Source organism: Cibotium barometz, chromosome 20 (genome assembly GCF_041138505.1).
Source record: "Cibotium barometz isolate CiBa-2024 chromosome 20, ASM4113850v1, whole genome shotgun sequence".
NCBI lineage: Eukaryota > Viridiplantae > Streptophyta > Polypodiopsida > Cyatheales > Cibotiaceae > Cibotium > Cibotium barometz.
Genome location: NC_141065.1, coordinates 56,656,878 through 56,801,056, shown reverse-complemented (window position 1 = coordinate 56,801,056; position 144,179 = coordinate 56,656,878). Strand labels below are relative to the sequence as shown.

The following is a 144,179-nucleotide window of genomic DNA, read 5'->3' as shown; positions in this document are numbered from 1 at the left end:
AAAAATAATTGCACCATTCCATTATATTGAAGATTTACAGTGAAAATATTTACAACAAAAAGAGCTAATTGCTCTTGAGTCTCTTCTCTTCTTGCTCCCCCTCTTTGGTAGGCATTTTCCCTCTATAACGCAAAAACCTCTTACGAATAACCCTTGGTGAGTGACTTTACATCCTCCACTCCTACACCTAGGACATAGCTTGAATAACATAGAAAATAACCTGCTCGAGAAGGCCAAAAACCAGGGCCGTATCCAAAGATACGGATGGCAGCACACTTCTCTATAAGAATGACTTTATGTATATTATAAGGTATAAATGCATACCCTGTATACCCAGGTAGGGCTTTCAGTAGTGTAAGGAGTGGAATCTCTGCATCCCTGGAGTACTAGCTATGATATATAATAAATATATTTTTGTCGATAGAAGAGACGTAGTGTGCAAGAGCGGCATCTTGCCCAACTCTTGCACGACCAACACCACCTCATCCAAGAAATCCATCGGCGTCGTCAAGCTCTATCTGCATTGACAAAGAACTAGGAGGGAACAAACTAAAGTAAGAATAATTCAAACAGACTGAAGCAATAAGAATTAAACCAGACACACTAAAGAAATAATTAATTCGGGTAACAGAAGCAATAATTTACCTTCTAGTTCTCATCCTCCTCCAACTTCGTTGCATCCCAAAGGTTGATGGAGCCCTTCATTTTCTTGGTCAAGTTTGGGAGGAACAGGTTCCTTACCAAACTCAGAAATGCCCATATCCTGCTGAAGGGCTTGAAATTCTTCCTCTAAAGGAAGAGAAGCTTCATTCTCCTTGGCTTTTTTAAAGCATAAGGACATTGCTTCTAGGGCCTCTAAGAAGTTTTCTGTCACTTCTGTGTCCAATGCGAGAAATTCATCCTTATGCTTGTTCTCTACATCGAGAACACCGGACGCAGCTTCACAACCGTTTGCTATTATAGCAAGACAGTAATCCTCTCTAGAATTATAGAGTTTTTGAATGTGGGAGAGGAGTAGGTAATACTTTCCATTAATTAGGAAGGACGATAGCCCAGGCATGACAAAATTGGATGTCAATCGCTCCCCATCGACGGATGACGTTCTTTCATAAATGATGGTGGAGGACTTAAACTCTGCCACATCAAAATTTATGCTGAGAAGTTCCTCCTCCTCCTCGGACATAAGGTCTAGGACCTCCTCTTCTGCAGACTGAGCACTTGAAATAAAGGACTGTTCTGATTTATCAGTCCTTCCTTTGAGCTCCTCTTTTGTGTAATCCTCCTTATCAGCATCATGAAGAAAGAGATAGGCAACAAACCCAAAATGATATTCTAGTAACCTGCATTTCCTGCCATGCACTGGGCACATGTCAACAAAAATCTTGATACGTTGATCATCTGAGTAAGTGTCCCACCTCTTCGACATGCTTGAATTCTGAGACGAGGTGACTGTGAGGCTTGACATGTGGACATACGTAATGGACCCATAAGAGACGGTCCCTCCGTCGACCAACCTGCAATAGTCTGTCCACTCTCCCTCTAGGGATGTCCTTGCCATGTCCTTGATAATCTCCTCCATACTGAAAGGAATGTTGAACATAGGCTCTACATGGCAAAGGGATTTCTCCTGCCCAACCCTCCTCAGCAGATCAAAGAGATGCTCTGTGGCGCTAGGCTCGTCCTTAATCTCCTCCAGCAATAAATCATCCACATCATCTGCAGCATTGTACAAGTGAGAACCCTTAACCTCCGTCGCTTCTCTAATCCGGGGAAGATGAGGAGTAGTCGGAAGAAATGAACACCAATTGGAGCCTTTCTTAAGTAACTAGAGAAGCGACAACTGTTAGTAATAGTAGTGGGATAATTCCAGTAAATAATCCAAATGAATAATAAGATGAGGAGTAGTCGGAAGAAATGAACACCAATTGGAGCCTTTCTTAAGTAACTAGAGAAGCAACAACTGTTAGTAATAGTAGTGGGATAATTCCAGTAAATAATCCAAATGAATAATAAGATATTTTACCAATTCCCCCATATTTTGCACCCTCCCCGCCAAAAAGGCTCGAAACACCAGTTCCATTGATAATTCCATCAATTACCCATTAATCAAAAAATACGACTAGCTTACTCCAAAAAGACATTGTAGTAATAATCGATGTAACCTCGATTTAGTGACCAACCTTGAATGAAATGTCCGGGTGGAATCCGTTCACTGTGTGATAAGGGGAAAGCAACGACGCCGGAATGCACCTATCGCACCATGGATGGTATGGCCTTGAATGACTCGCACCGTGGACGCACTGTGGATGGTATGGAAAGCGAGAAAATTTTGAGTGCATAGAAAAGCAGAAAAAAAACTCACACCATCTTTATATAGGTCAAATAATAGGGCTGATGTTACATGATTGAGGATCGAACGCCACGTGTCAAAGGGCTTACGTCATGTCGATTCACGAATTGCCATGTGTAGGGCTGACGTAGTCAACGCATGATTGCGTTTTGCTCTATAAAAAGGAGGAATATTTTCTTTTCCATGATTTTTTCCAATTGTGTTTCTCCACACTTTGCTCATGCAGCTCGCACAATCGATCGATCCCAGCCCTTGTTTCAAGCACTTGTAAGTTTTTCTCTCTCTTTCCCTTTTCTTTTGCTGATTTTGTTCACGGTGTGATATGGCTATTCTCCATGCGAAATCGAATCGACATATCGCTCCGTGGGATGGTTGGGTGAATTTTATTGATAAGAGATTTCGTTCATGGTGCGATATATCTATTCTCCATGTTTTTGAATTGAAATATCGCTCCGTGGAGACGGGTGTGAAAATTTTATTGAAAAGTTCTTGTTTCATTCACCGTGCGATATATTTATTCTCCATATTTTCAAATTGGAATATCGCTCCGTGGTGGACGGGTTTGAAAATTTTATTTATAAGTTCTTGTTTCGTTCACCGTGCGATATATCTATACTCCATATTTTCGAATTGGAATATCACTCCGTGGGACGGGTCTGAAAATTTTATTTATAAGTTCTTGTTTTGCTCACTGTGTGAAAAGAATGTTGGTCCAGATTTGGATTCCCCTTATCGCACGGTGGATGGTGGTCATGTGACTTGGCTAATTACTCTGCCTTCTCTTTTCTAGTGCTGTAATGGCGCGCACAAAATAGACCGTTAGGAGAGTTTCAGTGCCAGAGCCAGATCCAGCGCCCGATCCAACATCGAATCCAATTCCAATTCAAGATATTCCAGAGAAAACAAACCGTCAGGATGTCTTAAGTGAACCTATGCTTCCTGACGTCAAACCCAGCACCAGCACAGGAACATTGCAAAGGCCAGGGTCACTTTGCAGAGGCAAAGAAAAATGTTTGCGGAGATAAGGAAGGTGTAGGCGGCTGTCAATCTCCTCATCCCCAAAGCTCCTTTCTTGAGGATTGTCAGATCCATAAGCGATAGAATAAAGTGGAAAGGTTACTTTAAATGGCAGAGTAGCGCCATCGCATGTCTTCAAGAGTCATGCGAGGACTTCCTTATAGACTTATTAAATGATAGTAACATTTGTGCTATCCATGCCAGGAGGGTCACACTAATGGACAAGAACATGACATTAGTAATAAGGAGAGTTAGGTATATGTATGATAAGTTCATGCGACCTCTACCATTCAGGGATAGGAAGGCAGCAGAAATCCTCTCCATTCCTCTTGCTTTGAAGCGGAACAGGGCTTCTGACAAGGTGGTTATTGAAGAGGTGACAACAGCAGGTCCACAAGGGCTTAAGAGGCTTGTAAAGGGGGCGGATGTGAAAGGAAAGGTGACAACAGAAGAGAATGTCAATAAGGATGATTTGGCAAAAAACCTTCTAAAGTTGGAGGGAGAGAATAACGACAGACTTAAGGCGGTGCCTAGTCAGATTATATGCAATGTCTCGTACAACGCCGAGCAGGAAGATTACCTCCATATCACTCCAACGGATGTTTATATGCTCGTTGAAAAGAATAGAGAGATCAATGACAGTATTGTGCTTACTTGTTTAAGGTGTGTACTCTTCGTCTTTTTTTGAATGCTTTCTTATTTTGATTTCTTTTTCCCTTTCCTAATGTTTTTAATTAAATCTGTAGGGTACTGTTGAAAGAGCTTTTGCCAGACCAGGCAAAGCAAGTATATATTTGTGATCCTTTGGTATCAACTATCTTGATTGACCCGTCGAGGTCTGACGGGGACCTTGCTCCTTATTTCCAGGGAGTTAGTCCGGGTACCTGCTTTGTTGTGCTGCCATATATAGAGAAGTATGTATTTTCCTTGGATTTCAAGATGTTGATGGAATTTAAGTTATTAGTTGCCTGTGTTAGGTTTCTTATAGTTTTTTGTTTACTTTCTCAATTTCAGAGGGCACTGGTCTACTTGTTTAATAAATGTGGTGAAATGCCGGACAATTTTTATGAATAGCCTTCTCGGAATGCATGGACAGTCTAAATTATAAGTCATTATACTTTATATCGTTTCCTTCTTACTTCGTAATTGTTGATTGTAAGTCATTCTTTATATCGTTGACTATAGGGCATGTAAGAGGGCGATTGCATTGATTAAAACTCTATGTCCTGAATTGAAAAAGGATATAGAGTGGAAATTTCTCAACCAACCCGTTCCTATGCAAAAGGATTCGCACTCTTGTGGCTGGCACGTAGTCGCAAATTTCTGGAAGTTCCTCCTTTCCAAGTACATTAATTTGACAGCTGTGTAAGTTTCTTGTGTCATTGTAATATAATTTCTCTATGTTCATTTCATGAGAGATCCTGCATTATTCTAATGGACTTTTATGTTGTTGTGTAGTCTGTTCTCTCAGACGAGTTCTGGCTATGGAGTGTGCGGGCAAAGGCAATAAACATTATCCTCATAATGCAATTACGCCTGATGACCCTGACTCGCCCCTTCCCCCAGTTGGTGGCACTAGTGCATCAAAGAAGAGAAAAAAGATACTGTTTAAGCATTTCAGCTTTAAACAAGGAGTCCCTGAGAAGGGAAGCAAGGGCAACGCAAAGAGGAAGCTTCCATTTGCAGAGGCAAGGGCAAGGACAAGGCAGGAAAGGTGCCAACAAAGGAGGAGGCCAAGGTGCCGAAGGCTGAGTCAAAGGAGGAGGCCAAGGCTGAGTCAAAGGAGGAGGCCAAGGCTGAGTTAAAGGAAGAGGCCAAGGCTAAGGCTACAGTGCCCGAAACCGCTTAGAGGCATTTTGTATGTCCAGAGACAACGTTGTAAAGATTCTATATTTTTATTGAGCCCTACTCATTATTATATTTTGTGAGTATTGTGCTTTGCCATAATAAAATAGATTGTTGAGAATTTTTATTCTCATAACTTATCTTTGGTTAAAACTAAATTTTACTGAGACGTTTGCTTCAAAATCATTATGAGTACTTTGTAGAGTAGACACATGTCCATGTAGATATTTTTCATCACATTAGTCATTGCTAAGATATAACAGTTCAGTACAAGTCTTACAGTGACTTCTATTGGGCCTAAGTCCATCGATTTAAGACCTTTCTAATTATGCACGACAGATTTTTCCTCCGTCTTCTTCTCTAGGTTGTTCATCTGAAGAATTCTTTGATGCACCTCTTTGGCTTCATCTATCAGTTTGTCTACATCTTCAAGGTATTTTTTGAAGCTTTGAGATATCTGGATAGGTTGGTTATCTGTATCCCCAACAGAGGAATAGGAGTCATCATCAGAAGAAATAGCTAAAATAGCTGGCCTAGCAACCTTGCTAGGATTAGTCCTCTCATTAGAAGAATTTGCATCCATGGGCGGCTTTTGTATAGAGCTTATAAGTTGTAAGATATTATGTTCTCAATTCCCTTATGGACTGGTCTTTATATACTATTTTGGATGGACTCTGAAACCATCGACATAAAAAAACCATGTGTTGTACATCTGTGTGCCACTAAACCATTTTGGAATAGGAACCCTAGTACCTACACACACTGAGCTGACCATTATTGTGCACATACAAGACAGCTTTAGAGTAAATTTATTAAGTTATAACTTTAATATAAAAATCTAAATTCATAGCTATTATAAGACAAAAATTCATTACTCAGTACACTTTTTTGAGGGCAAGGACTTTACAAAATTAACATACTTGAAGTAGCTTCAAGATTCGCATGGAATATATTAATGCACGATCCATTAGGACTACAATATAGCATAGTAAACTGTCATGTAGCTACACTCTTTCAAAGTATGTAGAGGAGCTCGTAAATGTGGGCAAAATAGCTTATCAAGGTGATAAAAACTCATGCATATTAGAGATGGTTTGGTGTACCCTTAGATGATAAAAAATTATAACATAAGCAATGATGAAATTTACATGTTTTATGGGCATAAAGGTATGTCTAGCTATACACTAAGGAAACAAGGAAACATAAATGGAATATACTTATATAGGTGTCAAATCTGGAATGGTAAGAGTAGCAGTAACACAAATAAAAGAAGCAACCACATGGAGTTTTTGGCCTTTAGAGAATGTTTGAAAAAAGCTCAACAACTTCGTGCATGGTAGGGTGTTGGTCAAGCAGGTCTACATGACCAGACGCTTCCAATCTAACCCTCTGCACAATGTTGGACAAACCTTTTGTGCTCTGCTTTTTACCCTATCTCTTCCTTCCATTCTATCTTAAATGTATAGAATAATTTCAATGCGTAATTTGCATATGTAATGACTCTTAATTCAAACATGTCTTTTCACTCATATTTTGAACACATGGTGATGAACAAAAAAAAATGTTATTGTGTTTATTTGGGAGATCAATAACTTGACCTTAAATATATATTATGCTACGAAGAAGGTGTACATTCTAGTTTTAAAAAGGTGTCCATAGGTGTTTTCATATTGGAACTTAACAATAAAAGTATACAGAAAATCACATGTGGCACATTTCAAGAAACAAAAACAATAATAAATGAAATTAGGTTGTACTTTTAAGGTATACAAACTTTGTACGGTAATTTTTAAAAAGAACAAGAAGGATTAAAGCCATTTGTGCTGTGTGAAATATATGCATCATTTTTCTAAGATTTTATTAAAAAACTTTCGAGGTATGGAGAACAAGGTACATTGCGATACACAAGATAGAAGTAGAAAGCATGCTCATTCATTAAGAAACACTATATTTCATCAAAAACTAAATCTTGAAAGTTCATACATTGATTGGTATACCCTAAAAGCCACTATTCTTGAATGGAAAACTTTCACTAAATTGTATACACTTGCTCTAAAAATATGTGGCTCATGTGGAAAAACTGCTTTGTATATAGGTAACTATGACATAAGAGACACAATGAATACATGTATTAAAGCAAAATTAGAACAACTTCTTCTGCAAATTAGCTAATACTATCTTATTTGCTTATTTAGAAAAAACAAATAAAAAACTCCATGACAAAAATCTTATAGATTACATATGTGATGCATGTATAAAAATGCCCACAAGATGTTCATATAGTGTATCTTATGAGCCCGCTTACACATTAACTATTTTGAATACACACAACAGCAAAGTACAAACGTTAGCGCTGTAATTGACATTTCCATCAATATTCAAAGCACTTATCAAAGAGTTGCAAAACTAGAACTTACAACTAGAACACTAGATCATCACTCTTTATTAGATAATCCTCTAATATTATGGGACGCACAACATTTAACTTGTACGAATGCAGATGCTCCGACTCATGAACTGCAATACATAATACTACACAATAAACGATATAACCCATTAATCAAAGGATTTTTAATGTTATATGAATGTCCCCATCCCAAACTTGGAATTAGTATTTTAGGGTGTTCTACTATAAGAGATATTTTCAATAAGAGTTCTAGTACACTAGCATTTGATGACATGGAGAACATACATGCATTTCAATATCTATATTTAGTTGAACATGTAAATAGTTTACCCATTAAAAAGTGGTTCTCAAAGAAATGAACGTATGATGTTGGCACTCTACTACTGCGTGATTCAATGCATTTAAAAACTAGGAATCTATATACTACATTAGAAGGGCTTTCCTCAAAACAAAACACAACTATAAAAGCATGTTTGTTTCCATTTTTATATCCTCATGGGATAGGGTTTCATGATGGTCAGTTCTACTTAGATGTTGTGTGACGGTTCTGAGAGATGGCCTCTATAACACCTCTAAAAACTTCACAAGAAAAAGAACCAAGGAGCAATATTCACAAGAACTTCAATAAAATCCTTTAAGAGAAGCTATAGATGGATGAACATAAGATAGAAGCAAGTATTATTGAGAGATTGGATACAAAGCTTCATCATAGGCAAGAATAATACATCAAACAACTACAGATAGATGACTATATGAAATAAGATTCTGAGAGAAGGTAGAAAGAAAGAGAGCTTAGATCAACTTCAACCAACAATTGATTCTCCACCAAATGAACTCCAAAAATTACAGCATCATTGCTTTGAAGAAAGCTCCACCTCTGGAAACGACATCAGAGGGTTCTCCACTCCTCAAGTTCCAACAACGAGACTGTAATAGACCAAATCACCAAACAAAATCCTGATCCAAAGACTCTTTCCTTTTCCACAAATCCACTCAAACATGTTCTCTTGAAAACCAACACAATTCAGACAAAGCTAAGGCTTTGCAAATCTACCATCTTCTATGCAAAAAGAGGGTCGTGGTTCTTGCAAAAAAAAACCAAAATTGACCTCAAAAAATTGAGTGCACCATCGCGTCTTGAGCATGCCAAAACCCTAAGATTGACTCTTGGTTCACCTAATTCTAACACCGGATGAGAAATCTATGAGCAAAACTCTGTTTTCCTTGCAGTTGCGATGCCCTCTACTTCACTTCCATGACTTCTTCTCCCCTTCTTCCAACTTTTTCCTCTAATTTTAGCCCCATAAAGTTTTTCTATACTTGCTCTCCACTCTTTTACTCTGCATGCTATAAAAACCACCCAAAATTACCTTAAAAACCTGCTAAATACATAAAATAGTAATTACCTGTTATTTCCATAACTAAAGACCTCTAAATACATCAACCTTGATGTCTATTATTCTTTCTAGAACAAAAAACACATGACAAAGGACAATTGCCATCACTGCAATGTGTTATTCGCTCCTCTAACAACCAAAACTGTTTTTCTTGCTATGGGTTTTGTTCAAAACCCCATCTCATGAGGCACAAAAAACTCCTCCCCTAATTTCCTCAACCCCATTGTGAAACAGTTTCAAGTGTTTCACTCCATCTTCTTTGATTTACATAATTTGTATGTGATACGGCCTCAACCTTAGACCATTGACTTTGCTTGGATGCATCTTGCCATTAAGATCCTTCAACTGGTAGCTCCCATTAGAGAAAGCTTCATGAATAACATATGGACCTTCCCATCTTACTCTAAATTTTGTCTGAAAGGTGGTGTCAAGAGCACTGTTGTACCTTAGCACAAGCTTACCTTTTTTCAATTCCTTATTCCCCACCTTTTCATTAAATGCTTAAATCTTCTTGTTGCTCATCTTCTCATACCATTTGATGGCTTCATACCTATCCAAAAGAAGAGAGTGAAGGCTAGTCCATCTCTTCTTCTCTTTCTCTTCCTGCACCAAATCATGGTGTAAAATAAAATCAAGTGATGGAAGCATAATATTTATAGATAGCACACATTCTTCACCATACACTAAATGATAGGTGGTGAATCCTATAGCATTCTTCTCTGACACCTTGTATGCCCATAATTCTCTATCCAAATACATGTCCCAATCTTTTGGATGCTCCTCTATAAGCTTGAATAGAAGTTTTTCCAATACACCATTAAAACTTTCACCAACGAGCCCATTGCATTGCGGATGGTAGGGAGTTGTAAACCTATGCTTTATGTTCAACATATCTAAGTGGTTCTTCATCAAATTATCTCTAAAGTCCTTCCCTTGATTAGAAACCAACTCCAAAGGAACCCCAAAACGACAACAAATCATCTCATAAATGAACTTCCACACCTGTTTTGCTGTAGCACTGCTTGTTGCTCTTGCTTCTGGCCATCTAGTCAAATAGTCTAGTGCAGTGATAATATAATGTTTCTGATTTCTTGTACCCGGAAGAGGGCCTATCATATCCACACCCCACTTTTCAAAAGCTCCATAGCTTAAAATATGATGCATAGGTTCTGGAAGTAACACCTTCTTTTGAAAAGCTTGGCACTCATGACAGCTCCTATACCAATGAATAATATCCCTATTCATGCTCGGCCACATAAGCTCGGCCGCCAAAATCTTTCTCTCTGTAATTTCAACTCCATAATGACATCCGTATCCCTCCTCATGGCAGGCATTCAAGCATTCGTGAATTTCATCATGACACAAAACTCTATGCAAATGCCATCAATCCCCTTGTGATAAAGACAATGACCAATCAAGACATACCTCATTGCTCTTTTGTGGCAACAACTTTTCTTTCCAAGACCTTTAAACTCTTCCTTGCAAAACCTGTAAGAAGTACATACTCCCCTTCATGAAGAGACTCTCTACCTTGATACAAAGGCTCTTGAATCTTCATAGCATGCACATCTTTGATGAATAATTGTTTTGCCAATTCATGTGCTCTCTTTTTTTCATCGCTGGATACATGCCATTTTTGGAAATCTTGAAAACTTTTAAGAAGCCTCCTTACCTTGAATAACTAGCCCTTCATCTCATCCTTGTTGACCTTTCAAGTGCCCTATACTTGCCTTATAACGAGCATAGCATCACCCTTTACAATTAGCTTTCGAACTCCTCTTCTTTTACATTCTTCAAGACCCAACCATAGGCTGAAATATTCGGCCTCATTGTTGCTCTTCACCACACTATCCATACCAAAGCTCTTTTCCCTACTTATCCACAAAAACAAAACCAGTTCCTCCTTTGCCAATACTCCTCTTGAAAGCTCCATCAAAAAACAAAATACCATCTATGTCCTGTAACTCTTCATGCATTGTAGAATTGGGAACAATCTTCTTCTCAACATCCTTTATAGGCTTGGATTTTATCTATATCTCCTTATATGTGAGCATACCAGCCATATGTGCCCTCACACTATACTCCTTGATGAAGCTCATATCAAATTCTTGAAGAGACATAACCCATTTTTGCACGTTTGGATTGTCACCTGGATATCTCAACACATGAGGCAACAAGCTACCAGAGGTAAGTACCACAAAAGGCCTATAAATCAAATACGATTTCAGCCTCTTAGTAGCATAAACAAGAGTCCAAATCACCAACTCAATCTCATTCCATGACCTCTCCACTTCACCCATCGTTTTGCTAATGTAATAGACATGCCTCATGTATGACTGTTTCATCCCCGTCTACATAAGCACTGCTCCTACTACATGCTTCCCAACTGAGACTTAAGTAGAATACCTGGTTCCAATCTGGGGGCATCATGATAGGAAGAGTGGAAATCATATTCTTCATGATAGGAAGAGTGGAAATCATATTCTTGATGTTCTTAAAAGCATCCTCTTCCACTTGACTCCACATGAATGGATCCTATTGAGACTAGCTTTTTGCAAAGGATAAACATGCTCTGCTGGCATAAAAAAAGACCTTGATAAATACCTGAGCTTTTGAACAAAACTCACGAGCTCCTTTGTTGATTTTGGGCTATCCATCAGCAATAAACTCTCCACCTTTGCAGGATCTGGAGCTATGCCATTCTCACTAATCTCATGTCCCAAGAGTATTACCATGGCTCTTGCTAGTTTGCATTTGGCTGGATTAAGTTGAGCTCCATCATCATCATCAAGCTTCTTAAATACCATGTCCAACCTTTCTATATGTATCCACCTATCACTATAAACACAAAAATCATCCATGAATATTCTAACAAAAGACCCAAGAACCTTGTCAACCCAGCTCTGAAAACTAGCATATGCATTAAGAAGCCCAAAAGGCATAACCGTGTAACAAAACACCCCTCAAAGAGTGATAAATCTGGTCTTTTTCTGATCCTCTAGGGCTATTTTGATCTGAAAATAACCACTAAAACCATCACATACCGAATACCTCTCATGTCCTGCAACTTGGTCTAGTATGCCATCCTGAAAAGAGAGAGGATAGTGATGTCTTTCTGTAGCTGCATTAAGAGGTTTGTAATCCACACAAACCCTCCACTTATTACCCTTCTTAGGCACAATTACCACTGGAGAAACCCACTCTGCATCATCAACATGATATATAAAACCAGCCTGTAATAACTTGGTGATTTCTACCTCCAAAACTTGTCTCTGAATAGTTCCTAGTCTTCGCAGTTTTTGAGCCACCGGTTTTGCCCCTTCCTTCATCTTTATCTCATGAACCAAACTTGATATTCATCTCATTTGAGTGTAATATTTAGCAAAAAGCTTTGGGTACCTGTCAAACAAAACTCCATATTGTTCTTTCTCCTCACTAGTGAGATCACTAGCTAGCATCTACATCAACTCAGCTTTCAGTACATTTGGCTTCACACCACCATGAAGATGAGAATTTTCAGCCACATGACCAGCCACATCACCATATTTAACTCCACTTATTTGCACTACACACATGTCCACATCAAGCTCCAATAAGCTTTGGTCAAATTCCATGTCATCATCAGTGACATCTAAAGACCCTGTAGAATATGAATCATAATGATCAAAAGAGCTCAAATCAACTCGTGTGTCCGTTTTTGCCTTTTCTCCCATGTCTAAAATCCTCCCACTCTTCAAATCAAACCTTATCCTATTCTCTTTGGGCGGCCTATCAACAAACAAGTCAATACAACCCCTATACCAATCCTATCTTGACCTCATAGCAATCAACCAAGGCCTTCCTAAAATGATGGGGTATGCCCCAACCCCTTGCTGGCATCACATGCATGTCAATCGCCACCTTTTGACCAAGAACATTAAACTCCAAGTCCTTTTGACAAGAACATTAAACTCCAAGTCCTTAATCACACCAAGACACTTCACCTTTGAGCTATTAGCCATCTTCACACTGAAAATTGACTTCCCCATGATCTTCAATCCAAGCTCATGCATAACCTCTTCAGTTATGATGCAAACTTGAGCTCCCCCATCAATATAGACCTTGCTCACCTTCCTGCCATGAATCCAAACATCAACAATAGGTAATATATCATACACCTTATTCAATTGAACAACATTAGCGTGAGGCAATTTGAATCTGACTCTCCTGACACTAGCAAGCTTATGCCACTGTCTCCTCATGCTAAAACTCAGCTGTAAAAGTTGAGAATAAGTGATATCAACCTTCTTATGCTTCACATCATTCAAAAGGCTATAAGGAGGTTGCCCTTCGCCCAATAGGAATTCATCCATACAAATCTTCCTTCTCCTGGCCCTGGTCCTTCCTTTCTTGCTAGATTCCCCCTCTTCCATAGTCTGCTTTCCTTTTTCTTGTCTCTTTCTGGCCCTAGTTTCTCTACCTGCATCCTTAGCATCTGACCTTTGAACCCTTATCCTTTTTTGTGCAAGTATATCAGCCACTTCCTCATCTTCTACAACTACCTCAATCATACCCACATTACCTTGCGGAATTTGAGGTTGACCTGGATGAACATAAGATAGAAGCAAGTATTATTAAGAGACTGGATACAAAGCTTCATAGGCAAGAATAATACATCAAATAACTGCAAATAGATGACTATATGAAATAAGATTGTGAGAGAAGGTAGAAAGAAAGAGAGCTTAGATCAGCTTCAACCAACAATTGATTCTCCATAGACCAAAAGAACTCCAGAAATTACAGCATCATTGCTCTGAAGAAAGCTCCACCTCTGGAAACTACATTAGAGGGTTCTCCACTCCTCAAGTTCCAACAATGAGACTGTAATAGACCAAATCACCAAACAAAATCCTGATCCAAAGACTCTTTCCTTTTCCACAAATCCACTTAAACCTATTCTCTTGCAAACCAACACAATCCGGCCAAAGCTATCTTTGTTGCAAATCTGCCATCTTCTATGCAAAAAGAGAGTCGTGGTTGCTGCAGAAAAAAAACCAGAACTGAACTCAAAAATTGACTACACCATCGCGTTCGTAGCGTGCCAAAACCCTAAGATTGACTCTTGCTTCACCTAATTCTGACACCGAATGAGGAATCTATGAGCAGAACTGTGTTTTCTTGCAGTTTTGCGACGCCCTCTACTTCACTTCCACGACTTCTTCTCCCCTTTTTCTAGATTTTTTCTCTAATTTTAGCCCCACAAAGTTTTTTCTTTACTTGCTCTCCACTCTTTTACTCTACATGCTATAAAAACCACCCAAAATTGCCTTAAAAACCTGCTAAATACATAAAATAGTAACTACCTGCTTTCCAAATATGAAAACCATATTATTTCCATAATTGAAGACCTCTAAATACATCACCCTTGTTGTCTATTATTTTTTCTAGAACAAAACACACATGACAACAACAATTGCCATCACGTCAATGTGTTATTCCATGCAAAACAATATAATGATCAGATTGAAGCTATAGCAAAACAATATAATGAAAACTTTACTTGGCGTGACTGTCGTTTGGAATGTGCCACTTTATTCCATGCACAATTTTATTGTTTCTTCAATAAACATAAATTGGGAAAAAATGATTCTAGGTAAAATTCTGCACTATATCATTCCTTATGAAATACAAAATTGAGGCTCCTTGCATGTATGTATAATGTTTTGGGTCAAGGAAGAAGATGTAGATCGTATTTCTTTACAAATAGATGCACATATTTTGTACTTAAACAATAATGATACTTATGCCTTAAATTCAAAAGAAAGACAATTACATGACTTGGTTACATGTAAACAAGTAAATTGTTTTCTAATCTTAAATTTATACTGGGTTGTTAAGCCTCTTTTTTTCCTCTGTTGATTCACATAATCTTTGTTGATTCACATAATCTTTGCACTCCATCGTAAAATCAAATTAATTGACTTTCTGGGTTGGGTCGTGTGTTATAGAGATTATAACGTTGTTTGTACAATACTTTATACACATCTCATGCAGTGAAGATTGTCTTGAGTTGTGCATGACAAAAAGCGTCTAATCCATTGCTCTGTAGTACTGCCAAGCTCTTTCTTTAGGTATTGAAGATGTTAATCAAAATTGAAGATTCGATTTCTTCTCATTCCTTTTTGTAAACATCGATTGTGCCCTGCGCTATCTTTATTTCTTTTTTGAAACCTCTTACACATCAACTGCTTTCCCTAGGGAGTCCCCCCCCCCCCCTCATATGTAAACATACCACGTGCGTTCATCTGGAGGGGGCTTTTATTATTAAAATTATCAATAAATTTACCCGATTTTTTTTATATGAGGGATGTTTAAATCCAATTTTTAAAAAAAAAATCTTTAAGTTGCTTTAAAGAAAATGGTCAATTTTATCCACTCGAAATTCAAAAGCAAGAGGATTTTTAATTACCACTCGAACGCAGGGCTTCTGTAGTGGACTCCCCGGGCACTCGAACGCAGGGCTTCTGTAGTGGACTCCCCGGGCTGCTTTCTTGCATAGAGCAGCACCAAAATTGTGGCCATCACACACCCCCCCCCCCTCCCCCCGCCCCCTTGCTCTGCTCATCACTGAGGTCTATTCAGCAATATTTGTTTCATGTCGATGACGACCTACACTCGCATCCATATTTAGGTTTGTTCGAAGGAAAAGATTTATTTGAGATTGTCTGCATCAAGCAGCATGGATAGCCCCACTCACACTCAATGATCTGAGTGTTGTTCAGCAACGTTTGCTTCATGTCCGCCGCCGGCCTTGTTGACCCCCGCCTTATTTCTTCTACAATCCCAAATAAAGCAAGGGATGATTTGTTCCTTCTTTAGGTGAACCTCACTTCCTCTTAAAGCAACAAGGCAGGGATACATACACTCACACAGATGTGCGCATAGATTGATTTCTTGGTTGGCAGCCCCTGTCTAGCAACCTCATTTTGTGAATTTGTTTTCTGTTCTCTTCTGCTCTGATCCTACCGCAAGCAATTAAGATGCAAGCATTAGATTGCAACATAGATTCCTGTATCCTGCCCATCTTCATGGTATATATCGAGCTCACTGCCGAGACTGATGAGCAGGATATTGCACCATATGACACTACACATATTCATCTTGGTTGCAAATCTAAATGAGTAGACGGACTCAATCACAGATTTAGCCCTTTTGATATATGCTGACAAATATAACGGTCTTTGAGTCCCCCACTAAGGCATTGCTGCAAACATAAGCAGAAAACATAGGTATTGTGAAGAACAATATTGGCTCTTGATGGTAAAGGTTAGGCATTCGCTTGAACAGAATGCACATATTATTTGTAGAAGTAATGTCAATTTAGAGTTGCGGTAATAAGGAATGATTTGCAATAGAATTTCGTCCGTGAAATAGCAAGACTGTAGTTATGAGATGACCTTTTTAGAAGTCTTCAAAAACAACTCATCACTTAGCATGAACATTAACCACCACTATATTCCAATACCTGGGCTTCTTTCACACTGGTCCTGTAAAACAATAGCCACTTATGTGGCTTTTTGGCATTTTTTGTTAGGAGTTGGAAAAAAATGAGGGGGAAGAATGAGCATATTACTATAAGACTTATGGCAAAATATATGAGCATTTTTTGTCAAAACACTCACAATTTTAGTGATTTCTCTCAAAAGTACATAAAATATTTCCAAAGCAGGCCAAAAGCCCCTTTAAAAAATTCATTGGTATGTTTCTAATGGATTGATAAGTGCTTTCTAAAGGCTACTTTAGAATTGCCTACTTTTTACATAACACCAAATCATGTTACTAAACCCTGTTTTGAGTAATAATCACAAATTTTAGGAATGTGAATTTTTATTTTTTTTACTTTTTTTGGCTAGAAATAGCTTAATCTAATGGATTAAATATATAGAACATACTTGCAAAGTTTACATATATGTGTTGGGGTCCCCATAAAGCGTCGTTTCGCGGAGTCATCTTTTGGCACTTGCTCCCAGAAGGTGGTGTCTCTTCAGTAGGTTGTTGGGGAGGAGGTGGTGGTGGAGGTGGAGGGGGGTTATCTGAAAAACGCTCTCTGTGGTGTCTCCTAGTGGCCTTTGTGTGCCATGCAAGGTCTTTTGTCATGGTACATTCGCTCTAGTTGTATTCTTCGTGTGGGAGCCATTCTCATGTAGAGCGGTAGGTGAGAGTGAAGTGAGGTGAGAGTGCTAGTGTGAGCTCTAATCAAGTGAGGTGAGAATGAAGCGTTTGAAGCTATTTTATAGGTAACTTTTTAAGGCACCTAAAATAAAAAATAATAAAAAATAAAAAAAACTAAAACTTATAATAATTAGTCAAAAATTACAATGCTATTTTGGTTAGGTTTGTGGTGGTACTCGCACAACCCAGTGCCTCCCTTGTCTCCACACTCGTACACACCAAGTGGCATGCCTATGGTCTACAGCCATTTGAGCCGAGCATCATTTTTTGCATTCTTGTGTGCCTGTTGTGAAATCTTTGACTATTGGACTTGTTCGCTAGCCAATACCCTTCCGAAAGTTGTGCGATAAAACCAATTAAACATCTCTTGAAAATAGTTTGTGTGCGTCCCTCCTTCACAAGCTCCACCTCCATGTCTTGTGTTCTGGAAATACACCCCTCTTGCTTTACAATGTGATTTCTCCATCCCTTGTGTACTTCACATGTCAAGTGATCCGTACTTGTTCATGAAGTAAGCACCATGTGCATAGACTATGTGCTGCAACATGACAGTAAAATTTAACTAGAAAGGTTTAATCCAAACAACAAGTTTATTATTCATTGATGGCCAACCTACCATATAGTGTGTTACTTTACTCTCTCCCGAGGCACAAATCACATTTTTAGTGAATTCCACGATATGTTGTTGAACTGTCGCTCGCTCATGGGCCATTGTGCTACTTTGATTCATAATTCGAACCATGTTATTAAAATTTATCCAAAGTTGTTTACGCATGTTTACTAGAGCTGGCATTGGACAATCTACATCTATGGTGATTGCACAAAGGTCTCTCCACAGTCCCCAAGTCTTCTTGGAATTCTCTATGTTTGCTGGCTTCTCCAAAAATCACTATGCTTTTGCTCCAGTCATGGTGGAGACTTTTTGAGCGACCTCATGTGACATGCTAGAGACTTGCTTGTTCACTTCAATTTTTACATTTCTGCCATGACATCCCATGGAATTTAAGAGATGCTCCAATTTACCAAGTGCTGCAACTTTCCTCTCTTGCGTAGGCATCGTGAATACATAGTCAATATGGCACTTGACCAATCGATCAAAGATTCTCATGAAAGCATGAAGTGTGCAAAAGTGAATATTTGTTTAGTGGAAACTTTATGGTGATAGGGTTCCAATTTGATTCTCTGTTTGGTTCTTCTAGCATATATGTAGACATAACACAGTCAACCCATTTTGTATTTGGTCGAACTTTATCTTCATCATCACTTGACTCACTTTGGCATTCCCAACCTTCTGTGTGCCTTTCCCATTTACCTTTGTCCTTCTAGGAATATAAATCTGAGCTTTGCAATACAGACAAGGCCATCTTGATGTCGTACCTTTTGCGCACAACCCAACATGCACTTAATTGTCTTCAAATCTCCTTCGAGTTGCAAATCCACCTTGAACTCCCATATGTTTATACATCTAAATGTTGACCATCAAATTTTCTTTTTATCACATCTGTTATCCATGGAGTTCTTTCAAACATCCATGCCAATACCTCATGTGTTTCCTTGGGTACCTCAAATGTGCCAAGCCACCAGACGTCTTTCTCGAATTGCAAACTAAAACTTGGTTTGCTATTCTTTGTCCATATGCAAGCCTCCTCCCTTTCACAATCTGGCACTCATCTAGCTTGAGAACAAATGAAAGGGTGCTCCCCAAAACTGCACATAAACAATAATGTACAAAAGTTACAACAGAACAATCCCCTCAAGTTTAATCTCAAAAGAATGAATGAAAGGAATAGTAAGTCCTCACCTTCTAGTGAGAGATCATAAAACTTCACCATAGCTTGTTGTAGTCTCTCTACATGAACAAAGATGTTATTCTAAACATCGTACTGGAATACGACAGATGTTTTGTCTTTTGTTCTATTTGACCATGTGTCTAATGTTAGTGTGTCCTCAACATGAAAAAATTATCCTATAGCTCGTTGCACATCATCATTGTTAATGTGCTTGATATTGTGAATCACCCCAAGAGTAGGAAAAAAGAGTCACTCATCCCCTATTTTAGAGTGCATCCTTCACAACTTGACATATAGCTTAGTACTCTTTCATGCTAATTCCACCGTCATCACAAGCACGTTGAATTGAACATGAATCGATGGAGGTTGTGATGTTTCTCATCACATGAGTGACAACTACTTGGCGTATTTTGGGATGGCGAGGGTAAGAAATAATCAAGAGAACATCCTTGGGCTTTATAATAGATTTGACCAAATCCTTCCACCCCTCATCAAGAGTGACAACTACTTGGCGTATTTTTGGGATGGCGAGGGTAAGAAATAATCAAGAGAACATCCTTGGGCTTTATAATAGATTTGACCAAATCCTTCCACCCCTCATCATTGGATACACACACCTCTTGTAGGAAGTTCCTGCCAAAACACAAGTCATCAACTACTTTGATCAAATTACCGAGTCTATGTTGAAAGGTAACAAACTTACTTTGTTGTACGAATTCTCCTCTTCCATGCTCCACCTTAGTGGAAGAGTTTCTATTCCAACTAATGGTTTTTTGCTCTCATAATCACCATTTGGCATTGCTTTAAGCCATTTGATAACTTCTTCTAGCCTTTGGATCTTTGCATCCTTCTCCACAGCTTCTACGAGTATCTCTCTCAATTTATCTAATGATGTTTTAAGTCCTTCCTGACAATTTAAAAGGCTTAATTGTGTTTCGTGCAATTGAGAATGGAGAAAGTGGTTTTGCCAAGATAGACTTGTGGTCAATCTTTTGTAGTAGCCTAACAAGCCAAGCTCTCCCTCACCAATAAACTACACAAAGGATGACAAATCACGAAAAGGTGGGTTTTCTTGCAATGGAGGGTCAATTGGATAGAGGCACCCATCAACCCAGAGATATCTACATTCTTCTTCCTAGCTATTCTAAGAGCATGGACAGTTTGTACATTAAGGGGGTGGGTTTTTCTAGAGCTGCCATACTCCTCAGGAACACAAATGTGCAAATCAACCTTGCATTTTCTAGCCTCAGAAGGACCCACAAGCCTACCTTGCAAGGGTTAAGAAGCTTGCTACATAGAGGAGTTGAGTAGTAAGATAGAGAGAGAGATAGACAAGATATAGTGAGAGATACATCTAAGAGTGTTAAAACTTAGTTGTTGCAAACCTAGGATTTTTCTGTGTTTTCTTTGTTTTTTGGAGAGAAATAGAGTAAAAATCTATTTTTTTATATACAAATGTATTAAAATGGCGTTCTTCATCAAGAGAATGCATTTTTGAGAAAAATTAGAAAAACTCATTTTTTGGATCCTGAAAATTTTGGAATCTTATGGATGTAGTGAATGTTAATAATTAGTTATGGTTATGGGGATGTGGGGACAATCTTTAGATGTGACCCTTGAATTTCAAGCTTTTTGGAGGGAAATAAGGGGTTAAAAATGTGTTTTTAACATATATATTATTTGGATAGTGTTTTTTAAAGCTCAAAGTACAAAAAAATGAAAACTTAAAAAAAAACATTTTTTGGGGCCCACCTTTACACGAGAATGTTTTGTTGATGTGAAAGGGAGAATGGGTAGGAGTTAATGAGGAAGATTTCAAACTGACAAGAAAGATAGCAATCTTTAGAGAGGGAAGATAAAATTTTCGAAAAGTAAGAGAGAGACTATGAGAAAAGTAATGAAGAGAGGGATGGAAGAGAGTAGTTGTCCTGAAAAGTAGAGCCCCATTATTGAAACTAGGGAGGTATGGGTGATGTGGCAATGAAAAAAATAGGTGTCATCACAGCCTTTGTCTCCCTTAAGCCCAACTTTTAACGCTCTAATCCCTTAAAATTACGAATCCTTAGGAGGCCCCTTTTGGGTCCAAAAAATTTCTAATGAGAGAGGAGAGAGAGAGAGAGAGAGAGAGAGAAACGAGCTACTACACAGACAAGGAGAAATCTTTGCACACAGAGAATTAAGAGAGAGAGACAGAGAGAGAGAGAGAGAGAGAGAGAGAGAGAGAGAGAGAGAGAGAGAGAGAGAAATGAAATGATATATTAACGTCTCTAAGAGGCCATAATGGCCTATGAGACCAAAACTGAGAGTACACCTGAAGTTGGTGTCTCATCAAAGAGAACAACTAAATGAGACTAAAAAGTACAATAAACTGGTTGTCCTACAATTATAAGAACAGAACTGTAAGACTCCGAGACGATACTGAGTAAAAAATACTGGAAAATACTAAAAAATGTATATCAGGTAGATCCATGTATGTTGATCAGTTGAAGTGTTGCTGCCATCTCCTTAGATCAAGTATCTCTGCCATGGGGCTGTCTAGAATGGAGAGGTCGTAGAAGCGAGGTATGAGCCTCCGCCGATGACGAGCAATAATGGCTCTGATCTGGAGATGGTGAGGATGTCGTGGTTGAGATCCTGGTGGGCGTGGCCGTCGACGAGCACGACATGAGATAACTGCTCTATCAGGTGCCCTGATGGCCCAATGGAGGAGGTATCAAGAGGTGTGTGGGTTGGGTTGCTGATGCTGTGCCACCGAAGAAATCTGTCCTCGGGGTCCTCTGTCTAGGTACATCATGGCTCGGCTTCTTGTCTGCCCAAGAGGGTCTCTCTGTGTCTCTTGAGCTCAAGTAGAAACAATCCCAGGCATCTTTGATCCTCAAACTCCATGACCCTGCGTAACGGCCCAAAACCCTCTCAGAAGAGGCAGTGATATCTCCCTCGGATCTCATAATAGACTGTACATCGGCAAATGTAGTGTTCCTCTGTCTACCTCCTGGTAGCATAGTTGACAAATGTGGTCATCCAAGATTTGATGCACATATTGCCCTGTCTCAATCCACAGCTGGTGTGATGAGGTCTGGATCTGTTCAATGGCACAACGTATCCCATATGATAGGTGTACATCCATGTACGTCGGGCGAGTGATAAAATCATCTGGTGAGAGGTGTAGAAAATGGCTCTTGTAATGAGCCATTTTCGTGCCTAAGGGCTCAAGGGGGCTAGTCCATGTCCTCTTTGTGTCCACTTTGATGATATCCATCCTGATCACACGGTTTTGCTTTGAGCGGTTGAGATCCAAAAATGGACAATCCAGATTGTACTGAAAGGGTCTAGTGCCTCTATCCGCAAACCATGTAGGTCAAACCATGATCTCATCTAAGCATACCAGCAATGAGTATCTCCATCCTCTGCCAACTGTATGGATGAGATCAATGCCAATCACGAGTACCTCTGCTGAGGGAGCTCCCATAGCCGCCGCTGTAAAAAGGTAACTGCCTGGAATAGGGCCTCAATTACTACTAGTGGGGCACCCAGCTCAGCCCGAACAATCTCATGTGGTACTGATGATTTTCTCCGAATCATGCAGGTAATCATCATAATCAATGGTCTCTCCATTTGCCTCCATCCCTCATCTGTCCCTCTCTGAGATCTGAGAGAGAGAGAGAGAGAGAGAGAGAGATGTGAGCTACTTCTCTGCACTCATGCCCGCACACACACACACACACAACAATCACTCTTGATGAGAGTTGTGGAGACGTGAGCCATTTTTTTGTTTTTTAAAAGATATATGCTACTTTAGAATACTACTTTAGAATACTACTTTAGAATCACTCTTGATGAGAGTTGTGGAGACGTGAGCCATTTTTTTGTTTTTTAAAAGATATATGCTACTTTAGAATACTACTTTGAAATTTTGAGGTCCAAAAGAAAGCACCAACATAGACCAAGTCACATAGCAGTCATGGGCAACATTAATATGATTAACTGAAACCTCCTTGAACTTTGTAGTCTCAAGTTGAAGGACTTTAATAGTATGCACAATCCTTTGACCTTTTATCTTTGTTCCCCTTTCCTCGATTGCCTTTATGCTCACGATAGTTGGAGATATACTGTATAAGTGTAAGACCTTTCATCTCACACTTATCCCACTCTTTCTAGACCCCATCAAAAACTCCTACCTAAATGCAATCTCCAAAATCCACCCATGTATTGGGCTCTAATCCATTATCTAGCAAGCTCATCCAGCAGTTGTAATACTTTCCCATAAGAATGAGACTCACCTCTAAAGCTTGCACAAATGCATTTGTATGCTTTAGATTGTGTACATTCACCCATTTTTGAAAGAAAGTGTTAATTCTACATCCTTGTTTCTACCACCATAGAATCTTGGTTTGAGATATTTAAGAATGCTCCCTAATGCAAACTGGTGAGTCAAACCAGGTGCAAACGTTGACTCTCAAGCAAACCCGTAAGTGGCTCTTTGCCAGCATGTCTTGCGATTGTACTATGCGGATCCCTTTGTTTCTGTTTTGTGGTTTTAACCCCAAAGCTTTAGATATGTCTAGAAAAATGCTCAAAATATACTCCTAATTATTCTCTAAATTGGTAACACATTTAACTAAGCTGTGATAGTTATTTATAAAGTACAATGGCCCCATATCATCCTCATCTTACATGTGGTCTTCCATATCCATGACCTTTTGGTCCCCATGACAAGTGCCTACCCCATGCATGTTATTTGGATTAGGATCACCAAGCTGCATACACATTGAAATGACTAAAGGCATGCTGAAGTATGCTGTCTCTAGAATTTGCAGCAAAACGTGAGGAGAGGGCTTTAGAAATCTCAAACAGCCCAAATCGCATTTTGTTGCAAATTTGAAAATGCTTCTTCATCCACCCATTTCATTGTGATTTTGTAACTTTCTAGGCTATTCAAGGCTGCATAGTTCTTGCATAAACTCAATACATATTGTTTATAGTTGAAAAGACAGAGAATTCATTGTAGGGATGCAATAACATGTTGTTTCAGGTATTTGCAGAAAAACGCGATTATGAGCTGTTAGAAATTTCAAATCATCATAATCGAATGCGAGAATGCAGAACACATTGCCCTTATCGATTGATTGCTCCAAGAGCATGTCATAGGAAGCTCTGAAGTGCTCTGAAGACATGTGAATCCGATGAAGAGGAGGCACAAAGCATGTACTCAACTCAAACTCTGCATGCACGCCTTTCTGCATGATGAAACCACCACAAGTACCTCGAGCACTTTTGGATACCCTAGACCATCCCAAACAATGTCCAAATGTTGTTTTACCTCCGAACATGCTGAAAATGTTGAAAAATAGCTACCAAGTAGTCGTCGGGGGCATAAGAAAATCAAGTTTCAAGATTGGTTGGCTACCAACCTATATGAGGTTTACACGATATCAAGTTTAATTTGAGTGCACAAAGTCCAAAGGCTTCTCCAGTATGGGGTCGAGCTCATAATAGTGCAACTATTTTGTAGGAAAGAGGAAAAGCTAAGTCTGAAAATACTGCCCTTTAGTGTTTTGTCATTAGTTGGAATTCCAAAATCCTAGCTAGATTTCAATCTTGTCTTGGAGAAAACTAGCAAATATTTAGACATTTTGGTTTTAAAACCAGCAAATCCTTGAAATTTTAGTAAGAAAACTGAGAGATTTACAACCTTTTTTCCATTGGTTGGAAAATTGTTTTTTGTGAGCATTGATTTGGGTATCCTATTGGCACTTGGGTTCGGATTCCCGTCTTCCCTTCCAAAGGCCTTGATCCCTTCATGTGAAGACTATTTTTTTTAATGAATCTATTGTAGGAAGTACTACTCCCTTTGATTAAGTAGTCTATTACTTGTCAATAGAAGGCTTAATAGAAATCATTTAATGGTCCATTTTTACAATTGTCTATCCACTATGTACTATGTTATCTTCATTCTCATGGAAAAATATAAGTGTTGGAAGAAGAACTAGGTTAGTATGTTACTAAATTATTGAGATCTGTATAAGGCTAATTTCTAGGCAGCCAAATGTAAGGAAGAATAGTGTACCTTCCAAATATCAAGCCTAGGAGGGAGCACAATAAAGGTTTAATCCCACATATTTTGATGAAATCATAAATTACAACCTATATATGTAGCTTTGAGCACATTCATTTTTCGAACATGAGTGTGGGCTACTGGGAAGCATTCCATACATCCGCCATTTTTGTACTTGTCCATGGCTTGATGTCATTTTTGTGTGTGACTCTGCTCCCTACGCCTTGTTGCTACAATACCTGGCTAATGTTGAATGCTCTCATCTTGCTAGTTGGATGGCCTCACCTTGTTGCTTGCCGGTGCACAACATTTCTTCCAACGGTCCTACCAAAGCGGGCCCCTTATTAAGGGGTGATTCCCTTGGTTTTTCAACGACCCCTCCTTAAGGGGTTGTTCCGGCCAAAGGTTGCTTGAGGGACCCAAGAAATGCGCATTATTAGAGTGACCAAATTAAAAAACTTTTATGTGCGTTTCTTAGAGCCCCTTGACCTTGCTCGGTGATGATGGTTGGATGCTAGTGGGCTGTTGGTTGGATGGCCGGCATGGCCTTTCTTCTAGCAGCCCCCTTCTAATGCATGTAAGGGGTGTTGCCAATCCCTTCTTTCTTCCAACGACCCCCCATCTTAAGGGGTTGTTCCCTTTACTCCCACCAAAGGTATCTCAAGGGACCTGAGAAACATGCATCACTGGAGTGACCCTCAAAGCCTCTTGACGACTACTCTGCATCACTTGAGTACCTTGCTTTAAGCAAACATAGCAGTTTGACCAACTTCAAAACCTCTGACCCCCCTCACCACTACTTTAGTAAACATAGTATCTTTCTGACCCTCCCTTGGTGATTGCTTTCAAGATACTTGACCAACATTAGCACAACTTACTCCACACTCTACCCTTCAATATCATCGTCTCACAGTGTTTTGTCGACCCTCCTTCACCGTCGTGATACCTCCTCCTTGGCTCTAGTAATGAAAGCTTCATGGTCAATTTAGTTTATTACAATAGATTTACGTGAAATATTAGCATGAGTAGCAAACTAATATTATTTTGAAGTATTAATAAACGTGTATATTGATTAGACATAATCTAAGTTATTGATACACAATTTAAGGGATTAAGAAATTCAAAATCTTAAACTTCCCTCATGAAGATGTCATGTTCCACATAAACATTGATAAAGAGACTTAGGCACTGAAGAAAACCCACTTGCGAGCATTTTCCATGATCAAGAAACTAGGGTATGTTGTAAAAGCAGTCTCGCAAAGAAGATGAGTAGTGGTGTCTATGTGAATAAGGAAGGCAAGAAAGAAGGAAAATAAGAAAAACAAATAGCGTGCGTTAACGCTAGAGATAAATTGCAAAGAAGGAGGAGGCATTCACTAGTTAGGTGAAGTTGGGTACATCTTGTCAGTAAAGTACACACATGACACGAGTATACATTGTTCAATGTTTATACAAGATCCACATGCCAAATTTAAAAGCTACATGATTTGACTATCATATTCCTTTCCAAAACTTTTGTAGTAGACAAGTTCTCTTTTACCTCAATATCACCCCCCCTCCCCCCCTCCCCCCAAAATTCCTCTCATTTAAAAACTAAAACTTGGTACACAACATCCAAAATGTACCCAAGTACTATTAAGATGGGGATGTCCATCTTGGAAAGAATGGTTTTGATAGGAGCTTAAAGAAACCTGTATGTACTAGTTGTTGATGTGACTAATAAGAATAGCATCAAAATTACATTACACAATATTGTTTTTGGTAAAGATTCTTCTTTTTCTTTTTGGGTTTATTTAAAAATTATAAAATGGGGGTATTTCTTACAGGGCCCTCAAGAACAAACACAATTCCCCTAATGCGGCATGTAGAGAGATAGACATTGGGAGAGAAAAGTAATGGGAAGTAGAGAGAGAGTTTGAGAGAGGGAGTGAAAAATAGAGAGAGAATGTGGAAGAGAGAGAGAGAGAGAGTGGAATTTATGTAGTTATTATTAGGGGAGAGAAAGAGAAAGAGAGAAGAAATACGACAAACTTGAAACAGGATGATGAGTAGTCGACCCCATACCTAGTTTATTTTTCGGAGAAGGGAACAAATCACCAACCCTCACACAATCGCATAGGGGATATGTACATCAAGCAACCATGGGGAGTTGGGTAGTGTTCAATTACACAATAGACCGCTATTCACACATATTTTAGCTTTTTTTTTTAATTTCATAGATTTTTTTCCAAATTTTAAGAAAAGAATTTAGCCTAAAAATGTTTTCCCAACACTAGGGTAGTTGTTCGACACTCTCCGACATATCTATTTTTCTTGCTAATGTTCAAAGAGGAGATAAAGTTAACTCTACCCCCTAGTGGAAAAGTCCTCTAAAGCTATTGGATTCTTGAAAAGATTTAATTAAGGTCAACATTCAATGGCTAAGTGAGAAAAATTAGGGTCAACATTCAATGGCTAAGTGAGAAAAATTGAGAGCCGAGTTCTATTTGGTGATAGTGGGGATAGCAACACAATGTGAGTAAAGAAAAATATTTTCATGAGCACTCACCTAAATAGTATTCTGATTTTTCAAGAGGATATTTTACAATGGATAAAAATCAGATAAAAATGGAAGATTTTTTCATTGTTTTAAAAGGCACGTGGATTTAATGCAAACATCTCTCTCTCTCTCTCTCTCTCTCTCTCTCTCTCTCTCTCTCTCTCTCTCTCTCTCTCTCTCTCTCTCTCTCTCTCTCTCTCTCTCTCTGGGGGGTGGGGCGCTGAAGTGAATAGGGGATACTCGAGAGGGACGTGTGTAGGAAGAGACACCTTAGCTTACACCTTATGCCACATGAGTTGCATTTTTTAAATGCCCTCGAACGGTTTTAGTATGCGGTCTTAATAGAGTCCACGAACAATTAATGGTGAGGCTCTCTAAAGGTTGCTTGTTTAAGTGTATTAAGGTATATATGTTTTATCCCACCTTCTAATTTTACAATTTACCTTTATAAATATAATTTGAAAGTGAGAAAGCCCTTAAACTTGGCCAATTCACCTTTGGAATTATTAATGGGAAGATCTTCAATTTTTTGGGATTTTTTTTTTCTAGCATATTTAGAAGCTCACAAAAGATATTTGTGCAATTTACATTGAAAGTGCTTAGAAATGTGCATCATGGTCTACTTAAATTAAGTATACACACATAGTACTTTTTCTATACACACACATGCAGTGATTCTTTCAAATGAGCTTTAAAAGTTTGCATTGTTTTCTGTATTGAGAGAGAGAGAGAGAGAGAGAGAGAGAGAGAGAGATGCCACAATGTAAATAGTGTAGGTTATAATGCTTCAAAAAAAACGATCTTCTCCTAGACTTCAATATGTGTGCATCAATGTGTGTACACGGTGTGTGTGTGTGTGTGTGTGTGTGAGAGAGAGAGAGAGAGAGAGAGAGAGAGAGATCTTTGTGTATGTGTATGTGTATGTGAAAGAGAGGTAATCATGAGAGAGAGGGAAAATACTCTCTTTCCTCACTATGCTTTTGGGAGTAAATATCTTGTAAAAGAAATTTAAAATCAAAATCTTTTGGATCTCCTCCTCTTGATCTAATGTTTTACACAAAAATTTAGGTTCTTTGAATCTATTTTTTAGCAATTGGTTAATCCATAAGTAAAACTTTATGCCATAACAAGCATTGCATTCTTATGAAACTATTGGTCTTCAAGCATGTTTTAACCTTTTTTTGATGCTTCACCTTATGTTGGTTAAACTCATGTTGCTTAAATGGAAGGCCTCATGTTGGATTATAGCTTGTTCTTATAAAATAATTCAAGGTCTTCTCGTGGTGGGCGTACACACACATACATAAAGAAAGAGAGAGGGGCAAAGATACAACTAGATATATATAGAGAGAGAGTGTGTGTGTGTGTGTTTATCCTTTGCGCTTTTGGAGGAAAAAAAGCTTGTGGGGTCTAACATAACTTGTTGATAAAAACTATACACACCGCTTCAAATCCAAGTTACCTAATATTTTAAGAAATGTTTAATTCTTATGGTTAGGATGTATTGAAATTAATTTTGTATAAGATGTATAAAAACAATTGTGTAATACTTGTTAATTTCTTTGAAAATGGAAACATGAAAAACTATAAGTTTAAAATAAGTACGACATCAAAATGATATAAACTTACGCACATGGTAACTGCAAAGAAAGTTCAAATGAATGATGGTGATAAAGGATTTCAAAATGTATATAGCAAGAAGGGTCTTCAAAAGGGAGACCAAGAAAAGATATATGTCTTGTTCCCTTTTTGTTTTTCGAATATTATTCTTTAAAGATGATCTATATATACCATAATATTTTAGAGCAGTTTGATCTCATATCCAACTAACTAAAAATTAAACATCTAGAAAAAGAAAATACCCCAAAAAATAAAAGTTGGTTTTGCTAGCTATCTTATTGAGATTCCCTTTCTAATTGTCATAAATACCTTTTATGTTGAATCACATTCAATGGAGACCTCAAATTGAACACAAAAAAGACTACTGAGTAGATGCTTTGACCAAAAAAAAAACATACACACACAAAGAAAAGCAAAGTTTTCTTAAAATTTATCTTTTATTTCAACTTCCTGACACGGGATGTTTAGATAGAAGAAGAAGACCCAATCCTTTGCTAATAGGGTGCAAAATGGAGATGGAAAAATCCTTTGGTGATAGGGTGCAAAGTAGAGATGGACAGAGGAGAAGTGCAGAGCACAAGCTGCTCAACTAGACCTTGATACCAAGCACAATGTCACATTGCTCCTCCAAAGAACTCCCATGTTATCACTGCTCTAGAAAAACAATATTCCTCTACGTGTCATATTCATATGCAACAACCATAAATAGAGAGAAATTAGAAGAATTAAGAGTGACCAAAGCCCTAGTTGATCTATATTGGATTGCAAATATTAATAGGCTCTCAAGCTTCCATTACCACAAGACCGAGGATGCACTTCTACAAGAATATCAACCAATACATGTGTTTGAAATAAAACAGACCAAGCAAGAACCATGCAAAATGTAGCCAGCCATGAAGAAGAGAAAAAGTTGTCAGATCAAAGACAATACTTACAACCATGTCTATTTTTAGGAGTATTGGGCTCTGAGTTTGTGTGCTTTACTTGTGAAGAAAGGGGCTTAGAAGTAAGTAGAAAGTATTTAAGCATGGATAGAGAGCTAGGGGCAATGGAATAAGAGATCTATGTAGGAAAGGTGAACAAAAGAGAGGGAGATGGGAGCACAGTTTTACTATTGAAGCTTTAGGGGAGAAGGAGAGAATTTAGAAACTATGAGGAGTCTATTCCATATCACTTTCATGTACAATATTCAACATTAAAGACCTTAGTTGTACTAAAGGCTTAAATCTTGGGGAATATCTAATGTCTGAAATCCTTTCAAGTACACATCTTCTCAGTGTTAATTTTTGACGGGCAAGGGTGCTCATCAAAATTTTTGATTCTTTTGTATTTTTGATTTTTTTTCACTTTTTAGTGTATTTTTTGATGGCCAGAATATATTTTCACCCTTCAAAAATGGGCAAAATGCTCAAAATGGGGTAAAACAGCCGACAAAAATCAGCCTTGCATCTTCTAAATTATCTTTTCTACTATGTTCTTCTAACTCCAATATTTTCTTTTATTTTTAAAGGTAAACTTCTGAAATCCTTTCAAGTACACATCTTCTAAAATATCTTTTCTACTATGTTCTTTAATATTTTCTTTTATTTTTAAAGGTAAACTTCTCATTTCCAAGGATTCTTCACTCATATTAAATGTAATATCAAAGTATGCATCCAAAAATCTTTGATAAAGTCTTTGAATTGTATATTCAAAGCATGCATCCAAAAATCTTTGATAAATTCTTTGAATTGTATATTCTTTTATTAGTGTGGTATATTGACAACTTTTATTAGTGTGGTACATATTAACGAAATGGGCCCAATGTGCTATTTGCAAACCTTATAATTATAAGGTTTTGGATTGCATGTGCAGTAGCCCGAATGCCTCCTATACACGAACACTCTCCTCCTCCTCCTCCTCCTCCTCTAATCGCCTGCTACCCTCCCTCCTTTTCCACTTCCTACGTGAACACTCTCCTCCTCCTCCTCCTCTAATCACCTACTACCCTCCCTCCTCTTCCACTTCCTCTTCCTCTATCAATCTACACAACCCCCTCCCACTCCAATCGTGGTTTCATGAAATCCCTCCAATCGCGTAAAGCAGCAGATGAAACAACCTTCCTAAATCGTTGTTTTGAGAGAGAGAGAGACACATAGTTGATGGAAGCTTGCAAGCCCTCCAAACAAGAATTGAACTGTGATTTTGTCGATCGGGAGGTGCTCAGTGCACGATGTGATACAAAATACATTAGTTGTAATGCAATCAAGGAAAATGCTTGTATGGCCACTCAGTGTAGGATGTGATACAAAATACATTAGTTGTAATGCAATCAAGGAAAATGCTTGTATGGCCACTCGTAACACATGCAGAAGATACTAAAAACGGAGATTCCATGATATTTTATTTCCAAAACGTTTACATTACAACCTTTAAAATGAGCCCCCAAAGCCCCCAAATACATTTTCCCAGGCTGATTAATTAATCAGCCACCAAAAAAAACATTTTGGGGCGTTATTCTAATAATGTTTCTAATTTTAAGGACTAAAAATTGCCTTTTGATAAATCAAGTCTTACAAATTATGAATTAACTTTGAAATTTAGAAATGTAACACGGTTAACCTATTTTCCAAAACCTTAAAAGGCCCTCAAGAACAATTCCCCTAATGCAACTCTCTCTCTTCCACATTCCCAGCTCTCTCTCTCTCTCTCTCTCTAAAATTTCGCCTTTTGATTTAAATTCCCTTTTCGAGGTGGAAAGTTCTAAAAATCGTTATGCAATCGTGTGCAGCAATGGCGGACGACGAAGAAGAAGGACCTGCTGCTGCCGCTCACTATTGCTGTGCGATAACGGTGGCGGACGAAGGCTTCACGCGTCTTTGTCACACATGCTCGGAGATGTGCTATGAGGTGACGCCGCTTTGGAGCTGGGACGAGCATGCCATCCACAGCATCGTCCGCTGCGGCAGGCTCCATCTTCTCCACTCTCAAATCCATCTTTTCTACCAACGCTTCCAAGAGCACGCCCCCTCGCAGCAGCGCATGCGCAAATCCGCAGCCTCTCGCTTCCGTCGCTCCGCCCACCTCCTTTGGCCTTCTTGCCAGGTACATATGTATGGTTCTTCTGCTTCTGGCCTTTTCCTCCCTTCCAGTGATATAGACCTCCTCATCCTCAACTCAGGTTGTAGCGACTCCCTCTCTGCGCTTGATACCCTGGCCCAGCATCTCCTCTACACTTGGAGGGGCCGTTTCGCCTCTCTTGAGGTACTCCGCAATGCTAGGGTTCCCATTGTCCGCTTCTGTGAGCAGCAGAGCATGCTTTATTTCGACGTGCGTGTCGAATGCAACAACCGTATGGGCCCTCCTCCCACAGAACTGAAGGCTGTCCAAATGATGAGGGACTCCCTGATTGAGCTCCCCGCCATGGGCCCTCTCTATATGCTGCTGAAGACTTTCTTGGACGAAAAGGGGCTAAATAAGCTGTTTCATCATGGAGGCATCCGCCCCTACATGCTCTTTGTCATGCTCAAGACATTCTTGCACCTTGCAGATATTCACTTGCATCCGGCAGATGACTCGGCTGACCTAGCTCTGCGTCTCGTTGGGTTTTTACACTTCTATGGCACATGTTTCAAGTCAGAGAGGTATGGGATTTCTTGCCGCGAGGCAGAAGTCTTCCCTGGAAAGGGCTTCTTCTTTTCCAAGCAACCGGAGCTCCATGCATGCGGCTACTGCCCAATCATAGAGCACAAAGGGTTCCATAATCGCTCATATCCATACCTCCTGGCGGTCGAAGATCCCCTCAATCCATCCAATGACCTTGGAAAGAGCTCACGCAAGTACCCGCAAATTCAAGATGCCTTTAAGAGGACTTACGTGGATCTCATATCTCCCAAATCCCAGTTACTGCACTCCTTTATTCCTAAAAGCCTACCAGGTAAGGCCCCTCTATCAACCACTGTATTATTCGACTTTGCCGCCGTATTATTTTCTCGTTGAAGCAGCTCTCAATGCAATTATCCCTCATGACATGGATAGAAGATTAGGTGTCCTGTTGTTCTTGTCTAGCGAGCAATTCGTCTTTCGATTTGTGGAGCATTTTGATATGCAAAAATTTGGTGTGTCTCCAGATGATGATGATCTTATTTTGTCGTTCTCAAGACTGCTCAGTGGCTGAAAGCGCACCACCAGGTATGTGAGTGCATCAATCTCTCGTGGGTACATCATATAATAATTATTTTTTCCAGTTATGGATTTTAGGCCTAGCAGTACAAACTCATCACCTTTAGTGTGTTTTGTGTGGCTTTGTTACTTGGCAGGAACTTTTGAACAGAGTCAAGTGAAGAGTGAGTGTGTTAATATTTGCTGTTAGTTTTCTCAACACTTGTGATGAATGCTTAGGTTCTGATAATTGAATCCCAATGTGAGTTCAGCCTTTCACATTTTTTCGAGCTCTTGTCAAGACTTGCCTACAGTTATGGTGTATTGACCATCTTTAAATTATCTATTTAGATTTTCTCAACCATACAATTGTGTGTGCATCATAAAGAAAGTGACCCTATGTGCCTTGTGAGATTGCACACATTATTTCTCAACGCCTCCCTCGAATTGCACAACCATACTGTGGCTGTACATCTTGTCTTTGCCAAAGGTTTTGTTGTAGCTGTGTCTTAGTCGGTCAAAAACCTTCAACGAAGGAGAGAATCACCGTCTAGTCAGAATCCGGTGACCAGGGACCATGTGTGTAGTTAGAATTTCGCTACCAGGAGAGGGGCTGTATTTTTTACATGTGTATGGCTGAATAGGACATTTAAGCAGTGTTGGTGGAGAGGATTATGTGTGCATACACATATTTCTGGAGTTCTTACCCATAGGGTAGTGTCTATCCAGATTATAATGTTTAATGCAAATGCAATCATGTAATGAAAATAGATGTTTCGTTGTGGCCAGAGTTTGGCATTTACTTCTCATGCCTAATGACATTGGATTTGTCAATGATTGTTTGGTCGCTTACATACATCATAGAAGTAGCTCAGAGTCATGACAAGGATGTGACGCCATGGTCTTTGCAGATGCTTGCCCCAAAATGCTTAACCCTAGCTTGGTAGTGCCGTTGGATGGCGGTTTGGACGGGAGGGTAGTCTGACTCTGGCCCTAGTGCACCTGTAGCTGCTAGGTATTCTCTAGTTTGTTTCATTGTATCGGAGGGTTCCGGAGCTAGACTTATGACATTCTTTCGAGAAATAAAGAAATGTTATTCAATGAATTTTAAAGTTATATATTTATACATATGTGTGTGTATAGTAATAAAATTGGCTTTAATGCATGTAGATATATAATATATGTATATACATTAGAATAGGGTAGTAATTAACTTCATATCATTAAATGGTACCTTGGAATTACATACATGTATTTGAAGTACATTATACTTTTCTCTTACTATATCCTGTTGGGCTGTTTTGTATCCTGTTGTATGCTGAATAAATTTTCTCCACTCATGGCCCAATCTACCAGTATATTGGTTTTACATTGAATTGTTTTCAAGGATATCATTATACCCTTTAGTATGTTGAAATATGCAAGCTCACACCATCTCTTGTCTCATGTGAACAAGGCTTAATTCACTAAGGTCAACCAGTTCATTATTATGGTGGTTCTATGGAATGTTGAATATGCCAATGATCACATTGTTGATCATACGTATGCATTTAGCCTAGCTATTGTGTGTGCATGCTAGTAGAGGGTCTTGCCATCAAACCTCTTGTATGGACTTCTATATCAAATCTAATCGAGCTCCTTGTTACTTAGATTAAGCACTTAGGATTCGCTTTCTTTATCGTTAGAGTTGGAAGTGGTAGTTGTACAAAGTAGCCTATGCTACTTCATTCAATAATTAAAATTAGTATCAATTTTTTTCTTATTTAATTGTCTCCTTCTCCTTCTCTCTCCCCTCAAATTTCAAGTTGGTATCAGAGCATTCAAAAATCTATTGGTCTATTCTTGTATTAAGTGATTATATAAGATATTGCTATTTCAAGTTGGTATCAGAGCATTCAAAAATCTATTGGTCTATTCTTGTAGTAAGTGATTCTTGTATTAAGTGATTATATAAGATATTGCTATTTCATATAGCCGACTTAATACTACTTACTATTTCAAGTTGGTATCAGAGCATTCAAAAATCTATTGGCCTATTCTTGTATTAAGTGATTATATAAGATATTACTATTTCATATAGCCTACTTAATACTACAAACTAGAGATGGCACCCAATTTGAGTACCCTAAACTTTGAGGGAGTTGAAAAGCTCAATGGCACCAATTATGCAACTCGGAAAGTAAAGATGGAATCACTCCTTTTCTTTCAAGATAGACGAACCAATCTAGGTACAACAACTTGTCTCAATGGGACAAGAAGGCCATGTTTGTTGTCCACATGATCAAGCTAAGTGTAAAGGATGACATACTTAGTCACTTGAGAAATGTGAAGACTGAGAACTTGAAGAATGTTTATGAGCCCAAGAGCACTTCAAGGCAAGTTGCCTTGAGAATGAAGCTCACAAATACAACAAGGAAGCCAAACAAGAATGCTACATACTTCATCAAGAGGGTGAAAGATCTACATCAAGAGCTGGGAGAAAAGAATCATAATTGACAATGAGCTTGCCAATCATCACTCATGGATTGAAGGAAGGTACGAGGGTTTTGTTCAAGGCCTCATCATTCTAAATCAAAAGCCTTGAATAAATGGAGCAAATCCTAAGGGATGAAGATCAACGAAAACAAGCAATGAAGAATATTCATGGTGGTAGCTCTATAATCACCAATGATAAAGCTCTTCTTACAACAAGAGAAAGAGGAAGGTTCAACACACATAGAGGAAGAGGGAGATTCAACTTGAATCAGCCCAACCATAATAGTCAACATTAAAGCCTTGGAAGAGGTGGACATTCCTTTGGAGAAAGAGGAAGAGGAAGAGGTAGAACAGGGTAGACCCTAGTATAATTCTATTGAATGCTACTATTTCCATAAGTATGGGCATTATGCTATGTATGCAAGAAGAAGAAAGCTGATATGAAGGAAAAATTAGCTAGCTATGTTGATGAAGAAGGAAGCTCTCAAAGCTTTTCTCCCGACAATTCTCTTCTCATTATTGAAGAGATTGAAGAAGTAAACAATGTAGATTAGGCAATGCAAGAGCCATGGTGGACTGGTGTAGGGCAAGATCTCATATGATCTCACACAAAGAGTATTTCTCAACCTTGAATCCTAATAATGGTAAGATATACACTAGAGATAGTATTAATGCAATTGAAGACAAAGGAGACATGCCCCTTGAGATGAACAAGAGGATGAAGAAGACACTTAGAGATGTCTTATTGGTACCTTCTCTTACAAAGAATCTATTCTCAATTGGAGAAATGTTAGATAGACATATGAAGGTAAAATTTGAAGGCACAAGATGTCTCATCAAAGATGCAAGAAACAAGTACAAGGTCATAGCCAAAGGTGTGAAGCAAAGAAAGCTCTTCAATATTGATGGATTGGTTGCAACACTTACAGCCATACCACTTGTCACCTTTAGAATTATGGCACAAGAGGTATGCACATTTCACTTTCAATAGTTTGTGCTTATTGAGATCTAAAGGCATAGTTCATGGATTACCATCCTTACAAATATGCAGGAAGGTTTGTGAAGCTTGCATTGGCAAGCAAGCAAGAAAAAGGTTTTACAATACCTCAAGTAGAGCCAAAGATATACTTGATATCATACACACAGATGTTTGTGAATTAGCCCACACCCCTTATTTAGATGTAGCTACATATGTAAAGGAGGTCGTCGCTCATAGCATAGGAGGTATGATCATCACCATCTCAATACATAAATGTCCAATCAAGGAGGAGCTCAGGCCCGGCTAGTACATGGAAGTTTATCCCTAAGGAGATAGTTGCATGCATACACCAAATCTACCCACTCTCTACCAAATGCAAAATAGCTATGCTACCCCGAAAGCATGCCCATTCACCCGATCTATCTACACAAGCATCCCTACATATCTTCTCAATCAACAACTCACTCTCTATGCTTTGAATTTGCATCCATAAGCTCTACGCATGCATACACACACACACTACCTTATTCAATAGAGAGAAGCAAGTAATGGGTTCACTTCTACATGCACACACACTACTCAAGCTCAATCAATAACCAAGAATAAAGTGTTGAATCTCTCTCCACAAGCCCACACACACTTAGAGAATCAATGGTGCTTAAACTAGCAAGCTAATCATTCACTAATCTTCTTACCCGTTGTAATGAATGGAAATCTCAAACAAGAAACCACACACACCTTCAACCCAAGCATTCACAAGCTCTAATGGAAAGAAAGAGGAGGTCAATCGGCTCAACCATTCATCCACACACACACACACACACACACACACACACACACACACACACACAAGCATGCATAGAATCAATGGAAGCTTAAGCTAAAACACATAAACATAAAGAGAGTAGTTAAGAGGATGAGAGAGAAATTAATTGCATTGATTAATCCACGAGTACATGAGCATATAAGCATGGAAGGCTTGTTTCTCTCAAGAGGTTACAAAGCTCGAGCTCTCAAACAAGGAGAGTGTAGCTCACAAGAATGACCAAGTCAACCTTCATCTCTATCTCTTAACAAAAGTGACTTTTGTACTAAACCCTTAAAATTGTTCACACCTAGTGTCCTGCCAATTGCTAAAAGATAAATAACAAGTGAAGACTACACTCCCATACAATTTGGAACTTATACGAGCCCATTTTACAAGCCCACAACTGCACTCCACCCAATGCCCATTTTACACCTTCCCCACGGGACTGACACTACACCTAGAGAATTCTCATGCTCTTAGCTCAGAAGTTAGATTACTGAGCTTAGGTAGTCAAGAGAAATGTATTGGAGGAGAGTTCTCTATGGGTCAGACCCCACTCCGATCGGACATCATTATTGCCTAAAAATAGTAAAATATGATCCATGTACATTTACAAGACCTACTACGTTCACAAGGAATTCTCATGTTTTTAGTTCAAAAGTCCATTTGACAAAGTCATGTGCTTAAATCAAATACATCGACATAAGCTTTGCATAGAATCCAAGATCACCTCATTCTGACTCTACTCAAGGCTAAAAATAGTACCCATAGCTCCTGTTTTGGCATTCCCAACTCTTGTTCCATCTTGTTTCGCCATTCCCGAAACAACATACTATGTAAGCTTCATTGATGATTAGTCCTAGTTTACTTGGGTTTATTTCATGAAAGCCGAGGCTGGTGTGTTTCAAATTTTCAAAGATATTGAAGTAATGGTTGAGAATGTACCAGGAAGCAGAATCAAGGTACTTAGGTTCAATAATGGAGAATAGTACCTATCTCATCATTTCAACAAACTTCTTCAAGATCATGGCATAAGGAGACTACTCACATACAGCTACACACCTTAACAAAATGGAGTAGCTGAGAGGAAGAATAGAGTCTTGTTTGAAGTAGCCAAATGTATGTCAAAGGATAAGCAGCTTTCAAATGTTTATTGGGTTGAATTAATCAACATAGCATGCTATCTTATGAACATGTCCCCTACTTAAGCTTTACAAGGTATCACACCATTTAAAGCCTTTCATGGAAATACCCCTAAGGTATATCATCTCAAAGTCTTTGGGTGCATAGCATATACTCATATTCTGGATGAAACAAGGAAGAAGCTTGATGAGACAAGTTAAGAAAGTGTGTGTTTGTTGGATATAGTAATGTGAGTAAAGCTTACAAACTCTATGATCCAACCAAGAATCAATATTTTATTTCAAGATGTCATTTTTAATGAGCAAGCATGCTAGAAATCAACCCATATCTTAGATGCAGAGAGCTCTTTCTCCTTAACAAAAATCATGGGAGAAATACTCCTTTTAAAAGAACCAATTAAAGAACTAAAAGAATAAGATGAAGAGCATCAAGAAGCTCTTAAAAGGTTTGCATGAGATACAAGAGAAGAGATACAAGATAACCACAAAGGCTAACCTATCAAAGAGGTGACACGTCAACTTTTGAACAAAGCGATTTTGCTCTCATACAACACTTATGCAAGAAGAACCTATATTCTATGAAGATGCATGTGATAAGAAGGAATGGAAAGATGCAATGGATCAAGAAATGAAGGCATTGCACAAGAACCAAACTTATGACGAGACTTATGCTCCAATTGCCAAGATGAGTTCAATCAAGTTATTACTCTCAAGTTATTACTCTCTTTGGTCTCTCTTCATAAGTGGAATTTATGTCAACATTGCCTTCCTCAATGGCAAGCTTGAGGAAGAACTCTACATGAAGCAGCTTGAAGGTTATGTCAAAGCCGGTCAAGAGCACTTGGTATGCAAGCTAAAAAAGAGCTTGTATGGTTTGAAGCAAGCTCAAAGAGCTTGTTATGGTATGATTTATGAGTATCTCAAAGCTCAAGGTTTCATGAAGAGTAATGCTGATCATACTCTTTACTAAAAAGTCCACAATAATGACATTGTGATTGCTTTGCTTTATGTTGACGATCTAATCTTGACAGGTAGCAATGATAAGTTAGTGCAAGAAGTCAAATCCAAACTCTCCATGGAGTTTGAGATGAAGGATTTATGATATTTATATTATATCATAGGAATTGAGGTATCTTTATCTCTTAGCAAAAGTACCTACAGTCTATTTTGCAGAATCTCAACATGGCCACTTGTAAGCTAGCTTCTACACTAATGGAGTTCAATCTCAAGATCGCAAAGGATGAAAAGGGTGCATGTTGTGATGCAACTCTCTATTGACAAATCATCGTCTCTATCACAAGCCCTGACATTTCTTTTCCAGTTAAGTCTCTAGCTCAGTTTATACAATCACCATGGATGTCTCATTGGGTTGCTACAAAGAGAGTTCTCACGTTATCTCAAAGGTACTCAGCATTGGGGTATTGTTTATGGTGATGAAAAGACAATTTAGAGATTTTGACTATGCAATAAATTTGGTGAATAGAAGAAGCATTATTGGTAATGCATTCTTCCTTGGTATAGGTTGTATTTTATGGTTCTCTAAGAAGCAAAATACAATCATCCTATCATCTACAGAGGCTGACTATAAAGACTTAACTATCGCAGCATGTGAAGCTATATACTTAAATAGATGCTTGCAAGAATTACGATTCTATGGAAGCAAAGATCCTAGTTCTATCTTTTGTGACAATACCTTAGCTGAAGCTATAGCAAAGGATCCAGTTATGAATCAAAGAACCAAGCACATTGAAGTTTGGTAGCACTTTATTAGGGAGAAAGTGCATGATGGAGATATAGTATTGTGCTGTTGCAATACTAAGATAATGTTGCTAAAATATTTACAAAGAATCTTGGGAAAGAGCTCTACATCAACAGGTCTTGGCATGATGGAGCTTCCCTTAAGGGAAGGAATCTGAGCAATAAGGGAAGGCTCCATATTGCTCCACACTAGGAGCAAGGGAAGGCTTCATAGTCTTCTATCATCACATAAAAAAATCATTTAGATTTATTAACTTTGTTATTTCACAGGTCTAATTAGAGATGTTGTTGATCTTGAGGGAATGTGTTCAAATATGCAAGTTCGCACCATCTCTTGTCTCATGTGAACAAGCCCTTAATTGGAAGGCTCAATGCACAAAGGTCAACCAATTCATTATTATGATGGTTCTATGGCATGTTGAATATGCCAATGATCATATTATTGATCATACATATGCATTTGGGAAGCACATGACATGTGTGCATGATTAGTGGAAAAGTGTCCCTACATCAAAGAAGAAATTTCAGGTCGCAGCCTTCTTTGGAGACAAATTTGCAGAGCATATATCTCTCAATATAACCATTAACATTTGGAGCTATAAAAAGATGAAATGTTCATATTACCATGATCTACCACTTCACAATTGCGATTCTCGAGACGTGTTTTGTAGGAGGAGTTATTTAGTCTACAACATGGCTAGTAGGTAAGGTGCATACAATTTTGGATTGCAACAATCAAGGTACAAATCATGGACCTACACCCAAAATCATGGCTTGAGGTGTAAAGAAAATTTGTTTCTCATATTGTGGGGAATATATCTAACATCAATAATGACTTAATTAGCTTAATTTTATCTCTATATAAACTAATCATGTCTATAATCCAAAGCGATGAGGGAGTGAACTATGGTGTGAGTGAGTGAGGAGAAGACAAGCAACTTAGTTATTATGTGTGTATGCTATAGAGGGAGGTTGTAAGGTTTTTTTTCTTTGGCAAGCTTTTGTAAAATCTCACCAAAGAAACACGGTGAACTTTTACATAGTGCCTTCCAATCCTTGCACTTACACTAGATGTCTCTGCTCCTGCAATAATGTTCCCAACAAAGCTGCCGGCACTTTGCCCTTTCTTATGCGCAAACATCATTCTTTCCCATCTCTCTTGGTATGTTGCCCTTAATTCCTCATCCATTGCCATCTCATACGGATCCCTCTGGTGGAAGTTCCACCCTTTCTAGCAATAGAGAGGGGCTTCTTGGGTCTCTTCTTCTACAGGCTCCGTCTCGGCTCTATATGCTCCATTTGTTTTCTTTTTATTGAAGATGGTCTTCTTTTTATTATTATTTGCCTTTGGTAGAGTTTGCCTACAATAATTCTTTCCATTCGGCAATTGGAATGGCTCCTTTTCAAGTAGCGCATGGCCATACACCAGTTATGTCGATAAATTTTATCTTGCAACATAAGGTGGCATTAGCTAATCGATTAGTTCAAGAAATGCAAGATATTATTCTTCAAATTTGTGATCAAATGATTCGAGTTCAAGAAAAATATTAGAAGAATGCAAATAAGAGCAGAAGACATGTAGAGTTCAATGAAGGTGATCTTGTTCTACTGTATACTTGAAGTGCCTCCTTCGAAGGGAAAGGGTAAGATAACAGATGTCACAAAGGTCTCACATTCTCATGACACACACCTCAACACCCAAAGGATGAAAAATGAGGATTTTTATTCAATCATTCAGGCAAGGTTGGTTCATGAAGCTGTTGTGCAAGAGAAATTCAAGAATCCAATGTTAGGGTGCTTAGGTATTTATCGCCTAGATTTGATGAGCTCAAGGAGGTCAATGATAGAGTTATTATAGTTGTTCTCAGGTTTGCTACATCCTTTTCATCGTCTTGATTGTCAGGTGGTTTTCTTTCCCAACCAAGTAATTCTCTTATATTTCAGCCTAATTTTATCAAATCTCCCATGGGACATGCAAGTAATTCTCTTATATTTCAGCCTAATTTTATCAAATCTCCCATGGGACATGCAAGATCGTGTATATCTACTCAACTTGGTTCTTGTTTCATAGGGGACTTCTTTCATGGATATATGTCCATGGTTTTCACATGTAGATTTAGACCGAGTGGATTATAATAGCATACCATCAAAAGTAAGTATCATGCATTTTTCTGGATACTTCAGTATTGTGTTGTGCATTGACTGATTGTCTTCTTCCATGATATTTCACTCTCTTAATTGAATGTTGTAGTTCACACTACTGGAGTTTGATAGCTTACGATATAAAAAGAAGGCAATGCTACTTGGCCAATTCAAGCTTAGGATTTCTTGACAATGTTAGAAAATAAGTCTACACAATCGAGAGAGAGAGAGAGAGAGAGAGAGAGAGAGAGAGAGAGAGAGAGAGAGAGAGAGAGAGAAAGATATATTAAGCATCTACTAAAGACCCAATGGGCCTATGAGACCAAAGTGGTACAAAAATGTCCATGGCATATCTCATCATGGAATGGAAAATAAAACAGAATAAAAAACATAAATATAGCTATCTCACTGGGGTGATACAAAACTATACATGGAAACTCGTCTCATGGAATACTAAGAACATAAAAACATGGGAGCAACATCAGCTTCGAGTAGATGATATACCACTCTTCAAAATGTCAAGCATGGGGTTGGACGAGTATGGCGAGAGGTCTCCCTCAGCTATGTCACGTGGAGAGGTAGCTCGATACGGAGGTGGAGCATGTCCTGGATCTGGAGCTGATGAGGTGATCATGGCCGACCAGGGGGGGTCGAGGGCGTCGAGCACGTTGGAGTGCAGAGGCTCGGTTTGAGGTAACTCCTCTCAGGAGAGGTACTTCCAACCAAAGCAACTCGTGGACGGTTCACAAGATCCACTATGTCGGTGTCCTCCACTGGTGATGGTTAGCTGTCAAGGGAGGGGGCGGGGTGGCTGGGGCCTGTGTCGTCTCAAGAAGGTGTCCCTGTGTCTACAGAGCTCAAGCAGGAAGAGGCCCAGGCAACACTGGTCCTGGAAGTCAATGATCCTGGAAAGTGGACCGAATCTCCATGAAATAGACAGTGAAACCTCCCGCGGATCTCATAGTATACTGGGTAGCGGCATATGTAATGCTCCTCCGTCTCAACCTCTGTGGTTAAGTCGGTAGATCCTCTCCTCTCTGGGTGTTCGTACGAGCTTCCCGACTCTAAAGATGTGCTCAGCTCTACCTATCTCTACTCTGAGGCGGTGGGAAGAAACCCGTATCTGGCCAATCACAATCCGCATGGCATGGGACATGTGAATACTCAAGTAGCCCGGCTGCTAGATGAATCCATAACATCATGACCTGGGGCCTCTCAACTAGCTGCCAATCCTCATCGAATAAATGTGGCCCCGAGAAAGCTACTCCATACATCAAGGCTAGTGTGACGAGGGTGTCAAAAAGCCAACCCTTCATCCTGGGCTCCTGGAAATGTGCCTAGAAGCACTGCTGCTCAAGTACGCTCAAGGCTGCTGTGCGCTTTTATCGCACGAGTCGGAGCTGGGGACTTGCCGAACACCATATGCGAGCCACGAATGGCTGCAGGCATACAACGAGAAACTAGCAAGCTCAAACAGAAAGCAAAGGTGTGTCACTCACCGCTCAAACTGCTGCCATGAAGGATTCTCGCGTTGCAGTGAAGAAGGAGCCGCCATCGTCGCTCTACCGCCTCGCCACCACCGTGCCGCCACATAGTGCTCGATCGCTCTCTCTCTCTCTCTCTCTCTCTCTCTCACATACGCAGGAGAAGGGGACCGAGAAGAAGATAAGGCAAGAGCACACTTTGCATTCAACACATTGAGAATGAGAGTTTTAGGGTTACATTTGACTCTTATAGGTGACTTAGCCATTTACACATGGGTGCCCATACATGGCCGGCCGATCCTAACCCTTATCCTGCTGATATTCAAGGTGCGCCTCTCATCGGCGATCACCCAATCCCTTTATCCTTTACATATGGTGCCGACAAGCCCGGCCCATGACTCAAAATATTTAAATTAATTACATGACGTAAAACATAGTACGTCTCAATGTCCCTCATAGGTTAACATGCCCCCTTCCTGATGTAGATTCCGTCCTCGAAAGCTATGGTATGGTAAGCTCAATAGGGTTTGTTGTGGTAGACTGTCTGCAAAACAGGAAAGTAGAGTGAAAGTATGCTGGAATTCAAAAGATATAAAGTGTAATAAATTCAAGCATGTTAGACCACAATGGATGTTGCTATGAGAACTTAGTTTAAGGGGTCACATGAATGAGCTAGCGTAGCAAATTAACAGGAGTTTAAAATTATTGAAAGTAAATCAAGAGTTAGCAAGGTGTCAAAGATTAATCAAGGTTTATAACTGACCTAAGTCAAGGAAAATAACCAAGCTTAATAAATAAACAGATGACCACAATGTGTCTACTCTAAGAACAAGTTAATACCACGAGCCTAGGAACACACGAAACATCAGAGTTACAGGAGCCTTTTGTCTTTATTTCTTTATGCACGTGATAATTTTTACACACAATGGCGACCTCCCTAAGGCAAAACTAACATCGATCCTGGTATCATGTTAACACAAAGCATTATCCAGGAATCTATTAGTTCACCTTAGGCAAGGCTACCCCCCTACCAACCAAGGCATCGGTCTGGAGTAGAATACTCCTCGCCAACCAAGTGTCAATAAGGCGATAGGCCAACATTAGAGCACATAATAGACTTGTATTACCATTTATTGTAGTTTTTTTTTTAATTTATTTCTTTTGATCTTCGCTCCTGAACTATAATGTATTCTTGCATCCTTTCGACAAAGGGATAAAAGCTATGTCCTAGAGGTCAACACACACACAGCCAAGTTGTTCAAACATTAAGATGGTTATAACCCTAGACTTAACACAACCATATTCCAGGTTAACTAAAGACTTCATGCATTCTCAAGAATATAGCTAATAAGGTTAAGCTCATTAATGATTTACACTAGCATGTCAGGCAACTTCAAAAACTAAGTAGTACTTTGACAAGTTCCATGTGGTCATGTCTTCAGTTCATGCAATTAATTGAACAGTAAAAATGAAAGAGAGTGGGTATGGAAGAATTATACCTGTATTTTGGAGATCTCCTTGATTCGATGAGAGAAATACTCGCAATTTGATGAGATATTTATGTATGAGCATTGCGGCTATCTCAGTACTTGAAAGCAAATCGACCTCAAACTTTTCAACCTGTACAACTAACTAACAAGCACTATACCTCGAGAGGCACATCAGTGTGAAAAATTAAAGACTCGTTTAAGGACTCCAAACTAGAAAAAACTTGAAAACACTAACCTACCTACCAGTCACCACACTACTACTGAGGATATGGTAAGAGGATGTTGTAGAGTCCTGGCTGTAGCCCTAAGGCTAAGCCTCTATCCGCATCATCCAAATAAATAAAGTCAGCCTCAGTAGCGCCATGAGTTTCATCCGTCCATTCATCGTCGTCAAATATATCGTTTTCGTTTTCCCATCCACATAAACTCATTAAGAATGTAACCATGAGAGGATAGTCATCTTGTGGAAAAGGAAAGTTTTGGGCTATCGGGGATATGTCCTCTACGGAGTAGAGGTCAGTCATCATGGTCAATAGGCGTATTAGCCATTCTAATTCCTCAACATTTAGTACATCTATATGATCCAATTCAGTTTTAATTACAGGATAGCACATGTGAAATATCTGAGAAAGGTACAGATGATACCTCTCACCAAAGGTGGGAGTGGATGAAGTGTGTGATGATCGTGCATCTGCCATATCTGCAAACACAGATATAGCATCAGTAGGTTTATGATGACAGGTCAATCTAGTTCCTGATTGTATACGGATATTTCTGCTCTTAATGTGCTCTTGCTCTTTTTACTATTTTTTGTTTTTCTTTTCTTTCTTTTTTTATGTATGAAGCTATATACATATATCCCCTTGAATTTGGCAATTACATGGTCAGGGGAGAAGGTTAGGGAGGAAGCATTAGAATGCGAGCGTGAGTACATGCTCCCCCTTTCCTTGGGTAGATCATATTTTTTGCAATGATGTTGCAGTCTCTTGGAACCAATTTGTCCAGCGGGTCATAGGTGGTGATGTGGGCATATAGCTTTTTATAACCCTTGTGGCCACATCAAATTGCAGAGATGGTAGTGTACGCTCCCATTGACGAATGGAGGAAATGGTTTCCGACGATACTTTTACAAAGGGAGACATAGACTCATTGGTCTCTTGTTGGGTGTTGACAAGAGTAGGTGTAGAGCATGAAGAAACTTCTATATCAATATGTGCTTGGCATGAGGAGCTAGAAGCTTCATGTGGCTCCCCCCTTCCTGAGCTAGGTGATATTGATCGATATCGTTTGGGAATCCAAACTAGCTCGGGAAGAAGTGGTGCGGAGCACTCTGTTACCTTTCCTGTACCACGGTCTTGAATTGTCGTTGGGGTGACAACATTTGGTTTGCAAGGTTTTACAGGTAATGTAGAGAGATTCAGCTTATGCTTAGGGACCCAAATCTGGTCATGCCCTTCGTAGTACCCTTGGGCCACTAATAATTTTTTAGGGATCCATCGTGATGTTACATTGCCTTTTCTCGAGTGGGTAGCTGCTTTCCTTCTACAAGGCTTCTTGTCTGAACAAGATTGAGCAAGGGAGCTAGTTGATAACAAAGCTTCTGGGACCCATTTGTATGTACTCTTTGGCATAGTAAGCAGAGCCTTGGAGACCACACTGCTTGTTTCCACTCTTGGCGTTGAAGCGTTCGTTGGGTGGCAAACAATCAAAGATGGTTTTGCCACTTGACTTTGTGATTTTTCGTTATCTCGCATTTTGTTCGGAGTTGATGACTTAGGAGCGGAATTTTGAGCGGTCAGACCGAGAGCGGGTTCTTACGTTGTAACTTGCCTGGTTGCCCAATCAATAATGCACTTGGTGGCTAACATCCATTTGCGCCCTAAGTTTACAGTCCCTTCCATTATACCAGAAGGCATAACCAAAAAGCTTTGAATTACGGTCCCCTTATCATAGGCAACCGGAGTGTGCAGAATTCCTGAGACAGGGGTTTTCTTCTTGTTGATTCCTAACTTGGATAGCACTCTTGGATAAAGGTGGTTTTCCAAGTTGACACCACACGCCATATGATAGCAAATTGTGTTTAGCTCCAGTATCCAATAATGCATTATACAGCACCTCCCCGTAAGGACTCTGTAACTCAATTGGATATCTTAGAGGCGGGTCAGATTCTAGTGAATCCTCCTCTGCCTCCTTGAAAAATGCTTGCGTAATCCCCAAGTTGGCTTCTCGTTGGCGCCTAGCACGCTGTTGACGTTCTTTGGCTTCAATTCTTGCTTGTATCTTTTTAAGCTCAGCTTGTTCTTTAGCTGCCTTCTTCTGATGGATTGCATGTAACTCCTCTTGGCTCAGGGGGTCATAGTATCTTTTGAATTTACTCCCATTAAGGAATCCAATGGTTTCAACTCCGTCGAGAGTCTCCACTTTGATGGTACCTTGCGGGGTAATTTCGCATACTCTATATGGTCCCTTACCAGCATATTTGAGCTTCTTCTTTTTGTTACGCACTCCATACATCAGGACTTTATCCCCAACCTTGATGTCCTTGTCCTTTAGGTGGCGATCAAACCATTCTTTCCTTCTATCCTTCTCCACAAGGGCATTGTACACAACCAATTGTCTTTCTTCGTTTAGCCGCTCAAGGATATATAGACGCTCTACTAAGGGGTTACCATCCCAACCCTCTTGAGTAGCAACACGAAGACTAGGAATGACAAATTCCCATGGCATGACTGCTTCTTGGCCATATACCATCTTGAACGGCGTGCAATTAATAGCCACTTTATACGCAGTACGATAGGCCCATAAAGCTGTCGTAAGCTTTAGATCCCAATCCGTGCGATGAGCTTCAACTGTCTTTGTCAAAACAGAGATTAAAGTCTTGTTGGTACTCTCGGATTGGCCATTCGCTTGCGGATAATAAGGAGTAGATTTATGATGGGATATCATGAAATTTGTTGTGAGCTCCTTAATTACTTCATTTATAAAATGCATACCATTGTCGCTCACAAGTTCAAAAGGACAACCAAAGTGTGTGATTATATTTTCAAAGAGGAATTTGGCTGTTGTCGTCGCATCTGCCTTACGTGTCGCTTTCGCTTCAGCCCATTTGGTCATATAGTCAGTGGCCACAATAATATAGCGAGATTGTGTGTTACGGGCTGCTGGCCTAATCGGACCTACAAAGTCTAAACCCCACTTTTCAAATGGTTGGTTTACTTTGATTGGATGTAGGGGCATCTGATCTTTCCACTGGGGTTTCTTGTATCGTTGGCATTCATCACAACCCTTAACAAAAAGTGATACATCTTGGAACATAGTGGGCCACCAATACCCTGATTGTAAGATCTTTCGCGCATTTAAGTCTCCTGAGAAGTGACCACCGGCTACGCCCATATGTGCCTCTTGCAAAATGTATAGACACTCATCCTCTCGGGCACAACGCCTAAGAACGTCATCCTTTCCTCTTTTATAAAGAGTCCCGGCTATCAGGCAATAGGGTTCGCATTCCTTGATCAGCTTTCGCGCTAGATCTTTACGAAGCTCCTTGGGTGGAAAGCCATTAACCAAAAAGTTAACAATCTTCTCACTCCATTCAAGCATTGTCTCCACCATGAACAAGGAAGTGTCAGGTAAGCCATCATCAACTCCCGTAGGAGTCTCACCATTAGGTATGCGAGACAAATGATCAGCCATGACATGTTTTTTGCCAGGTCTCACAACAACAGTGAAATCAAACTCAAGAAGAATCAATAGCCATCGTGTGATTCTTCCTGTGGAGCATGGTTTGTTTACCAGATACAACAATTGTTGATGATCCACATAGAAAACAAACTTGGTGGCGAGGTAATAACAAAATTTCCTTACTGCATATATCATTGCCAACCCTTCTCGCTCCGTAGTGGTGTAGTTCATCTCAGCATCATTCAACTGGCGATTGGCAAAGCTAATGGGGTAGTCTAGTTTGTGTTTCCCAAGTTGAGTTAACACACACCCAATAGCAAAGTTTGATGCATCAATATGCACATGGAAGATTAAATCCCAGTTAGGCATTCTCAAGATTGGAGCACTCGCCAAGGCCTTCTTTAATAGCTCATAGGCACAGTCACATTCTTCGGTCCAAATAAACTCGATGAGAAGCTTATACAATGGTCGAGCTATCTCGGCGAAGAATAGAATAAACCTTCGATAATAACCAACGTGGCCCATAAAGCGTTGGACTCCCTTATAGTTGGTGGGTGGAGGCGATTCCAGAATGACCTTGATTTTACTCTCATCAGTGGAAATCCCATTTTTGGACACTATATGCCCTAAGATAACTCCGTGTTTAACCCAGAATTGGCATTTGAAAGGATTTAATGAGATATAATCTACACCTTTCAAATAATTGGCATTTGAAAGGATATAATCTACACCTTTCAAATATTTTTCGTAAACATATCAAGTACTCATCCCAAGAGAAATGAACACAAAGATCATCTAAGAAAGCTTCACAAAATTCCCTTAGATATTCCTTAAAGGCCGTGTTTATCAATCGTTGGAATGTTGCAGGTGCATTGGTCAAGCCAAAGGCCATGACGCGAAAGGCAAACACTCCAAACTCCGTGATGATAAATGTTGTTTTAGCTTGGTCCTCTACTGCAATTGTGATTTGATTGTAACCAGAGTACCCATCTAAAAAGCTATATGCCTCCTTACCTGTAACTCTTTCAAGCACATGTTCAGAATACGGAAAGGGGTAATGATCCCTTCTAGTGGCTGCATTAACCTTTTTGAGATCAACACACACTCTAAGTTTCCTATTCTTCTTTGGTACGATGACTCAGAGAAACCCATTCTAAGTGCTCAATTGGGTATATGAATCCACATTTTATAAGCTTTTCAATTTCCTCTTATACAATCTTTGCATACTTAGGATTCATTGGGTAGGGACGTTGCTGGACTGGTTTAGCAGTGCTAATCATTGGAATTGTGTGTTGCACCACAGAGGGTGGAACACCCTTCATATCATGATATGTCCAAGCAAATATGTCCTTGAATTCTTTAAGAAGCTTCTTAAGTGCAGCTTCTTCCGTCTTGGTGAGGTCTTGAGCAATAAAAACTGGTTTAGACTCCTCACCCGGATCTGCTAAGTCTATCTCCTTAACTACCGCAGGGCCATCGTAGACATCGCTACTCCCATTGGTAGGCGTTCGTTGGGCTTTTGTGTATAGACCACTTTACATTCCCCTGTGGAAAATGATTTGAAATGCTCGGGTGCGGGGTGTAAGTCTACTGGTTCTTGTTGTGCCTGGCTTTTTTCTTTTAATTCCGTCTCCTTTTGTTGCTGAGCTAACTCTTGGTTTTGCCACCTTCTTGTAGTACGACTTAGTTTTGGCTTCTCTTCGATTTCTAATTGGGCGACGTCATGAGGTTGCGGAATACACAACATGACACTTTGGAGGTATTGTCCCCAATTATCCGCTAACTTTCGATGAGCGTCAATAGCTCCTACATAACTAAGCCATTCTGCAGTGGATCTCTCTTTGTTTATTGCAGTTCGTACATTAGCTCGATAGCGTTGTCGCTTATGTCTCGTTTTCTTCTTACCAAGTTTTTGATTTTTGTTTCTGTCAGATTCAGACTCACTTGGTCGATCTTCACTTGTGTCACTTTCGGATGAACTGCAGGAGGTCATCGTCCTAGGCCTTGAGCACCTTGCTTCCACACTTGGGTGAATATTTGATTTATCCCCCCCATTAGGCTCAGAGTCAGTTTCTTCTTGAGATTCAAACGACTCAGAGTTGCATTGGTCAGAGTCTTCGCTACTGTCACTGTCAAGGGAGTTTGCCACTTTCTTGCTATCAGGAGTCAAGTGCATAACACCGACATGTTTATTGGCACTAACGGTTGCATATCTTTCCCCTCAGAGGTGTTACCCAACTTGTGCCTCTATTTTTCCATGTGTCTATGGTTGCCGCTAGGTGTACCCAATCCACGTTATCCGACTCAGTCATACCCGGTAGGACATCCATATAAGGAGAATCTTTCCCATCATCAGTCTCTTTTTTGCATGTATAGCAATACCTTAATGGGGCGGAGTGAATAGTGGTATCCGATCGATTATCGATGATAACCTTGCTTTCTAAAGGATGCGCGCGACCATTCTCAAGATCAACTCGAATGACAGAGTCTTGGAATTGTAGGTAGACATGGTTTTTCGACCGGTCATGTACCATTTGTGCTTCCCTCATGAAAGGATATCCTAAGATCGTTTGATATGACATAGGATGCTTAGAGAAATCCATTACAATGAAGGTATGTCTTACCTTGTATCCCAGAACCTTGATCTTAAGGTCCCTTAACATTCCAATAGGTTTAGCTATGGTTCCGTTTGCCATCTTAACCACTATGTTTGTGACTTCGAGGTGAGGTCTTCCCATAGATTCCCAACAGTTTTTAGTCACAATGCTCACTCCAGCACCACCATCAAGGATTCCCTTTAGAGTTAATCCCTTAGTAGTAATGGGGAGGGTTGCATTAGATTCGTCACCTTCAAAGTACTGTCCCAACTTGTTAACAGGTATTTCAACGACCGAGTCTTCATCTAGGTTGGGTTGTAGATCCCAATGTTCCCCTTCATCTTGAAGCGTGTCGAGTCTATCCATATTTGCAAATTGTGGTAACCCCGCCTTTAGTTCTCCATTGAGAAATGCCCGAAGAGCTAAGAATAGCTCAGGATCTCCGTATAATTTGGATATGGTCGTGGTTCTGATTTCAAGGGACATGAAATCCATTAGCTTGGACACATTAACGGTACTTTTCAAGATATCGCTCCTTGACTAGGGACTGGTGAAGATGGAATCACTTCCTCTTCGATGGGGTCGGGCATTCCCTCACTAAACATTCTTTCCAGCAAGAAGGGTGTTTGCCCACTTCCGGACGTCCTATCCTCACTTTCTTCCCGAATGATACTAGGTATAGCTGTTGACGGTTTATGGCTCCTGTGAGGCTGAACTTGTGTAAGAAACACTGTGTCTGGAATTTTGATTTTTCTCGGGCTCCAGTTCTCTTTGTGTTTCTTCCACCAAACCCCTTAAGTGTTGCACTTGTTCAATCTCCTCAACTGGGTTTGGGTAAGTTCCAATCTTTTTCTTGAGGATTTTTGGCCCACGTGGCTTGTCTTGGGGAGTCTCAGTCAGTTTGGGTGGCCGAGAAGGCATTAACTGACTTGGTTGTGGGGCCGAGGAAGTTTCCTTCTGTTTAGCCTTATTTATGTATTCGCTTGATTCTTCTTCGTTGAGCTCCCGAGTGGGTTTCTCCCTTAAGGTAGTGGCTTTGGTCCCCATGGTTTCTATTGAATCAGAATCATCTTCAGGATCATTCATATACACGGGGTCGTCTCTTGTTCCTATGTTAGTCTTTGAACTAGGCTTGGAGCTCATGGCATTAAGCGATCTCTTCCGTAGCATTTTCTTTTTCTTTGCTCGAGCAATTGATGCAGTATCCCTCTCTTCAAGAATGTAGTTTTGATTTTGAAGCATTGACCGTGTAACTACATTCGCGGGTACAACAGGTGTGGTTCCTCGTGCCTCGTTTTTGGTGACCTCTACCAAATTCAATGGCATAATCTTGGGTGCACTAGGATTATGTGGACATTGAGCGATCAAATGATCTATGCCACAACAATTACATGTAAGTACCGACATTCCTGATGTGCTCCCTTGATTTGGTTGCATTTGAGTAGCGATCCTCTGTAGCCTATTAGGGCACTCCGCTACACGATGCGGTCCACTACAATTGTAGCATTGAAGAGGTGGTCTCCTTGTTAAAGTATTAAGGTTTTGCCCTCTTGTGGCGAGAGCAACCGCTTGATATACAGGCTTGACTTGCCCAAAATGATCCTCCATGTAGTACTGGGGAGTCATTTCAAATGTATCAATCCCATATGAAACAGTGGGGTCTATCTCCTCTTCATAATCCCCACACGCACTATGTGACTCACAATCCATCTGGTTTACAGGGGTAATCCTTGGGATGTGGAGGTTGTGGTCCTAGCACTGGCGGTGGTAACGGCACAGGCTGGACTACATTCGGGTTCCTTGGAACTATGTGCTGTGACGGTTGCTCGACAGGTTGTGCAGGCATCAGCACGGGTACTTGAGGTGTGTTTGACCAGGCTAGTGGTGCCTGATTTGCCAACATATGCTTAAGTACTAGGCAATCCTTAGATTGATGGCCATATTTACCACATGCATTGCAATTCCCATTGAATTTGACTCTGAATGTGGGACATTCACTCGTGCTATGTGGTCCTAAGCAAACCAAACACCATTGTTGCTCTCTTCTTGGGTACATATGGATATTTTGAGGAGCTCGATTACCCCTAAAGTATTCTTGGAGAGCCTTAGTAAGGTCAGTCATAGACATTTCGGATATCTTCGGCTCTTTGGCAATAGGTTTTACCGTCATTCGCTCGTGCCCAGATACTTGCGAACTAACGGATTTTGTCTCCAAAGACACCTTTTTACCTGCAATCATCAAGTTGTCTTCTAACTGGATTGCATTGGCAGTAGTGACTGCTTCCCACGTTGTAAGACCTCTAATGACTAGGCCATTGTATATGTCCTCGTGGTGCAATCCTCGAATAAATCTATCGAGCAGTTGGTTGTTATTGAAGCGCTCATCGGGAGCGCAGCGAGAATTTAGATGCTTCAATCGACTAATAAAGTCTCTCACTGACTCCCCTTCCTCGCATTCAGCTTTTTGGAGTTGAGATGCTACTCCCCAAAGCACACCCTCATGTATGTATTCTTTCAAGAACAATCTCTTGAGAGTGGGGTAGTGAGTACGCTCTTCAACCCTTAAAGTTCGATACCAATCTTCGACTTTTCCACTCAAGGTTAAGCCTAAGGCTTTACATTTATGTAGCTCATTGTGCTCTTCCAAGGAATCACACACGTGTTCAAAAACTTTAATGTGCTTCCTAACAGCCTCGTTACCACCACTGAAGTTCTGAGTGAGCTTAGCCACTTGTACCGCCTTGCTTCTAGGTTCTCTCTCAGGCATGCCCCGCATGTTTTCCGCAATAGATCATCCGATCGTCTGAGCAAACGCTGCAAGATCACCTAGGTGAGCAGGCATAGCTGGTGGGGGCGCTTCTGGGATAGCCTGGTTGATAGGAGGTGGCGTTTGTCTTGATATGTATGCAGCTAACATAGGATATGATATGTGACTAGGCCTAGCTCCTCTTGGATAAGGGTTGTGATAAGGTGGTCGTGGAGCATACGCCATTGGCATACTAAGGGACATAGGAGCTACATGAGCATGAGTAGCGATAGGTACATATGGTCGATAAGCACTGGCACGCACTGTTGTAGGTACTGTTCCACTAGGTAGTGGTGTCGTACTAACTACAGTGGTAATAGGTGTGCTTTCCGTCATGCCCATCATCGGAGTAGGCATTGTGGATTCCCTGATGGAAAGTTGAGCCAAGGTTGGAAAGCTAAAGTTACTGCTCGTGGGCTCAACCTCTGCATTGAGACTCCAGGCGAAACAACATACGAAGGGTCTATGGGACTCACCAAGGGAGTCTCCAATTGTGATAGGGTTGGTTGTTTGGCCTTGCCCGTATCCAAAAATCTCATAGGGCCAGTGGAAACTAGGTTCACTCCCCTATTTTGTCTCTCAAATTGGATAATTCTATGAATAACCTCACATATCATTTGTTGTTGCTCCTCTAGATTAGTGGCACTAGACGTAGATCGTATGACTTCTAACCAACCTACATGGTATGTGTAACCCGTGTATAGGTCAGTTAGAGTTTCTGTGTGTAGATCATATTCCCAATTTTCATTGAGAAATATCCCATCCAGACTTGGTGTGCCAAACGGTTCTCTTGAAGCGGACGCAATGTCACTTCTTATGGATCGACTTCTAGGGACCTCTACTTTAGGAAGAGCATCGGAAGGTGGTAGCTCAGTAGGGCCTTCATTAAATGAAGTGGGTAGAATATCCACATGGACACTCTTTGGGAGGGTAGGGTCTACATGAGATGTGAATGGCGAATCTACTACCCCTCCTTCTTCGTTTACTTCACTTGTCGCATGTTCACAGCATGTAGCTCTACTAAAGGTCTCTATTAGACGACTAAACATGCTAGATCCGGGTTGTGGGACCCAAACTGGCATGTTTTGGCTTGTCTCCTCAGGGTTCTTGGTAGGGTGCCCTTCCATGGCTTCTGAGTCAGAGGACGAGTCACTAGCCGCTATTTGTGGATCTTGGGTTGCACTTCCTTGGGTTCCAGCTGAAGGCCAAGATGCTAACGTGGAGGGATGGTGGGAGCCTGCGTAAACTGAAACGCTTTCTAGTTGCTCAGGCTCTAGCACCCGTCCAGAGCGTAGATGCATGTGTCATGGGTAACTACCCTTGAAGCCCACACAAGTGGTTTCTCGGGTGTTCCGCACCCCGTTTTTACTTGTTTTTGTATTGTTTTTAACCTGTTTTTAACCCCCTTACTTATGGTCGAGCCTGAACTAGGGCGTGTAATAGCTCAAGACGAGCGTATCGTTTAAAAGGTCCTAGCGTGCTTTACAGCACCGTGTTCGCCTATCCAGAGCTCCTGTGGTCCTCAAAACAGTCTGTTTCCTTGTGGGGGAAGGGTCAAGGCCTATTTGCTTGTGGAGGTTAGGGTGAAGGCTTTATCCCACATGCTCACTTTACTCCTTGGGGGGTGGGCTACATATAGAGCTCCACTTCCCTTAAGCTCTCACTTGAAAGAAAGCTATGGAGGCTCACTCTCCTATATATGTATATCAAAAGACCGAGATCGGGGTCGGGATCGATTGGGGGTTTTTCTTTTCAAAAAATTTTTCTCCAAATAAAAAATCTTTCCTCTCAACATGTTTGTTTTTTTTTTTAAATCAAAAAATTTTTTTGATTTTATTTTTTATTATCTTTTCCTTCTTCTTTTTTAATTCTTTTTATTTATTTATTTTGTTTTCTAGGGTTTGGGCTTGGCCACGACGCTGTTCGCACACAGCGCAGCCCTCGAATTCAAAAATCCCTCTCGAACACGTTCTCGAATGAGTTCTCGAACGCGAAGAACAAGAAAATAGAGCACACGCCCATACGCAGAGCGAAAAAATAACAGAAAACAGAATTGCAGAAGACAAATTGCAAAAACGAAAAACGTCAACACCAAGTACTCAATCGCCTTTCCTACAATGTAGATTTCACTTCACGCAAAAGCCCGAGCTGCAAACTGGAGCTTGGTGCAGGGTATCTCCCCGGCAGCGGTGCCAAAAATGTGCGCTTTTACCGCACGAGTCAGAGCTGGGGACTTGGAACACCGTATGCGAGTCACGAATGGCTGCAGGCATACAACCAAAAACTAGCAAGCTCAAACAAAAAGCAAAGGTGTGTCACTCACCGCTCAAACCGCCGCCGTGAAGGATTCTCGCGTTGCAGTGAAGAAGAAGCCGCCGTCGTCGCTCTACCGCCTCGCCACCGCCGTGCCGCCACACAGTGCTCTCTCTCTCTCTCTCTCTCTCTCTCTCTCACATACGCAGGAGAAGGGGACCGAGAAGAAGATAAGGCAAGAGCACACTTTGCATTCAACACATTGAGAATGAGAGTTTTAGGGTTACATTTGACTCTTATAGGTGACTTAGCCATTCACACATGGGCGCCTCATGGCCGACCGATCTTAACCCTTATCCTGCTGATATTCAAGGTGCGCCTCTCATCGGCGATCACCCAATCCCTTTATCCTTTACATATGGTGCCAACAAGCCCGGCCCATGACTCAGAATATTTAAATTAATTACATGACGTAAAACATAGTACGTCTCAATGTCCGTCATAGGTTAACAGCTGCATATCCTCGCATCACTCTACAATGTGCTGTGGGAAGCATGGTAAAACGTGGGCCACTGAAAATGACACCAAGGTAGACATAGGATGAGACAATCTCCACAGGATCCCCTCTATATGTGAAGCTCAATCTGGATGTGACGGGGCAAGAGGTATTGAAGACCATTACCTTGGTTTTACCAAGGTTAATAGAGGTCCCGTTGAGTGCAAAAGTCATGTAAGGCATCCAACTATCTTTTAAGCCCTTCGGCTGAGTCTGAGAGGAGGACAACATCATTGCATAAAGTAGTATGGGGATCAATATGCCTGCCAGTGTGGGACCAGCCCCGCCTAATCCATCAATGAAGCTCGAGATCTCATTAATGTATAGGGCCGAAAAGAGTGGGTGATAGAGGGCAGCCCTGTTTCACCCCAATGGTGCTGGAAATCTCCTCTGATGTACCTCCTGGGCCTCTCACTCGTCCGGTGAGACGGACTCATAGAGGGCGATGATGCTCAAACCATGTCAGATGGGACTCCGATCTCCTGTAGACGGTGTAAGAGGCGGGCTCGAGGTACAGTATCAAAAGCTTTATGAAAATCCACAAAGCAGCAGTAAATCCTCTGGTGTCGTGCTCTACCCTCCTCGATGATGGCACGGAGGGTGAAGATGTGGTCAAGGGTAGAGTAGCTCCTCCGAAAGCCAGCCTGTTCTGAGGCTCTACATCCCTGGCTCTCTGCAAATGAATTGAGCTCTACCTCTAGCACTGATCCATAGAGTTTGGCCAATGTGTGGCCAATCATGATCATCCTGTAGTTATTGGGATCAAGTGGATCTCCGGCTTTGAGGATGGGGGTGATGGTGTTACTAGACCAAGAGGGTGGAAATCCTTCACAAAGGGCTTTATTGAACATGTAGGCTAGTAGGGGCGCTAGGGTATCATGGGCATGCGAGATGTACTCGGCAGTGAGTCCCTCATGATCTTGGGCGGCTTGCCCATTGCATAGTCTACAAATGGCCTTCAGGACCATGCCCTTTGTGAAGAAGGTGGGGGTGGTGGGGCAGGTGTCCGCCGGTGGTGGGGTAGGGGTGGTGGCTGATGGGGGATATGATAGAGGGAGCATGCATAGGAGTGCCATGTGTCTGGGCAGGTGATAGGTGTGGGAGGGCGATGTTCTCAGAGTTTCCTCCATGCCTCTTTGCAGTTCGGCCCTAAGAAAAGTCGGTATAACTAATCATCTTTCCGAGCATAGAACTCCCGTTTCTTGCGTCGGGTGAGCCGTTGAGAAATCCGTTATGCTTGGCGCTTCGTGATTTGCCCAATCCGTACCTCATGCTTAAGACGGAATCATGTGGCCCAACATTCGCATCATTACCAACAATTTTGGGGCATGGAACCGCAAGGTGGCTTGGCGGTAGACCGCTGTGTGTAGATGAACGAAGTTGTGGGGCAGATGTGTGGAGTATGGTGGTGAGTTGTGTTGTGAGGGTGGATAGGGGGACAATAGGTTCCACATCCTGGAGTTGGTGGTAGATGTGGTTGGAGTGAACAAGGTCAAGCTCGTGATCAAAGAGGACCTGTGTGTAATGTGAGATGGGGGGAGGTGGTGGAGGTAAGAGTGAAAGAGAGGTTGGCATGGTCAGCTTCAAAAGGAGGTGGCGAAATGGAGAAGTCGGGGATAAGGTGTGCCAAAGCTGGAGATCCCATAGGTAGTCCACAGTGCTAGTACCTCTCCTGAGCGAGCGAAGGATGTGAGGGCACCGGAGGAGGGCCATTCGGACATCCCGATAGATAACGAGACCATGTGCAGGTCCCAGCTCTAAGAAATATCTCCCGGACACTATGACCTCCTCACGGTCCTGTGATGATCGCTGCAGCCCTGTGTCAGTGATGTCCAGCTCCTGTAGTCTGATAGGGTCGTCTAGATCGAGTAGTGGGACCTGCTAACTTCCCGTCCTGGCGTTGAAATCCTCGAGTAGGAGGACTTCCCCCAACTGTGAGAACTCCATGGTATCCTCGTATAATGTCAAGTACGGTGACTGGCCAAGCTGTGTGGCGTAAGGGGAGTGGCATGGTGCAAAATAACACACAGCAATGTGGATGACTTTGTCACTACTAAGCTGTAGCCGCACCCAAAGACATCGTGCATCCTCGCCCTTCCGGCGGACGATGCGGAGAATCTGTCAGAGATGGGATCTAAAAAGGACAGCTACCCCCCGAGAGCCACGTATTCCTCCTAATAATGTGCAGGTCTCACCTCGAAAAGCTGACTCCCACTCATCCTATGGTAAGCCCCTCTAAGGGCTCTGATGAGTCTCTATAAAAAAAATGGCATCCCTGCCTGTGAGAATCTCGCTCAAGCCTCCTGGATTCGACCACAGCATGCCATAGCAATTCCATACTGCCAACCCCAGGTGTTTGGTCTCATAGACCTCGCATCCCTATTTGGGATGACACTCAGTGATAATGACTCTACTATCTCTGTAGATAGCCCACTTGCTTGCTCTGCGGGCCTCATGAACAGTCACCATCGCCTCTCACGCCGGTGTGCCACCTATGCTGCTGGAGTGAGATCATCTCCCATGTACACCTGTGTGCCCTTGAGGGCAGCCCGCCTGTCTAAGAAGGCCTGTTTGCTGGTGGCATCAGAGAATCTAATGATGAGGGATCGCTCTCGTCATATCCTTTCCTGCCCTCCATGTGTCTGCAAAAGGGGGGGCGATCCCGTCCACTCCTAGCATCTGGCAAAGTGTCATCGCATCCTCCTTTTTTGGGGGAAGCCCCCACCTATAGCCCCTGTACTCGCACATGGAGGGCCCTATCCTTCCTGCGTTTCTCCTCCTTGAGAGTCTCATGTATGATGCTCTGCGGGGGTTTGTCCTTCTTCACCACCTCCACCCAATCTTTCTTCGTGATCTGCAGTTCTTCCCGCAGCTTTCAACTACTCCAAGTCAGTCCTTAAACCCTCCTGAATATTCAGTTCCCCTTCCTCCACTGTGTGGTCCTTGACCGTAGCCTTTAGGGTTTCCATTTCTGCCCGGAGTTGGGGCAGCTTCTAGCATTCCTGTTTGTTGCAACTGGGTCTCTTTCAACATTTGAATGACCTCTTCCTGGTGGTTCACTTGGGCTATCATTTCTTCAATCCTATTGTTCTCTCCTTGTTATTCTCTCCTTGTATCTCCTTGCGGAGGCCTTCCAACTGTTTTTCATGTTGGTTCAGGACCCTGTCCACAGCACCTTCTTTTGTTCGCCCAGTAATTTCTTGGTGTTGTCCTCCACTCTCTTGATGTATGCGTCCAGCTCCTATAGGTTCATTGTGTTATTTCCCCTAGTTGCTGCCTTGGAGGCCTAAGCAAGGGCAAGTGTGAAAAGGGAAGGCGGAACACGCAGTGGAAGTGCGCTTGTGTATAGCACGGGTGCAAGGCGGAACACACAGTGAGTGGAAGTACGCCTATGTACAGCACGGAAGTAGGTCAACACAGCAACGCTGCCCGCAGGGGGCGCAGTGTAAGCAGGGTAGCGGCGAATAGCACGAGAGAGCGAGGGAGACCACCAGCGCACAGCGCAAGCAGCGAAGGAGCAATGGCATCATGCCATGGACACCAGCGCACAGCGAGAGAGAGAGAGAGAGAGAGAGAGAGAGAGAGAGAGAGAGAGAGAGAGAGAGAGAGAGAGAGATTTTATTAACGTCTTCCAAAAGACCGAACTCGGCCTATGAGACAAATCAGTGTACCTGTGTGGGGTATCCTCTGTCATCCCAACAAAATGAAAGTACTGAACTAAAAAGTTGAATCTAGGTGTGCAATAAGTACAATGAGTGGGGGAGGTGATGGAGCTCTACTACTAGGAGAATGCAAAGCTATATGCATGGAGTATACAATCATGATATGCAACCTAGCTAGCTCCATCCTGTACTATACTGGGGGTATAGAATGGTATACATCCATGAAGGTGGTGTCCACAGCTCCCTGAAGAACATGCCTAGGTCTGCTCTGAAGCGAGCCAGTCACTCCGCACCCTCTCTGTGAAACTGAGCTCTAATCTCTGTCATCTCTCTCTGGTATAGACGTGGTGTCCGAAAGCCAGGTGTCCTCTGTCTCCTGCGGGCTCTGAGTGTCTCTGCTCTCTGGAGAGTAATTCCCTGCTATATAGGGGCTAGGAGTGGGGTGGATCTCTGAAAAAATGTAGTAATCTGTGTCTGTCGTCCCCCCTCTCTCTAGAGCTGTCTGATGTCTCTCTGTGTGACGCTGTATGTCTAGATGAATCTTCCCAGCATGCGCTGGTCTGCTACCTCAAAGATCTGGCGTAGGGAATGTGGCTCTCTGAATAAAATGGGATATCTCTCTCTGATGGTGGCTGTATATGCTCTGCATCTGCATGCATAATGCTCCTCACTCTCCACCTCCTCTCTGCACAATCTGCATACCCTCTCCTCTCGGGGGATCCATGCTGCTATGCCAGTCTCGATCTCCAATCGACGTGATGAGACTCTAAGCTCACCAATAGCTACTCAGGAGCCGTGTGGTAAAAAGCCCTCCATGTATCTAGGCCTCTCTATAAATCCATCATCAGCGATACTCATGAAGTGATCTCTGTAGTATAGCATCTTCGGTGGAAGAGGTTGTGTAGGTGATACCATGTCTCTCGTGTATAGAGCTGCCATAGGTCCTGTCTCAATACTCTGTTCCTCTCACTATGAGAGACGGATATGTGGTGCATCCCTGTCATACTGGAATGGTGGTAGATGATCCATGTCTAGGCCATGTTGTGAGAACCAATGTGTGACCTGTGCATACCATGATCCTCTGTCTCCTCCTGCGCCTCAGCCAGCTGTCTAGATGCCTCAAAAGCTCTATATGACAATCTGTCCTGTGGCATCTCTCTGAATCTATCTGTCCTGTGGCATCTCTCTGAATCTATCTAGCAGGCATATAGTCTGGAATATGGCCTCTACCATCATAGGAGGCGCAGCAAACTCTGCTCGGATAATGTCATGAGGTACTGACAGTTTGCTATGTATCATGCGTGCCATCATGAGGGCCTATGGTCTCTCTATCTGCGTCCACCAATGGGTAGCAAGTCCTGGCGCCCATATCGCTGCTCCATACATCAGTGCCGGTGTGACTAATGTGTCAAATGGCCACCCCTTCGTCAGGGGCTCCTGAAAATGCGCCTGGTGGCACTGTCTCTCTAGCATAGCCAATGCTGCATATCCCCGTGTCAATCTGGCTCTGGCTGCTGAACCCATGGTGAAGCGCGTGGCTACTACAGGGAAGGTAACCCCTAGGTACATGTATGATGTCACCACCTCCACCTAGCGTCCTGCGAGAGTGAATATCAGCTGACTCCTGCCCTGTCTCGATGTATGAAAGACCATAACCTTGGTTTTCCCAAGGTTCATAGTAAGACCCCTCTGTGTGTGCAGAAATCATCGAGTGCATGTAGATGCTACTGTAGACCTCCTGGAGACTCAGACACTAATACAATATCATTAGCATAAAGCATAATATGTACTGAGGTACCTGCTAGATCAACTCCATCTTCGCCTTCCCGTGTAATGAAGTCAACCACCTCATCAATGTATAACCCAAATAGCGTGGGGGAAAGTGGGCATCCTTGCTTCACACCAATGGTGCTAGCAATAGTCTCGGACATACCTTCTGAGCATCTGACTCGCCCAAAAACCTGCTCATATAATGCATAGATGCCCCATGTCATATCTGTTGGTATGCCAAGAGACTGCAGGCACTGAAAGAGCCTCTCTCGTGGTACTATGTCAAATGCCTTGCGGAAATCCACAAAGCAGCAATAGAGCTTTCTCTTCCTCACTCTGGCCTGATCAATCATACATCTCAAAGTGAATACATGGTCAGTGGTAGAGAAAGCTGTCCTGAAGCCTGCCTGCCGCCTTGATGAGCGTAAACCTGCTCGCTCAGCATATAAGCTAAGCTCTTGCTCCAACATTGCACCATAGAGTTTGGCCAACACGTGGCCAACCATAACCGTCCTGTAGTTGCTCCTCGGATCGAGCATATCCCCTGTTTTGTGGATCGGCACAATGGTGTGCATCGTCCACTCCGCAGGCAAACCCTCTGCTAGTGCCCTGTTAAACAGGTGTGCAAGAAAAGAAGCCAAGGAATCTACTGCATATATGAGACATATATGAGATGCTCACCCTGTAGGCCCATATGGTCGGCGGCCCGCCCATACTGTAGGCGACGGATAGCTTCCTTTACCATCGAGTGGGTAAAGAAGCTAGCTGTGGTGGTAGGTCGAGGCTCCTGTTGGTGGCTGAGGTATAGGTGGCTGCTATGGGACGTGGTATAGGCCCTCTGCGTATGTGTGCCATGTCTGTGGGTCTACAATGGGTGTCGATGTCCGGGGCTCTCGGAAGTGCCGCCATGAGATAGGGCTATCTCTACTCATGAAGAAATGGAAGATCTTTAGCTCCTGTATCTCTGCGAAGGCCCGCCTTTTGCGGCGAGTAAGTCTCCTCATCTCTCTCCTCGACTCCTGCTTTGTGATGGCTCCCAAGGCTCTCTGTATGCGGAGCCGTGAGTATAGGGCTCTGCACTCGTCATCATCATACCATCTGTTCTGGGACATAGTCCCAGATCTCGCAGGCTCTCCTGAGTGGACACGATGTGAGAAGCTCTATAATGCAGTCGTGTGTAGGAGTGATGCCATCTGGGCTGTAATGGTATCCATAGGTGCCACGGGATCCATGAGTAGGAGCCCATCCTCTATTCTGCCAGTGTATATGTATGCCATGTCATGTGTGAAGTAGATGGTAGTGTGTGGCATCGATATGTGGGGGGTTGGTGATACTGGTGATCCGGCTAGTGAAAATGCCAAGTATGTATGATCTGCCCCAATAGGACGAGGTGGGATGGAGAATGAGGTGACAAGCTGTGATGCCTCCAAAGACCCCATAATGTAGTCCACCACCGTGCCTCCCGTTCGTGTATGACCCCCATGTAGGAAGCATGTCAGCCCTCTTGATCCCGGCCACTGTAGCATCCCGTTATAAATAACGAGACGATGCCTGGCTCCCAACTCTAGTAAGTGGTCCCCATAATGTCCTCTGTCTAGTCCAGTGTCCTCTGATGCCCGACTAGCCCCTATCTCCTCTGGATCCACAGGGTGGAGGATCTCCATGCCATCATAGTCATACACCTCACACTGTCTGCTCTGTATGTGAGCATCTACTCCACATGAGGAACCTACATCTCCCCAAGCGGATGGTTCAGCAGCCATATAGCTTTCTCTTTCAGTGTAAACCAATGTAAAGAAGATTTTGAACCAATGTAAAAAGATAAAATTTTGGACAAGATTTTTATCAATGTCTTGAATGTGGTCGATACATTATGTTGCAATGCTTCTTATTACATAGTCGGTTACACTACGTTTCAATGCTTCATATTACATAGTACCGTTGGACCAAGAAAACTACCGTTGGACCAAGAAAACTTACTTATTGGTGATGTCTTTACGTGAAATGGTCCTTTCTTTTCTGCTTGGAACCTGTTTACAAAAATCACAATAATGTGTTAATAATAATGATTAGAAAATAGCAATGAAATACTTGTGTGATTGACATACCTTACAGTCGTTACACTTAAACACATAATTATCAACCACTTATAGGTCGTCCTCATTTGCCAAGTCAGTTCTCACTTGACGTAAGAAAATGTTTTACCTTATATTAAGTATTGTCAAAAGCTTGTATTCAAATGATCTCTAATAGAATCAATGGATTTTCAACATCATCCTCCAAGTCCTCATCAATAGCTTCAAGATTTCCATTCACATTATGCCATCTCATGTAATGAAAGACAAAAATAAAATTCTAAGAGCGAATCATATATTTACAGATAATAGACTTTCTCTGGATTTTGCAAGTAACTCCGTTTTGTTCTTTCACATCCAAGTTTTGATCCAAGAAATTCAAACATTTCTTTGATTTGAAGATAAACGTTGACATTGTTTTTTTAACCTCCTCATCATAAAAGAAGTTAACGAACACATGCAATGACATATACACATTTATTTTCACCTTGCGACTTGCCACATTTGGTCACATACATCTTTGCACGTCTTGATAGATCTTTAACCTATAGCACTCACTTGTTTGTGCAGTTGGTATCCACCATTCTGGACTATCCAATGAAGGAAGAGGTGATGCTTTTAGAGAGCTATAATCTGTAACACTATGAGGTGCCATATAAAACATGTCATAAAAGAAAACTCCTCTCTTTCTTGATATTCTTTTGTATTGCTGCTCACCAATAGAAGCATTAAACACATCGAAGATTCCCACTATACTATCTATTGGTTGCTAATCTACCAAGTTTAAAGAGTAAACATCTATACAGACAAATACAAGACAACTAATGATACAGAGAAAAAAACTCATTACATAGACATAATGTAAAATCATTTCAAAAAAACACCCACATACAGTTTGATTTATAAAGTGGAATGTCATTACGTAAATGTTACAAACGCAACTCGAAGTGCATGTAAGCATGTTGTATAAAGATTTCTTTGATGCTTCTAGCTGTGTCAAGAACTTGAAATCTTTAACTCTGCCTTTGTATGTGCCGATGAACTCATTTGTTATCCTTTTTATCTTCCTCATCTGTAACATAACCCAACTGCCAATAGAGATGGTGGCAGGAATCCACCTTTGATTATCCACATCAAAACTGTCATATATTGTAATAGCTCTAATAGAGGAGGTCAAACACCTAGGTTGTGTGGTTGTCATGGAAAAAGAGAAGGGATAAGCAAATGCAAGAGGAGAGCTAATCTGATATAGAAAAAGGAGAGAAAAGAAGATAACCTCCAAAACGTGCAAAAGTAAATGAGCCAACAGTGACCATAGCTTCCATACGAATTAAGAAATTGACAATATATAGTTCGGTCTAAGTATTTTATTAGACAATTCATATTTCTTTATTAATAATAAATCCTTATAAAGAATATATGAAATATATCTATTATGTTACCAATACTACTAATGATGGGAAGTATATTGTCTCTTATATACCCAGCGATAAGGATCATCAATCAATTTGTTGACTCAACAATATGACCTCTTTTTAAACATATTTGAAGAAAAAAATAGTACACATATTATTGCCAAGTAATTGCAAATTAAAAATTAGCATGGAAATGCTTTTTGAAAGCATTGTGGGCATTCATCAAAAAGGTTTTTGCAATTAACTCGATGAGCTTCTTTAACACTAGTCTTTTTTTTCAAGACATTTTTTATGACTTTTAGAGACATGTAAAAAGCAGTCAATTCTTTTTAGGTACATTGTTTCAAAAATGTTCTAGGCAAATACTCTCAAACCAAGCTCTTAGTTTAAAAAAGCAATCAGGTGCAAAAAAGTTTCAAAACCTAATCATAATTTAACTAACTTATTGTAAAAACTTCTAATTTTAACACACTCCTGGCCTCAGGAATAAGCCCTGATAGTCAAACGGCACTAAGCAAGCACTGGACCACAAATTCCAAGGATTCTAAACAAAGACAAACATGCCAACACAAGAATTAGACTGTCCATTGCTAAAATACTATGTAAAAAATTACTTAAAGGCTTTCTGCATCCACAAGACCCTGATAGTCAAAAGGCACTAGGCCATTGCTAAAAAATACTATGTAAAAAAATACTTAAAAGGCCTGGCAGCTTCTCATCAACAGCAATCCGACATGTTTTGTTAAGTATGTTGTTACGTTTCAGTTTTCCAGCTTCACATTTTGGGTCTCATCAGCCTTCACTATCCTCTATTATATAGAAGCATATTGTGAAACACATTGATGGGTAAATCTGTACAAAACTAATGTGCAACTCTCAATAGCTTTGCAATGCTACATATTAATTCTCTGAACCAATGATGGCATCATTCCCCATCAGAGGAGCCATGTTGCAGCTCAAGCCGTGAAATTTGCTTCCAACTCAGAATTCTGGGAATAAACCTCGTTTTTATACAGGCTTTTCAATGAGCTGGAACAAAAAAACTGCATAATGGGCTCCTCTTCTCTTATAGCCCATGTACATCTTACCTTCTGGGAACTCCTCTAAAAGCAAAGTGCATCTCTTCCCTCAACTACTTCAAGAACACGTCATACTAGCCACCCTAACCTCTTGCACCAAGAAAAATCTCAACTACAAGAAATCAATCTACAAAAGGTTTTCCAGCAAGCATGCAAAACATCGACAAATGCAAAGTATTAAAAAAAACTCACACGGCAAGTAAATTACAGTGCTTTCTTTGCTTTTTAGCAGTACCTTTCGAGTTGGGCATAGAATCCATCCCCCTTTGGTGTTTCCCATGGTCCAATTGCCCTTAGGCTACTCAAGACCTTAAATCTTACATATGAGAACATAAAAGCATGTACATTCAGACTGGAGAAGGATACATACCAACTTCACACCATAAACTTGGCATGGTTATGTTGGGATGAGAAATGCACCACCATGGCAATGTGAGTGAATGTTACATGTATTTAGGAATCTTGCTACTCGTCGCTTTTTGATTTTACTTGTGGCGTTAAGATCTCTTTGCTGTCAAGTAGAGACTTCACTGTCTCTAGTTCAGATAAACTGCAATTGGACTATGTTTTAAAAATCCAATTTCCACATTTTACCATACTTTCAGGGAAAAAATTAATGGAAAATATACCTGACAAGAGCTCTATCCAAGTGTGCATCCAAGGCAGCAATGACACCCGGCATTTGCTCCAGAAGCTGATCCTTGATTTGAACAAAATACACAATAAGATTTTACTGTACAAATGCCAGGAAACAAAATCCTCAACGTGTCACAAGCATATACCAAAGCATTGTATGGTGTGTACTGAAGGTGTGTACTACTCAGTCCACATGTAAGTGGCAAGAACTTGCTGAAGACCGTGGGAACGTGCAAGACATGTGAAAAGGAGCTACCACGATGTGTAATGGAGTGGAGAGAAATGGAGGATGAATGTGGGGTAGCCAATTCAAAAGGGTTGGTTCTCCCGCAACAGGGACATGTATTCTGGAGACCTTGATTATTCAATTAATCAATAACACAATGCAGAAAAAAAAAAAGATGCAAAATTGGTGCCTGTGTATGTATGGTTTGGATCTCTATTCCATACACACGAGATGGGCCTGCCCCCCCTATTATTACCAAAAAGGAAAATCCAGTACAAAGCTTTTGAGGGTACATAGGGGCAACTCTGCCAGAGGTACCAGATTTCCAAGATAACAGAATACAAATATCAACCAGCTCAATGTCAATTTCTCTACCAGTCAACTACCACCAGGCAGGTTCTCCGATTCAATTCCATTGTCAGGCAGGTCTTCGGTTGTGAAACCACTGCCGGCAATCTAGGCAGGCTCCAAATCCTCCCAGTGGCCCAAAATTTGCACTCTCAAGCCAGGTCGACTATCCACCAGGTTTACAAATTCTGTAACAGTTAGTTGGCCACTTCCCATGCTGACTGTTCAGTTGACTGCAGGCACCAAGCCACTGGGAAAGGGCACCGAACCGCAACAAGAGACATCGTAGAGCAAAGGAGGGGCACCGTTATGCAGGTACAATCTCCGTACAGAAAATACAATCAGCAGTATAGTAGCAGTAGCAGAACATGACCATACAGCTGGTACAAATTGCCGTCCAGCAGCAGAATAAGACATACAGCAGCAACAAAATGCTGTACAGTTCAGGTGCAAGATCTTACAGCACTGAGCATGTACAGGCACCATACTACTCTGGTACAGGCTGGTGCATCAGGGATTGTTCTTACACCAAAGTTTGACATCTTCTCTACATCAGAACATCAAGAACTTCATCAAATACACACATCTACTATGGGACTTGTTTACAAACTTGGAGACCTTTTGGTCTAAGATTTGGATATTGGATTCTGGTACTAGCCCGGTCTAAGTCTCTTGTGGGTCATCCTCGTGGTGTGCTCAGCATTGGAGAGCTTGTGCCATCGACACCGACACCAACCCAACCTCGTCATCGACATATTTGTTTGATATTGTATTCATTTGCTTGTATTGGTCTAGCTTGGAAAAGCCCATGGATTGCTCCTGAAATAAATTCTTGAAAGGAACCGGGGCCTGTTCCCCGCTCAGTGTGCTGTACTGTGTAAAACCCCTATACCTCTGTGACTTGCTTGAACACAATGCTAATCAATACACTTAAATACACTAAGATTTGATGGACACTTGCTCAAATACAAGAAGTAAATTGCTGAATTGACAAGAGACACACAATGAGCCAGAACGCCCGACCCCTCCCTCAAATAAAGTATATTGATCTTGGGAGAATCAAGTACATAGTGTCATGGGCATTTCTGACCAGATTTCCATACCAATGCATATGAATACAGTATTGCAAACAAGTGGTTGTCGTTGTAGACTTGCAATCCACACTACCCTCTCAAGTGCCCATGTTCCCTACCATCTGCTCTCTATTGTTCCACCAACACATGGTAGCAACAATCTACAGGAGAGCACGTAGGACAAGAGAACACTACACAGGGTATGTGATCTTGTAATCCGGTTCCTCCCTCCTGCTACTTGCTTCCATATTTAAGCGTAAAAGCTTACCAATAGCAAGTAGAGTCGATGACAGCGGAAGTCTTCGCGATGGAAGTCCTTGGAGTGTTGAGATCTTCGATTTGTCGCCTTTCTTCGCGACAAAAGTCTTCAAGAGGATGAAGGGAACTTGGGAAAGCTTCCCCTATGGTTCAGCTTGAGAAAGGAGGGCTGAAATTAGGGTTTTCAGCAAAAAGACCAAAAATTATAGCAATAAAGAGAGCTGTTTGCTGAATTTCAGTCATTGGGAGTGTGTAGGAGAGTGATTAGCATCCGGAACCACTCTTGGAAGCTTGAAAATCACCTTAGCAAGCTTGGAAATGGAGTTGGGAAGGAGAATGTACAGAAAATGCAACCCAACAGCCCTCATGAAGGAGGCGCCAATCTCTGGAGAGAGGAGAGAGGTGGTGAGTTGTCCACTGTAGGTGGAAGGCAGGTGCTTTGTGGAGCAAGCTAGAGTGGACACATGGCTGGTTACTCCCTTTGTACAAAGGGGATAAGGTCTGGGCGGTAGACATTGGGTTATGTCCACCTCGGGCCATCAATGTGTGTTAACACCCGACTGGTTATAATTTATAAGTGAGTTTTGGTCGCCCAAAATTTTAATGAAGTGTGTACACACTCACTTATAAATTAGTGCTAACTCCTAAGGCTAGGTTTATGACCAATACTTACCACCTATCACATGCCACATAACCATGTCAGCAGACAGTTTCACACGCACGGTTCGCAGGCGGACATCCCCTTACCCGGAACTACACATTGGTCAAGCAAGCATGAAAACAGCATGCAATTTCAATTGCAAGCAAACACATAAAGATGCTATGCAATGCAGCATTGGTATGGACAATCCCCGTTCATGAGACTATACCCAAATAGACGTGCTAAAGCACAGGTGGACCAATTGGGTGGCCAAATGGTGACAACCTCTCTCTCTCTCCCCCTTCTCTCTCTATCTATATCACTTGGACACGTGGTTGAATATATCATTGCACGCTCGGTTGGGCTTACACTAGCCTTGTGCATACATTTAGCAAAGCAACACTTTAGTGTGCTACACTTCCCAAGGCCTCCACGAAGAGCATTCGTCAACATTCAGACAACATATGTGCATCCCTTAGTTTTGGGTTTGCATAGTGATCATCGAAGAGACATTCAAAGGAGCTTGGACACATAGTCACATGAAAACGCGTTTCTGGAGTGAGAAACTCCAAAAAGCAAGAAATGTTTCAAAACATTTCAGAAACTCTTGATTTTTTTTTGTTTCTCCAAAAAAAGAAAACTTTCTCAAAGTTAAAAGTTTCTATTTTTTGGAACTTTCGCAATGCAAAATTATATAGAAAAAATCCGAAACCTTGGCGTTTCTTAGCCAAAGACCGAAACATTTTGCCCCAAAACCTCAAAAACCTCGAAACGTTTCTAGTGACTATGCAGTTGGACAACATATGGTTCAGCCTGCGTTCGGTCAACTTCGTTGTTGCGTTGGGCAGTCCTCAATCATCTTTCATACCCATTGTACAAAGTTCTCCAAAGAAATATAAGCAAATACTCCTACTTGCAAGGGGGAGGAAGAATTTCTTCCATGTCTTGTGTTCCTCTCCTTGGACTGTGCACCTCCATCTAGGACTGAATTAGTGTTTAGCCTTGCTAAGCCTGATGCTCTGATACCAATGTCACATGCAAAAGCTCTGGGAGTCTTCTTTCAGCCCTGAACACCATCTTGGAACAACCTAATGCAAAACGCAAGCAAGAGAGATGGAGAGAAGAGAGAAATGAAATGAAATGATATATTAACGTCTTCAAAAGGCCAAAATGACCTATGAGACCAAAAAGGTTGCAACAATTGGTGGATCTGATACAATGTCTGTGTAAGAAAAGCTAAAACAACTAAACAACTAACTGAAACTGAAACAACTACTATGAGGAAAAGTAAGGTACTAGGAGCTCCTAATGGATAACATCTGGGAAGGAAAACTCCAACAACAAAGGTAAGCATCATATACATCACTATCCAAAGATGTCTCTCATCGGTCGATGGCGGATATCCTCATAGTTGTTTCTTGTACCGGTACGAATGGGTTCGTACGGTACGATATCGTGCGGTATCGTACGGTACGAGTTCCCCCCCCTCCCCAAAGAAAAAAAAATTCCAAATGCTTAAAAAAAATATAGAAACCCTGCTTAACGAAGATCCCAAATGCTCGCAGTACTTTGCAACTTTTGTGTCCACCATATGGGGTTGTTGAGAGACCTAAAAAATCTGGCGAGGTAGACTAGTAGTGTACACTTGATTGGTAGGATGAGAGAATCTTGCTACATCACTTGGAGATCCCTGGTATAGGTAGGCTAGACAGTTAGATTCTCAAGTTATGTACGAGGGAGAAGATTTGGACATGGCCATTTTGATCTAGAGAGGAGTCCCTAAACCTATCACCCTAGATGCACTGCTCGTATTTGTGCAAGGACGGTCCCTTAGTCATAAACGCTACACTGGGAGACCTTTGGTATTGCATTACCCATCCAAGTTCTTTTTTGGAGACAATCGGGAGATCCAACTTGGAGAGACACATATCCATGTTCTGGTTCCTCAAGCACTGTAGACTCCTCCCCTCCCAACCTTCCCTCACATTCAAGCTTGAAGCTCCATAGGTTGTAAGTGTAAAAAATAAAAACCGTATTTTATCGTACGGTATCCAAAATTTTCATATCATACCAAAAATTCCCGTACGGTATCGTATTTTCGTACCGTGACAACTATGGATATCCTCAATGTCGTCCATGGTGAGTACTCTGACTGGACGTCTCCCATGCCGTGCTAGTATGGTCCTGATCCTCTCTTGTAGTCTCCGCCGGTGTCGAGATGGGCCTCTCATCTTGGGGCGCTTGGACCGCCCCAACTCTATAGCCCGATCAATCAGTGTACCTCTGGTGCGGCTATACTCTAGGGCTAGCTGCAATGCCTGCTAGCCTGACTGCTCAATCTCTGGTCGAAAGAAGTCTATAATCTGCCGCTGTAGGTGTCTCTCCCTCTCTGATCCCCTCCCCAAAGACCCTCTCTATGTCTACGCAGCTCCAACAAGTATAATCCGAGGCATCTCTGATCCTGGTATCTCATGACTCTGGAAAGTGGTCCGAAACCCTCTCTGAACAGGCAGTGAAAACGGCCTCGTATCTCATAATATACTAGACAGTGACATATGTAATGTAACTCTGTCTCTGGCTCCATCTGGCACAACTGACAAATCTTGGCCTCAACTGGTACTCCTCTGAATCTGCCAGTCTCAATCTCTAGCTAGTGTGAGGATGTGCGCATCTGACCAATAGCACACCGTACCCCATGAGAAAGATGAGTATCCATGTAGCTGGGTCTAATCACAAACCCATCCTCCGTGAGCTGGAGAAGATGATCTCTATAAAGCCATCTTCGTACCAAGCTCGTGTGTCGGCTGTATCCATGTCCTCCTAGTGTCCAGCTGAGTCAAGTCCTGCCTGATAAGTCTGGTAATCTCTGCCCGTGTGAGAGAGAGGGAGGGTGCATCCAAGGAGTACTGAAATGGAGGTAGCCTGTCCATACTAAAGTCATGCAGTTGGAACCAAGCTGTCATTTGTGCATACCAACATGATCCGTCTCCCTGTGATACCAACTGTCGTGAAGACTACAGGGCTAAGCGAGCATATCTGTCTCTAGGGAGAGCCCAAGTGCTATGTATAAAGGAGACTGATCGAGTGAGTGCCTCTACTACCAATGGGGGGGCAGCCATCTCTGCACGGATAATATCATGTGGTACGGAGAGAGAGATAGCTGAGTTTTAGTATATTCTACAGTACAAAAAGGTGTACAAATCCTGCAAGCCATAGGCTGCCATCAAAAGCTGGTATCTTCACCTAATCTAATCCTAAGTCTATCACTCAGTCCATGTAGGACTGAATGAATGTCAACAATGAGCAATGATGCCTTATATAGGCCTTTGAAATCCCCTATAGACTGGCCGACCTGCTATCGGCCAGATCCTGGACAAATATTCCCTGAAATGTTGCAGCCGACAGAACATACTTCATCATAAACTGGCCGACAGCCTCCTGTGCCCCTACACAAGGTACTCCTGACCATATTCGCAGCACAAGCTCGAAAATCTGGTCCAAGTCTTGTTCTTTATCTGTTGCCTTTCAAGGATTAGCCCTTGGGATCAGCATGTACATGTCTTGCACATGACACATCTACATGTACTTATATGCTGAATTCTCCAAGTGGATAAGAGGATTGACACATGCAAACGCTCTAAGAGGATTGACACATGCCTCCTGTGCCCCTCCACAAGGTACTCCTAACCATATTCGCAGCACAAGCTCCAAAATCTGGTCCAAGTCTTGTTCTTTATCTGTTGCCTTTCAAGGATTAGCCCTTGGAATCAGCATGTACATGTCTTGCACATGACACATCTACATGTACTTATATGCTGAATTCTCCAAGACACATGCAAACGCTCTAAGAGGATTGACACATGCCTCCTGTGCCCCTCCACAAGGTACTCCTGACCATTTTCGCAGCACAAGCTCCAAAATCTGGTCCAAGTCTTGTTCTTTATCTATTGCCTTTCAAGGATTAGCCCTTGGGATCAGCATGTACATGTCTTGCACATGACACATCTACGTGTACTTATATGCTGAATTCTCCAAGTGGATAAGAGGATTGACACATGCAAACGCTCTAAGGCTTGGAGACTAACCTACGTAGCTCATGCCTGACATGTCCCGGACTAGGGCTCACAATGGGGCCACGACATACAACAAAATGTTCATGAAAAGGGTAATCCTACTATACAAATGTTGCATTGATGTAGAGCCAGTGTGTCACATAGCACTCCAATGCAGAGTGCATGTGACAAGGTATATTCCAATGGAACCCAAGTTGGTTCTAGATCAACGTATTAGACGGTCTCGGCATACCATCTACTCAGAGTACTCGATCAAATGGAAAGGAAGGTCTGAGGTCGAGGCTACATGGGAGAAGTCAATGCGTAGTCTAAAGAGTCGCTTCCCTGGATTTATTATCGAGGACATTAATGGTTCTTAAGGGGGGAAAGTATGTTATGTCCCAAGGCTAACCAAGGTTAAGACATTCACCGTTTCACGTTAGGTTAACCATAGCCTATGGGTAAGCCATCTTAGGTGGGGGTAAGTAGCTATTATGAGACTGTGAAAATGGCATTTTTCCTAGTCCTAAAAAGGGGATTTTATTTGGTTTATTTGGTTTTATTTGGATTTTGGGTCTTGTGCTACTGGCCGACAGCCCCTGCACAGGACCAACCAACAGCCCACTCCATATATATAGCATTGCTTTATCATTCAGCAATTACCACATCGTTGACCACATCATACCTCACCGCCGCCATCTGCTACTGCTGCCGGCAACACTTCTACATCAGATTATCATCATCAGTCCCAACGTTTTCTCCTGCAGCAGATCACATCTTGGGACAGCAGCCCTCTCACAGCTCAGGACAGCACCCTCGCCACCAAAGCCTACACCACTTGGGACGGCAGCCCTCTCTGCTCCTCACCACCACTCAAGTATTGCAGCACCCTCGTCACCATAGCCTGCACCACTCGGGAGGGCAGCCCTCTCTGCTCTTCATCACCCCTCAAGTACCACAGCACCCTTGTCACCGTAGCGTGCACCACTTCACCTTCCGCTACCCACTATCTACCACCTTAGAGTGCCTCTGCATCCACCGACGTGAGCCTTCGACACACCGACCACCACTCGGAGCGTCTTTGCCTCACATCGACGCGAGCCTTCGTCATCAACCGTGCTTCAGCTCCGACATTGTCTTTGCTTCTACACCGATCTACTACTCATAGTCACCTCACAACAGAGGGCCTCTTGTACATGATTTCGTTCACCATCATACATACACTCATTCACCCATTTCATGTTATGTTGATTTGCTCTGATCTCTCGTACATCTGGTCCTTTCGTCCTTTTGCCCTCACATGGTATCAGAGCTATCGTGAGCAAAGGGATCGAAGACCTCAAGAGCACACGGCATGGATCGTCTACCTGCTATTCCGGAGAACCAACTTTTCTCACCAGAAGTTGATTCTCCCTACTCTAATATGGACCACACAACGGATGGGACTTCTGTTGGGGGGACTCTCACACAGCAATGCTTCCTTCAGATTAGGGTTAGATGCAAGGAGAAGAAGCTCACACAAAAGAGAGAGAGAAAGAAAGAAAGAAAGAAAGAAAGTTATATTAACGTCCACAGGAGGCCGAATCCGACCTATGGGACAGATCAGGTACATCCATTTACATTCCACTTTGGGTATCAATGCCAAAGGGGCATAAAACTGAAAAAAAAATAACTCAAAATGAACTCTTAAGACTCTTAAGAGTTTAAATTACAATGGGTTCTATTGCATCTAGTTCGAAATTGAGGTTCAAAATAAAAATAGCTATATTTCATCCATGGATGGATTTGCTCTTGAGGGGGGTGGGGTGCGGAATTCTTTAATGATTGCTTGTCCTCCTCTGTATATTGCCCATTTGCCATTCTTTCTTGCTTCTTTAACTTTATTCAGCTCTGCCGATTTGCTCTTGAGTTGTAGCGGGGTGAGTTCATCAGCTATCCATACCTTTGTCCCTTGGAGAGACCTTGTTTGCTTCATCACTGTTATTTTCTCATTGTTGTCCATATAGGAGACTTTTGCCTGTGTACCCTTTACTATAATAGAGATAGGGTCTCCTAAGTCCACGAAGGGGACTACTTTGCTCAGTTGTGCTGTAAGTACATCTGTATCTAATATATAGTCTTCTCGAAGCTCTTGAGCTATGTCTGCCCTATCCCAGCCTTGAGGAAGACCACCGACTCTGATTACCTTTTTGTTACTTTCCATTCGTTCCTTTTCTTTGACTGCTGATATGACTTCTTTAACAAAATCTTGTGAGTTAACTGAATTTACCTTTGAAACATGGTTTGTCGTTTCTGTTTGTAGTGTTGTAGGTATGGGTCCTTCTCGTGCTTCCTCTTGCTTCGTCTTCATGGCTTGCACTTGCACTTTCAGTTCGTTGATTTGTTCATCTTTCTTGATAGTCTCGTGTTTCAGTGCTGCTAATTCTCCCTGGAGTTTCTTCAGTTCTTGCATGAGGTAGGCTTCCCATGGTGTCGGCTTGCTCAAGGGTGGAGGAATGGGCGGTAATCGTGAAGCGGTGACTGAGGCAAAAGACTTCTTACTTTCCATGTGTTGCTGCTGATAAAGGAGAGGGCTGTTGGTGGAACGAGTCCCCCCTCAAGGGTACCCTCTCCCCTTTGGGGGAGACTCAAAAAATGCGACCTACAAGATGCTCAGCTCCAGGTGTAGGGGAGAGTTATGTTGCTGCCTTGGGGGCCTGAGCAAGGGTGGGTGGGGAAAAGGGAAGCGAGGAGAGAGAAGGCGAACTGGGCGAACCTGCAGGCAGAGAGAGAGAGAGAGAGCTAGACACAAAATGTGTGGTGATCACAAAATGCAAGTCAACCCTTGCATGTGAGTCACATCCATATAATATAGAAGTACAAAAGTTATATGGATAGAGTGTCCTTTCACACTTGATATCCAAGGGGAAAAACCACATGGAAAGCCCTGTTCACACGTAGCGCTACCATAAGCGAGCATATGCCTACAAATCCCCCCTTAGTGAAAGTGTGAGCCTGTACAAGGTAGCAGACCACTCTCTGTATGAGAGTAAGCCCACTGCCAGGCAACCAAATGTCCTGTGCAAAATTTTTTTGCCTACAACCTAAAGCAAGTATAAACCTACACCAGATTTTCCAATTACACACAATGTGTATACATATGTGACAAATTGCCGTTGTAATCCCCAATTACATGCTCCAAACTGAAAAGCCCCAATATTTATGCACTGCAATTGCTTCAATGTGCAATCAATTGCCCAATTTTCACAAAAGCCCCAAATTTTTGCAACTACAAGAGGCTTAATTTGCTGATTTTGCACTTAATTTGAAAAACCACCCAAATTCCAACCAAAGCATATTCAATTTTTGGCAATTCTGCATCAAAAATTGACGTCTACATATGGTGCTTTCTGTAATTTTCCATGCAAAGGGGAATTTTGCCAAACGTCCAAAATTCTCTGAACCTGCACTAGAATGTCTGCAGCAAATTTTTTTATTTTTTATTTTTTGAAATAAAAATACCTGCAAGTGACCCGCTTGAGATGACCAGGTACAAAAGGCGAGTGGAGTTGCAGAGTTGTTGCAGCAGAAGGTGGGACCACAAGTGTGGAGGTGGCGGGACCCAAAAGTAGGGCTGAAGGTGGCAGGACTTTGAAGCTGGCGGTGGCGAGACCCGGAAGCAAGGCTAAAGGTGTCGGGACTTTGAATGTCACCAATTGGCCGACCATTTGGTCCATCTCTAGATTTTGCGTCTCGTTCACTTGAGGCCAAGCCGGTGTCTCATGTGAAGAGGCCAGTATTTTGCTTACATGGACGGGAGCCAGACTGGTGCCACCCGTGTGTTAGCAGGATGGTGTCGTATGGACGGGAGCCAGACTAGTGCCACCCGTGTATGACCTGGACTGTGTTCGACCCATGGGATTGTCACGCCATGGAAGAGCCAGTATTCGTGCCGTGTCTTGCCTATGGGACTGTCACACCATAGGGAGGCTCGTGCCTGGAACTGTGTCTTACCTATGGGACTGTCACTCCATAGGAAGACCAGGTTTTTATATTTTACGTTGTGCCAGTTTTGTGCCGACAGATATTTTGTACTTGTTCCATGAACGGGAGATATGTCCATGTTACTTTTTGCACATGCACACATGTTCTGCATGTTTGAAACTGTTTTCGCATGACTTGTATTTTTGTGTTTGCCTGCTTGACGTGTTACTTACTGAGCGGGGACGCCTGCCAGTGAGTCGTGAAGTCTGCTCTGTCTTCTGACGAGTTTTAGTGCATGTGAACAGGTGGTAAGTATATGGCACATGTTATTTTAATATTTCATATTCTAACCTTTTGTTTTTGAAGGTTAAATGTTCACATTCATTTAAAAGTGGACACCCCCTTTGGGCACCCACTTAGGGGCCAAGGTGGGGAGCCCCACTTAAGTGTGTGGGGGTGGGTGCATGGGCACCTACCCAACCCACCTTGGAACTGGCCACCCACATGCAATCGTGGGGAGCCAGCCAAGTACCATGCGTTAACTCCACCTTAAGTTTTATAAAAAAAAGTCTTCTCCTCCAAGCGTAGACATCACCCACTTCCACCATCTTCGTGGAGATAAAGAACCGGCGACCATCATCTCTGCGCATGTTTCCAAAAAGCGACTATTGAACTGCTGCGCTCCCTTCTCCAATAGGCGACTGCCTCTCATACAGGCGGCTGCCCATCATCTACACTTCACAGGCTGCGCCTGTATTACCTGCAGGCTGCCCCTCCTCATGGCAACCTAGGCGCCTATATCACCTCCTCTCCTACAGGTGGGCTGCACAGGCTGCAGCCAGTCATAACTGAACTGCACACCCAGCAGGCTGCTTTCTCTTCGCCTGGTAACACTGCAGGCGACTGTGTGTGAGCTCCTTCAGGGCATCTTCTCTGCAACCAGGTGTCTGTGTACAGCAGCCAGGCGCCTACTATTCATCAGGTGGCTACACCACAAACTGATGGCTGTACTTGCTACAGGCGGCTGACTGCCTCTTCCATACAAGCTGTGTTACCTCTTCATACAGCCAACTGTGTGCTTCACCTCCAGCAGATTATACGCCAGGCGATTTTCTCTTCAAAGTGGTGGTTATTACTCTATTTCCCTCCTCCACAAGAAGGTGGCTATGTCCTACACAGCAGGTGGCTAATTTCCTTGGTAGGCGATCGTGCCTCCTTTCCATAGGCAGCGTCTTCCGTCTTCAAGTGGCTACAACTGGTGATTCTCTCAAGTAACTGCACACATGGGTATTGGATTTCCTTCTGCCATCCACAAGTAAGTGAATGTTCAGATTTAAATAAAGTACTTTGTGTTAAATCTGATAAGGGATTCATTCCCCTGGGTAACACCCGTTCGGTGCCGGGTAGTCCAAGCTCAATTGGAGAACCTCGGTCCAAAGGTGCTGAGATCGGGAGAGCCAGGCGTTAGTACGAGAGCGCCTGTTTGTGCGTGGTCTCGGAACACCAGTCAGGCGCTCTCCGCGGAGTCCAGTGAAAGCACAGGACCGTAGAGACTGGACCACGCTAGTGGTCGTTCTGCTTCAAGCATCTACATCGAATTTCGACTTCGAGCCTATTTGTTTGGTACTGTTTTCATATGTACATGGACATCATGTGGTTCTTGGAACCCATGGAGCATTGTATTTGTTAAATACTCCCAATAAATATATCATATATTGAGGGGGGGGTCGGCCCGTTCCGGCCCCAGTGCTGGTGTCCATCTTTCCATTTCATTTTCATTTCAATTTCAAGTTATTTTAAGTTGTCCATTTCAAGGGGGAGCTGCTGTGAAGTTTGATACATTCAGTGGGGCCAAAGATAAACTAAAGGCACTCACCTTTTTACAGCATTTTTCTGGTGGGAATTACACAGAGTCCTCTAAGGTGAGGAAAGCTGCCACTTTTCTCAAGGGCAATGCTTTGCAGTGGTGGTCTACTCTTCTTTTGCAGGGCATAGCACCTACTACTTGGGTACAATTTAAACAGGTCTTCTCTTCCGTATGGATGTTATGACTGCATGGCACAAGTTGGATGCTTCAAAATGTGAAAATTTGGAAGATTATAACAAGAAGTTTTGGGAAGCTTTACTCCCAGTGACTTCTTACCGTGCAGTGCCTTTGTCTGCGCAGGTAGAGAAGTATTGTTGTGGGCTGCCCAAAGAGGTGCGTGATTATTGTATCAAGACTCGAGTAACGAACATGTCACAGATGATAGAGAATGCTATGACAGCTAATGCGTTACTCACTGGAGGATCATCTGGGTTTAAAGGAAGTAAGAACTCGAGCAAGAAAGCTGAAAAATCTGGGCATGCTTCTCGTGATGCTAAAGGGTCTTCAGAGACGAGGTATAAGAAGTTGCCAATGCCCAAGAGAACTTCTGAGGAAAGACAGGCTTTGAGAGATGCTCGGAAATGTTTTTACTGTACTGAAGAGGGACATATGTCATTTAATTGTCCCAAGAGAAAGTCCCAAAAGGACTCTGACAATAAAGGAGAGCCCAAGTCAAAGAAACCAAAATCTTCTGCAGGGTTAGTTCCTAATCTTGTGGGGGAACATCCAGGTGGTGAGGAGACAGAGTTGTGCAGGGCATGGGGCAAAGTGAGAGATCAGAATACTTTGATATTCTTTGACACAAGTGCTAGAGCCAACTTCATTTCACCAGATTTGGCTGGCCGATTGGGGATTCGTGCAGAGGAAATGGGGCCGTTATATGAGGCTAACATGGCTTGTCCAGGGTATTCAGAACCCGTCACTCCTATCATTGGGAAGCTTCGGCTTCATTTACAGGGTTATGTGGACAGCGAAGAGTTTTTCATCATGCCTCTGGATGGCTGTGATGTTTTGTTGGGTATGCCATGGTGCCACAGAGTACATGCGGTGGTGGACACATACAATAGGAAAATCACTCTGACTCATAGAGAGAAAGAGCATGTTTTGGATGTAAAACTTAAAGGGGAATCTGTTCCTATTGTATCCGCTTCGGCAATTTCATCAGTAATGAAAAAGCATCTTTCCGCGTACTTGATTTATGTAAAGGATGCACAGGATGATGAGTCTAAGTCTAATTTGTCTATGTTAGATAAGGACAGGACTGATTTCTTATGTGGGCTCCAAGATTGTTTTTCCGAGTCATTACCAGGAGAACTTCCTCCTGAGAGGCCAGAAGATCATGCCATTGATCTAATTCCTGGTAGTACTCCACCAAATAGACCGCCGTACCGTGTTAGTGCAGCCCAACAGGAAGAAATTATGAGTCAGGTGCAGGAGCTTTTGAATAAAGGGTTGATACAGCCTAGCTCATCACCCTTTTGCTCACCTGTACTCTTAGTGCAAAAGAAGGATGGTTCTTGGCACATGTGTATTGACTACAGGGCGTTGAACAAGAATACCATTAAGAATCGATTTCCCATACCGAGGATCGATGACATTTTGGACCGCTTACAGGGCTCCACAGTCTTTAGTCACATTGACTTGAAAAGCGGGTATCATCAGATACGAATTAGACCCGAGGATGTGCACAAGACAGCATTCTGAACCATGTTTGGGTTGTATGAGTTCTTGGTTATGCCCTTTGGTTTGACAAATGCACTTGCCACATTAAACAGAATGATGGACAGGATTTTGAGGCCTCATAGAGCGTTTGTGGGCACATTCTTTGATGATATGATTGTGCATTCACAAACTGAGGAAGAGCATAGAAGGCATTTGGCCATTGTGTTTGCAGAACTCAGGAACTATAGGCTGGTTGTTAATGGCAAAAAGAGTGAATTCTTTTTGCAAGAGATACATTTCTTGGGGCATATTGTGTCTAAGCATGGAGTCCGTATGGATCCAGCAAAGGTGGAAGCAATTCTTAATCGGCCAGATTTGAGGACCGTGCATGATGTACGCAGCTTTCTAGGAATGTGTTCCTATTACAGGCGGTACATACGGTACTTTGCTGAAATTGCTTCGCCTCTTCATGCCTTGACAAAGAAGGCAACTCCGTTTAGATGGGCTGATCGGGAAATTACAGCATTCAAAAAGCTCAAAGAAAAGCTTACTTCGGATCCAGTATTGGTGTTACCGGACCTCCAAAAGGCTTTTGTTGTCCAATGTGATGCATGCGGAAGTAGCATTGGGGCAGTTCTCATGCAAGAGGGACATGTGATAGCCTATGAGAGTAGAATATTGCAAGATGCCGAGAAGCATTTACAGGTTTATGAGAAAGAGATGTTGGCTGTAATTCACGCTCTTTCTACATGGAAACACTACTTGCTTGGGGCTGATTTCATTGTGCAGACAGATCATCAGACCTTGCGTTATTTCCTCACGCAAACTAAGCTTTCAGAGAAGCATATGTTTTGGGCAAACTTTTTGTCTATGTTTCACTTTCAGATTGTGCATGTGGAAGGCAAAAAGAATGTAGTGGCAGATGCTTTGTCACGCAAGCCACAGGTCTCCGCAGTTTCACTTGCTTATCATCATGAGCTTGATGAAATGAAAGAGCAGTATGCCCATGATGAGGACTTTGGCAGGTTATATGATTAGATGTCTGAGGGTCAGCGGCATGAGCATTACACTCTCAGAGATGGATTTTTATTGATGCATGGCAGACTGTGTGTTACCAGGCCATTGCGCCTCAAGGTTATGATTGAAAGTCATGCTCCACCGTATGCAGGTCATAGAGGTATTGACGCCACGGTAAAAGCAGTGGAGACTTTCTTTTATTGGCCAACCTTGAGAAGAGATGTTGATGCCTTTGTGAGGCAATGCATCGTATGTCACAAGGTAAAGTTTGACCGTCAAAAGACACCAGGGTTACTACAGCCTTTACCTATTCCAGATAGACCTTGGGAGAGCATTGCCATGGATTTTATATTTGATCTTCCATGGACACAAACGGGCAATGATGGCATTTGGACTATCATATGCAGGTTCAGTAAGTAGGCCCATTTCATTCCCGTGCGTAAGACGATCAAAGTGGATCATATGGTGAAGTTGTTCATGGCGAACATCTTCAAGTATATGGCTTGCCTACGTCTATCATTAGTGTCATGGCCCTGTGAAAATGGAGCAGGACAAGTGTGGGCATGGTGGTTGCAGGGTCAGAATATTTTATGATTCACATGGGGGGTGCCCGGACAGAGTTTAAGATGTGTGGACATCCCTAGGTGTGAAGGGGGGAACTAGAAACATTAAGTTTTAATGTTTATTGGAGTTTGCCCCTAGGCCTTAGTGGCCCTAGGAACTTATTAAAGTTGGGGCCCTAGGGATTAAATTGGGGAGGAGTTTTCTCTCTCTTCTCTCTCTCTCTTCCCTTTTTGGGGAATCGTGTAGCAAAAGAGGATTTTCCTTCATGCGCTTGAATTCTAGCGTGGAAAAGCTCAAGAGGAGGAAGGCGGCTGTTTTTCTGTGTGCTGCTGCTGATTTTCTGAGTGTAGATCAGCCGTACAGCACTGTACGGCCAGATCTGTGTAAGCACTCTCTTTCTCTCTCTAGCACAGGCGGCGGGTCTTCTTCTCTCTGCTGGATTCTCTGCGCACAGGGTCTGGACAGACTGTACCAGCAGGTACAACAGCCCGTACCCTACTGTACGACTGCCGTACAGTGTACGGACAGTCAAGTACAGCAAGTACAGTTGCTGCAGGCTGCTGCAGGTGGTGCAAACAGGTGCTGGACAGACTGTTTACTCTGATTCAGGCAAGTACAAGAGTGGACAGCCGGCTGTTTGTGCAAGTACAACTCCTGGCACGTATCCCGAGGCGGTACAGACGGGTACAGTGCTGATTTTCAGATCTGTATTTTCAAGGACAGCATAGGAGTGAGCATCAGGAGGAGGATACAGGCAAGTGCAAGCACATGTGTGAAGCAGGGTTGTGGATTCAAGTGCCTGCAAGCACAGATTGGTGCTGTTGCTTCCTCCAGTGTTGTTTCACGAGTTGAACTTGGTAAGCTCTGTTTCTGTTCATCTATCTCTCTTTCTATTGCTTGATGTCTGTTGCAGATATGTGTTATCTGGCCCCTTGTGAGAGGAGGGGTATGGCAGATTGACAAGGGATTAAGACAGAGATTGGACATCACATGTATGTTTGAGCTGAGAGGATGTATCATGCACTTCAGTTATGCCAGATGTATGCCCATGGCTGGCCTGCTTAGTGATCTTGGCTGATCAGAGGGAGGCACAGTGTGTTGCTTGAGGACACAGATCTGTGTGCATAGATCCTCTATGCTGAGAAGGATTTGTGGGCCGTCAGATTGGACTTACAGGTGTAAACTCTTGGCTGGTCTTTGTGTTGTACTCAGCCATCCATATTATTTTAATTGAATAAAGAAATACCGCAAGGGGCGCCAAGCTTTGGGGCCAACAGGTGTCGCTGTGTTTTCAGATTTGGGCACTCTAGCTCCAATCTGTGTTTTGTTTCTCATCTAGACTACAAGTGGACGGGTGATTGCTCCTACCGCACTCTGGTTTTCTATCAGAGGCCGGTTTCAAGGTTCCGTTGCCGGGACCAATCATCAACTTTCTGAAGGGGGTGAGCTCGTGGTTGCTTTGAAGAAAGCCATCGCTGAAAATTCAGCAATCATGTCTGATACAGAGGAAGAGTACTTCTATCATGAAGAAGAAGAGCAAGAGACTTCTCCTGAAAGAGATGTATCTGAGGATATTTTTGCAGGAGAACAGGCTGCAGATGTTGAGCCTTATGAGGATGTAACACAGCCAGAAGATGTGCATGGTAAAGAGGATGATGATGCTCGGTTCAAAGATCGCTTGGCTAGTGTTATGGATACTTTTATGCAGCTCACTCAAAGCGAGAGATTTGCTGAATTTTTGAGATCTCGCACAGAGCCCCGCACAGAGCCCCAGAAAAAGAAGAAGAAGGTTCGTTCGAAGAATCTTCCTCAGGGTCATAGTGGTGCCATCCCACAGGAACCATCTTTTGGCCAGTTTCCGAATATGCAGCATGCTTATGGTGCAAACTCTCAGAGTTCCTTCTATGGACAGCCACCTATTCCTCAGCAGAACATGCATCCAGGTTATTTTGGTGGTGGCTCGGTGTTTCAATCCATGACTGGGGGTTACCCTCAGGGAGGCATGGGTATGTATGGGCCTTTTGGAGCCAATTTTCAGCCTGGCATGCAGGGGAATATGTATGGTGGTATGCAGTCCGGTATGGCTGGAAATATGTTTGCAGGCATGCAACCTGGGATGCAAGGCAATATGTTTGGTGGCATGCAGCCAGGTATGCATAGTGGAATGTATGGAAACATGGCTGGAATGTATGGTATGCCTGGCATGGGAATGGGAAATGTTGACCCAATGATGGGTATGAATGTTGGGGGCAGCAATCTCACGAAACCACTTCCATATGATAATCTAACGCCTATGGGAAAGGCGAAGGATTACAAGGAAGGGGGAGCTGCAGTGAAGTTTGACACTTTCAGTGGGGCCAAGGATAAATTGAAGGCACTTACCTTTTTACAGCAGTTTGATGCTGCTTTTTCTGGTGGGAATTACACAGAGTCCTCGAAGGTGAGGAAAGCTGCCACTTTTCTCAAGGGCAATGCTTTGCAGTGGTGGTCTACTCTTCTTTTGCAGGGCATAGCACCCACCACATGGGTTCAATTCAAACAGGTTTTCTCTTCCGTATGGCTCACATCTACATTTGAAGTGGATGTTATGACCGCATGGCACAAGCTGGATGCTTCAAAGTGTGATAGTTTGGAGGATTATAACAAGAAGTTTTGGGAAGCTCTACTCCCAGTGACTTCTTATCGTGCCGTGCCATTATCTGAGCAGGTTGAGAAATATTGTTGTGGGCTGCCCAAGGAGGTACGAGATTACTGTATAAAGACAAGAGTAACGAACATGTCACAGATGATTGAAAATGCTATGACAGCTAATGCGTTACTCACAGGTGGTTCATCTGGATTTAAAGGCAGTAAGAAATTGAGCAAGAAAGCTGAAAAATTTGGGCATGCTTCTCGTGATGCTAAAGGGTCTACAGAGAGAAAGTATAAGAAGTTGCCAATGCCCAAGAGGACTTCTGAGGAAAGACAGGCTTTGAGAGATGCTCAAAAGTGTTTTTACTGTACGGAAGAGGGGCATATGTCATTCAATTGTCCCAAAAGAACGTCCAAGAAGGACCCTGACAATAAAGGAGAGCCCAAGCCAAAGAAACCAAAGCCTTCTGCAGGCTTAGTTCCTGATCTTGTGGGGGAGCAGCTAAGTGGTGAAGCTACAGAGTTGTGCAGGGCATGGGGCAAAGTGAGAGATCAGAATGCTTTGATCTTCTTTGACACAGGTGCTAGAGCCAACTTCATTTCACCAGATTTGGCTGGCCGATTGGGGATTCGCGCAGAGGAGATGGGGCCGTTACATGAGGCAAATATGGCTTGTCCAGGGTATGCAGAACCTGTTACTCCTATCATTGGGAAGCTTCGGCTTCATTTGCAGGGTTATGTGGACAGCGAGGAGTTCTTCATCATGCCTTTGGATGGCTGTGATGTTTTGTTGGGGATGCCATGGTGCCACAGGGTACATGCGGTGGTGGATACTTACAATAGGAAAACTACTCTGACTCATAGAGGGAAAGAGCATGTATTGGATGTAAAACTCAAAGGGGAATCTGTTCCTATTGTATCCGCTTCGGCGATTTCATCAGTAATGAAAAAGCATCTTTCCGCGTACTTGATTTATGTAAAGGATGCACAGGATGATGAGTCTAAGTCTAATTTGTCAATGTTAGATAAGGACAGGGCTGATTTCTTAAGTGGGTTTCAAGACTGTTTTTCCGAGTCATTGCCAGGAGAATTACCTCCTGAGAGGCCAGAAGATCATGCCATAGATCTGATTCCTGGTAGTACTCCACCGAATAGACCGCCGTATCGTGTTAGTGCAGCCCAACAGGAAGAGATTATGAGTCAGGTGCAGGAGCTATTGAATAAGGGGTTGATTCAGCCTAGCTCATCACCCTTTTGCTCACCTGTGCTCTTAGTGCAGAAGAAGGATGGTTCTTGGCGCATGTGTATTGATTACAGGGCGCTGAATAAGAATACCATCAAGAATCGATTCCCCATACCGAGGATCGATGACATATTGGACCGCTTACAGGGCTCCACAGTTTTTAGTCGTATTGACTTGAAAAGCGGGTATCATCAGATACGCATTAGACCCGAGGATGTGCATAAGACAGCATTCCGAACCACGTTTGGGTTGTATGAGTTCTTGGTTATGCCCTTTGGTTTAACGAATGCGCCTGCCACATTTAACAGAATGATGGACAGGATTTTCAGGCCTCATAGAGAGTTTGTGGACACATTCTTTGATGATATGATTGTGCATTCACGAACTGAGGAAGAGCATAGAAGGCATTTGGCCATTGTGTTTACAGAACTCAGAAACCATAGGTTGGTGGTTAATGGCAAGAAGAGTGAGTTCTTTTTGCAGGAGATACATTTCTTGGGGCATATTGTGTCTGGTCATGGAGTCCGTATGGATCCAGCAAAGGTGGAAGCAATACTTAATTGGCCAGCTTTGAGGACCGTGCATGATGTACGCAGCTTTCTAGGATTGTGTTCCTATTGCAGGCGTTACATACGGCACTTTGCTGAAATTGCTTCGCCTCTTCATGCTTTGACGAAGAAAGCAACTCCGTTTAGATGGGCTGATCAGGAAATTACAGCATTCAAAAAGCTCAAAGAAAAGCTTACTTCGGATCCAGTATTGGTGTTACCGGACCTCCGAAAGGCTTTTGTTGTCCAGTGTGATGCATGTGGAAGTAGCATTGGTGCAGTTCTCATGCAAGAGGGACATGTTATAGCCTATGAGAGTAGAGTTTTGCAAGATGCTGAGAAGCATTTACAGGTGTATGAGAAAGAGATGTTGGCTGTAATTCACGCTCTTTCTACATGGAAACACTACTTGCTTGGGGCTGATTTTACTGTGCAGACAGATCATCAGACCTTGCGTTATTTCCTCACGCAGACTAAGCTTTCAGAGAAGCATATGCGTTGGGCAAACTTTTTGTCAATGTTTCACTTCCAGATTGTGCATGTGGAAGGCAAAAAGAATGTAGTGGCAGATGCTTTGTCACGCAAGCCACAAGTCTCTGCAGTTTCACTTGCTTATCATCATGAGCTTGATGAAATGAAAGAGCAGTATGCCCATGATGAGGATTTTGAAAGGTTGTATGATCAGATGTCTGAGGGTCAGCGGCATGAGCATTACACTCTCAGAGATGGGTTTTTATTGATGCATGGCAAACTGTGTGTTACCAGGCCATTGCGATTCAAGGTTATGATTGAAAGTCATGCTCCACCGTATGCAGGTCATAGAGGTATTGACGCCACGGTCAAAGCAGTGGAGACTTTCTTTTATTGGCCAACCTTGAGAAGAGATGTTGATGCCTTTGTGAGGCAATGCATCGTATGTCAGAAGGTAAAGTTTGACCGTCAGAAGACGCCTGGGTTATTACAGCCTTTACCTATTCCGGATAGACCTTGGGAGAGCATTGCCATGGATTTTGTATTTGATCTTCCACGGACACAAACGGGAAATGATGGTATCTGGACTATCATATGCAGGTTCAGTAAGCAGGCTCATTTCATTCCCGTGAGGAAGACAATTAAAGTGGATCATATGGTGAAGTTGTTCATGGCGAACATCTTCAAGTATCATGGCTTGCCTACGTCTATCATTAGTGACCGTGATCCACGGATGACGAGTTTGTTTTGGAGAGGGTTGTTTGATAACATGGGTACAACTCTCAAGTTTTCATCGTCATTTCATCCACAGATAGATGGTCAGTCACAAGGTTGGATCAAAACGTACGTACGGATCCAACCCGTACCGTACATCCGTACCGTACGGGGATCCGTACGTACGGATCGATCCGTACGCCCTTTTTTTTTTTTTTTTTTTTTTTGCTTTGCTCTGCTTTGCTTGCCTGCAAGATAACCGTTCGCCTGCGATAAACTTTTTTTTTTGGGTTTCGCCTGCGATAGCGTCTGGACTCCGTACGGCGCACACCTTCCGGTAAGGGCCTCTACAGTCGCTCTCTCTCTCTCTCTCTCTCTCTCTCTCTCTCTCTCTCTCTCTCTCTCTCTCTCTCTTCGCTACTGTTGCCTCTTTCCCGTCGCCGCCGCCTTCCTTTCGCTTCGCCTCTTTCCCGGTGCGTTCCCCACCTACCCTTGCTCAGGCCCCCAAGGCAGCAACATAACTCTCTCTCTCTCTCTCTCTCTCTCTCTCTCTCTCTCTCTCTCTCATAGCCCTAGCCCACCCTCTGTGGACCGTGCATAGAGCTCTCAGCCTCTCTCTCCTTCAAGTCTCTCTCTCTCTCTCTCTCTCAGAGCTGAGCTGCCCACTAAATATTATGCATTGCATGATTGCTGAATCCTGATTGAAATTGTATGGCATTGTGCATTGAATTTGTCAGAGTAATCATGCATTGACTTGTGATTCTAATTTCTCACTTTTGAATTAGTAGGTTTTTGACCTTGTTGTGTCTCTATTTCGAAAGTTTTATATGTCAATGTGGACATGGATTGAAATTTTATGTAGGTGGCTGAAATTTCTGAGATTTTATGTATTTTTACCAATGGTACGTATTTTTACGTACCTTAAAATTTTTTTCCGTACCAAACAACGTACAGTACGTACGGATCCGTACAGTACATAACGTTTGGAACCACCTTGGTCAATCAAAAGAGGCTAACTCTACAGTGTTGGATCTTCTCAAGTGTTATGTGTCAGAGCACAAGCAACAATGGGAAAAGTATCTTCCTTTGGTGGAGTTTGCATATAACAACACTGTACATAGCTCGACAGGCAAGGCGCCTTTTGAGATTGTAGAAGGAGGGAAGAAGGTACCGCCCATTTTGCATACAAAGGATAAGATCTTTGAGGCTGATCAGTGTGTGGAGAGCTTGGATGAAGCTCATCGGAGAGTTAAGTTGGCCCTCCAGAAAACTCAGCAGAAGCAAAAGAAAGCCGCAGACCGTCACAGACGTGATTTACAGTTTGCATTGGGTGATTGGGTTCTTTTGCGTTTTGAAAAGGCTAGACTCAAGAAGATGAAGGGTAAAGAGCGCTTATTCCCTAAGTTGAGCATGCGATATTATGGGCCTTTTCAGGTTTTGGAAAAGATTGGTGAGGTAACCTATCGTTTGAAGTTACCAGATCACTGGAGGATTCACAATGCTTTTCACATGAGTCTTCTTAGACCTTTCCATGGGGATGTGCCTGAGGATGTATCAGATGAGGCTCAGCCGGAAGTTGAGGAACTTGATGAGGTTCTGATTCCAGCGCAGATACTGGCACATAAAGAAAGGAAGGTACGAGGTAAAGTTTCCCGTCGCTATCTTGTGAAGTTCAAGAACTATTCACCGATGGATGCGAAGTGGATGGAGGAAGGTGACTTAACAGATTCACCTCAGGTTTTGCAGCTTTATCTCGATGCCTTTGAGTTAGAGCCGACTCTTATTGTGGCTCATTCAGGTTCAGCAGAGCATGGGTCTGGAGCATTACCTGATGCTGAAGAGGGGGGTAGCACCTCCACTCCCTTGATACAGACAGGCTCAGATGACATCTAGAGGTCGCTTGGTGCAGATTTTATCTCATCCGAAGGTACTGAGGCTGACCGTACATCTGTTTATGGGACTTCTATGATATATGTGTACTAGTCACATGAGATTTTTGTGGATATGTATGGTTCACAGTGGTATACAACTTGGACTATTACTATGCCATTGGTTTGCAGTGAATGTTGATAGATGTGTATGGCTCAGAGAGATTGGGACGCTGATCTTGCCATATTGTATATTTCACTTTGGATATTTTGATGCATCACCAGAATGCAATCGAGGACGCTTGCCATCTTTCAAGAGGGGGGTATGTCATGGCCCTGTGAAAATGGAGCAGGACAAGTGTGGGCATGGTGGTTGCAGGGTCAGAATATTTTATGATTCACATGGGGGGTGCCCGGACAGAGTTTAAGATGTGTGGACATCCCTAGGTGTGAAGGGGGGGGAACTAGAAACATTAAGTTTTAATGTTTATTGGAGTTTGCCCCTAGGCCTTAGTGGCCCTAGGAACTTATTAAAGTTGGGGCCCTAGGGATTAAATTGGGGAGGAGTTTTCTCTCTCTTCTCTCTCTCTCTTCCCTTTTTGGGGAATCGTGTAGCAAAAGAGGATTTTCCTTCATGCGCTTGAATTCTAGCGTGGAAAAGCTCAAGAGGAGGAAGGCGGCTGTTTTTCTGTGTGCTGCTGCTGATTTTCTGAGTGTAGATCAGCCGTACAGCACTGTACGGCCAGATCTGTGTAAGCACTCTCTTTCTCTCTCTAGCACAGGCGGCGGGTCTTCTTCTCTCTGCTGGATTCTCTGCGCACAGGGTCTGGACAGACTGTACCAGCAGGTACAACAGCCCGTACCCTACTGTACGACTGCCGTACAGTGTACGGACAGTCAAGTACAGCAAGTACAGTTGCTGCAGGCTGCTGCAGGTGGTGCGAACAGGTGCTGGACAGACTGTTTACTCTGATTCAGGCAGGTACAAGAGGACAGCCGGCTGTTTGTGCAAGTACAACTCCTGGCACGTATCCCGAGGCGGTACAGACGGGTACAGTGCTGATTTTCAGATCTGTATTTTCAAGGACAGCATAGGAGTGAGCATCAGGAGGAGGATACAGGCAAGTGCAAGCACATGTGTGAAGCAGGGTTGTGGATTCAAGTGCCTGCAAGCACAGATTGGTGCTGTTGCTTCCTCCAGTGTTGTTTCACGAGTTGAACTTGGTAAGCTCTGTTTCTGTTCATCTATCTCTCTTTCTATTGCTTGATGTCTGTTGCAGATATGTGTTATCTGGCCCCTTGTGAGAGGAGGGGTATGGCAGATTGACAAGGGATTAAGACAGAGATTGGACATCACATGTATGTTTGAGCTGAGAGGATGTATCATGCACTTCAGTTATGCCAGATGTATGCCCATGGCTGGCCTGCTTAGTGATCTTGGCTGATCAGAGGGAGGCACAGTGTGTTGCTTGAGGACACAGATCTGTGTGCATAGATCCTCTGTGCTGAGAAGGATTTGTGGGCCGTCAGATTAGACTTACAGGTGTAAACTCTTGGCTGGTCTTTGTGTTGTACTCAGCCATCCATATTATTTTAATTGAATAAAGAAATACCGCAAGCGGCGCCAAGCTTTGGGGCCAACAGGTGTCGCTGTGTTTTCAGATTTGGGCACTCTAGCTCCAATCTGTGTTTTGTTTCTCATCTAGACTACAAGTGGACGGGTGATTGCTCCTACCGCACTCTGGTTTTCTATCAGAGGCCGGTTTCAATTAGTGACCGTGATCCACGGATGACGAGTTTGTTCTGGAGAGGGTTGTTTGACAATATGGGTACAACTCAAGTTTTCATCGTCATTTCATCCGCAAACTGATGGTCAGTCAGAAGAGGCTAACTCTACAGTGTTGGATCTTCTTAAATGTCATGTGTCAGAGCACAAGCAACAATGGGAAAAGTATCTTTCTTTGGTGGAGTTTGCATATAACAACACTGTTCATACCTCGACAAGCAAGGCGTCTTTTGAGATTGTTGAAGGAGGGAAGAAGGTACCACCCATTTTGCATACAAAGGATAAGATCTTTGAGGCTGATCAGTATGTGGAGAGTATGGATGAAGCTTATCGGAGAGTTAAGTTGGCACTCCAGAAAACTCAGCAGAAGCAAAAGAAAGCCGCAGACCGTCACAGACGTGCTTTGGAGTTTGCATTGGGTGATTGGGTTCTTTTGCGCTTTGAAAAGGCTAGACTCAAGAAGATGAAGGGTAAAGAGCGCTTATTCCCTAAGTTGAGCATGCGTTATTATAGGCCTTTTCAGGTATTGGAAAAGATTAGTGAGGTAGCCTATCGTTTGAAGCTACCAGATCACTGGAGGATTCACAATGCTTTTCATGTGAGTCTCCTTAGACCTTTCCGTGGGGATGTGCCTGAAGATGTATCAGATGAGGCTCAGCCGGAAGTTGAGGAACTTGATGAGGTTCTGATTCCAGAGCAGATACTGGCACATAAGGAAAGAAAGGTACGAGGTAAAGTTTCCCGTCGCTATCTTGTGAAGTTCAAGAACTATTCACCAATGGATGCGAAGTGGATGGAGGAAGGTGACTTAACAGATTCACCTCAGGTTTTGCAGCTTTATCTCGATGCCGTTGAGTTAGAGCCGACTCTTGTTGTGGCTCATTCAAGTTCAGCAGAGCATGGGTCTGGAGCATTACCTGATGCTCAAGAGGGGGGTAGCACCTCCACTCCCTTGATACAGACAGGCTCAGATGACATCTAGAGGTCGCTTGGTGCAGTTTTCATCTCACCTGAAGGTACTGATGGCTGACAATACATCTGTTTATGGGACTTCTATGATATATGTGTACTAGTCACATAGGATATTGTGGTTGTGTATGGTTCACAGTGGTATACAACTTGGACTATTACTACAACATTGGTTTGCAGTGAATGTTGATACATGTGCATGGCTTAGAGAGATTGGGACGCTGATCTTGCCATACTGTATATTTCACTTTGGATATTTTGCTGTATCACCAGAATGCAATCGAGGACGCTTGCCATTTTTCAAGATGGGGTATGTCATGGCCCTGTGAAAATGGAACAGCGCAAGTGTGGGCATGGTGGTTGCTGAGCCAAAATATTAAATGATTCACATTTGGGGTGCCCGGACAGAGTTAATGATGTGTGGACATCTCCCGGTGTGAAGGGGGGAACTAGAACATTAATATTTTAATGTTTTATTGAAGGTTGCCCCTAGGCCTTAGAGGCCCCTAGGGAACTTTAATGATTATTAAAGTTGGGGCCCTAGGATAAGTTTGGAGAGGGGGCAACTCCACTTTTGGAGTGCATGCCTCTCTCACTTCACTCTCTCTCTTGCTTTTGGGAGACATGCGTGTAGGCTCAAGCGTGGAGAAGAGGTGAAGCTAGTCGGCTGCTACAGAGAAGCTTGGCTGCTGAAAACTGTGTGAGAAAACAGGTCGTACAGAGCTGTACGACTGCAAGTACAACTGTACGACTGCAGGTACAGGCGGCGTTGACAGGAATTAGTACTGTGGGTGCTGGTGGCGGCTGTTCTGCAGGCGGCTGCAGTTGCTGGTACAGGCAGTGCAGACAAGTACGACTCCAGGTACAGTGTACGGATAGTTCAGGAGCATGCGGCGTTGGACAGTACAGTTGCAGGCTGAGTTCACAGGTACAGTCAGCAGGCGGCTGCTGTTAGTTACTGACCAGTGTAGAACTGACACGTGTGGAAACAGTACGGACTGGTACAGTGCAGATTTTTTGATCTGTACAGACAGGTACAGCACTGAGATGGATGTAGGGAGGAAGGTACAGACAGGTACACTCACACGTGTGAAGCAGAGTTGTTGAAACAAGTGTCTGCAAGTACAGACTGGTACGGTCATTTCCTCCGGTGCAGATCCACGAGCTGATTTTGGTAAGCTCTGAATTTGTTCATCTACCTTTCTTTCCATTAGCTTTTGTGTGCTCCAGATTTGTGCTATTTGGCCCCTTGTGAGAGGAGGGGTATGGCAGATTGAAAAGGGTGGAAACAGAGATTGGGACAGTGAATGTATGTTTGTGCTGAGTTGTTGAATCATGTGCATGAGATATGCCAGATGTATACTCAAGACTGTCCTGCTGAATGGTCTTGGCTGATCAGAGGGAAGCACAGAGTGTTGCTTTGAGACACAGATCTGTGTGTGTGAATCCTTTGTAATAAGAGGTATTGTGGGCTGTCAGATTGGACATACAGGTGTATTCTCTTGGCTGATTTTGTTGTACTCAGCCTTACATATTTTTGAAATTGAATAAAGAAATACTGCAAGGGGCGCCAAGCTTTGGGGCCAACAGGTGTCATTCTATTTTCAGATTTGGGGCACTCTAGCTCCCATCATATTTGTTTTCAAATCTGGACTACAAGTGGAAGGGTGATTGCTAGTCTACCGCACGTTGGTTTCTACCAGAGGCCGGTTCCAATAATTCTCATTTACCCACTTGGCATCAATAGGTAGATAATTCTTAAACTTCACAAGGTATCTCTTGGAAAGCTTTCCTGCAGGTAGCTTTCTCTCCTTGTGAAAAACAATCTGTTCTGGCTGTAGGATCTCCTGAAGCTCTTTAATCTCTAGCGGATCTTCTGTGACAGGCTCATCAGGATCTGGCCCCACATTTTTCCAAAATAGACTCACATGAAAAGCATTGTGAATCTTCCAGTGACTAGGTAAAGCAAGCCTGTATGACACTTCATTGATCTTGTGAATCACCTTGAAGGGTCCATAATAGCGAGGAGAAAGCTTAGGATATGATCCTTCTCGTCCTGGCCTCTTCCGAAGCCTAGCCTTCTCAAATTTCAACAAAACCCAATCACCTTCTTTGACTTCCATGTCCCGTCTGTGCTTGTCAGCAGCCATTTTATGCTCATCCTGAGATCTTGCAATGGCTGTCCGGACCTGACCAAAGGCAACATCCAAGTCACGAACATATTCATCAGCTGCAAAAATCTCATCCTTTGTACGAAGGATGGGTGGCAAGACCACTGTGCCATAAATAATCTCAAACGGAGCCTTTCCCGTGGGGAAGCATGGATCGTATTGTTGTAGGCAAACTCGACAAGTGGAAGATACTTCTCCCATGCACTCTTTTGATCTGCCACATAACACTTCAATAAATCCAACACGGCTGAATTTGCAGCTTCACTTTGGCCATCCGTTTGGGGATGATAAGCTGATGAAAACTCAAGCTTAGTACCCATATTATCAAATAAAGCCCTCCAAAAGAGACTTGTAGTCCTGGGATCTTTATCCCCAACAATGGATTTAGGCATTCCATGATGCTTGAAAATATTAGCAAGAAAAAGCTTTACCATATGATCAGCTTTGATGGTTTTCTTGACGGGCAAGAAATGAGCTTGCTTGCTAAACGTGTCCACAATGGTCCAAATAGCATCATTCCCATGCTGGGATCTAGGCAAATCCATAATAAAATCCATAGTAATGCTTTCCCAAGGTTGCGAGGGAATAGGCAATGGCTGAAGCAAACCTGGAGGTTTTTGCCTATCAAATTTCACCTTTTGGCAAGTAATACATGCACGCACATAAGCCTCAATGTCTTTACGCATGCTCGGCCAAAAGAAATACCTCTGAATCATATGTGTAGTAGGCATAATACCTCTATGACCAGCATAAGGTGGAGTGTGACATTCGTCCATGACCTTTGGACGCAAATCCTTCACCACACATAGGCAATTATCCTTCATAAGATAACCCTCGTTGATAACATAAGAGGCATGTGAATGACCAGCCATCAAATCAATCCATATATGGCAAAAATCAGCATCCAAATGATACAAATCTCTCATAGCAGATAAGTCTCCATGAGAGGCCACTGAGACTGCAACTACATAAGGTCTCTTGGATAATGCATCGGCCACCACATTTTTCTTTCCTGGAGTATGCACAATCTGAAAATGAAACATGGAAAGAAGGTTTGCCATTCTCATCTGCTTCTCTGAAAGCTTTGTTTGAGATAGAAAGTATCTCAAGCTTTGATGATCTGTCTTGACTACAAATTCAGCCCCAAGAAGATAATGTTTCCATATCTTTAAGGCGTGAATTACAGCCAAGAGCTCTTTCTCATAGATATCCATATGAAGCTCAGCATCATGCAAACGACGGCTCTCGTATGCAACTGCATGCCCTTCTTATCAATGGGGTAACCTGCACCTCTTTACCCATAAATGCAGCTTCGGCTTCAATCTGAGGTCCCATGTTCTCAACCTCAATACCCAATGCAGCTGCCATTTGCATAGAGATGAAGTTATCAGTTGCACAGTCATCAAACATGAATAAGACGGGCTGATCCTTGATTTGCTCCCAAGCCTTGCAAACCATTCGCTCTTTTGCATCATGACTTGTATTGCCTTGCACATCAGGAACTGCATGTACATTAGCCTTGGTTTGCTTGTCCTCGTGCTTTGGTTTGCGATCTGGGCATTGTCGGAACATGTGGTCTTTGCTACCACAAGAAAAGCATTTTCCATCCTTGGCATATTGCTCTCTTTGCTCCGGGGTTAAGCCGAATTTGTTCTACCTTGGGCCCTGATCTTTAGATGTGTTATTTTAAGCTTTACCACCCTTGTAGGTGTCCTGGAAGTTCTTTTTAGGTGGCTGTCCACCCTTTTGCTGATTTGGGACAGCCTTGTCTTTCCCCTTAAAACCTCCTTGATCTTGTTTAATCTTGAGCACCAATTGCTCCGTAGCAAGAGCAGAAGCTGTGAGCTGTTACAAAGTATGTTTCGGGTGCAATTCAATGCCCGATCGATATGCTGGTTGCAGTCGAGAACGAAACTTCCTCTTTCTTTCATCCTCAGTGATTTGCATAAAGGGAGTCACTTCCAGCAACACTTTCCAGAACTTGTTAACATACTGTTGCACGCTTTCATTGTCTCTTTGTTCCAGCCTGTCCCACTTTTGAGTGAGAGTTTGCTCTGCATTTGGTGGCAAAAACTGAGCATAGAATCTGTCTTTAAATTCCTTCCAAGTGGAAATGGGATCCTTGGTGATCTTTTCAGTGATCCACCAATGAGCAGCAGTCCCTTTCAAAAACATGCTAGCATGGCGTACCTTTGGCTTTTCAGTAAAGTCCTCATCGCTAAAAGCAATGTCGAACTGTGCCACAAATGCTAACACTTTAGAAGCATCATGTTCACCATGAAAAACATCAAATCTAACAGATTCGTCACCTGTTTTGAATTCCTTGAGCTTTTTGGCATGAGGCTCATGGTCTTAACTTTTTTCTTTTCCCCTTGTCCAACGGGGCAGCCCTATTTGCATGGGCTCCATGGGCCGTCATAGAAGTTTCATGAGGCACAGTGGCATGTGCTCCACGAACTTGAAACTCAGATGCATGTGACTTACCTGCATAAGGCAGTGTCTCTCCATGAGACAACTTAGAAGGCAAAATTTTTCTAGCAGACCTGTCACCATGAGATACATGTCTTGCATGCATGTGACTTTCATGCCCTCCATGAGCACTGGCATGCATATATCTGTCAGGCCTAGTGCCTTGTGGAGAAGATGCATGTCGAGAGGTGACTGTCACCTCTTCCTTTTGCATAAAAGATTTCAGCCTTTGGGATGCGGGATCTCCATGCTTTAGACGAGGTGGATTTCTGAATTTCAGCTCTCCGTCGTCCCCCTCTTTAATATCGCCTTTGTGGAGGAGGTAAGCAAGTGCCAACTCCCTTGGTTTCTTGCCCACTTCCCGTGCCATTGATTCAAAAGTTACATCTACCATTGCATCAGCCTTTCTAGCTTCAATAGCACTTTGCACATGGGGATCTTCATGCAAAAACTTTAACTCTTGCTCTTGAGCCTGCAAAAGTTTTCTCATATGTTCCATTTCAGCCCTCAATGCATCAGGCTCTTGTTCAAGCATAACTGTCTTTCCTGGAGACAGTTGACCCTTTGATTCACTATCATTAACCCTTTCAAGGGGCTTGTGTCTTCCTCGTAGGGCATCAGACCCACGAGAGGCACTAGATGGACCCCTCGAATTTGGCACTTCCAAAGGGTTGCCTTGGCTGTCCATTGTGTTTAAGTGTGCTAAAAGCGGGATGTCCAGTACACAGGTTCGTTTCCCCACTCGGAAGAGGGAAACAACCGTGCTCTGATACCAATGAGACCGATCCCGTCAAGTGGGAAGACTCCGTTGGACACCCACACGCGTAATAGCACAACTTTAAAACCACAATTTCCTTATAATCCTTCGCCTTTCCCATAGGCGTTAGATTATCATATGGAAGTGGCTTCGCAAGATTGCTGCCCCCAACATTCATGCCCATCATAGGGTCAACATTTCCCATTCCCACACCTGGCATACCATACATTCCAGCCATGTTTCCAAACATACCATTATGCATACCTGGCTGCATGCCACCATACATATTTGCTTGCATTCCAGGTTGCATGCCCCCAAACATATTTCCTTGCATATCGGACTGCATACCACCATACATATTCCCCTGCATACCACGCTGAAAATTAGCTCCAAAAGGCCCTGGCATACCCATGCCTCCCTGAGGATAACCCCCAGTCATAGATTGGAACTCTGAGCCACCACCAAAATAACCTGGATGCATAGTCTGCTGAGGAATAGATGGCTGTCCAAAGAAGGAACTCTGAGAGTTAGCACCATAAGCATGCTGCATGTTCGGAAACTGTCCAAAAGATGGATCCTGTGGGATGGCACCACTATGACCCTGAGGAAGGTTCTTAGAACGAACCTTCTTCTTCTTCTTTTTGGGCTATGTACGAGATCTCATAAATTCAGCAAACTTCTCACTTTGTGTGAGCTGCATAAATACATCCATAACACTAGCCAAACGATCTTTAAACCGAGCATCATCATCCTCTTTACCAAGTACATCTTCTGGCTGTGTTACATCCTCATAATGCTCATCATCTGCAGCCTGTTCTCCTGCAAGAATATCCTCATATACATTTCTCTCAGGAGAGGTCTCTTGCTCTTCCTCTTCATGATAAAAGTACTCATCTTCTGTATCAGACATGTTGCTGAATTTTTTTCAGCGATGACTTTCCTCGAGTCAACCACAAGCTCACCCCCTTTAGAAAGTTGATGATTGGTCCCAGCAAAACGGAACCTTGAAACCGTCCTCTGGTAGAAACCAAAGTGCGGTAGACTAGCAGTCACCCTTCCACTTGTAGTCCATATTTGAAAACAAATATGATGGGAGCTAGAGTGCCCCAAATCTGAAAATAGAACGACACCTGTTGGCCCCAAAGCTTGGCGCCCCTTGCGATATTTCTTTATTCAATTTCAAAAATATGTAAGGCTGAGTACAACAAAATCAGCCAAGAGAATACACCTGTATGTCCAATCTGACAGCCCACAATACCTCTTAGCACAGAGGATTCACACACACAGATCTATGTCTCAAAGCAACACTCTGTGCTTCCCTCTGATCAGCCAAGACCATTCAGCAGGACAGTCTTGAGCATACATCTGGCATATCTCATGCACATGATTCAACAACTCAGCACACACATACATTCACTGTCCCAATCTCTGTTTCCACCCTTTTCAATCTGCCATACCCCTCCTCTCACAAGGGGCCAGATAGCACAAATCTGCTGTAGACATAAGCTAATGGAAAGAAAGGTAGATGAACAAATTCAAAGCTTACCAAAATCAGCTCGTGGATCTGCACCGGAGGAAATGACCGTACCAGTCTGTATTTGCAGACACTTGTTTCAACAACTCTGCTTCACACGTGTGAGTGTACCTGTGTAGTTAGGCTTATCTGATACAGACATTCACATAGAGGGAGCTCTCCGTTGGACTATTGCGAAATCCCTACTCGGTCAAATAAGTATGTATCTTCTCATACCAAGCTCGAGGAGTTTGTTTGAGACCGATGCTTTTCAAAAGATGGTGTCCACATAGGACAACTGTCACCAGCCTAGACATTTCCAGTATGAAAGGGGTCTAGTGGACTCCAGGACGTCCAAATATTCGGAAAGAACAAGCTCTGGAAATGGAGGATTATCCTGGAATACAAAGGATCACGCTCCTAAAATTTAGGAGAGTTGCTATTTTTTATTTTATTTTTCAACTGGCCTTTGGCCCAAGATCCTCCCATAGTTACCAAATTTCACCGTCCCTGTAACATGCGGAAGCTTCGGGGGAGATCGGTAACTTCAATGCTCAGAAATCAGCACACTTTTCACGATGGAATTAACGCACAAAACTGAATGAAGATGTGCAGAAAATAGAGAGAGAGAGAGAGAGAGAGAGAGAGAGAGAGAGAGGACACAATATCGAGTCCCAAATACCCTTTGTAGGGCCCCCACCACGAATGGTGTATTTGCTTTATTAAAATGATGCAAATCTAAAAAGAAAATACAAAAACTTGACCTTTCTTGGCTGAGATAACTCTGCCCTTGACCTTCAGTCCTTCACCCCTTTGCGTTAGCAAATCCTTGGCTGTCCTGGCCATTTCATTGCCTTAGCTCTTGGTGAATTATGAGATAACACAATGGATTTCTGGCTTTGGTATTTATACTACCTAGGATGACCAGTCGGCCAGCTATGCTGCAGTCGTCTAGCTCTAATTCTGCCCACGACTGGAAAATAGCATTAAATGCTAGATAAATTCCATAAAAGGTTGTGCATGCTTTCCCTTGGCTGGCTGGCACTAGGCACATGAGCACAAAGGGCTGGGCACTCATTACACATGGTTCTGAAGGCTGGGCTTCCCCCATACTTGCCCTACAGTCCCCTAGGGCTAGATAACCAATTGGTTCCCCTTGCAAGAGCCCTGGGACTGTCCTAAAGCACTCCTATGGCCCTCCCATGGCTGGTGGGTACAGCCAGGGCCTTCCTGGCCCTCATGGGGGTCGTTTACCCTGTCCCCATGCCCACACCAGGACTTGGGGTAGCCCTATGGGTTGGCCCCTTTTCCTAAAAGCAAACCCTAACTACCTACACAATGATCTGGCATCCAGTACCATACCAAATACACAAAATCATTGACATCATTCCAGAGGGAGACTCACAGCGCGGACTGGCATTGTTTCATGTGCAGGACAGTGCACACCTGACCTTGGACTCATGTGCAGGACAATGCGCACCTGACCTCGGATGACTGGGATGGATCCTGCAAAGATCGAGACCATTCGGAATTGGCCAGAATTGCAAAACGTACATCAAGTACGTAGTTTTCTGGGATTATGTTCATATTATAGGCGTTTCATAAGGCATTTTGCTATGATAGCCACCTCTCTACATGATCTCACAAAGAAGAAAACCACTTTCAAATGGACTTCAAAAGAAAAGGATGCTTTCTTGCAGCTCAAGCATGCTATCATATGTGGACCTGTATTGATTGTTCCTGACTTGCAAAGATCATTCGTAGTAGAATGTGATGCTTGTGGCGATTGTATAGGAGCTGTCCTAAATCAAGAAGGGCATGCAGTTGCATACGAGAGCCGTCGTTTGCATGATGCTGAGCTTCATATGGATATCTATGAGAAAGAGCTCTTGGCTGTAATTCATGCCTTAGAGATATGGAAACATTATCTTCTTGGAGCTGAATTTGTAGTCAAGACAGATCATCAAAGCTTGAGATACTTTCTATCTCAAACAAAGCTTTCGGAGAAGCAGATGAGAATGGCAAACTTTCTTTCCATGTTTCATTTTCAGATTGTGCATACTCCGGGAAAGAAAAATGTGGTGGCAAATGCATTATCCAGGAGACCTTATGTAGCTGCAGTCTCAGTGGCCTCTCATGGGGACTTATCTACTATGCGAGATTTGTATCATTTGGATGCTGATTTTTGCCATATATGGACTGATTTGATGGCTGGTCATTCACATGCCTCTTATGTTATCAACGAGGGTTATCTTATGAAGGATAATTGCCTATGTGTGGTGAAGGATTTGCGTCCAAAGGTTATGGAGGAATGTCACGCTCCACCTTATGCCGGTCATAGAGGTATCATGCCCACTACACGCATGATTGAGAGATATTTCTTTTGGCCAAGCATGCGTAAAGACATTGAGGCTTATGTACGTGCATGTATTACTTGCCAAAAGGTGAAATTTGACAGGCAAAAACCTCTAGGTTTGCTTCAGCCATTGCCTATTCCCTCGCAACCTTGGGAAAGTATTACTATGGATTTTATTATGGACTTGCCTCGATCCCAGCATGGGAATGATGCTATTTGGACCATTGTGGACAGGTTTAGCAAGCAAGCTCATTTCTTGCCCGTCAAGAAAACCATTAAAGTTGATCATATGGTAAAGCTTTTTCTTGCTAATATTTTCAAGCATCATGGTATGCCTAAATTCATTGTTGGGGATCAAGGTGGTAAGGTACGTAGTGTACGGCACGCTATCAGTACGTACGGAACGTACTTCTGTACGGAACAAATTTTAAGGTACGTAAACAGTACGTACCATTTGTAAACAGTCCTAGAAACCTGAATATTTTGTAGACATAGCAACCAAAATACTTAAAATAAGGACTGAACCTCATTACTTAAAGTTTAAATCAATTATCAGTTACCAAGCCCATTACACAATACCTCATGTTAACAGTCATAGTGATATAAGCAAGAACCATGAAAGTCATAGATGATAAAAGAGAGTACAAATATCATGTCTACAGCTGCCATCACATGTCCTGGTCCACAAGTGCAAAAAGCAAAACAATGAAACACTACAGTTGTCTAGACTCTAGAGTCTAGACGCAAGAGTCTCAAATCTCATCATCAGATGAAGATGATGAGTCTTCTGAAGAGAGCATGCCTCCATCATTGATACCATTGCCCTCTTCATCGAACTCTGGCTCAGCAGCAACAAGCTCCAGTGCATCCTCGTCATGTGCGTCGGAAATCTGAGTGTGAATGAGTTCGACAGCCTCATTTGCACGCCTCTGCTGGGTGCGACGAACTGGAAGCTTTCCCCTGCGAATGCTCTCTCGTCTCACAGAGCCTGGATCTGGAGCTGCCTGGCGTAGAGGAATGCTGAGAGATCGTGCACGTGAGCCGGTCACACAACGATCCACGCTCTCAAGCTCTCTATGTAAAGCTCTCAAAATCTCCTCTTGCTCATCTCTAATCTGCCGATCCACAAGCTCCGGGCTGGGTTCATCTACCATTTTGAGTAGTGTTGGATCAACCTGTTTAAACATGCCACAAATTGCATATTGGACAATGGATATTCATTAAACTAGAAAAAAATTTCTACTTCTAAGTTCTTCTTGAGTCCGAATTTCAATTTATACCTGCTTCGGTGACCCCAAAGCATGGTAGCTTCGCACGAGCCTCATGTTAGCTCTGCAATACACCAACTTCTCTAATTGAGAAGTACTACGGCGATTCCGAATCTTAGTGTGTATAAGAGAGTATGAGCTCCAGTTCCGCAGCTGAGCAATCCTGTGCAAAAATGAGTGCAATGCGAGCAAATTTGTAAATCTTTTAATGCTAAAACATCAATCTTCATTTCCGAAGACTATACTTTAGAGATTAATTACAAGTTACCTGAGATAGAACACGAAGAGCAACTCGTGAAAGGTTTGGAAGACCAACCCTTCCATAAGAGTGCCACCATGTCAAAGGGAATTTCATGGCTTCCTTCCTCAATGACACAGGTCTCGCAAATGAAGCACCAATACCACTCATGTAAGTGGTGAACTCTCTATCGATCTGAAGTTGCTCCTCCTCTGAGAACATCCTTCCCACATACTCTGACTGCTTCATGCTCAAAGCAGTATTATTCCATAGCTCTGGCGACCTGTAGAGAGGATGGAGCATGGCAGCCATCGCATGGATGGGACGGCTCATGAATGTCCACCGTTTGTCTACAATGTCCAAGATCTCACCTCGGCTGAAAATGAGAGATTGAACATACATGTCTTAGGTTATAGTGCTAAGTGTACACATGTCAGTCCTGACTCCTGACATGTCATGAGAATCGAGAATCGAGAAGTCATAAAAATCAAAGAAAGAGGAAGAAATTAGAACTATTGCTTACCGTTGAGCAGTCATCATGGAGCACTGAGCAACATGGTCTTTCATTTGCATAAACAAATGAAAGACCAGCCCCAAAGTTGAGCCCTCCATGTCTGTAAGTCGGAGAAGGACATACACGGGCTTAAGTGCAACTGAAAGGCTATGAACTTGCTGCCAAAAATCGTCATCCAAGATCCGCCTCTGCAAGTATTTTGTACGCTCATCCTCTGAATGATGCATCTGTCGCCACCTTGGATCCACAACTGTTGATGATAGTGAATCTCTTATCTTGTAGCGCCTGTCCAAGACCAAGAATATATAGGCAAACCTGGTCTTGGAGGGTCTCACCATATCCAAAGGGCTATGGCTCCGAAAGATGGCAAGAGCCTGATGCTTCTTGCGGAAGAAGGTGGTGATCTTTACAGCATCTGCAACAATGGGTTGCACCCAAACAAGCTTCCCAATGTCTTCCATAAGTAAATCAAGACAATGGGCAGCACATGGAGTCCACACTATATGTGGAAACTCTGCCTCGACCATTTGACCCATTGCCTTGCAGTTAGAGGCGTTGTCGGTCACCACCTGCACAACATTGTCCTCCCCAACCTCAAGGATAGCCTGTCGAATGTGGCCATAAATGAACTCCCCTGTGATCCTGTCGCCTGCTCTCCCTGCATCCACGGCACGCAAGAAATAGGTGCCCAAGCAAGATGACACAAGGATATTGATTATGTGCCTCTTACGAATGTCTGCCCACCCATCTGAAATAATAGTGCATCCAAACTCCTGCCAACCTGCTTTCACAAGAGTGAGCGCCTTGTCTATCAAGGCCTTCTGCTCATCCAACATGGATGTACGCATCTTCGTATACTCAAGACCTGTCCATGTCTCAGTAGGCCCTACCTGCGCAATTGCTTTCACCATTCTTTTCCATTGGTCTGTCCTTAACACATTGAAATATATTACACTCAATAAGAGTACGACAAATCTCCATTTCTGCCACCCTTTGCCGCTCCTTTACCCAAGCTTGTGATGAGATACAAGAACGCAGAGTGGATTGCTTTGATGCCTCCCCTGTACCTCTCGCATCTTGTGGTAGGAGGTCCTCATCATCGACAATACGTGCCCTCTTCCTGCCTGTGGTGGATTGGGCTGAAGCCGAAAGACTTTCACCTTCATCTACTGTACCTGAACCTGTAACATCTCCAATAAAAGCATCATGGAGAGCATCTTGCGTACTTTCACCACCTCTAACACTGCTTGCACCACCCATTGCAGGACAATTCTCCGCAATCAATTGGTCCCTCATAGCTTGTGGTATTTTATCACATGGACCACATTGATTGGTGCACCCGATACCTGCCATGTGCTTGATGACGCGAGTTATGGTGCTAGTGTACTGCTCCCCGCAATACTTGCATGCCCATAGCCGAGTACCTGACCCTTGCTGAGAAGGGGTGTTAACAACCCTCAGGACATTGGTGTGGATTGCCCAGTTCGGGTTAGTCTTGCGCGGCATGATGAAGCCTGGGCGTGAGAGAGAGCGAAGAAGAGCGAAGAAGTTTGCTCTGCAGAGTTTTGCAGGTACACACGATTTTGCAAGTATACACAAATGCCCAAATTTTGGTCGCTTATCCACAAGCGCATGGTCGCCACACCCGCCTCGCCACGCCACAAAATTTTTTATTTTTTTTTAAAATGTTTCCGTACGGATCCGTACAGTACGGTACCATATCGTACCGTACGACTGTACTGTACCGATCCGTACGTACGTACGGCATCAACCTTGTTGGGGATAGAGATCCCAGGACTACGAGCCTCTTTTGGAGGGCTTTATTTGATAACATGGGTACTAAACTTGAGTTTTCATCAGCTTATCATCCCCAAACGGATGGCCAAAGTGAAGCTGCAAATTCAGCCATGTTGGATTTATTGAAGTGTTATGTGGCAGATCAAAAGACTGCATGGGAGAAGTATCTTCCACTTGTTGAGTTTGCCTACAATAATACGATCCATGCCTCCACGGGAAAGGCTCCATTTGAGATTATTTATGGCAAAGTCGTATTGCCACCCATCCTTCGTACAAAGGATGAGATTTTTGCAACTGATGAATATGTTCGTGACTTGGATGTAGCCTTTGCTCAGGTGCGGACAGCCATTGCAAAGTCACAAGATAAGCATAAAATGGCTGCTCTGCTGACAAGCATAGAAGGGACATGCAAGTCAAAGAAGGTGATTGGGTTTTGCTGAAATTTGAGAAGGCTAGGCTTCCGAAGAGGCCAAGACGAGAAGGATCATATCCTAAGCTTTCTCCTCGCTATTATGGACCCTTCAAGGTGATTCACAAGATCAATGAAGTGTCATACAGGCTTGCTTTACCTAGTCATTAGAAGATTTACAACGCATTTCATGTGAGTCTTTTTTGGAAATATGTGGGGCCAGATCCTGACAAGCCTGTCACAGAAGATCCGCCAGAGATTGATGAGCTTGAGGAGATCCTCCAGCCAGAACAGATTGTTTTTCACAAGGAGAGAAAGCTACCTGCAGGAAAGCTTTCCAGGAGATACCTTGTGAAGTTCAAAAATTATTTGCCTATTGATGCAAAGTGGGTAAATGAGGATTATTTTGTTGACTATCCACAGTTGTTGCAGGCATATCTTGAGGCTTTTCAGTTGCGGACAACTCTTTAGAAGCCCGGGGGGATGTCACCAATTGGCCGACCATTTGGTCCATCTCCAGTTTTGTGTCTCGTTCACTTGAGGCCAGGCCAGTGTCTCATGTGAAGAGGCCAGTATTTTTGCTTAACATGGACGGGAGCCAGACTGGTGCCACCCGTGTGTTAGCAGGATGGTGTCGTATGGACGGGAGCCAGACTGGTGCCACCCGTGTATGACCTGGACTGTGTTCTATCCATGGGATTGTCACGCCATGGAAGAGCCAGTATTTGTGCCGTGTTTTACCTATGGGACTGTCACTCCATAGGAAGACCAGGATTTATGTTTTATGTCGTGCCATTTTTGTGCCCGACAGATATTTTGTACTTGTTCCATGAACGGGAGATATGTCCATGATACTATTTGCACATGCACTCATGTTTTGCATGTTTGAAACTGTTTTCGCATGACTTGTATTCTTGTGTTTGCCTACTTGACGTGCCGCTTACTGAGCGGGGACGCCTGCCAGTGAGTCGTGAAGTTTGCTCTGTCTTCTGACGAGTTTTGTTGCATGTGAACAGGTGGTAAGTGTATTGCACTTGTTGGTTTAATAGCTTTATTTCTAACCTTTCATTTTATAAGGTGGTAAGTTCACATTCATTTAAAAGTGGGCACCCATTATGGGCACCCACATATGGGCCAAGGTGGGGAGCCACACTTAGCCCCTTAAGTGTGTGTGTGGGGTGGGTGCATGGCCACCTACCCACACCACACTTCGAAGCTGGCCGCCCCCATGCAAACGTGGGGAGCCGGCCAGCTGTGGTCGTTTACTCTTCTCCAATCTCTTCAAAAGAAAGCGACCACCCTTCGTAAAAGGACAGAAAACGGGCGATCGTCTCCATCTCTTCAGCCTGCGCAACCTCCTTCACTCCTCTTGCAGGCGGCTGTGTGTCCATCTCCAGCAGGCTGCGCTGCCTCTTCTTGCAGAGGCGGCTATGTGCCATCCCCAGCAGGCTGCGCTGCCTTCTCTTGCAGGCGGCTGTGTGCCATCCCTAGCAGGCTGCGCTGCCTTCTCTTGCAGGCGGCTGTGTGCCATCTCCAGCAGGCTGCGCTTCTCTTGCAGGCGGTTGTGTGCCATCTCCAGCAAGCTGCGCTACCTCCTCTTGCAGGCGGCTGTGTGCCCACCTCCAGCAGGCAGCTGTCCTCTCCAGCAGACGGCTGCGCCTACTCCACCTCCTCTCCTGCAGACGGCTGCCCCTTCTCCACCGCAGCCAGGCGACTTTACAGGCGGCTGTGCTCTGCAGCCAGGTATCTCCACCTCCAGTCGGCAGCTGCGCCTACTCCACCCCTGCAGACGGCTGTCCCTTTTCATCTCCAACAGGCGGCTGCCTACTCTGCCTTTCTACACAGGCAGCTACTCCTCATCCTCCTCGACAGGCTGCTGTGTCTTGGTGTCCACCACTAGTAGCTACACACACAGACACCTCGGGTATTGGTCTTCCATCTACAAGTAAGTGAATTCAGATTTAAGTAAAGAACTTTGTTGTAAATCTGATAAAGAATTCTCTCTACGGCTAACACCCGTTCGGTGCCGGGTAGTCCAAGCTCTTGGAGAACCTCGGTCCAAAGGTGTCGAGATCGGGAGAACTGGGCATTAGTACGGGACCTGTTTGTGCGTGGTCCTGGAACACCAATGGGGCGCTCTCCGCAGATTCCAGTGAAGGCACAGGACCGTAGAGACTGGACCACTCAAGTGGTTGCTCTCCTTCGAACATCTACTTCGAGCCTCTTGTTTGGTACTGTATTCATTTGTACATGGACATCATCTGGTTCATTGAACCCATGGAGCATTGTATTTGTTAAATACTCCCAATAATATATCATATATTGAGGGGGGGGTCGGCCCGTTCCGACCCCAATGCTGGTGTCCATCTATTTCATTTCAATTTTCAGTTGTTATTAAGTTGTCCATTTCAAATTGTGATATTAAGTTGTGCTATTACACGTGTGGATGTCCAACAGAGTCTATTCCCACTTGACGGGATCAGTTTCAGTTGGATTTCAACCTCCGGACGTCTCCCACATAGATAGTGGACGGTCAGATTGCGCTCCCGAAAAGAAGTGTGTTTTCTTGCTATCGCGAGCTTCGATGACGAGAGACCAAGAACCATGGGACCAGAGTGCACCAAGCAGCCCAGCTAGGGCACCAGGCTTGAGTGTTACAAATATGTTCCAGCAGATGATGCGAGCAATCGCATACCAAACAACCAAGTTGGACGAGGAGAAGGCGCAGATCTTGGCTCTGGAAGAGCATACCCGTTCTCCAGCGTCGCGTTTTCCATCTCCTCCTCCTGTCAGAATATGCAGCGGAAATGATGACCAAATCTGGGAACACAAGAGCAAAAACGCAAGCAGAAAAAACAGCACAAAAAGAGAGAGATGTAGGCGTGTAACTCTGCTCTGATATACACAAGAAGATCCCGAATATGATACAAATGAGGTATGGGGGCTGAGGACCTATATATACCCCCCTAGAGGGCAGTCGGCCAGCATCAGAGAAGCCCACGACTGATAAATATGTCCCACGACTGCATACAGGCAGTCGGCCAGCATACAGATGCCTCCGCCTACACAGAACAAGTCGGCCAGCACTCTGACAGCCCACGACTGATGTAGATCCAGTCGGCCAGCTTCAGAGTGCTCCTGGCATCACCTGGCAGCCCTCCCAAGCCTCAGAAAAATGGGGAAAAATAGGGGAAAAATACGGAGTGTGGGGAAAAATGGGAAAACACCTCATAAGGGCGGGCACACCCACAACAAAGGCCCTGGTGTATAAAACTGGACAGGAGATGACTTCTAACACCCCCTCTCAGCTCCTGGCTGTGTAACCAACCACTGGGAGCTGGGGTGCCGCCTGAGCAAATCCTGAGAGCGACTTCGTGAAGAGGTCCACCGTACTGTCCTCCGTCGAACAGAACTCCAGCAAGATGTCATCAGCAACTATCTGTTCACGAACAAAGTGCCTCTGGATGACCATGGGTTCCTCCAGTGGAAGCCCAAACCTGCAATGTAACCTCCTCATGCTCCGTAAAACTGCTCCTCGGGCATAAGTAGATCTCCTCGTGTCCGGATCTCCTCCCCAAACCGAGTCACTCCAACCGTGGAGTCGGACTCCATCCAACAATCCCCCTCCTGTGTACAAGAGTCCATGATCCTTCGCATGTCGCAGAAACCACAGGAAACGCAATCCTGATTCCTGCCTCACAAAGAGACATCTGCAACCAAGAGCTCAATTGCCTCATCAGGAAGCTCCCGTCCAATCCGGTGTCCATCAACCAGATCCATGAACCATACAGCTTCTGAGTCACAGAGACATCACACTGCTCACAAGGATCAACACCTGTTACGGTGCACAAGCAAGTCCTGGAAACCTGATGAAACCTGTCAACCACCCCCTCTGAATCCGGAACCACAAAGCCTGGAGAAACCACCTCCTTCTGCAAGTAAACACCTGTCACCTGCCTGGCTTTCCGAAAGGTCCCCGTGGAAAGAACATCCTCAACTACTGGAAGTTCTATGTCCCGAACACTACGAGACATCAGAGCATAAGTGACCTGTTCAGCTTCCTCTGACTCACGAACACAAGAACTACCAACCTCAGTACTGGAAAGTTCCTGCCAACTGCTGCCATCTACTGGCAAGCTATCCACCATCTGGTCCCGGAAAGCTCGCACCTGCAGCGTATCCACACCTGAGTAGCTATTACCATACTGCCACTCATCACAATCTTGAGGACCTGGGAGAGAGAGTGCTGAAAGCCTGTAGACTCCATTCTCCACTCCACCTTCCCAAACCACTTGGCCTGTTGCTTTGTCCCGGAGAGCAACAAAATGCTCATCAAACTCCACCCGTACGCCAGTCTTGCAAACCTGATGCACTGACAACAGATGAAAACCAAGTGCCGGAACATACAACACCTGGGAGGAATGCTTCCCCCCTCTGCCATCGGGAACTATCTCCATCCTGCCCTCACTGTGAACTGGGATAGTGGACGTATCCCCAGTAAGAATCTGACCAGAACACCTGCAGAGATCCTGTAAACCGGAACGGGAAGGAGTCATGTGCCTGGAAGCACCACTATCGAGAATCCACTCCCGAGTATCCGTTGCGGAGAGTCCTCCAATCTCCTCCCTGCCTGAAGAAAATGAAACATCGATGTCCATCACCTCCAGGTGCACAAAAGCCGGAGTCTTCGTGATTGCTGAGGAGTCTTCACCCTTCTCGGTCTTCCGCTTGGGACACTGCCTCCAGTAGTGGCCTTTGTCGCCACAATCATTACAGGTCCTCTCTGCCTTCAGTTTCTCGCGGTCAGCGTCGGACATCTTCTCAGAAGACTTCTCTGATGAAGCCTTCCCCTTGCCCGAGTTACGGCCTTTCGACCGTTGGCCAGTAAAGGCCTCCGAACCTCCACCCTGAGGAGGGTTCGTGAATCGTTCCTCCTGGTCCAAGACCATGGGCACAAGCTCCTCCCACGTGATGGTGCTGAGCCTGCCACTGGTAATCAACGACGAGTAGAATGCTGAGTACGAAGAGGGCAAATGTGACAGCAACGTGATGGCCATGTCCTCTGACGATATCTCCTTCCCAGCCTGAAGAACCTCCTGCTGAAGAGCCTGCAGCTTGTTAATATGCTCCCGCATCGTCGACGACTTTGCAGGGCTCATAACCCGCATCTGTACTTCCAAGGAAATCCTCTTCATGGGCGATACCCTGTTGTAAAGTGAGGCCAAATGCTGCCATATACCTCTGGCCAGCGTCATGTGCTTGACATGATTGATTACCTGCGGTGTGCAGTTGAGGAAAATAAACGAACGGACCCTGGCGTTGACACGATCCCACATCTGTGTCTGGGCCTCCCGGTCCTTTCGGGTTGACGGTAACTCCCCTTCCTCTACTTCCGGCCGTGGAACACCAACAACGACGAAATCGGCGAGATCGTAGGACTCCAGAACGGATTCCATCATCACCTTCCATATGCCGTAGTTGCTCCCGTCCAACTGACGGTCCACCGGGAACGTGGGGAGAGTCGGGATCTTCACATGTCTCTCGGCCATCTCAAACAGATCTGCCATAGCGGGGATGTACTCTGAAAAGGGTGGGTGGGTGGGAACAAAGAAGAACTGATACCTGCAAGTGGCTGTCCAGCAAATCAGCCCGCCTTCCTCTTGCTTCTCCTCTTCCCGAACAGTCCAAAACAGTCCACCAATCAGCCACAAAACAGCCCCCTCTTGCTCACACAAATCCCAAGACCTATCTAGAGCCTAGGCTCTGATACCATGTCAGAATATGCAGCGGAAATGATGACCAAATCTGGGAACACAAGAGCAAAAACGCAGGCAGAAAAAACAGCACAAAAAGAGAGAGATGTAGGCGTGTAACTCTGCTCTGATATACACAAGAAGATCCCGAATATGATACAAATGAGGTATGGGGGCTGAGGACCTATATATACCCCCCTAGAGGGCAGTCGGCCAGCATCAGAGAAGCCCACGACTGATAAATATGTCCCACGACTGCATACAGGCAGTCGGCCAGCATACAGATGCCTCCGCCTACACAGAACAAGTCGGCCAGCACTCTGACAGCCCACGACTGATGTAGATCCAGTCGGCCAGCTTCAGAGTGCTCCTGGCATCACCTGGCAGCCCTCCCAAGCCTCAGAAAAATGGGAAAAAATAGGGGAAAAATACGGAGTGTGGGGAAAAATGGGAAAACACCTCATAAGGGCGGGCACACCCACAACAAAGGCCCTGGTGTATAAAACTGGACAGGAGATGACTTCTAACACCTCCCTCTCCTTCCGTATCCCAAATTCCAGATCCTCAACACAAGGACCCTCTCGCGGGGTCACGACCACAGCCGAGCTCTTTGCTTGAGTTACAGCTGCGTGCATTGGAGATCCGACAACGTGAAGACGAAGCCATGCGATGCGTGGAACACGAGCGTTACCTAGCAGCTTTGGACGCCAGATTGACATCGGCGGTTCCCTCGAATCATTTTCCCGAGAAAATGAATTTCAATAAGAGTAATGGTAAACTCGATCCCACAACTCTTTATTCATGGTTACATCAGTTTGAAGCTTACTTTGCAGCAGTTAGAAAGACAAATACTAACAGAGTGATCTTAGCCAGTTGGTACTTGGAAGGTGAGGCCATTCCTTGGTGGACTCAGTGGGCTCATGCCCACACCAGATAGGTATGGCAGCTTTATGTGTGGAACGAGTTTGTCCGCGACCTTAAGCTTACTCCAGACCAGGAAGCCAAGGCAGGCAAGACAGGTGGCACAAGGAGGAGGAGGGTAGATGTTTCTTTTGTCATACCAAAGGACATACTTCTCGGGATTGTCCTAAGAAGCCTCCAAAGCCCGCCGCCGCTGCCTCCACAGCTTCCGTGGTGAGCTCAGCTCCCACACAGACCCCAGTGGCTGCCCCTAGTTCTTCAAACCCCGGTGCTTCAGTTGGAGCAATTATTAGCCGGGAGCTCGAAGATAAGCAGAAGGGCACCCCTAACCAGGAGTATGAGCGCAACGAATTGCTCAAGTGACAAGTCCTTTGGCTACATAGGTGGCCAGAGAGTCGTTGTCTTGTTTGACAGCGGCAACACAGAGGATGTGGTCACGGAACAGGCCGCTAGGTGTGCCCGTTTCGACCCGACTTCGGTGGACAAACAGGTTGAGGGTTTTAGCACAGGCATGACAACGAGCGTCAAGTATGAAGCTCTAGGTGTTGAGTTAGTTATTCAAGGCATAGAATTTGTGTGATTTTATGGTTGCCCCTCTTGTAGGAGCAGACATAATTTTGGACATTCAGTGGTTTCACAAGTTTCTTCCTGATGTCAAGTGGGACAAGCACACGTTCCAGATCAATCGGAATGTGTCAAACGCAGTGACCATTAAGTGTGAGCCAGGAATTCCGAACTTTCCGCTCATAAGCCACTTGCAGGCTAACGAGCAGTCAGGAAAGGCGCACATTGTGCGATGATATACATCCAGACAGCCCAGACGGTGGCCAGTGCTTCCGAGAAGTACTCGACTCTCCATGAAAAGTTCCTGAAGATTTTTCTTCGGGACAGCCTCCCTCCCCACCTCCCCCCGTCCAGACCGGAGGACCACAAGATTGACCTCCTCCTAGGCTCGGAACCCCCGAGCAAGTTTCCGTATCACCTTTCCAAGGCAATGGAATCAAAGTTGGACCGCCAACTCCAAGAATTGTTGCGATCTGGCTTCATCCGCCCCAGCGTGTCGCCATTTGCAACCCCGATCTTATTTGTCAAGAAGAAAGATGGGTCTTCCCATTTGTGTGTCGATTATCATGCACTCAATAAGCTGACTATCAAGAGTAGATTCCCGATGCCTCGAATTGATTATATTCTCGAGAGGCTGAATGGAGCAAAAGTGTTCTCGAAACTTGATTTAAAGAGTGGGTACCACCAGGTGCGGATTGTGGAGGGGGACATCCCCAAGACAGCCTTCCATACAGAACGGGCCCACTATGAATTTGTGGTCATGCCATTTGGCGTGACGAACGCCCCAGCTACATTTAACCGCATGATGATGCATGTTTTCCGGGATACGACATATTGGTATTTTCAGCTACGGTTGAGCAGCATGACATTGATGTGGAGAAAGTCCTTCAGTTGCTGGAAAGCAACAAGCTCTACGTCAATGAAAAGAAGTCGAAATTTTACCTGTTCCAGGTACATTACTTGGGATACATAATAAGTGCTGCAGACATTCGACTTGATCCGGCTAAAGTGGCCGAGATTGTCAATTGGGAAATACCTCAGACAGCCTATGACATCAGATCCTTTGTGGGTATATGCCAAGCATACTCCACCCACATAGACAAGTTTTCTGATCTCTCGGCGGATCTCACCGATCTACTAAAGGGTGTGAAGACAAGAAGGCAAAAGATTCGAATGACTCCACGAGCGTTGGAGGCATTCAAGAACCTCAAGGTGGCTTTATCAGAAGCGCCTTGTTTAGCACTTGCCTCGTGGGATGAGCCATTTCAGGTGATCACCGATGCAAGTAACATCGCAATTGGAGGTGTATTGCAACAGAATAGTCATCCAGTAGCTTACATGTCTCGTAAGTTACTGCCCGCAGAGAAAAACTACTCAGTCTATGATCGTGAACTCCTAGCAGTTATACAGGCCTTGAAACATTGGAAACGTTTTCTGTATGGCCGTGACTTTGAGGTTCGCACTGACCATCAGGCATTACGCTGGATTCAGACAATGCCAAGTGCACAGTGGAGTGATCGACAACACCGCTAGAGTCAGATATTCCAGCAATTCGGTGGTATGATTGAGTACCTTCCAAGAAAGGCCAATCCAGTGGCCGATGCTTTGAGCAGGAAGGGACAAGTGACTACGATTCAAACCACTAGACTTGATCTTGTTGGTACAGGACTAGATGACATGAAGCACACGTACGCGGATTCCGAGGAATTCGGTACACAGTGGGAACAGGCATTGGATGCCAAAGGACCATGCCACTTTCTGATATGCGATGGTTGGCTTTTCTACAAAGGCCGACTGTGTGTCATGAAGTCGTTCAGGGCAACTCTTCTCCATGATGCCCATGACGCCATTACAGGTGGTCATAGGGGCATGAATTCGACTCTGGAGAAATTGGAACGGCAATATTATTGGCCAAAGATGAGGCGAGATGTGTTTACATATGTACAACACTGTGATATTTGTCAAAAGGTGAAAGCTCCTCGTGGAAAGAAGATAGGGTTGTTACAGCCCTTGCCAATTCTTGAGGGTCCTTTCCAAGATATTTCGATGGACTTTGTCACGAATCTGCCTCCCAGTCCAAGTAAGCGTAATACGCAGTGCTTAACTATTGTTGATAGATTTAGCAAATTTGTTATGCTAATTCCTTGCAGGGCCAATGTAACCGCCAAGGATGTTGCCCAGTTGTTCCTTCGACATTGATACCCGATTGGCGGGATTCCTAGGACCATAGTGTCAGACCGAGATGCCAAGTTTACCAGTCATTTTTGGAGGGCATTGTTTGATAACTTTGGTACTAAATTGAATTTTTCCAGTGCATTCCACCCACAGACGGATGGCCAAACAGAGATATACAACCAATTGGCCTTTGATGTGCTGAAGTGTTATGTCCACGATCAGCAAGGTAAGTGGGAATCTTATTTGCCTTTAGCTCAAGTTGTTTTGAATGATTCTTTTTCTTCAGCTATTGGCAGGACTCCATATGAGGCAGCATTTGGAAGACCTTTCCAGTCATTGTTGATCAGGACCTTGTCTTTACTACCAGAAGCGAACAGAGTGACGGAGTCTTACCAAGAGATTTTAGAGTCAGTTAAAGACAGGTCGGCTAAGGCGCAAGAGGCCTACACTCGACAAGCCAATAAAGACCGAAGGGATATGAAGTTTTCGAAAGGGGATTGGGTTTATCTTCGGATTATGAAGCAAAGGTTGAAACAGGTGGGCAAGCGATGCCCAAAGTTGTCTTTCAGGAGCTTCGGACCTTTTCCCATCAAGAAAAAGATTAATGAGGTGTCTATGCAGTTAAAGCTACCTCCAAGTTGGACTATGCACGATGTGTTTCACGTCACTTGGTTAAAGCCATATGCAGGTCCTACCCCTTCAAAAGTCAAAGACGAAGCGGAACCAGATATTGTTGATGAAGCAGAAGTTACGGTTCCAGAACAGATCCTTCTGCACCGTTTCAAGCATGGCTCAGGTCGAAGACGAAGACAGTTCCTCAAGAAGTTTCAGGACCGAGGGACCCACAAAGCGGTATGGCTCGACAAAGAGTTTTTCGAAGACTATTTGGCGTTATTGACGGATTATTTGGAGGCTATGCAGCTTCCGTCAAGTTAAGTAGAAGGGGATGTCACGTGCATCCCGCACTTGGATGCCAGGTCGACATATCTGTAAAGAAGGTGCAGGACCTGGGATGGTAAACTGGTCCCATGTGAGCCCAGTCCGGGACGAGTCAGCCAAGGATCCATCCCAGTTGTCCGAGGTCAGGTGTGCATTAGTCCAACATTATGTGTGCACTGTCCTGCACATGAAATAGCGCGAGTCCGCGCTGTGAGTCTCCCTCTGGAATGATGACAGTGATTCTGTGTATCTGGTATGGTACCGGATGCCAGATCATTGTGTAGATAGTTAGGGTTTGCTTTTAGGAATAGGGGCCAACCCATAGGGCTACCCCAAGACTTAGTGTGGGCATGGAGATAGTGTGAAACCACCCCCATGAGGGCCAGGAAGGCCCTGGTTGAACCCACCAGCCATGGAGGGGCTGTAGGACAGCCCCAGGGGCAGCCGACAGTACATGAAGCTTTTATAGGGCTGTAGGGCAAGTTTGGGTCAGCCCATACAAGCTACCCAGTCTCCAAGGCAGAGTCTAGATTCACTGCCCAGCCCATCTAGAATCATGCGCATGATGCCCAGCCAACCATGAAATAATGCACAGCTTTTTATGTGATTTTTCCAGCATTTAATGCTGATTTATAGTCGTGGGCAGAAAAGTGAACTGGCCGACTGCTGTTTAGGAGTAGTATAAATAGGACAGCCAAGCCCCTTGATTTGAACCAAAAATCAATTACCTAATTTTGCAGAGTTGTTGCAAATGACAGGCTGCTGAGGGTGCCGATAATGGGCTGCTACAGGAGTTGCAGGAGACGACGATGGTAGGAGCAGGGCTGCTACAGGCGGGAGCCGTTGATAGATTTTTGTAGGCGGGAGCTGGCACTAGCACTGTTGTGGCAGAAGCTGCAAGCGACGACAGCTGCTAGAGGCGACGGGTGCTGCAGAAGACGGCGACGAGTATAGTGTTGGCGGGGGGCACGGGCACAACGGCGACGACGAACACAGGCACAGCAACGAGGGGTGCAAGGGACTACGACAAGGACTGGCCGAAAGACAGTGCCGGACGGTGCCGGCACGACTAGCGTCGGACGGGCTCGATGACGAACACGTCACGGCGACAAGCGATGGAAACAAGGCACAAAAAAACTCACAAATCCGTCGATTGTCACATAAGCCTCGGGTGGGGCTGAGTGCCACCCTAGGCCGCCTCCTCTGGTGCAACCGCCGCCGGTGGGCAGGGCGGTGGTGGAGCCCTCCCCACTAGTGCTGCCCGAAATGGTGGCTGAAACGGGCGGCAAGCAAGGCGGAGCGCGGGTGGCAGGGAGATCGACGGAAATGTGCAGCGGCCAGACGAAACCCAAAAAGAAACGAAAACTGGGAGGCACAACGGATAGAAACCTGCAGTTGACAGAAGCACTGCTGGCGACGGAATTCCACGAGCAAGCAGCAGAAGGGGGAACCCTGCTATGATACCGTTGTTAGGTTCGGGTTGCCGAGAATGATGCACACAGAGAAAGCACAAGAAACACTCTCAAGAGAGAGACAGAGAGATGATGATTGATGCTCAAAGAAAGATGAGATACAAATGTGTGGAGCAAAGAGGGTTGACTCCACAATATCAAAAGACAATACAAGTGGTGTCATTTCACACCTAATATCAAAGGGGAAAAACCCAAAGGGAGAAAAGTGCCCTTGGTTAGCCCATGTTCACATGTGGCACTACTTGTATCATATGTGGCATAACTCATAGCATATATGCCAATAACCCTGCTATCCTTCATCTTCTCTCATGATCCCCTTTTTGGCCTAAGAGGGGATCATGAGCAACAGCCCTCTCTATATCCATCACATCAGCGCTTTTCTCTTGTAGCTACAGCAGCCCTCTCTACATCCATCACATCAATGTAGCTACAGAGCCCACTCTCTTCTCTTGATCCTCCATCAACTTGGGACAACATGTCATGTGCACATATGCCCATGGACAAGTTCCTCAGCTAGTCCAGCAGGGGCAGCCAGAAAAAGACCAGGATGATCGAGCACATAACACTTTTTGGCAGTATGGACTTGGAGATAGGTGGAAGGATGCCCTGTCAGTTGCGTTGGATTGAAGGCCGGACAGTCGCCTGCAGTTGTTGTCGGCTGTACCTGATCTGAGGTGGCAACTGCACATCAGGAGGCGGCTGTACTTGCTCTGGCTACAGTCGCATGATGGCACAAGAAGAAGCCCAGTCGGGTTGGGCATTTAATGCATTGTTGACTGGCCGACCAGCAGTCGGCCAGTTTCCCAAGTCTTGTGGAAGGCCTATAAATAGGCACAAAGGTTCCTCATTCTAGGCATTCAGTCCTTTAGGGATTGAGTCCCTTAGGGTCCAAGTAGGGACCAGAATTTTGGTGTATCACCCTTTTATGAAGACAGCCTAGGACTGTAGCTGAGTACCCTTATTGTACTATAGTGATATACTGAATTTCCAGCACATCTCTCTCTCTCTACTCTCTCTCCATATCTACATTTTGCATCAATATGTTTCTAGGAGTGTTTAGGGCTGAAAGAAGACTCTCAAAGCTTCCGCGTGTTACATTGGTATCAGAGCATCACGCTCAGCAAAGCTAAACACTGCATCAGTCCCATATGATGGTGTACAGGTCCAAGGGACAGGAAAGTATACGGATATGAAGCCCAAGGCAAGGAACACAAAATCGAGAAGAGCTCCCAGGAGGTTTGCTGGTGATGTTCCACAGAGCCAGAGGGGATGGCAGTCTTGTGAGCCAGATAGGTTCTCAAGCAACGGTCCCAAGGGAGGATTACCCTCCAAGGGGTGATGTGAGAGTGCCAGAGGGCCAAGCTTTCAAAGAAAAGGGTTTGCCAGGGATGGATGGATGACAGAGGGATTTCGGAAAAAAGAATGGGATGATGATAGTCATCCAAGAACAGGTTGGAATCCTGTCATCAAGTTTAGCAGAGGGGGATGTCATGTGCACATATGCCCATGGACAAGTTCCTCAACTAGTGCAGCAGGGGCAGCCAGAAAAAGACCAGGATGATGGAGCACATAACACTTTTTGGCAGTATGGACTTGGAGATAGGTGGAAGGATGCCCTGTCAGTTGCGTTGGATTCAAGGCAGGACAGTCGGCTGCAGTTGTTGTCGACTGTACCTGATCTGAGGCGGCAGCTGCACATCAAGAGGCGGCTGTACTTGCTCTGGCTGCAGGCGCATGATGGCACAAGAAGAAGCCCAGTCGGGTTGGGCATTTAATGCATTGTTGACTGGCCAACCAGCAGTCGGCCAGTTTCCCAAGTCTTGTGGAAGGCCTATAAATAGGCACAAAGGTTCCTCATTCTAGGCATTCAGTCCTTTAGGGATTGAGTCCCTTAGGGTCCAAGTAGGGACCATCATCTTCATTCGACATTGTTGGGACAACAGCCCTCTCTGCTCACCATCTCATATCGTTGGGACAGCAGTCCTCTCTGCTTATCTTCATTTGACTGCAAGACATCTTGGGACAGCAGCCCTCTCTGCATCCATCACATCAGCACTTTTCTCTTGTAGCTACAACAGCCCACTCTCTGCTCCTGATCCTCCATCGACTTGGGACAGCAGCCCTCTCTCCTCATCCTCATTCAACATCGTTGGGACAGCAGCCCTCTCTGCTTAATCATCATCACATCGTTGGGACAGCAGCCCTCTCTGCTCACCATCTCACATCGTTGGGACAGCAGCCCTCTCTGCTCATCCTCATTCAACATCGTTCGGACAGCAACCCTCGCTGCTTAATCATCATCACATCGTTGGGACAGCAGCCCTCTCTGCTCACCATCTCACATCGTTGGGATGGCAGCCCTCTTGTTTATCTTCATTCGACAGCGGGACAGCAGCCCTCTCTGCTCATTCGACGACGACTTGGGACAGCAGCCCTCTCTGCTCTTCACCACCCTTCAGGTATTGCAACACCCTCATTACCAGAGCTTGCACCGCTCGGGACGGCAGCCCTCTCTGCTCCTCACCACCACTCATGTATTGCAGCACCCTCATCACCAGAGCTTGCACCACTCGAGACGACAGCCCTCTGTGCTCTTCATCACCCCTCAGGTACCGTAGCACCCTTGTCACCAAAGCCTACACCACTTCACCTTCTATTGCCCACTTCAGATATCTACCACCTCTGAGTGCCTCTGCTTCCACCGACGCGAGCCTTCGACACCGACAACCTCTCGGAGTGTCTTTGCCTCACATCCACGCGAGCCTTCGTCACCAACCGTGCTTCGGCTCCAACATTGTCTTTGCTTCTACACTGGTCTACTACTCAGAGTGCACTGGTCTACTACTCAGAGTCACCTCACATTAGAGGGCCTATTGTACATGATTTCATTCACCATCATACATACACTCATTAACCCACTATGTTGATTTGCTCTGATCTCTCGTACATATGGTCCTTTCGTCCTTTTGCCCTCACAACATGTACTATATTTGGTTCTTAGTTTATAGGAGGCCTATATAAGTGACTTTATGAGTCAATTTGAGAGAGAGCTCCTCAAACCTGGACTCCAGGCCTTGTGACTACTCTATGCTTGCATCTGATGGGTGTGTTATGGTGGGATGGGACACCAAGGACTTTGCACGTGGAGCTATGTCTCTGATGTTACTATCCCCCTATACTCGGGATTGAGCTTGAATGGCTTTGTGGTTGGGCGGTGAGCTAAATGCCTAAGTCTTTGTGTGTTTTTCCTATTTGCAAATGCTTAATCGCAAGGTGTCACCAATTGGCCGACCATTTGGTCCATTCCTAGTTTTTGCGTCTCGTTCACTTGAGGCCAGGCCGGTGTCTCGTGTGAAGAGGCCTGTATTTTGCTGACATGGATGGGAGCCAGACTGGTGCCACCCGTGTGTTAGCAGGATGGTGTCGTATGGACGGGAGCCAGACCAGTGCCACCCGTGTATGACCTGGACTGTGTTCGATCCATGGGACTGTCACGCCATGGAAGAGCCAGTATTCGTGCCGTGTTTCGCCTATGGGACTGTCACACCATAGGGAAACTCGTGCCTCGAACTGTGTCTTACCTATGGGACTGTCACTCCATAGGAAGACCAGGTTTTTATGTTTTATGTCGTGCCAGTTTTGTGCCGACAGATATTTTGTACATGTTCCATGAACGGGAGATATGTCCATGTTACTATTTGCACATGCACACATGATTTGCATGCTTGAAACTGTTTTCGCATGACATGTATTTGTGTGTTTGCCTGCCTGACGTGTTACTTACTGAGCGGGGACGCCTGCCAGTGAGTCGTGAAGTCTACCCTGTATTCTGACAAGTTTCAGTGCATGTGAACAGGTGGTAAGTATATGGTACATGTTGTTTTAATGTTATTTTATTCTAACCCCTTTATTTTATAAGGTTAGGGGTTCGCACTTATTTAAAAGTGGGCACCCCCTTTGGGCACCCACTTTGGGGCCAAGGTGGGGAGCCCCACTTTTAAGTGAGTGTGGGGGTGGGCATGGTCACCTACCCCCACTAATCCCCCACATGCATGCGTGGGTATCACTAAGGTTAACTCCACCTTTATTTTATTAAAAAGAAGGGCTCTCTTCAAGCGTGGCAGGCATCGCTTCTTGCGTTTGTCCATCACCCTTCGCTTCCTTCTTACGTTGACAACCAGCGACCAGCACTCCGGCTCCTCTCAGGCTGCGCATGCCACCTCCAGTGGGCTGCGTTTCTGCATACAGCCAGCAGGCAGCAGCAACAGGCGGCCTTTCTCCTTAGGCTGCGCTCTGTCCCCCATACAGGTTGTGCAGGCTACGCTGCTGCTCTTCACAGGCGGCTGACTATCTCTGCTGGCGACTGCACCATAGGCTGACGGCTGCCTACTCTACAGGCGGCTGTGTGTTTTTTTTTATCTCTAGCAAGGCTACGTTGCCTTTCTTGCTGCAGGCGACTATGTGACCAACTTCAGTGGGTTACTCCTCTTCTCCTGCAGGCGCCTACTCCTCTTCCCAAGCAGGCGATCCCTTCTCCATACAGGAGGCTGTGCATTCTATAAGGTGGCTGCACTTGTTGTAGCCAGGCGGCATCTTTCTTCATAGCAGGTTGCTCCTCCACACAGCAGCCAGGTCTCTATCCTTCCTGCAAGTGGATACTTCTTCTCTCACAGAGCAGGCGGCTGTACCCTTCGTGGTGGTGCTTGTCCTGTTAGTTCTACACGAGGCAACTATTCCTTCAACAAGGGTGGCTTCATCTTCTTCAAACACCACGAGTATGGTCTTTCTTTATCAACCATCTACAAGTAAGTGATTTTCAGATTTGAGTAAAGTATTATATGTTTAAATCTGATAAGGGATTCATCCCTCTACGGCCACACCCGTTCGGTGCCGGGTTGTCCAAGCTGTATTGGCAAACCTCGGTCCAAAGGTGCTGAGATCGGGAGAGCCAGGCGTTAGTACGAGAGCGCCTGTTTGTGCGTGGTCTCGGAACACCAGTGAGGCGCTCTCCGCGGAGTCCAGTGAAAGCACAGGACCGTAGCGATTGGACCACACTAGTGGTCGTTCTGCTTCGAATTCTCTTCATCGAAATCCGAGCCTATTTGTTTGGTACTGTTTTCATATGTACATGGACATTATCTGGTTCTCAGAACCCATGGAGCATTGTATTCATTAAATACTCCCAATAAATATATCATATATTGAGGGGGGGGTCGGCCCGTTCCGGCCCCAGTGCTGGTGTCCATCTTTCCATTTCTGTTCATTTAAATTTCAAGTTGTTTTAAGTTGTCCATTTCAAATTTGTGGTTTTAAAGTTGTGCTATTAAGCGTGTGGGTGTCCAACGGAGTCTTTCCCACTTGACGGGATCGGTTTCATTGGTATCAGAGCACGGTTGTTTCCCTCTTCCTAGTGGGGAAACGAACCTGTGTACTGGACATCCCGCTTTTAGCAAACTTAAAACACAATGGACAGCCAAGGCAACCCTTTGGAAGTACCAAATTCGAGGGGTCCCTCTAGTGCTTCTCGTGGGTCTGATGCCCTGCGTGGTAGACACAAGCCCCTTGAAAGGGTTATGGATAGTGAATCCAAGGGTCAAGTGTCTCCAGGAAAGACAGTTATGCTTGAACAAGAGCCTGATGCTATGAGGGCTGAAATGGAACATATGAGAAAAATTTTGCAGGCTCAAGAGCAAGAATTAAAATTTTTGCATGAAGATCCACATCTTCAAAGTGCTATTGAAGCCAGGAAGGCTGATGCTATGGTTGATGTAACCTTTGAATCAATGGCTCGTGAAGTGGGCAAGAAACCAAGGGAGTTGGCACTTGCCTATCTCCTTCGCAAAGGTGATATCAAAGAGGGGGATGACGGAGAGCTGAAATTCAGAAATCCACCTCGTTTGAAGCATGGAGATCCCGCATCCCAGAGGCAAAAGGAAGAGGTGACTGTCACCTCTCGTCATGCATCCTCTCCCCAAGGCACTAAGCCTGACAGATTTATGTATGCCAGTGCTCATGGAGGGCACGAAAGTCACATGCATGCAAGATATGTATCTCATGGTGACAGGTCTGCTTCCAGAAAAATTTTGCCTTCTGAGTTGTCTCATGGAGAGACCATGCCACATGCAGGTAAGTCACATGCATCTGAGCTTCGAGTTCGTGGAGCACATGCCACCGTGCCCCATGAAGCTTCTATGACGGCCCATGGAGCCCATGCAGATAGGGCTACCCCGTTGGATAAGGGGAAAAGAAAAAGAGAAGACCATGAGCCTCATGCCAGGAAGCTCAAGGAGTTCAAAGCAGGTGATAAATCTGTCAAATTTGATGTCTTTCATGGTGAACATGATGCCTCTAAGGTGTTAGCGTTTGTGGCACAGTTCGACATTGCTTTTAGCGATGAGGACTTTACAGAAAAGTCGAAGGTGCGCCATGCTAGCATGTTTCTGAAAGGCACTGCTGCCCATTGGTGGATCACTGAAAAGATCACCAAGGATCCCATCTCTACTTGGAAGGAATTCAAAGATAGATTTTATGCTCAGTTCTTGCCACCCAATGCGGAGCAAACTCTCACTCAAAAGTGGGACAGGCTGGAACAAAAAGATAATGAGAGTGTGCAACAGTATGTGAACAAATTTTGGAAAGTGTTGCTGGAAGTGACTCCCTTTATGCTAATCACAGAGGATAAAAGAAAGAGGAAGTTTCGTTCTGGATTGCAACCTGCATATAGATCGGGTATTGAATTGCACCCAAAACATACGTTGCAACAACTCACAGCTTCTGCCCTTGCTACAGAGCAATTGGTGCTCAAGATTAAGCAGGATCAAGGAGGTTCCAAGGGAAAGGACAAGGCTGTCCCAAATCAGCAAAAGGGTGGACAGCCACCTAAAAAGAACTTCCGGGAGCCTTATAAGGGTGGTAAAGCTGAAAATAACACATCTAAAGAACAGGGCCCAAGAAAGAACAAATTTGGATTAACCCCGGAGCAAAGAGAGCAATATGCTAAGGATGGAAAATGCTTTTCTTGTGGTAGCAAGGACCACATGTTCCGACAATGCCCAGATCGCAAACCAAAGCACGAGGACAAGCACACCAAAGCAAATGTTCATGCAGTTCCTGATGTGCAAGGTAATACAGGTCATGATGCAAAAGAGCGTATGGTTTGCAAGGCTTGGGGGCAAATCAAGGATCAGTCCGCACTCTTTATGTTTGATGACTGTGCAACTGACAATTTCATCTCTATGCAAATGGCAGCTGCATTGGGTATTGAGGTTGAAAATATGGGACCTCAGATTGAAGCTAAAGCTGCATTTATTGGCAAAGAGGTGCAGGTTACCCCTTTGATTGGGAAGTTGCGTATTCATATACAGGGCTATCTTGATAATGAGCATCTCCTAGTTGCTCCTCTGAATGGATGTGATGTATTGTTGGGCAAGCCGTGGCACCATAGGCTTGAGCCCCGCAAAGACTATAAGTCTAATATGATTTCTTTTATGCATAAAGGCCGCATGCATTTTATTGATGCTGGCAAAGAAGGGGATTCCATCCCAGTTGTATCACACATCCAAATTAATAAAGCAATGAAAAAGAGTCTTTCAGCGTACTTGGTTTTTGTGCGTGATAGTCTTGTGCCAAATCATCAAAATATGGATGCTATGTCTAATAATAGGCTGAATTTTCTTAATGCATTCAACGACTGTGTTGCTGACTCGTTGCCAGGTGAATTACCTCCCCAAAGGCCTGAAGATCACCGCATAGATCTTGTGCCAGGTAGTTCTCCACCTAACAAACCCGCATACCGAGTGAGTGCTGCACAACAAGAAGAAATTATGAAGCAGGTAAACGAGCTTTTAGAGAAAGGTTTGGTTCAGCCTAGTTCCTCACCTTACTGCTCTCCTGTGCTTCTTGTTCAAAAGAAGGACGGATCATTCCGTATGTGTGTGGACTATAGAGCTTTGAACAAGCTTACCATCAAGAACAGATTTCCTATTCCACGTATTGATGATATCTTGGATAAGCTTGATGGCTCAGCTTGCTTTAGCAGACTTGATTTGAAGAGTGGTTATCACCAGATACGCGTGGTGCCACAAGATGTCCATAAGACTGCATTCAGGACAGCCTTCGGATTATATGAATTCTTGGTAATGCCTTTTGGTCTCACCAATGCTCCTGCTACTTTTAATCGTATGATGGATAGGATATTCCGATCCCATCGCAAGTTTACAGGAGTCTTCTTTGATGATATCTTGGTTTTCTCCAAGAATGAACAGGAACACAGAACTCATTTGGTCACAGTGATCGAAGAATTGCGGAAGCATAAACTTTTCGTCAATGCAAAGAAAAGTGAGTTTTTCCTTTCAGAGATTCATTATCTGGGACATATTGTATCCAAGGATGGAGTTACAATGGATCCTGCAAAGATTGAGACTATTCGGAATTGGCCCGAATTGCAAAACGTACATCAAGTACGTAGTTTTCTGGGATTATGTTCGTATTACAGGCGTTTCATAAGGCATTGCCACTCCTCTACATGATCTCACGAAGAAGAAAACTGCTTTCAAATGGACTTCAAAGGAACATGATGCTTTCTTGCAGCTCAAGCATGCGATCATATGTGGACCAGTATTGATTGTTCCTGACTTGCACAAGTCATTCGTGGTTGAATGTGATGCTTGTGGTGATTGCATAGGAGCTGTCCTAAATCAAGAAGGGCATGCAGTTGCATACGAGAGCCGTCGTTTGCATGATGCTGAGCTTCATATGGATATCTATGAGAAAGAGCTCTTGGCTGTAATTCACGCCTTAAAGATTTGGAAACACTATCTTCTTGGGGCTGAATTTGTAGTCAAGACAGATCATCAAAGCTTGAGATACTTTCTATCTCAAACCAAGCTTTCAGAGAAGCAGATGAGAATGGCAAATTTTCTTTCCATGTTTCATTTTCAGATTGTGCATACTCCAGGAAAAAAAAATGTAGGGGCCGATGCACTATCTAGGAGGCCTTATGTTGCTGCAGTCTCAGTGGCCTCTCATGGAGATCTATCTGCTATGAGAGATTTGTATCATTTGGATGCTGATTTTTGCCATATTTGGACTGATTTGATGGCTGGTCATTCACATGCCTCTTATGTTATCAACGAGGGTTATCTCATGAAGGATAATTGCCTATGTGTGGTGAAGGATTTGCGTTCAAAGGTTATGGACGAATGTCACGCTCCACCATATGCTGGTCATCGAGGTATTATGCCTACTACTCGCATGATTCAGAGGTATTTCTTTTGGCCAAGCATGCGTAAAGACATTGAGGCTTATGTGCGTGCATGTATTACTTGCCAAAAGGTGAAATTTGATAGGCAAAAGCCTCTAGGTTTGCTTCAGCCATTGCCTATTCCCTCGCAACCTTGGGAAAGTATCACGATGGATTTTATTATGGATTTGCCTAGATCCCAGCATGGGAATGATGCTATTTGGACTATTGTGGACAGGTTTAGCAAGCAAGCTCATTTCTTGCCCGTCAAGAAAACCATCAAAGCTGATCATATGGTAAAGCTTTTTCTTGCTAATATTTTCAAGCATCATGGTATGCCTAAATCCATTGTTGGGGACAGAGATCCCAGGGTGGAGGGCTTTGTTTGATAATATGGGTACTAAGCTTGAGTTTTCATCAGCTTATCATCCCCAAACGGATGGCCAAAGTGAAGCTGCAAATTCAGCCGTGTTGGATTTATTGAAATGTTATGTGGCAGATCAAAAGAGTGCATGGGAGAAGTATCTTCCACTTGTTGAGTTTGCCTACAACAATACGATCCATGCTTCCACAGGAAAGGCTCCGTTTGAGATTATTTATGGCAGAGTGGTCTTGCCACCCATCCTTCGTACAAAGGATGAGATATTTGCAGCTGATGAATATGTTCGTGACTTGGATGTTGCCTTTGGTCAGGTGCGGACAGCCATTGCAAGATCTCAAGATAAGCATAAAATGGCTGCTGACAAGCATAGAAGGGACATGGAAGTCAAAGAAGGTGATTGGGTATTGCTGAAATTTGAGAAGGCTAGGCTTCGGAAGAGGCCAGGACGAGAAGGATCATATCCTAAGCTTTCTCCTCGCTATTATGGACCCTTCAAGGTGATTCACAAAATCAATGAAGTATCCTACAGGCTTGCTCTACCTAGTCATTGGAAGATTCACAATGCTTTTCATGTGAGTCTATTTCGGAAATATGTGGGGCCAGATCCTGATGAGCCTGTCACAGAAGATCCGCCAGAGATTGAAGAGCTTGAGGAGATCCTCCAGCTAGAACAGAGTGTTTTTCACAAGGAGAGAAAGCTACCTGCAGGAAAGCTTTCCAGGAGATACCTTGTGAAGTTTAAGAATTATTTGCCTATTGATGCCAAGTGGGTAAATGAGGATTATTTTGCAGATTATCCACAGTTGTTGCAGGCATATCTTGAGGCTTTTCAGTTGAGGTCAACTCTTTAGAAGCCCGGGGGGATGTCACCAATTGGCCGACCATTTGGTCCATTCCTAGTTTTTGCGTCTCGTTCACTTGAGGCCAGGCCGGTGTCTCGTGTGAAGAGGCCAGTATTTTGCTGACATGGATGGGAGCCAGACTGGTGCCACCCGTGTGTTAGCAGGATGGTGTCGTATGGACGGGAGCCAGACCAGTGCCACCCGTGTTTTTGTATGACCTGGACTGTGTTCGATCCATGGGACTGTCACGCCATGGAAGAGCCAGTATTCGTGCCGTGTTTCGCCTATGGGACTGTCACACCATAGGGAAACTCGTGCCTCGAACTGTGTCTTACCTATGGGACTGTCACTCCATAGGAAGACCAGGTTTTTATGTTTTATGTCGTGCCAGTTTTGTGCCGACAGATATTTTGTACATGTTCCATGAACGGGAGATATGTCCATGTTACTATTTGCACATGCACACATGATTTGCATGCTTGAAACTGTTTTCGCATGACATGTATTTGTGTGTTTGCCTGCCTGACGTGTTACTTACTGAGCGGGGACGCCTGCCAGTGAGTCGTGAAGTCTGCCCTGTATTCTGACAAGTTTCAGTGCATGTGAACAGGTGGTAAGTATATGGTACATGTTGTTTTAATGTTATTTTATTCTAACCCCTTTATTTTATAAGGTTAGGGGTTCGCACTTATTTAAAAGTGGGCACCCCCTTTGGGCACCCACTTTGGGGCCAAGGTGGGGAGCCCCACTTTTAAGTGAGTGTGGGGGTGGGCATGGTCACCTACCCCCACTAATCCCCCACATGCATGCGTGGGTATCACTAAGGTTAACTCCACCTTTATTTTATTAAAAAGAAGGGCTCTCTTCAAGCGTGGCAGGCATCGCTTCTTGCGTTTGTCCATCACCCTTCGCTTCCTTCTTACGTTGACAACCAGCGACCAGCACTCCGGCTCCTCTCAGGCTGCGCATGCCACCTCCAGTGGGCTGCGTTTCTGCATACAGCCAGCAGGCAGCAGCAACAGGCGGCCTTTCTCCTTAGGCTGCGCTCTGTCCCCCATACAGGTTGTGCAGGCTACGCTGCTGCTCTTCACAGGCGGCTGACTATCTCTGCTGGCGACTGCACCATAGGCTGACGGCTGCCTACTCTACAGGCGGCTGTGTGTTTTTTTTTATCTCTAGCAAGGCTACGTTGCCTTTCTTGCTGCGGCGACTGTGTGACCAACTTCAGTGGGTTACTCCTCTTCTCCTGCAGGCGCCTACTCCTCTTCCCAAGCAGGCGATCCCTTCTCCATACAGGAGGCTGTGCATTCTATAAGGTGGCTGCACTTGTTGTAGCCAAGCGGCATCTTTCTTCATAGCAGGTTGCTCCTCCACACAGCAGCCAGGTCTCTATCCTTCCTGCAAGTGGATACTTCTTCTCTCACAACAGGCGGCTGTACCCTTCGTGGTCGTTCTGCTTCGAATTCTCTTCATCGAAATCCGAGCCTATTTGTTTGGTACTGTTTTCATATGTACATGGACATTATCTGGTTCTCAGAACCCATGGAGCATTGTATTCATTAAATACTCCCAATAAATATATCATATATTGAGGGGGGGGTCGGCCCGTTCCGGCCCCAGTGCTGGTGTCCATCTTTCCATTTCTGTTCATTTAAATTTCAAGTTGTTTTAAGTTGTCCATTTCAAATTTGTGGTTTTAAAGTTGTGCTATTAAGCGTGTGGGTGTCCAACGGAGTCTTTCCCACTTGACGGGATCGGTTTCACAAGGTCTACTAGCTTGGGGGCTTTACACCAAGCACTCGGAATCCTAGTCGCAACATGAGTGGCATGAAGGATGCTTGGCCTCCATAAGCTGGTACAAAGATGGGGAATGACAACTTGGGCAGCAAATGATGACATCACTAAGGAAAGCAAATGACTATGACAGTTTGGATACCCACATATGTATGAACCAATGCTATTGATCGGCCAGTATATGTTACACTAAATCAAATCAAGGGCCTCCTAGTAACTAGGGCGAGTTCTAGTGGAAGAGAGGATTTTCTGGCCGAAAGACGTGAGAAGCAGCTGAATCTCCCGAAAGCTAAACCAATTTGGAACAAGGTCTTAGTTCAGCCCCTGGTGACAAAGGGGAACTTGTGATCAGACTATGTACTTACGGGTACCTATTGCAGAGCAACACGCGTTGATTTCCTGCACATTAGTTGTGCTAGAGGACTTTCCTCACACATGGATGCATGTACCACATGGTATAACGAGCATGGCTTTGAGAAACAGCTATTGGCAAGTCGTACGATCAATAGGTATGATGCAAAGGTCTGTGCATGAGACAAGAAAGTTGGTACAACTTGCTACAGATGTATGAGTTGATTCAGTTAACTACTCTGGTTATTGTACACGAAACAATGTGCGAACGGGAGGCACCGATAGATTTGTGGCACAGAATCAACTGATGACTGTTGGCAAGCAGTGGCACAGATAGTTTGTCATGAGAGCTGAACTGTCACATGCACAACATGTAATCCCCAACTTAAGCTATCATTAGGAACCTTTTTAGGCATTAAGCACTTTCTATGGGATTTTTGGTATTTATCTATCGAACGACCTGGCCGACAACAGTCGAGTAGTTGTAAAGGTGATTCCATGAGCCTATAAATAGCAAGGGCCAGTTCAGTCATTAGTCATATGATCCCTGATAGGTGGGACAGGTCATAATCCTAGGTGTTTCCTTTTGGAGGCAATGTTGGCTAGGATTTATGTACATCTTGGTACATATATACAGAAAACACTATTTCAGCAACATCTCTCTCTCTCTTCTCAATGTTCATCTTTGCGTTTTTGATACATGCAGTTCTTCCGCCTGTTACATTGGTATCAGAGCCTGGTAGAAGTCCTAGAGGTGCTGAGTTGGTGCAGTTATCGTCTACTCTTTTTTTCCAATCAGAGCTACAGAAATCATTAAAAATAATAAAGTAGGCTCACACACCATTCCCGTGTTTTTGATGCTTGGAGTCTTTGCGAGAAGTTCTTTTGGTAGCTTCGACATAGCCTGGTAATTTGAAAAATAAAATTTTAAACTTTCAAAGGAAAAAAAATCTCGTATGCAGAGATTTGGTGTACAGCTACCTCGGTGGGGGAGGTGTTTCGGATGAGTTCGGCGAGGTTGGAGACGGACAGGACACACTGTGAGAGACGATCTGCGACCTTGGCCGTCGTGCCTTCCGAGGGAGAGCCCGCCATACTGCCTCGCTAAGTGCGACTCCGTCCAAAACAACAGGCGGTAGTCTGCACCCTGGATGCCCGTCAATGTGAAATCTCTCTCTCTCTCTCTCTCTCTCTCTCTCACACATGAAAAACTATGTCCCATCGTGGTACTCGTAATATAGAGCATTGGCAATCATGTTTGAGTTTAAGCATGTTCACATTCTTATGTCCACCCAAACAATATCAACAATTGTTAAGGGCTGTGCAAGGTCAGCATACAAGATTATAAATTGTTGATAATAACCAACATGCCCCATGGAATGTTGCACACCTTTGTAATTTGTGGTGGTGGTAATTCCATTATCAATCTAACCTTGCTATCACATCAGTCGAAATATTGTCTTTGAGAAAATCTATTCCAAGTGCTTGACCCATAATTAACATTCAAGTGAGAATCAATATAAGAATCAACACTGTTCCAAGACCTTGCGCAAATATGATGTGTGTTCCTTCCAAAGGAAATCAACACCATTTTCAAAGATAAAATCTTATAGGCTATATTAGTCCTTTCCTCTTATGGCTTCAAATCTTTTACATATACACAGGTATTGGGTATTCTCCATGGTTTACCGAGTTCTTCTTAAACCTTAGTGTGGATAATTGTAGTAAACACTACATTCTTCTGTAGTACTCATCTTAGCTTTTTCTAAGAGGACACTATGGTTACAAGTCAAGAGCTTAACTTAGCCTTGCCGAAGACTGTGTTGTTGGGTCTTTCCTTAGAGCCGCAAATGCAACTTCCCAATGTGGGTGCGCTAGCTTGTCCATCGCGTCCTCACTCCGTCGTCACCACACTAAAATGCTTCTTCATGGAAGAAGAAGCTAATGGCAGAGAAAAACCTACAATCAAACCTATTCAAACAAGCATCCATCTAGCATGTAAAAATCCTATAGCATGCAAGTAAGCAAGTAAGAAGAGCGAAGAAGGGGAGCTCACAAGTAAACTACAAGGGAATGATTGTACAATATTGCTTATTGTAAAAAATGACTTATATACAAGTGACTAGTTTTCACACTAGGCCGATCAAACTTAAAAATGGTCCAACCTCTATTACTAGTCTTAAGCAACTATGTACACGGAGTCTGTAGACTTTCCCTATTTGACATTAAGCATAGGGTAAGGCTACTTTACATATTCCAACATCATCTTACAAAAGATGAGTGCCCATTTGAGTAGGTAAGATAATAAAGTACCTTATGTTAGGCGAGCAGGTGAAACCACGTAAACCTATAAGTGGTTAACATACCCCCTTCCTGATGACCGTATCCTCGTGTCACCCAAGTCGGCAGTGCCAAGGTGGAAGGTGTGGATGGTCTAGGATATGGGTAGATGGCATTTCGAATCGTCGTCGCACAACATGAGAGTATGGCTAGTCGCACAATGTGGTTTTGAGAGAGTAGGCAAATACATCGACCAAGGCAAGTTGTGTTGGTGGGTGAATTGGAATCAAAGTAGAGGTCATATGCTTGAAGCTATTTAGAGATACTTTCAAGGTCGAGGGTTATCTAGGGAATGGGCCAAGCTTGTGTGCCTGCCATGGTCCCCCCATCTAGAGATGTACATGAAGTGTTGGCATTAATGAGGTTAATTGTAGGTGCACGTGTTTTATGCATGTCATGAGATGCATAAAGTGAAAAAATATAATGCCTAGGTGATGTGCATGGGCAATGGTGGACAAAATCGGTGTTTGCGTGTGTGTACACGTGCGTGTGTGTACACTTCTCCAAGCAAAGACTTCTCCAAGCAAAGACTTCTCCAACTCAACTGCTTTCTTTGACTCTCTTTATTGATATCTTTGACATTTTCTTGACATCCCTTTTCTGGGGGGAGTCAAGATCATTAGATTGTTTGAGTGGACTTTGTGCATGGATGTGGCCATAGCTACAATGGATATTGGCACAACCTCCGTGGCTTGAGAGATTTAGCATTATCGAGCATTTAGGATTGAGGCAGTGTGGAACACTAGGTGGTCGATGCTATAGAAGGTTCTTGTTGACTTGCGGAAGGTCTAGGCGATGGGTCATACCATGGTTAGGCTTATGCCCACCATGGTAACCCCATCCAAAGATGTACATAGACAATTGTCGTCAGTGATGAGGCTCAATGCAAGTTCATGAAAGAACAATGCCTATGTGTTTATTACATATAGAGCCAATATACATATTGCAAGTGGTGTGCATGGGCATTGGGCAAAAGGTAGGCCCCTATAAAAGCTTCTTCCAGTGAAAACTCTAACACTCCGCTTTCTTTGACACTTTTCATTATGTTATCTTTGACCTCAACACATGGTTTGAGGTAAGGAATTGGTTGTTGATGTGTAAGGAGGCTAGCCAATAAGGCGGGTGTGAATGAGGTAAGGAATTGGTTGTTGATGTGTAAGGAGGCTAGCCAATAAGGCGGGTGTGAATGAGGCTAGGTTGTCCATAAGAATGAAAATATTTAGAACTCAATTGAGCAAATACATTGGAAAATCGTGAACTATGGGTGTCTTGCTGGACATGGAATCGGTTTGTTGATGTGTAACAAGGCTAGTCAATAAGGCGGGTGTGAATGAGATTAGGTTGTCCATAAGAATGGAAGAATTTAAAACACTCAGTCGAGTAGGTACACTTGAAAATCGTGAACTATGGGTGGCTTGCTGGACATGGCCAAATGGATTTTGGTGTTTCTTGAGCCTCTTTTTGAAATGTTGGTGGCTATTTGGTCTACTTGCGTGAAGCATGGCAATGTCAGTGGAAATAAGGGAAGCATTACAGAGCTTCCACACTTGGGGCTGAAATTTTAGATTGCAGGAAAATGCCGAGTTTGAACTTTTGGGCATCTCTGCTATGCTTGATTTGCACAGATGTAGGTAAGTTTTTGTGCATGCAAAGCATGGTTGATTGAATCATTGATTTATGTGAATATCTTCGCTTAGGTGCATGGATCCAAAAACTCCAAAGACCATGATTGGGGTGCCCCTTTTATTAGGCAAGATAGAGGATCCTCCAATGGGTATCTTCATGAAGTCAATGTGTGTTGTGTGTGCAGATGTGTGCAGATGAAAGGCTAGTAGCCTGTCGAGTGTGCAAATGCGGGAATTGTGATTTATGGATGGAAAGAGGGCTAGACAATTGAGCAAGAACGAGACTCAATAAAGAAAACAAGACAAGACAAGATAACTAGATTGAAGGTAAGCATGCAAAGTGTTGATGGGTTATGTATATTACATGCAAGAATGGGATCTAGTGTCAGAGTGTCTTAATAAGAGTGATCACGATGAAAGGCATGAGTGCATGGATGGTAGGAAGGACTATCCGTGTCTATGTTTCTGAGTACCAACAAAAGGATGTGAGTGAAGGAGGTTGAATGCATATAAAAAATGTGTAGGGTTCTAGTTGTAGTAGAAGCTGATTTGTTTAGTCTTAACAAATTTTTCTTTTGGACTTGTAGGTTGGTGTAGCAAAAATTGGACTATTTGAATGATGTACTTATAAAAGAAAATGCAATTATACTAGCTATACCCTCCATGGGGAGTGCTCTACCCACTTACCAATTTTTGGGAGGGTGAGAAGTGTTTTAACTTCACTTATCGGTTGTCAAGAAGAACATGGATGTCGGCATTGCATTGTTTATCGCTTGTTGGAATGTCGGTAGCGATCAGATGCGGTCTACTTCTCATTGGTGGCTTCGTGCTTATATGGCAGTGTTATCGGTGTCGATGTTGGTATATGCTTGCAGTTGTGCCAATGGTTTACTTCATCGAGGCTTTGATTTAAAGTTGTCGATGGCTCGTTTCGTTAGTGATGTGGGTGTTATAGCGGGGTGGATGGGGGCTATGTGGTGAAGAGAGCACTCCCTTCTCTCACTCTGATATGCAGGGATTATGTTGGTGAAGATGCGGGAGTTATGTTGGTGAAGAGGGGACTCCCTTCTCTCGCTCTCATATGCGGGAGTTATGTTGGTGAAGAGGGGACTCCCTTCTCTCCCTCTCATATGCAAGAGATCTCAATGGCTTGTTCAAAGCCTCTCTCACCCATGCACACACCCACACACACTCTTTACCTCATTTTCTTAAGCTCTCTTCGCTTTGCTCACACTCTCTTGGTTTCAGTTTCAAGTAAAATGAACAAAAACTAAGATTGACGACTTTAGATTTGTAAATCACACATGTAAAATCACATGTGTAAAATCTCCAACTTGAGAACATGAAAAAGTTGTAACCATGATAGGAAACACCAACAAGGTTGAGGCCATACAAGCTCATTTTGCTAATGCTGCTTGAAACTGGCTAAATTGTCAATTTCTGGCCATACTATAAAGCCCACAACTACGGGCCCACTGATGGTCGATATGCGTCCTTGGTACTCTCTCTCACATCATTATGCAGTTGCCTCCCAAAGTGCTAATGCTCGAACACATGCTGTGTCTAGCCAACTTGCTCAACACCAAGGTAGAGAGGGCACATCTGGCAAGACTAGTGAGGTCTTCCCAAAAATATTATGGTTCGTGGATTTTCTAATTCTTAGACCATCAATTTCCATACATCGTAGGTCCTCAAGGATGAAAAGAGATCGTGTGTACCCATTCAAGAAGACCTAGATCATCCTAAATACGGCAGTGAACTTGTTACTCACCCTCCTAAACATCTCATGGATGGAAGTGGAATTTTCAATGGTCGAGAAGGGTAGATCATTTCTAATATGCTCAAGCCTTGTTCAATGTGCTACTTTAGATGCTCCACCAAGTGAACGGAAGGGTATTCATTCATCAAGTCTCCTTGTTCAACATTGCTCTCACTCTTGGTGGATGGATCTCTAGCCCTATCTTGCTAGGACTTGAGGTGAATGAGGCCAATCATGGAGCCAATCTCTTTGTTCATATCCTCCAAAATTCCCTTGTCCCATACCCTTGGGGACCATAGAGGGGTTGGGAGCACAACAATAGGTGTAGTAAGGGATGGGTTCATATAGCTGGGGCAATTCCTGCAAGCTACTTAGCTTGCAAGATGAAGAATGACCTGATATGGGGGGCGGAGGAGCCTCTTTCTTTGTTTTTCTTGGTTGCCTTTTTCTCATTGACAGAGCTGCAGGAGCACTAGCGCCACTACCACTTGCTATTGCAACTCCACCACCATCACCACCAAGGAAAGCATTGCGACCACCACTGCCACCATTACCACCACCAACAAGAACTTGCTAGATAGTGGATAAGGGCGCAACATAGGAGAAGGAATAGTCTCAGAGCCAACATGGACTTTCTCCCTCCATTTTGCAGTGCTCTGACCTCGTTCCGCACAGCTCACTATGATGCAAAGAAGTGCTCCTTTCTTGGATAGAGAAATGTAATGTTGAGCTAGCAAGGGGAAGAGGGTTGGGGGTGGCAAGGGACATGCTTTATTTTTTTACTTTTTTAAGAAGAAGAATACGATTATCACACACACACACATGAATTGAAAAAGGAAAAATATTTTTTAAATTAGAAATAGAGGGGGGGACTTTTTCTTATAATAATAATAATTATCATTAGTTAATTAAATATTAAAAAAAGCAAGGGGTCCTTTTTTAATTAAATAATTAAAAAAAAAAGAAAAAAAGCAAAAAGGGGGGCAAAACTTAAATGAAAGGGGGAAAAGAGAGTGGGGGTAAAAAATTAACAAGGGGGGTTGAAAATAAAAGGATATGATTTTTTTAAAGAGAGAGAAGGGGGCTTTTTGTATGTGTATGTGTGGGGGTCATGTACACGTGCAGGTGTGCGATGTGTGGGTGAAGGAGCGCATGTGCATGAGAGCATAATCGGAGTGTGCATGTATAGGGGCAAAGGTGCATTTGTGCATATGTGTGGTGAAAATGTGTGTGGTGCACATGTGTAGCATGTATGTGGGGTGCATGTACACGAGGTGTAAGCTAATAATGTGTCTGGGGTGTACGTGAAAATGTGTAAATATGTGTGCACACATGCATGAAGGTGGGTGTGCACACATGGGTGAAAGTGTGTGGGGTGCACATGCATGGGGTGCATGTGTGTATGTAAATGAGTGCATGTGCAAGTGCACAAGTACGCTTGTGTGTGCATGTACATGCACGAGTGTATGTGGGTGCACGTGTGTGTGCAAATGTATAAATGGATGCATGCATGTGCACGTGCACAAGGTATGTGTGCGAGGTACATCTGCATGAATGCAAGTGTGTGTGCATGTGCAATGTAAGCATGGGTATGTGGTGCACGTACAGGGTGTGTGCATGTGTGTGAGTGTGAAGTGCAAATGTATAAGAGTATGTGCACGTGCATGAATGTGAGAGGGTGTGAACGTATGGGTGAATGTGTATGTGCACACATGGGGTGTGGTATACATGCGAGCATAAATGTAGGGTTCATGCAAGCATGAAGGTGGGTGCGAATGTGTCAATGGATTGTGCATGTGTAATTGTGTGTGCATGAGTGTGCATGTAAAGGTGGGTGCATGTGCAAGGGTAAGTGTATGTGTACGTATGTGGGGTGGGTGTACGTGTGTGCATTGTTTTGTGTTTTTATGTTTTTTATCATTCCCCCCAATAAAGGTAGTAACGCTATACTTAAGTGAGGGGCTATGCTACATATGTACAACTAGGCCTAGGGTTCATGGCTTACCATGTGCATGCGCAGTGGTGCGTGAGGGTGGAGACTTGTTTGCCCATCTATGATGAAAGCTTAGATGCTACCGTGGTGGGCTTTACTAGTGCACTTGTATGAATTTTGACCCTCCAGCTAGCAAGGTGACGTTATGACATGACGCTGTGTGATAGGTTTTTTTGTGCTCCATACAAATGATATCTCTACAACTTCAGAAGGATAGGAATGCACTTGTGTGAGTCTAGAAGTGGTTTGGTATGGGCTTGGTTGCGCTTGTTTATGGTTTTGTGTAGTTTAGCTTTATTAGTATGAGATAGAAGTTTACACTTGTGATATATTGTTGCATACCATCTTCTTGTTATAAAAATATAGCATGTTTATTAGTGTGCTTGAAATGATGTGAATCTTTTTGTGTAATCTTGGGAAGTGATGACATCAGTATATACTTTCTCTTCTTCCTTGATGTGGGATGCAGTTTACATATGAAAGAAGAAAATGATGAAGGCAGGTAGGGGTTAGGGAGGATGATAGATGGTGCACCCATTGATGGTGGGTGGTGGCAACCTCATGCAGGGAACGACTTTGGCACCTAAAGGGGCATCAAATCCTCTTAATGGATGAATATGATGAGTGGATCGTATGACTTTCAGTGTGTCAAAGGAGCAGGAGCACTTGTTACTAGTTGGCACACTGAAAATTCTTAAGATACCAACTTTAAATGTATTTGATGTATATATTTATCCATCATGTATTGTGATTGTCTCATGAGCTTCAAAGCCAAATACTCATTGGTTCTAGGTGAGAATAAATGCTTGTATGGGAAATTAGTGGATCAATACGTGTGAGTTTGGCCTATAATGGAAAAAAGGTGAGAATAAATGCTTGTATGGGAAATTTGTGGATCAATACATGTGAGTTTGGCCTATAATGGAAAAAAGGTGTTTTAAAACTAGGCGTGGGAGCCAATATTCATATTCAAAGAAAATCGAAAAATTTAATTAAAGGATTTTTTGCCTAGGTGATTATAGAGGTGACAGACGTCAACCGATAATGCGTCGAGTTGGTTTATGTGGCAGCTGCTGCTCTGCAAGCAATCCTAACCATGAATAGAAGAAAGATGATCATATTCAAGCTGGTAAGAGCATGGGCCATGCATGGCCATCACTAGAAGGATCAAGAAATGGGACCTGTAAGGCAAGGACAAGGAAGCTAGAATCAGTGCAATATAGAAACTAGCTTGGAGGCTTATAAAAGAGGATGGGCAGTCTTCGAGGAGGGGGTTGGCCATATATGCAAAGATGCTACTGCTGTTTTGAATGAGAGGAGAGAAAGAGCCCATTTTTTAGTCTCTTGTTTGAGAGATCTCATCTGTCTAGTGTGTGTTTGTGTCGACTATCCTCCTTTCTCACCATAGCCTTTTAACTTCACTTATCTGCATACCATTTTTCCTTCATTCTATAGGCCACATTGAGAGAGGAGTGTGTGTGTGTGTGTGTTAGATATCCGTAACGCCGCTACAGGTGTTACCACAGGAGGGGACGGTCTCTGGCTCACCACCAAGCCATAGAGGAAGAATGAGGATTGCCCCTCATCCCCCAGGCTATATAGTGTGTGGCCTGCCGTCCACACTAGCCTGGCTGCCCATGACTCTGCATGGGCTCCTCTCCCACTGAACCCCGGACATGGCCATCCGGTCTGCCGCCGTCGCTCACAGGTGTTACAGCCTACGTGACATTACCCCCCCTTAAGAAGAGTTTTCGCACTATGGCATTCCCAGGTAGATACCTCCTCATCCCTATCTGTCCATTTAACAAGTACCTCCTGGTACACTTTATGTCGGTAGCGCGATCCTGAGCGCTACGAATGCTCTCACGTGCGGCTCTGAGCATATCATTCATATCTTCAAGGAAATCTTTGACAGATTGAATCTTCTCCTTTGCTAGGCCTACAGCCATCGGAGATCTCGGCTGGAATCCATACATTAACATGAATGGTGTAAATCCAGTCGCTCAGTGTTTGGAGCTGTTATAGGCAAACTCCAATAAGGGCAAGTACTCTTCCCAATTAGATTGCTTCTTACTAACATAAGAACGCAACATATCCTCTAGAATTTGGTTAACTCTTTCAGTTTGACCATCAGACTCAGGATGATCTGCCGTACTCATACTCAGAGTAGTATCCAACTTTTTGAAGACCTCTCCAAAAATGACCGTTGAACTTTCTATCTCTATCCGACACTATATCTGCGGGCGGGCAGGCCATATAGCTTGTAGAGATGTTCAATAAAGAGTTTTGCCAACTCTGGCGTTTTAACAGTTTTCTTCGTGCGATAAACTTTGCCATTTTAGTTAACCTGTCCACTACCACCCACACCTAGTCATTCCCTCGACTCGTCTTGGCGACTCGTCTTGGGTAAACCGGTAATGAAATCCATGGAAATGCTTTCCCATTTCCCTTGAGGAATCTCCAGCGGATGGAGTAGTCCTCCAACCTTAAGACGTTCATGTTTATTGACCTGACACTTACTACATTTCAGCACATAAGTCTGGACGTCCTTAAACAAACTAGGCCAATAAAACTATCTTTTTACTAGTGCATAGGTCTTCTGAATCCCAGGATGACCCGCACTTGGACTATCATGACTTTCTTTTAGAATTTGGACCCGAAAGTCACCAATAGTTAGTACACATATTCTACCCTTGTAGAGTAAGTACCCGTCGATGGAGTAATTAGCATATTTCTCCCCCCGACGAAGTTTATCACTCCCCTTTGAAGCCGTGGCAGTCAAAGGTGATGAAGGGCCTACGTCAGAGCTCTCCGGCTCCAAACTATAACCAGAAGATACGGCTAGTCTCTCCGGACTAACTCTCGCTTCCCTTCTCGTTGCACCTCCGGGCCAGTCTCTCCAGACTAGCTATCCGTACCAACAAGGGAGGTGGTCACGTCTGTGAAGAAGTGCGTATGCGTACAATGCGCCAGACCTCTGTAAAAGATGGATCGTGCTCACATAAACCATGTAGGGACTCCAAGAAATCATTCTTGAAGACTGTGAAACTAAGTTCATTAATCTATGGCATGCGACTAAGTGCATCTGCCACCACGTTATACTTACCTTTCTGGTAACGTATCTGAAGGTCAAACTCCTGTAGAATCTCCGCCCACCGAGCTTTTCTACCCTTTAGTTCATTTTGACTTGAAAGCTATTTCAGACTTTCATGGTCCGTTTGGACCTCAAAAGTAGCACCATATAAATAGTGTCTCCACTTTTTGAGTGCATGAACTATCGCTAGTAACTCTCGCTCATAAGCCAAGTAGTTACGCTGCGCACGATCTAACTTTTTACTCTCAAATGCAATTGGGCGTCCCCTTTGCATAAGTACGGCCCCAATGGCCTCATTACTAGCGTCTGTTTCCAAAACAAACGGCTCATTTGGATCAACAATAGTCAAAACAGGTGCAGCTGCTAACGGTCACCTTGAGCTTATCAAAGCTTTTCTGTTGGGCGTCCCCCAACTAATGTTTTTAGTTTTTGACCGTAACTGGTCAGTCATCAAAACGGGACTGCGATCTTCGCGTAGTCCTTTACATACTATCGATAGAACCTCGACATACCAAGAAAAATCTGCAGTTCCTCGAGATTCTTCGGCGCTGGCCATTTAAGAATAGCCTCTACTTTTTCTGGCTCCATCCGCGTACCATCGGCGGATATAATATGGCCAAGGTAGTGAATTTCTGTTTCAAAAAATTCACATTTGCTCTTCTTTGCAAATAGTTTGTGCTTTCGCAACAACAACTCGAACACTAGACGCAAATGCTCTATGTGTTCTTTCTGTGTTTTACTATACACAAGAATATCATCTAGGAAAACTACTACGAATTTTCCCAGATATCGATGTAAATACTGTCCATGAGCGTCATAAACATCGCTGGAGCATTGGTTAGCCCAAATGGCATAACCAAAAACTCAAAATGCCCGAAACGGGTCCTAAATGCTGTCTTCGCAACATCTTCTGCTTTTATTGTAACCTTATGATACCCAGATCTCAGGTCTATTTTTGTGAAGTATCTAGATTCATAGAGTTGATCAAACAACTCATCCATGCGTGGCATCGAATACTTGTTCTTAATCGTTATCTGATTAAGAGCCCTGTAGTCTATGCACATCCGCATAGATCCGTCTTTCTTCTTTACCAGAAGAATAGGCGATGCCCACGGACTTGAACTAGGCCAAACGAAGCCTTTGTTCAAATATTCCGTCAATTGTTTTTCCACCTCCTGTGCCTCGGAGTGGCTTAATCTATAAGCAGGTTTGCTTATAGGTTTTGATCCTGGCATAACTTCGATGCCATGGTCTACTTCTCTAGATGGTGGTAAACCATCTGGTAAATCATTAGGAAAAACATCCTGAAATTCCTCTAATAAATTCATTTAAGTATCTACGTACTTTTTCTTTAATGTCTCAT

General features: G+C 43.6%; 3 protein-coding genes and 1 pseudogene across 8 annotated transcripts; 1 reads left to right on the top strand and 3 right to left on the bottom strand.

Annotated features, from left to right (window-relative positions):
• Positions 1-31,979: 31,979 nt before the first annotated feature.
• LOC147628070 (uncharacterized) lies at positions 31,980-34,036 on the top strand. Its single transcript, XM_086815208.1, has 3 exons — positions 31,980-33,147; positions 33,341-33,401; positions 33,530-34,036. The coding sequence occupies exons 1-2, from the start codon at positions 31,986-31,988 to the stop codon at positions 33,385-33,387; spliced, it is 1,209 nt and encodes a 402-aa protein (XP_086671334.1). The 5' UTR covers positions 31,980-31,985; the 3' UTR covers positions 33,388-33,401; positions 33,530-34,036.
• A 31,767-nt stretch (positions 34,037-65,803) lies between these two features.
• Positions 65,804-133,246, bottom strand: TOM2B (tobamovirus multiplication 2B). 6 transcript variants are annotated; one of them, XM_086815032.1, is made up of 4 exons: positions 132,987-133,235; positions 132,847-132,909; positions 68,173-68,243; positions 65,804-66,137 (listed from the first exon to the last, which is right to left on the bottom strand). In XM_086815032.1, the coding sequence occupies exons 1-4, from the start codon at positions 133,098-133,100 to the stop codon at positions 65,819-65,821; spliced, it is 567 nt and encodes a 188-aa protein (XP_086671158.1). In that variant the 5' UTR covers positions 133,101-133,235; the 3' UTR covers positions 65,804-65,818. The 6 variants fall into 6 exon arrangements, with proteins under 6 accessions (XP_086671158.1, XP_086671159.1, XP_086671161.1 ...); XM_086815033.1 differs by having other exon boundaries at positions 68,173-68,237; XM_086815035.1 differs by lacking the exon at positions 65,804-66,137 and adding an exon at positions 67,721-68,093 and having other exon boundaries at positions 68,173-68,237; positions 132,987-133,246.
• LOC147628069 (uncharacterized) lies at positions 103,996-104,738 on the bottom strand. The gene is made up of 2 exons (XM_086815207.1): positions 104,626-104,738; positions 103,996-104,520 (listed from the first exon to the last, which is right to left on the bottom strand). The coding sequence occupies exons 1-2, from the start codon at positions 104,668-104,670 to the stop codon at positions 104,098-104,100; spliced, it is 468 nt and encodes a 155-aa protein (XP_086671333.1). The 5' UTR covers positions 104,671-104,738; the 3' UTR covers positions 103,996-104,097.
• LOC147628068 (uncharacterized) lies at positions 105,202-107,048 on the bottom strand (annotated as a pseudogene).
• Positions 133,247-144,179: the final 10,933 nt, after the last annotated feature.

Bases quoted from the DNA above. Each gene is read 5' to 3' on its own strand.
- LOC147628069 (XM_086815207.1), bottom strand. From the start codon at position 104,670: ATGAGGCTCGTGCGAAGCTACCATGCTTTGGGGTCACCGAAGCAG. The intron at 104,521-104,625 runs GTATAAATTGAA...ATGTTTAAACAG, and splicing joins CTTTGGGGTCACCGAAGCAG to GTTGATCCAACACTACTCAA.
- TOM2B (XM_086815032.1), bottom strand. From the start codon at position 133,100: ATGGCGGGCTCTCCCTCGGAAGGCACGACGGCCAAGGTCGCAGATCGT. The intron at 132,910-132,986 runs GTAGCTGTACAC...TCAAATTACCAG, and splicing joins GAAACACCTCCCCCACCGAG to GCTATGTCGAAGCTACCAAA. The intron at 68,244-132,846 runs GTGTGTGAGCCT...GTTCAAATCAAG, and splicing joins GCATCAAAAACACGGGAATG to GATCAGCTTCTGGAGCAAAT.
- LOC147628070 (XM_086815208.1), top strand. From the start codon at position 31,986: ATGCAATCGTGTGCAGCAATGGCGGACGACGAAGAAGAAGGACCTGCT. The intron at 33,148-33,340 runs GTAAGGCCCCTC...GTGTGTCTCCAG, and splicing joins TATTCCTAAAAGCCTACCAG to ATGATGATGATCTTATTTTG.